At 38.4% G+C, this 144,179-nt stretch overlaps 1 long non-coding RNA gene across 2 annotated transcripts; it reads left to right on the top strand.

Moving 5' to 3' along the window:
* The first annotated feature begins 49,886 nt into the window (after window positions 1–49,886).
* LOC140818302 (uncharacterized) lies at window positions 49,887–131,741 on the top strand. 2 transcript variants are annotated; one of them, XR_012114945.1, is made up of 3 exons: window positions 49,887–50,094; window positions 84,093–84,193; window positions 131,331–131,741. It is a non-coding gene; the product is annotated as an uncharacterized lncRNA (long non-coding RNA). The 2 variants fall into 2 exon arrangements; XR_012114944.1 differs by having other exon boundaries at window positions 84,093–84,232.
* Window positions 131,742–144,179: the final 12,438 nt, after the last annotated feature.

Genomic DNA, 144,179 nt, shown 5'->3' with positions numbered 1-144,179 from the left:
TCTTAATTTATAATTAAGTCCCAAAGATGATTAAGAAAAAGATCAGCGTCCGGGTCCCCACAATTATATTACAAAAATTATTTATCGTGTTGAAAATTTTAATGTTATCTCATCAGGACGCGAATTATTTACTGTTGATTATTTCAAGTAAACAAATGTTTACTTGCAATAATCAACAGTAAATAATCGTCCGTAGTTCTCTCGTCTTTGCCGTACATCGTGAATTTGACTACAGAAGGTCACATTCATAACATTCGATTAAATAATCATTTAACCATGCAAATACTTAAGCATGCTTGTAGACTGTAAATTCAAATAAATTTTTATGTAGACTATAAATTCAAATAAATTTTTATGCATGCACGTGCTTAGAGTGATCAGGTTTTCAGGCGTTACAAATTATGAATGGGTTTGGAAGAAAAACATGAACAGGTTTAAATCAGGATTGAAAAACTGTAAAACATGACCAGGGACCAATCCACCCGATAAAGCATGACCGGGGATCTCATGTAAGTGGTAGTGGATCTTCCTTGCTAGCCCAGTACTGTGGTTTAGTCTGATCAGGCACATTTATGTATGGGTCACTTGCTTGGAAAGATATCTCTACGCAAAATGATGAAGTTTATGCATGTTCAAATAGGTATGATGCAAGTATGTTTATGAAAAGTTTATGATGATGGCACGTCTATGTTTATGTTATTACGTTCAAGTTTCAAGTATGTACGCTCTACTTTAAAGAAGCATGTGGTTTTATTATGTATTATTTGTTATCTTAAATTTATACATGTTGAGTCTTTAAATTCACTAGACTTGATCGATGCAGGTGATGATGACCTTGAGGAGGCGAGAGGTGTGGATCAATGAGCCGCCTTGGACTGCGCATGAGGCTAAACCCGAGGACCACCCATGTTTTAAGATTCTATGCATGGCATTTTTAATACTTTGATTTTCTTGATATGTTTTTACGTTGATTAAACAAGTAGTTTTAGCAAACATTATTCGTGTTCTTTTATTGCAGTTATTTTTGGATGAACAACTTATTTTAAATTGGAGTTTGAAGATTTATTTTTATTTAAGATGATTTTTATTATTTTTTTTATGTTTAAAAGTACGGTACGTTACAACGATTGTATGGTTGGACTATGAGGAGCTGTCTGAAACGGTAGATATAACCTGACGGTACTATGGTCAAAAAGGTAAATTGTTCAATATATTATATGAAAGTATGATGAGTCATTTATAATTTAAAAAAATCTATCATTCGAGCATGGTTTATATGCTGGAAACATTGCGTAGCTGTATGTCTTGGGACTATATGCCTTCAAGAACAAGTTCGATATGTATAACAATGTCACATACCAAAATCATAAGAATTAAAGATAGTTTTGAAAATTTTATAAAAATGGGGAGTTAAAACAAAGATTTAGAGGGGTAGGGAGTAAGAAGAAAGTTGAGTTTAGAAAAAAGAGTTATTACAAATTCTCCTTATTTCAATTTAGCAGACGCACAATTATATATATATATATATATATATATATATATATATATGTAACAGAGGAAAATTTAAATTTAATGAGATATAATATTAAAAATATCTTATTTTATTTTTGTTTGCACCAAAAATTAAATTGAGCACAATTAATTGTCTAAGCCCAAAAGTTTAAATTAATAGAGAAAAACAAGAGGCCCATTAGTGTATTTAAATAAGCAGATAACGTCAAGCCAAGGAGATCGTGAGAAGAATTCATGGCTAGTGGGAGAAGAGGTAGAAATCGTGGCGTGAAAAGTGGGGAACATGGATGATGGGGGAGTGGAGGAGAACCGGCCAGTTACTAGGAAGAAAAGGAAGCAATCGGCTATAGGAGACAGACACACACACAACTCAACTCAGCAAAAATCTGCAAAATACTCTCTGCTAAAAATTCAATCTTCAAGCATTAGTTTTTAAGCATTCCAGCATATTTCTAGCATTCTACGTCTTGTTGTTTCAGATTTCAGCAACTTTACAATTTATTATATTTTCATGTCTTTGATGAACTCCTACAGTTTTGTAAATTCAAAATTGTGTCAGGGGTTTATTTCCATCAAATTCCAATATTTTTTCTTCGTTTTGGCGTAATAGTTGTTTTAGGATATTAGAACCGACGGTCAAATTTAGAATCCACTTTCGTTTGTTTTTAGAAGTTACATTTTTATCGTTTTTACACAAATCGGTGCACTTTCGCACCTGGCACGCCCGCAACACCAAATATTGTGCAAACATATTTTTGGCACGCCCGGTGGGACCATCACTATGCCGCCAAGGAGAAAAGAAAACGTCAATCAAGGGGATGGGGAGTCTCAACCAAGCCAGGAAGAGATTCACGCTCCACTGACAGAGCAGCCGGCCGCTATGGCCGCTGAAGAGCCGACCAGGGAGTTGGATTTGCATCCAAGTAATGTTCCAGAGATGTATGCTCATATTTCAAACCGTTTGGTTGAAGAATTGACTGCGATGAAAATTGAAGAAATATCACAAGCACTGTCCAAGGCTGTGTCTGATTGCTTGAAGATAGTATTGGGTAAACCAAACCAGTGAACCAACAAAGAGCAGAACATAAGTGAAAAAGAAGGGAACCAAGGAAGCAATCAAGTCCAGGGAAATAATGTCCATGAATTTGACCAGGGAGTTGGAAACTCAAGGGCTGGCGATCCTCGCCGCCCGGAGTTTACTTTCCCAAATCATCCAGAAAGAAGGTATACACCACCTCACAAGAGAGAATAAACCTTAGGAGGAAGATCCCAGCCATATCCACGTGCTCATGGAGTGGGGAGTTCGAAACAACCAGTTACTCAAGTGTACAACGTGACCAATCCTCTGTACCAACCGGGAGTTTATGATGACATATCGCACATGGATCATCAAGGAGTGGATGGGGGCTTCCCAGGAGGTAATTTTGGTTTAAATGCAGGGTTCCAAGCTCGGGGGGGAAATTACTACCATCACCAACTCCCCGCTCGGAACATGCACGGGATTGATCCAGAAATGGTGAGAGAGGCTGTTCAAGAGCTATATGGGCCGGCCTTGAAGCAGATAGGCCGCCCAGAATTTCATAAACCCTATCCAGACTACATAGACGTGAATAACCCGTACCCAAGGGGTTATAGAGTTCATGATTTCAGTTTATTCTCCGGGGAGGATGGCTAGTCCAGCATGGAACATATAGCCAGATTCACCATCCAGTGCGGGGAATTAGCCAACTTGGAGAACTTCAACAATCTAAAGTTGCGGCTATTCCCTAATTCCCTCACTGGGACTGCATTCGCTTGGTATGCTTCACTCCCCAGAAATTCAGTGATGAATTGGCAAGAAATGGAAAGACAATTTCACATTCAATTCTATAGAACAGAGCCAGAAGTGTGCATTGCCGACTTATCCAGAGTCACTCAAAAAAAAGGAGAGTCTGTAGAATATTTTATCGACAGGTTCAAAAAGATGAAGAATAGATGCAAGGTGTTCTTACCTGAGACAGAGTTCGTGCAGATGGCACAAAAAGGGCTGGATTTTGAATTAAGGAAGAAGTTCCAAGGTATGGAGTTCAGGGATTTCTTTGAACTTGCTGCCAAAGTGGCTGAATACGAAGAACTCTTGCGGGAAGAGTCATACAAGAAGAAAATTGCTATGGGATCTTATTATCAAGAGGTGGAAGACGTGGCATTGGCAGAGATTCGATCAGCTGGGTCTTGCACAGTTCCTCTGCTAAAAAAGAAGTCAGCAGAACTTGAAACAAAGAACAACTCCCAACTCCCCAAAGACATGCATTATACATTTGATGTATCAAAGACCGAAGAAGTTTTTGATTTCTTGGTAAAAGAAAAGTTCATCACTTTTCCAGCTGATCACAGGATGCCACCCATAGAAGAGCTGAAAGTACGGGAGTATTGTAAGTACCACAACTCCTACAATCATGCTACTAACTCTTGTTGGGCGTTCAAGAACATTTTGCAGGACAGGATTAACAAGGGAGTCGTGAAGTTTCCTAACAAACAGGAGTCTATGGCGGTGGATGATGATCGTTTTCCCCCAGTAGCTTTGGTCAATGTGAATGTGACAGATTTGAGGGATCTCCTCAATGAGAGAAGAAGTCGATCCTTTGCAGTGAAAGAGCAAATAATCAAGAAATGTTGGATCCCAAAATGTCAATTGTATGAAGTTACTGAAAGGTATAATACCGATCGACTAAGAACATTTCAGAAGCATTTAACTAGGAATGTTGGCGAATCCGCGGCCTCTAGGCCGAGGAACCAACATTTCCTTGAAAGATCAGTGCATGAGAATCAAAAGTTCAGAGGGGAATCATTTCATGATCAGCACCAAAGGTACTGGGACAGGAGAAATACATATGAAGTAGAGTCACGAAGGGTGGAAACCAGGAAAGTATCAGCTGATCAGTGCATAGAGCGGCGCCCATATGAAATGTCAAAAGGAAAAAATATTGAGCTTCGAAGAGCAAAGCCGAGATACGTCCTTCCAGCCAGAGGGGAGTTCAATGAGTCTTGGAGAGTGGCCCAACACAAAAAGTTCCCTAGGCCACCAACTAGAACTCAAAAGAGATGGCTGTTGAGAGAAAGAGCGATTGCAAGAAGAGAGGAGTCCGCTAAGTTGAGAAATGAACCCACAAATGATATTCCAGTCGCAAGGAGTCCAGTGAGGAGTAAATCCAAGTTTGGAAGATCGGATACTGAGGATATGTTTGTGGAGGATGGTGATGATTTGTTAAGCGAAGAAGATGATCAAAGAGGAAAAACAATCAATTTTTGCGTTGGAGAGTTTCACATCACAGTGGATTGTGCCACAGGAGTGGTGATACTATTCGAGAGATTTAAAATGGCGGAAGAAGAGGATGGGGAGTTGATGCCCCAGAAATCAGTGCAAAAGAAAGAGTATGCAAATAAACTCTCTGAAGGGAGTTCAAGAGTGATTATCCAGGAGGGCCACTCAAATAAGCCTCAACAGGTGATACTGGAAAAGCCTACACTGGCCATGACCAAGCACATAAGGCCGTTGTACATCAAAGCCCACGTGAATGGGAAGCCAGTGTCTAGGGTGTTGATTGACAATGGTTCAGCTGTGGATGTTCTTCCAGTAAGAATGTTAAAAAGTATAGGCAAAACTGAAGAAGACTTGATTCCTTCGGAAGTTTCGGTTGCTGCATTTACAGGGGAAACCACCAAGACCATTGGGGTATTCCCCGCTGATGTTACTGTAGGGAGCATGCCATCTTTATGTGCATTTTTTGTGGTGAACTCTTCCGCCAACTTCCAAGCATTGTTAGGCAGAGATTGGATCCATGCAAACCAGTGCATCCCATCCTCAATGCACCAACTGTTGTTATTTTGGAAAGAGGATGATGTGGAGGTTGTAGAAGCGGATGGACAGCCGTTCCAAACAAGTGCAAGTGCTGTGGAGGCCAGATATTACAATGGGGATTTTGGGCCTATCAAAATTTGTAGCATTAGCAAGAAAGAAAACCCATTGTACATGAAAACACCAACTCCAAGCTCGGTGTTGGAAAGAATCCTCAAGCCTACTGTTATCGTGCCGCCTAGGCCAATAATTCAACCGCTGATTGAGGAGGTTGATGATTGATTTGAACCGAAAAGGAAAAGAGGTAGCTGCAACCTCTATATGGAAGGCGCATGTGCAGCAAGTACTGGACAAATTAGAGGAAGAAGAAGTATGGGACACCTATGGAACTGAGGTTGTCCAAGAAGTAGGGAAAAGCTATCGAGTGATGCAAACACGAAGGCTGATATTCAGTGGGGAGTTGGCCTTCTTCAGTGGGGAGTTGGCCTTCGGGGCCACTTTTGTATATATTAAGTTCCTTATTTCAAGATGTCACGTGATGTAGGCCTTAGGGCCACTGAAATAAATATTTGTTTATGATTCAACAATAAAATTGATAAGAGAGATTGGGACACTAAGCCACTTTCATTCATCATTTTGAAGGCAATTTGTTTCACTAGGGAGTCGGCCTTATGGCCACTTATTTCCAATGTTTTTATGGTATGAGAAATCATGGTAAAGTAGACCGTACCGCCATTATATGAATTTGTTGTTTGCATGTGCAGTGACAGACCATGAAGTAGGCCTTCAGGCCACTTAGAATATGACAGGAAAGAAATATACTGAGCGGGGAGTTGAGCTCACCGATCGGAAAAGCAAGTAATAAAGAAATAACAGAAGAGAACAAGGGCGTTATACAAACCCCAAAAGGACTCAGAAGTTGACTTTGGAAGAAAAATAGGCTATCCAACCATTTTTGTACGGTTTTTAGCTTCATGTTGTAAGATTTTATTTTTAGTAGGCCGTAGGGCCACTAATGTAAATATTTGTTGGTTATGACTTCAAAAACGAGAAAGATAAATTAAAGTTTGCCAATAGGCCACTTTTATCATATTAGATTCATTGTGTTTCGATAGGGAATCAAGGAAGAGGATACTCTCGAGTGGGGAATTTTAAGCCAACTTATGGTTTTGATTGAAACTGTTGGAATGAATTGGGTTGAGTGGATTAAGAATGAATAGAAACTCCTTCCTAACATCCAATACACAACATCACATTAAACCCATCCTCATTCCACATCCAACACCAAACAACTACAACACCAAACCAACAATCAACAGAGAAGAAGCGGAGTCACGGCATGAAAGAACAGTAAGTAAACGTGTATGCGGGAAAGGGGTTCGACTGAAGTGCAAATGCATATACGTGTATGCGGGAAAGGGGTCCAACTGAAGTACAATGCATGCAAATGGCTGCTTGGGTTGGGGGAATGTGACCCAAGTGATGTGCAACACACAAAAAAAATATTAGAGTTACCTCTTGGCTGCCAATTCATGGTCATATGCACATTCACTGAACAAGAGAGCTAGTGATCTAGCGGGGAGTTATGCCAACACATGGCGTGAATCAGTTGTTTCTCGGTGCGTACACAAAACTACCAAACTCCCCACAGAACTCGATACTAGCAAAGAAAAAAGGCAGTGGCATGTAAGAGTCTACTCCAATCAAGACAACAAGAAATTTCAAGGAACCGAATAGCATCACATAGTACTCGAGAAAAATGAAGAGATATTACCAATAGCTATTGAAGAAGCAGAAACAACCGAAGAGAAATCTTGTTTGGCCGTGATAGTCGCAAAACCATGGCTCGAGAAGAGAGTAATGTTCGCTCTTGCAGGGCGAACAAATTCTGATAGAAGCAGCGGTGAATCAGGGAGCCACGGCGGTTGGGGCGTCGATCTAGCCGAGGATGAAAACAACAAAATGTTAATGTATTTTTCTTTGGGGAAAATTCACAAACACCATGAAGGCACAATGGTGATCAAAATAACTTATGGTGCACGACCGGTGTAGTAGAAGAAACAAGGGATGGAGGTGAAGCTAAGATGATGACTTGCGCAGAAAATGCATTCGTGGAGTTCGAACCAGGGAGGGGCGATAAAGAAAAGCCTGTAGTCGTGATGTGGTCTGGGAGAAGAGAACTGGTGAAGAGTGGTTGTGGCCATATTTTCAAATCCAGAAATTGAGTGAAAAAGTGAGGGTGTGGGATTATGCAAGATGGAGTAGGAGAAACACCGACGAAGGAAAGACGAGCATGCTCTAAGGGGCAACGATCTTCCAGGCGACAGCGAGAGTAATCGGACAAAGGGGAGGCAGAGAGATTGAAGAAAGCGGGATGGGGAGTTTTGAATCTGGAGAGTGAATAAAGCGTGAATATATGAAACCGAGAGACAGTGGTTTGAAGTCCAATTGAGAATGGGCTTGGGTTATTCAGCCCACTATCATAAACCCAACTCACAGACAAATAAAATCGTGGGACGCTACAAGTACAATTGAGCTGGGCTGACATACAAGCATTTTGGCCCAATGGGCCAATGCTTGCGGGGGGCATTTGTTTGCACCAAAAATTAAATTGAGCACAATTAATTGTCTAAGCCCAAAAGTTTAAATTAATAGAGAAAAACAAGTGGCCCATTAGTGTATTTAAATAAGCAGATAACGTCAAGCCAAAGAGATCGTGAGAAGAATTCATGGCTAGTGGGAGAAGATGTAGAAATCGTGGCGTGAAAAATGGGGAACATGGATGATGGGGGAGTGGAGGAGAACCGGCCAGTTACTAGGAAGAAAAGGAAGCAATCGGCTACAGGAGACAGACACACACACAACTCAACTCAGCAAAAATCTGCAAAATACTCTCTGCTAAAAATTCAATCTTCAAGCATTAGTTTTTAAGCATTCCAGCATATTTCTAGCATTCTACGTCTTGTTGTTTCAGATTTCAGCAACTTTACAATTTATTATATTTTTCATGTCTTTGATGAACTCCTACAGTTTTTGTAAATTCAAAATTATGTCAGGGGTTTATTTCCATCAAATTCCAATAGTTTTTCTTCGTTTTGGCGTTATAGTTGTTTTAGGAGATTAGAACCGACGGTCAAATTTAGAATCCACTTTCGTTTGTTTTTAGAAGTTCGATTTTTATCGTTTTTACACAAATCGGTGCACTTCGCACTTGGCACGCCCGCAACACCAAATATTGTGCAAACAATTTTTTTATGACAAGTGATTGGATGCAATTTGGAGAGAGAAGCAATTGAACAGAGAATAGTGTCGGTCATGGCGAGTTACACAACTACCGTTTTTAACAAAATTTGCAGAGGAAAAACACAAAACACGCTTTTGCATTGAATGCTGAAACCCGCTTTCTTTCACATATTTGGCGGGTACGTAAATGGACGAAAAAGTTAATAGAGATGGAGAACCCCAAAAAGTGAGCAAAAATCGTTTGACGAGAAAGCAGGGAGAGCGACAGCGTATGTACGATCGTACGAAAGAACATTATTGTCATTATTATACGTTCAACTCAAGAATCACACTGTAAGAATAAACATATTATTAAGTGGGGAGTCAAAAAGGAACAAAGAACTCTCCACTGTTTGGAAATTTCTTTCGTACGAGACGCAAAGTCCTCCTGGAACGTGGTAGAGATAGCGGGCGGTTGCGAAATTGATCCATCATTTTAGGATAACAGGATAAAACTTTTGTAGAAGAGGGTTCCCAAGTTAATTGTATATTTTCACTGGTTTCTCATAACGTTCAGAAAGGAAGGTGGTGGTCAAGGAAAACAAAACTTTCAGTCCAGTACTAAGAGACGAAAACATATAAACCTATGAACTCCATAAGTATCTCCAAGTCAAGTTTCTTACCTCTCTCTTTGATAGTTTGATTATTAGAATTTTTGAAGTTTATCGAGAAAGGATATTATGCATCTGATTTTTGTTAGAATTTTTCTCAAAATCATGTTTTTGCACGTAGACATGAACATGATATAATATGCGGAAGCTCAATCGAGAATTACCTCCGGCCATTGAAAATTTGTTGAAGCTTTCTGATTTCCTTTCGGTTGAAGCCTTCTAAACACTCCAACACTCCTTTAGATGGTGTATTATCTGTATGAGATTGTGTGTTTAGGGACCTCAATGCCTTCGGTATTTATAGGCACACTCAAACCATCACCGAGTGTTTTGGGAGCTCGAGATACAAATCAAATTTGTATACGCATCTCAATTTTCAAAATTTGAGGCTGCCGTGTACAAATTTTCAACACGTTTATTTTACAGTTACGGGTCACAATTTTATTACGTTCTCCCACTTGACCCGTATATCTCATTTAGCATAGGAGAAAACAAAATACATGAATCATGGCGATAGGTCATCTAAAAGCGATTATTATCTTCCATGTATCACAATGTATTATATCTCTCAAATAACTTAATGAATAAACCCTATGTTTATTCGAGGTCCAACTTTATTGGTATTTTTCATGATAACTGAATATGTACATAACTGAATATGAAAAATATCATAACTTAATGAGTTTCATTAATTTTGTTTTTACAACAAAATTACATAAAAGAACCAAGTCCCATTCTTTCTGTATGATCCTTGAATTTCAATGGTGGCATGCCTTTAGTCAAAGGATCTGCAATCATCAATTCAGTGCTAATGTGCTCGATAACCATGGTTTTATCTTTAACATGTTCTCGTATGGCTAAATACTTAATGTCGACGTGCTTGCTTCGACTACCACTTCTGGTATTTTTAGCCATAAAAACAGCAGCTGAATTGTCACAATATATTCTTAATGGCCTAGATATAGAATCCATAATTCTAAGCCCTGAAATGAAACTCTTCAACCATACACCATGTGAGGTTGCCTCAAAACAAGATACGAACTCAGCTTCCATAGTGGAAGTAGCAGTCAATGTCTGCTTTGCACTTCTCCAAGATACAGCTCCACCAGCTAGCATGAAAATATATCCTGAAGTGGATTTTCTTGAGTCAATGCAGCCAGCGTAGTCTGAATCAGAGTAGCAAATTACTTCAAAATTCTCAGTTCGTCTGAACATAAGCATATAATCTTTGGTCCCTTGAAGGTACCTCATTACTTTCTTTGCAGCTTTCCAATGGTCTAAACCTGGATTACTCTGATATCTTCCCAACATCACAACAATAAATGCAATGTCAGGTCTAGTGCAAACCTGAGCATACATCAAGCTTCCGACAGCAGAAGCATAAGGAATGTTTTTCATTTGTTCCCGCTCTAGATCATTCTTTGGGCATTGGCTCAAATTGAATTTATCGCCTTTCCCAACGGGAGCTATACTTGGTGAACAATCTTTCATCCGATATCTCTCTAAAACTTTGTTGATATAGGTTTCTTGAGACAGACCTATAATACCTCGAATTCTGTCTCTATGTATCTTAATGCCAATGTGTTAGGATCGATTAGGGTGGTAATCTTTGAGCTACAATAGCCCGGTTCTTGAAATATGGAACACCGATGCATTAAATCGAGTTTGGTTAAAAACCAAGCGGAAGATACTCGAAATAATCTGTGGGGACCCGGACGCTAATCTTTTCTTAATCATCTTTGGGATTTAATTATCAGTTCTGATAAACAGGGTCTAAAAATTTTTCTTTTTTAAAATATAACTGCGGAAGGTAATGGAATCTAAATAATATACATGTCTGTATAAAAACTACATTTCAGAATAAAGGTACAATACTGTACAACTTAAATCTAAGGTTCCGTTACTAAATTCCAGTAATAAACCAAGTCTGCTACAAGTCCGGAATCACCACGCTAACTCGTCTTCTCTCATCGTCATCTCGACCCTGATCCAGCCCCACCTGTTGTCATGCACACATACAAAACAAGACAACAGCCGGATAACTCCGGTGAGAATAAATCCCAGTATAAAACATGGTAAACATACATATACACATAATAATTCATGAAACATACTGTCATGAATAAAAGTACTAACAATAGTAATAGACTTCATCATCTATGAAATCTAATCTAACTGAACATGCAACTCGAATCAGATAAGCATGTATATAACAATTTAAATCATGAAACATACTGTCATGACTGAAAGCAATAACAATAGGTTCCATAATCTATGAACCCAATTCATATACGCATGCAGTTCTAATCAAATTATGTCTAGACTTGACTCAACTATAACTCTAGGGATCCCGGGGTGAATAAGACGTCACCGGCTGTCACCTACCCAACCACTCGGGGCGACTGTACGTCTTATTCCTAGACTTCGGTCCGAGCTGTATCGACGGCTGGCAATAGGAGTAATGGCTACTCCTAAGTTGAGATACACCGAACGTCTAGAAGTCTGACAATGACTGTCAAGACTTTCCTATCTTAAATGCAATGAATAACAATCCGTAAACCAAGCATAATCATATTCATAACTGAATATCACAATTATCTTACATGCTTGAATACAATTCTATAATCAAAGCATAATCAGGTAACAATATAAACAATAATCTAGTATGTGATTTTATTGGGAAACTCAACGCGATCTCAATTGAGTTGTTTTTCCCGAATATCACATGAATTATACCTTTATCTTCCCCGTCTGAGGAAGACGGGGTCTCGAAGTCCAGTCTATCCATCTTCAATCTGAAATGACAAGAATAAATACATTGTATCAATGTGTAGCTCAAAACACAATCTGTTCTGATCAATACCCAATTCAGTACAAAATCTGATCACATCAACACTATCACAAGATAACAGAAACCAATACTGAATCTGATCAATCTGTACCAACTGATGTTTAGACGGCATAACACTACAGTCTTGTAACCCCGTCAGTCTTAACATCACAATTACACTACCAGAATTCCTAATAAATCTCAGTATCTGTACACTGTACAATGAATAACAGCATAATTCTGATAGCAATCTCAATCAAATCAACTCTAAAATTCATAACAATTCCATAAACAATCTGTTTCTAAATCTGACTTCGATTCTACAATATCTACGGTAGTAGAAACACCATATCCGAATCATATTCAATTCTAACAACATCATAAATTCAAATCTTGTCTAAACATAATAAAACTTACGTCCTTGTGTAGCTCGTAGCGAGAGGAGTTCAGAACTGAAGTCGGATTCCAATTCAGATAAACGATTTGCTCGTAAATCAATTTCTAAAGAAAAGAAAAAAGCTTTTCCCTAAACCCTCGATTTTCTCCTTCCAATTCTGAAGAATTGCATGCCAATATATATATATATATACATACCTTCCGTGCATGCAAAGCAAATGGCACAACCTTTGTGCAACACGTCTCGCGCATATGCGCGGTCACTACTCGCGCATATGCGCGAGACCTATTGTCTCGGCGAAAGTCCTACTCGCGCATATGCGCCATTATTTCCGCGCATATGCGCCACCCTTACTGGCCCTCCCATGCATATGCGCCATCTCTGTCGCGCATATGCGCCGATGGTACTGGCCTTTCCGCGCATGTGCGCGCATTATCTCGCGCATGTGCGCGTAAGCCTCGGCCAGCTCCGCGCATGTGCGCCAATCCATACAGCACATGTGCGCGGGGCTCTTTCTTGGCACACACACATTTACACCTTTCTCATGTGTTCTAGTCCGATCCGTTCCGTCTATACTTATCGCGATTAATTCAATAAGTCATTTCAGATTACTCTCAGAATACGGTAATCGTATACAAATCATTTCAGATTATGGTAATTAAATTCTCGGGCATTACATTTCTCCCCTCTTAGATCTGAGTTCGTCCTCGAACTCACCAATCATCAAACCAAATCTATCAGAAGAACTGTATAACAGAGTTTAACATCCAAACTCATTTCACTAGCCGAATCAATCCCATATTACTAGCTATACAATACCCGTATACGCCAATTGCAATCCATAACAAAGCAATACCACCTGTAATTGCTATTCCATCTGTTTATTCCAATTAAGGACATATTCCATCTTCGGTTCCAAATATCAATCGTCATCATCCGACATTGGTTTCCTACATCTATTCCTTCTGCACTATCTTGATAACTAGTGCTAACATCCAGCACTAGAGTTCTATCAATATCTTTCAATATCTGACTACTACACGCTGACTACCTGTCAATCTGTAACAAGTCTGAGAAAAAAAGCTTATGATATAATTTATCACAAGTGCAAACTTCATCACAAGCACCAAACCCATAGAAAACGCAAAATCATATAGATGTTATATTGACCTGATCAAAAAAATACAGGTCTGAAAATTCTGATCACCGTTCGGGACTACTGTATTTCCCACAAACAACTCTGATACAATTGGAACTTCATAGTATCCCACACTGAATAATAATTACAATAACATCAAATCAAACTCAGAATAGAAATATCCTATGCTGATCTAGTGAGTTTAAGAAAACTCAAAACATAATAGATTCTGGCCGGCTGACCAATCTTCATACTGTCCAGATCAACTGCTATATTTCATCTGCAAATAGAATATACTCCCAAACAATATAAGATGTCTCAAATACTGATTTAGAATCATAACAATACTCAGCAGATGTAAAGCAATACAAGAAAAAGATAATCAGAATAAGATAATCTGTCCAAATCAGATAAGAAAGTTCTGACATATCTGACATTCTGCTAATTCTGACATTCCTGATACCACATAGTCTGAATATAAACCTGTATCAATAACTGCATTCGGATCCATACCTGACCCATTGCTGTATACAATAATCACAGTTCTCGGAATATTTAACCCAGTCTTCAAATATTTAATATAAACAATCAGATGCTGTGGATATATCCCGGAATCATAGATATAACAAGCATAATTCTTCAAAATACCCCTGAACACATAATCTGTCAATCTAGAAACAGAACTAAAATGTCTTCAAGAGAAATACACAATCAACTGGATTCCTTAGCCCATACTTTAATCTGTCAATTCTTTCAATTCTTTCTGATAGAGAACCCATCTGACATCTTATCTCTAGAAAACACCAGTTAACTATTATCTTACTATCGAATTTTAGGCTCGATTTCAGTGGATCTACTGAATAAATAAGGATGCCATCTGTTCCTTTCTGTAATCATCGAGTCCTAAACCCTACAATTTTCTAAGGACTTCTGGATCTAAAATCCTCATTTATCAACTAGATCTGGTCTTAATCTTACTATTTCTGGAACACATGCTACGATATTTCAGTACTTGTTCAGCATATAAATATCAATCATGCTATCAAAATCAGATAAAACAAGTACATCATAATCTAATCCAATCCATCCTTATCTACCTGTAGTATATAATATGTCACAGAAATTTCTGATATCAACATATTCCTCAACAGTCAAGGAATCAATACTACCGTATACCCAGACCCAACAGATACAACATATCTCCATACTACTCATTCACAGATACTCATAAAGAATGCATTAGTATATATCGATACGTATGCAATATAATCATAAAGAATGGTACCTGTTGTAACTACGGGGTCTGTTTTTCATGCATTGCCACCCGATGGTCCTGCTCCCTGGAATCTTTGGGAACCCTTCTGAGTACACACTCTAGCAAAATGCCCATGCTGTCTACAATTATTGCATCTACCAAGCACTCATTGGCATTGCTCTGTGGAGTGTCTCCCTCCACAATTCCTGCAATACACTCCCGTATAATGCGAACTGGATCCACTAGAGCTAGAGGAACCACTTCCAAATCTCTTGAACGGTTGCTTCCGAGCTTTCAGTAACTCTTCCTTTCCACTTGTACTGCCACGATCAAATCGGCGAGGGGATTGCTGTGTCTGAGGTTGCTGCATACACAACCTTCTCAATTGTCTAGTCAGACTGGCCTCCGCTCTCTTCGCTTTACTTAAGACACCAGCAAAATGATAAGGTTTCTGTACATTCATCAATGCTACTATCTCTGAATTCAATCCTCTGACGAACTGATTCATTACAGCTTCTTCATTCCCAGCCAACTGAGGAGCAAAATGCAGTAGCGTAGAGAATTTGGCAACATAGTCTTCAACATTCATTTGACCTTGTCTCAAATTCTCAAATTCCGCTCTTTTGTCCTCTCTATAAGACACTGAGAAAAATCGTTGATAGAATTCAGTTGTAAATACTTCCCACGTGATCACCGTACCCCGTAGGTCTAATATACTTTTGATCGTAATCCACCAATTCCTGGCAGCCTCTCGTAACTGATAACTTACCAATTTAACCCTCTGCTGATCTGTACAATCAAGTAACCCTATCAGTATCTCCATATCATCAAACCAGTTCTGACATTCTTCAGATGTCTCAATACCACTCAGAATCGGCGGCTGTAATAACTGAAATTCTGCCAACTTGGTTTCCATCGGAGTCGCTGACGCATCTATCTGCGGTTCTGGTATATATGGCTGCTTATACGAAGTACTGCCTGTTTCCAAAATCCTTCTGGGAAGTACATCTGATTACCACAAACATTAGTAACCCAATAATACAAATCTGTGCCAATCTTTTCTGATCATGATCATCTTACTGCATGAATCCGATCTGATTCATATTTAAGAATACATAATACCAATTCAAATCATATAATCAGGTAAGCATGTATCCTAAAGCAGTAACATATAGTCTCATGCTAGCATCACAATGTCAATCAACATGAAAATCAATCTCATGCTAGCACAAACATGCAAGGAAAGAAAATTCCTCTACCCCGCTCATTCTCTTCTATCTTAATCTAAGTCAGTCTAAAAGATCTATCAACTCTGACTATCTCAATCTAAAAGATCTATCGCTAAAAGATCTATAGCTAAAAGATCAAACCTCTAAAGGAACTAACTTCTATGATATCCATCGCTAAGGAATCTATAGCTCTGAAAGAACTATCCTCGCTCTGATACCACCTGTTGTGGGGACCCGGACGCTAATCTTTTCTTTATCATCTTTGGGATTTAATTATCAGTTCTGATAAACAGGGTCTAAAAATTTTTCTTTTTTAAAATATAACTGCGGAAGGTAATGGAATCTAAATAATATACATGTCTGTATAAAAACTACATTTCAGAATAAAGGTACAATACTGTACAACTTAAATCTAAGGTTCCGTTACTAAATTCCAGTAATAAACCAAGTCTGCTACAAGTCCGGAATCACCACGCTAACTCGTCTTCTCTCATCGTCATCTCGACCCTGATCCAGCCCCACCTGTTGTCATGCACACATTCAAAACAAGACAACAGCCGGATAACTCCGGTGAGAATAAATCCCAGTATAAAACATGGTAAACATGCATATACACATAATAATTCATGAAACATACTGCCATGAATAAAAGTACTAACAATAGTAATAGACTTCATCATCTATGAAATCTAATCTAACTGAACATGCAACTCGAATCAGATAAGCATGTATATAACAATTTAAATCATGAAACATACTGTCATGACTGAAAGCAATAACAATAGGTTCCATAATCTATGAACCCAATTCATATACGCATGCAGTTCTAATCAAATCATGTCTAGACTTGACTCAACTATAACTCTAGGGATCCCGGGGTGAATAAGACGTCACCGGCTGTCACCTACCCAACCACTCGGGGAGACTGTACGTCTTATTCCTAGACTTCGGTCCGAGCTGTATCGACGGCTGGCAATAGGAGTAATGGCTACTCCTAAGTTGAGATACACCGAACGTCTAGAAGTCTGACAATGACTGTCAAGACTTTCCTATCTTAAATGCAATGAATAACAATCCGTAAACCAAGCATAATCATATTCATAACTGAATATCACAATTATCTTACATGCTTGAATACAATTCTATAATCAAAGCATAATCAGGTAACAATATAAACAATAATCTAGTATGTGATTTTTTTGGGAAACTCAACGCGATCTCAATTGAGTTGTTTTTCCCGAATATCACATGAATTATACCTTTATCTTCCCCGTCTGAGGAAGAAGGGGTCTCGAAGTCCAGTCTATCCATCTTCAATCTGAAATGACAAGAATAAATACACTGTATCAATGTGTAGCTCAAAACACAATATGTTCTGATCAATACCCAATTCAGTACAAAATCTGATCACATCAACACTATCACAAGATAACAGAAACCAATACTGAATCTGATCAATCTGTACCAACTGATGTTTAGACGGCATAACACTACAGTCTTGTAACCCGGTCAGTCTTAACATCACAATTACACTACCAGAATTCCTAATAAATCTCAGTATCTGTACACTGTACAATGAATAACAGCATAATTCTGATAGCAATCTCAATCAAATCAACTCTAAAGTTCATAACAATTCCATAAACAATCTGTTTCTAAATCTGACTTCGATTCTACAATATCTACGGTAGTAGAAACACCATATCCGAATCATATTCAATTCTAACAACATCATAAATTCAAATCTTGTCTAAACGTAATAAAACTTACGTCCTTGTGTAGCTCGTAGCGAGAGGAGTTAAGAACTGAAGTCGGATTCCAATTCAGATAAACGATTTGCTCGTAAATCAATTTCTAAAGAAAAGAAAAAAGCTTTTCCCTAAACCCTCGATTTTCTCCTTCCAATTCTGAAGAATTGCATGCCAATATATATATATATATATATATATATATATATATATATATACATACCTTCCGTGCATGCAAAGCAAATGGCACAACCTTTGTGCAACACGTCTCGCGCATATGCGCGGTCACTACTAGCGCATATGCGCGAGACCTACTGTCTCGGCGAAAGTCCTACTCGCGCATATGCGCCATTATTTCCGCGCATATGCGCCATCTCTGTCGCGCATATGCGCCGATGGTACTGGCCTTGCCGCGCATGTGCGCGCATTATCTCGCGCATGTGCGCGTAAGCCTCGGCCAGCTCCGCGCATGTGCGCCAATCCATACAGCGCATGTGCGCGGGGCTCTTTCTTGGCACACACACATTTACACCTTTCTCATGTGTTCTAGTCCGATCCGTTCCGTCTATACTTATCGCGACTAATTCAATAAGTCATTTCAGATTACTCTCAGATTACGGTAATCGTATCCAAATCATTTCAGATTACGCTAATTAAATTCTCGGGCATTACATAATCCTTCGTAAAAACCGATTAAATATTTTGTAAAGCATTTAAAATATATGCAAGTTGAATGAGTAAAAGTATTTCAGTTGAAGCATTTTATCAAACACTTGGTAAACAATATTTTGGTATTTGAAGAACACATAAAATGCTTCAACAATGCATCTTTAAAACTATGAAAATGGTAAGTAAATACAATAAACAAATAGACACGAATTTGTTTATGGATGTTCGGAGATTTCAAACACTCCTACGTCACCCCTTCTTCCTCTTGGGAATGATCCACTAGAAGACTTTGATTTATACAACACCTTGTACAAACCCATTCCGGAAGGGCAGCACCCAACTAGAACTCCTAGCACTCAAGATTGTAGGCAGCACCTCACAATCAGCATATTGTTTAATGTCTCATATGCAAAGACTACATACACAAGTTTATTGTCTTTGTGCAAGACTCACTCAACTAATCTTTGAACTTCAACTCTCTTGTATATGTGTGAGTGATCGTGTGTGAGGAATATATCAGTTACAGTGTACATCTCAAATGTATCCTCACACAAGGGCTTGTGCTCTCAACTAGCTGATTTTTTCATGCTAACTGCCCATGCTTTGAATCCCCTTCAAAAGCTCTTGTTTGATCTTCAAGATATTGTATTTATAGGCTCCAACACTGATATATACGTTAGACACAAGAATATGACCGTTTGAAAAGTTTCTGTACTGTTTCCGAGATTGCAACGGTCAAATTCAGCTTGCTGGGCATTTTCCCGACTGGTCAACTCTGGTCAACTGGTCAACTCTGGTTAACTCAACTGGTTATTCAGTCGGACTGGTTCAGTTCACTTGGTCAACTGCTGGTTCAGTTCAGTTGGTTGGTCAGCAGGTCAGCAGCTGGTTCAGTTGGACTGGTTCAGCTGGTGTGCTGAAATCAGCTAGTTCAGTTTGTGCAGAACCAGTAGCTTCATCGTCATTTATCAGCATCATAAGCTTCGATTCAGACTTTGACTTATAAGAATGATTTGTAGATCTTATCTTTCCAACGCATACTGAATCGCTTAGTTTCGATAACCGAGCTGAGAGATATGACCAAAATACGGCAGCTGCTCAAACACAACTGATTGCTGTTTTCATGTGATCAGTTCGGTAATTGAGCGATCAGTTAGACCATGATAACATCCGATTTTGCCCAACTGACGTGAAATATGATTTGTTCCAAATTGAGTTTTCTAATCAGTACAGTTGGAGGATTGTCATTTGGATAATTCAGTTGAGAGATATCATCAAAACACCGAAGCTCGCCAGAAATTCAGTTTGTGCATAATTCAGTTTCAGCTTGCTTCTTGTGTTTGCAACTTCACACTTGAGTAATGTTAGAAACACAATAAAAAGTTTTGTTAACATCAAAATCAAGATTGAGAACTTTAAAAGTTCCAACACAATGACATAAGATGCATCGCCCATATCCTTCATATCAAAGTTTTTAGAGAGAAATTGTTTCACCTCATATAACAGACCCTTATCATTGGTTACAAGTAATATATCATCCACATATAGAATAAGGAAACAAATCTTGCTCCCACTGACCTTCTGGTATATACATTGATCCATGAAGTTCTCAACGAATCCGAATGAAGAGATAACATCATGAAATTTTAAATACCATTGACGGGAAGCTTGTTTCAATCCATATATAGATTTCTTAAGCTTACAAACCAATTGCTCACCATTACTAGAGAAGAATCCTTCAGGTTGTTTCATATAAACCTCTTCCTCTAGTTCTCCATTGAGAAAAGCTGTTTTCACATCCATTTGTTGTAAATCTAAGTCAAAATGTGCAACTAATGCTAGAATGATACGAAGAGAATCTTTCTTAGATACAGGAGAAAAAGTCTCCTTGTAGTCGATTCCTTCCTGCTGAGTGAATCCTTTAGCAACAAGTCTTGCTTTATACCTTTCAATGTTGCCTAATGAGTCTTTCTTTGTTTTGAAGACCCATTTACATCCAATGGGTTTTACACCATCATGCAACTGAACAAGTTCCCAGACTCCATTAACTGCCATAGAATTCATCTCTTCTTTCATAGCATTAAACCATAGTTTTGACTCATTACAACTCATGGCTTGTGAAAACGTTTCAGGATCATTTTCGGCTCCAATGTTAAAGTCCGATTCTTGTAAATACACAACATAATCACTAGATATAGCTGATCTTCTAATTCTAGTAGATCTCCTTAGGTTGTTTGGTTCATCAACAATTTCTTGTTGTTCTTCATTAAAAACTTGATCTACTGGATTTTCATCAGCAATTTGTGGAACTTCAATAACTGGTTGTCTAACACCCATTTGGTCTTGAGGGGTGTGGATAACGACCAATCTATCATTTGAATAAGAGGGTGTGAATTAATGTGATCGTTCTCAAAAATTATGTCATGATCACTCCCACTAATCAAATCATTCTCAAGAAATTTTACATTTCTTGATTCCACAATTCTAGTGTTGTGAGATGGACAATAGAATCTGTACCCTTTGGATTTTTCGGCATACCCAATGAAATATCCACTTATAGTTATTGGGTCCAGTTTCTTTTCATGTGGGTTATAAACTCTTATTTCAGAAGGACAACCCCAAACGCGTATATGTTGAAAACTCGGTTTCCAACCTTTAAATAACTCAAATGGCGTCTTTGGGACAGCCTTAGTTGGAACTCGATTTAATATATACACAGCTTTCTTAAGAGCTTCAGTCCACAAGGATTTAGGAAGTTTGGAGCTACTTAACATGCTCTTCACCATGTACAATAATGTTCGGTTTCTCCTCTCAGCTACACCATTTTGGTCCAGAGAACCAGGCATAGTATATTGGGCAACAATCCCATGTTCTTGGAGAAACTTCACAAACGGACCAGGTGCTTGTCCATTCTCAGTGTATCTACCATAATATTCTCCACCTCTATCAGTTCTCACGATCTTAATATGTTTTCTACATTGCTTCTCCACTTCAGCCTTAAAAACTTTAAAGGCTTCTAGTGCTTCGTTTTTGTTATGAAGCATGTAGATATACATGTATCGTGAGTAATCATCAATGAAAGAGATGAAGTATTTCGGACTTTGCATGTCCATATCTGGACAACAAATATCTGAAATAGTGATTTCTAATATTTCTGTACTCCTCTTGGCACCATTTTTAGACTTATTGGTCTGCTTTCCCTTAATGCAGTCCACACAAGTTTCAAAATCAGTAAATCTAAAGTACTAAGTACTACATCATTTACTAATCTTTTAATTCTCTCTATGGAGATGTGTCCCAATCTCCTGTGCCACAATATAGAAGAATCTTCATTTATAACACATCTTTTAATACCTCCCTGAACATGCATAGTGGTGTTATTATTTTGTAAAGAAATAGAGAAAAGACCATCAATCATTGTACCATTTCCAATAAGATTTGATTTATAAAACAAATTTATTGATTTATTCAAAAACTGAAATGAATAACCAAGAGGTACAAGTTTTGAAACTGAAATTAAATTCCTAGAAAAACTAGGAACGTAAAAGGTCTTTTCTAATTTTAAAATATAACCACTATTCAACACTAGGCAGCAAGTCCCAATAGCCTCCACATGCAAAGACATCTTGTTTCCTGAATAGATGCTCCGCTCATTTCCTATTGGCTTCCTTAGGTTTTGCATACCCTGTAAGGTATTTGTAACATGGATTGTGGAACCAGAATCAATCCACCATGTGTTATAAATCATATTAATCATATTAGATTCATAACAGACAAATGAAGTAGGAATACCTTTCTTTTCAAGTCAGTCCTTAAATTTATTGCAATCTTTCTTAATGTGTCCCGTCTTTTTACAGAAGAAACACTTGGATTCTTTCTTGATGTCAGGTTGGGGTGGAATTATTCCTTTCCCTTTTCCCTTGACTTTGGCTTGTTTCTTAAATTTTCCTTGTGTAGTCATAAAGACATTATCACTTGTTTCCATCAACAACCTTCCTTCCTCTTGAACACACATGGTCATTAATTCATTTATATACCATTTATCCTTATGTGTGTTGTAAGAAAATTTGAAGGGTCCATATTGCTGTGGAAGAGTGCATAAAATGTAGTGCACAAGAAAAGTCTCAGATATTTCCACTTCAAGTGTCTTTAATCGAGCCACTATATCCCGCATTTTCATTATGTGCTATCGCACACCTCTCACTCTAGTAAGCCTTAATGAAGAGAATTCCATAATTAGGGTGCTTGCAAGTGCCTTATCTGAAGACTGAAACTGTTCATCAATAGCCTTCAGTAACTCTCTGACATTATTATGCTGATCGACAGAACCACGCATACCAGCAGAGATTTTGGTCTTTATGAACATTACGCAGAGTCGATTAGATCGCTCCCATTTTTCATAAAGATCAACATCATCCGGAATGCTGTTTTCAGTAATAGCAGATGGTTCGTCTTCCCGTATAGCATAATCAATATCCATCCACCCTAATTGAAGAAGAATTCTTTCTTTCCAAATTTTATAATTATCGCCCTTTAGATCGGGAATGTCACATTTCATATCAGAAAAAGTCGCAGGTTGCATAACTGCACAAAATATCATATGCTTAAAATTTTGAGACAATATCATGTTTTACCAATGTAATTCATGTTTTAAAAATCTAATGACATAAAATTTGCCTGTGGGCTAAAATTTTAATTCAATAATATTTTTTTGTAACTTTATGAGAAAACTATCAAAATGTATTTTCCTTAACTACTGTGGGTAAATCAAGAAAAATATAATTTGATATTTTAACCTAATTAGTTATATAAATATAATAAAAATCCATGTGGGGTAAATTTTATTATGTTTATATAATTAATTACAATTGATGTCCATTATGTGATCCAAATCCACTTAATGCATAATTTTTCATAATTAAGGATGTTGTGGCTATTCCTCAATTATTTAAAATTATACGGTTCACCGGACAAAATTTTGGCTTTACTTAATGGTTTATATAATAATTATTTCGCAATCAACATTTTCCAAGAGTGCTCCCAGGAAAGATAGGTAGTGCTAAGGTCCTTTAAATACCCAACTCCTAGACAGAGCAATGTTCATCAGGGAGACCAGTGGCTAGTCAAGGCAGTTTAAACCAGTCTATGAAGAACTCCCTCAGATCATGTTTTCTTACGTCACCTTATAATTATTATTCAACTTAATTATCCACATTTATGTGAATCTTTATAAGCCAAAATTTTCATATTAAATAACTTTATATTCACATTCTTACTTCATATGAACAATTATATTCCACATCAGTTTTTCTCTTCAATCAGAGTAGTGATAAAGTGAGTATCACATTTACATAAAACTGTTGGCTCCTCATCAGTTTTTCTCTTTTATCAGAGTAGTGATAAAGTGGGGATTATTTGCTCATTTGTGAATATCTGAAATATTTTAATTTAAATATTATATTCACATCTCACTTGATATGTTCATTTTAAATTATAAACAACTCAATATAATTTAATATAAACATAATGTGAATATTGATTTACCAAAATATTTTTCAATACAATTTGCATTTTAAATAAAATTAAATACAACCATAATATTAAATTTGCATGTTCAAATCAAACACTTATTCGTAATTTTGACACTATGTAACATGCAAAAATAATTTCTAAACATGTATTGAAAATTGCACTGAATTTGAAATTGTTTTTAATGTGTACTAATTAATAACTAAATGCTATATGTATACTAAATTATACATATAACTTAATTACACATTAATCATTATTTATTTATTAATTAATTATTATTAAAATAATAATAATAATAATTAAAAAAACTTTACCGAAAATTGACAATTTTGTCAAAGGGAGAATTGGAGAAAAATCTCCATCCAAAAACTGAAATTTGTGTTCAGTACCTATGTCAGAATTTTTTTAACTGCACTCCCTCACAAATCAAAAACTTTATTTCACGGTAGCTGTGAAAAAAAAATTCGTATTTAGCGACGGTTTTAAAAATACAACTGTCGCTACATTTAACAATGCGACGGTTTTTAATACCGTCGCTAATAGCGACAGTTTGTATTGCCGTCGCTCATAGCGACGGTTTTTATTGCCGTCGCTAATAGCGACGGTTTAAACAAAAACTGTCGCTATTTGATCCATTTTACCACACACACTTCTCTCCCACACGATTTTACCACTTCACAACACTTAAAATTTTTCTTCTTACACGATTTTAGTTTCGATTTAGGGTAAATTTTTTCGCTTTAATTTTCTGGTAAATTTTTTAAGTGTTTCGATTTAGGGTAAATTTTTTCGCTTTAATTTTCTAGTAAATTTTTTAAGTGTTAGTTAAGATAATTAATATTGTTAGCCTATTCGAATTGTATGTTTTTTTAGATTTATTAAATTATTAAAAATAATTTTTTTATTGAAAATATTAGTGACAAAAATCACGAATTAACTATCGCTAAAATTAGCGACGGAACTCATGAACCTACCGTCGCTAATTGTAGCGACGATTTATTAAACAGTCGCTAATTAAAATCCGTCGAGATATTAGACTACTATGAACGGTTCAGGACATATTTATGCTCAAATTCTCATGTTATATTCTCATTTGTAACCAAATTATACCATATTTTCGAGATATTATGCCTGAATTATTATATTTTGTGTCTTTTATATGGTCTTGTATTATGTAGACCAAAATCACGGTAATATATGTTAGAGGTTTCCCTTGAAATTTATGCTCAAACTCCCAATTTGTGTATCTAATATAATATGAAATATACTGAAATTATTTTGGTTGATAGTGAAATTACCCTATTTTGTGCTGAATATTATTATGATATTGACTTTTGTTATGTAGATTAAAATCATGGTAAGGAGTTGGTTTCCCAACTCTTACTCAATAAATTGATATATGCGTTTACTTTTTTATGCTAGTGGTCTCCCTCGGAATCAAATTTTCAATTTATGTATATGTAATAGAGTACGATATATACTAAAATTGTTGTGTTTCGGTGATGAAATTAACCTATTTTGTGTTGAGTATTATTATGATATCAACTTTTGTTAGGTATATTAAAATCATGGTAAGTAGTTGGTTTCCTAACTCTTACTCAATAAATTGAGATATGAGTTTGATTTTTTATGCTAGTAGTTCTCTTTGGAATATATGCTCAAATTCCCAATTTATGTGCTCAATAGTGTATGAAATATACTGAAATTATTGTGATTGTATGCTTGAATTAACCTATTTTGTGCTGGAAATTATTATGCTACTGACTTGTGTTAGGTGGATTAAAACCATGGTAAAGAGTTGATTTCCCAACTCTTATTTCATTAAATCGAGACATGAGTTTGTATTTTTTTGTTAGTAGTTCTTCTCAGAATATATGCTCAGATTCTCAATTTATGTACACAATAGAGTATGGAATATACTTAAATTGTTGTGGTTGTATACTGAAAATGTTGTGTTAGGTGGACTAAAATCATGGTAAAAAGTTGGTTTCTCAACTCTTACTCATTAAAATTGAGGCATGAATTTGCATTTTTATGCTAGTGGTTTCTCTAAAAATTTATGCTCAAATTCTTCATTCATGTACCCAATATAATACATAAAAAAATATTGAAATTGTTGTGGTTGTGTGGTGGTTTTACCCTATTTTGTGCTAAATATTATTATGATATCGACTTTTGTTCGTTGATTAAAATCATGGTAATGAGTTGACTTCCCAACTGTTACTCAATAAATTGATATATGAGTTTACTTTTTTATGCTAGTGGTCCCCCTCGGAATCAAATTCTCAATTTATGTATGTAATAGAGTACGATATATACTAAAATTGTTGTGTTTGTGTGATGAAATTAACCTATTTTGTGTTGAGTATTATTATGATATCAACTTTTGTTAGGTATATTAAAATCATGGTAAGTAGTTGGTTTCCTAAATCTTACTCAATAAATTGAGATATGGGTTTGATTTTTTATGCTAGTAGTTCTCCTTGGAATATATGCTCAAATTCTCAATTTATGTACCAATTAGAGTACGAAATATACTGAAATTGTTGTGGTTGTATACTTGAATCAACTTATTTTGTTCTGAATATTATTATGATATTGACTTTTGTTAAATAGCTTCAAATCATGGTAATGAGTTGTTTCTCAACTCTTACTCATTAAATTGAGACACGAGTAATGTTATTGGTTTCTCTCGAAATTATGCTCAAATTCTCAATTTGTGTACCTAATATAATATGAAATATACTGAAATTGTTTTGGTTGTATGGTGAAATTACCCTATTTTGTGCTGAATATTATTATGATATTGACTTTTGTTATGTAGATTAAAATCATGGTAAGGAGTTGGTTTCCCAACTCTTACTCAATAAATTGATATATGAGTTTACTTTTTATGCTAGTGGTCCCCCTCGGAATCAAATTCTCAATTTATGTATGTAATAGAATACGATAGATACTAAAATTGTTGTGTTTGTGTGATGAAATTAACCTATTTTGTGATGAGTATTATTATGATATCAACTTTTGTTAGGTATATTAAATCATGGTAAGTAGTTGGTTTCCTAACTCTTACTCAATAAATTGAGATATGAGTTTGATTTTTTATGCTAGTAGTTCTCTTTGGAATATATGCTCAAATTCTCAATTTATGTGCTCAATAGTGTATGAAATATACTGAAATTATTGTGACTGTATGCTTGAATTAACCTATTTTGTGCTGGAAATTATTATGCTACTGACTTGTGTTAGGTGGATTAAAACCATGGTAAAGAGTTGATTTCCCAACTCTTATTTCATTAAATCGAGACATGAGTTTGTATTTTTTTGTTAGTAGTTCTTCTTAGAATATATGCTCAGATTCTCAATTTATGTACACAATAGAGTATGGAATATACTTAAATTGTTGTGGTTGTATACTGAAAATGTTGTGTTAGGTGGACTAAAATCATGGTAAAAAGTTGGTTTCTCAACTCTTACTCATTAAAATTGAGGCATGAATTTGCATTTTTATGCTAGTGGTTTCTCTAAAAATTTATGCTCAAATTCTTCATTCATGTACCCAATATAATACATAAAAAAATATTGAAATTGTTGTGGTTGTGTGGTGGTTTTACCCTATTTTGTGCTAAATATTATTATGATATTGACTTTTGTTCGTTGATTAAAATCATGGTAATGATTTGACTTCTCAAATCTTAATCAATAGACCGAGACACGAGTTTGCTTTTTTATGCTACTGGTTCCCCTTGTAATATATGCTCAAATTTTCAATTTATGTACCCAAGAGAGTACAAAATGTACTGAAATTGTTGTGGTTGTATACTTGAATCAACTTATTTTGTTCTGAATATTATTATGATATTTATTTTTGTTAAATAGCTTAAATTCAAGGTAATGAGTTGTTTTTCAACTCTTACTCATTAAATTGAGACACGAGTTTGCATTTTTATGTTAGTGGTTTCCCTCAAAATTTATGCTCAAAAATTCCCAATTTGTGTACCTAATATAATATGAAATATACTGAAATTGTTTTGGTTGTATGGTGAAATTAGTCTATTTTGTGCTGAATATTATTATGATATTGACTTTTGTTATGTAGATTAAAATCATGGTAAGGAGTTAGTTTCCCAACTCTTACTCAATAAATTGATATATGAGTTTACTTTTTTATGGTAGTGGTCCCTCGCAATCAAATTCTCAATTTATGTATGTAATAGAGTACGATATATACTAAAATTGTTGTGTTTGTGTGATGAAATTAACCTATTTTGTGCTGAGTATTATTAGGTTATCAACTCTGGTTAGGTATATTAAAATCATGGTAAGTAGTTGATTTCCTAACTCTTACTCAATAAATTGATATATGAGTTTGATTTTTTATGCTAGTAGTTCTCCTTGGAATATATGCTCAAATTCCCAATTTATGTGCTCAATAGTGCTCAAATTCTCATTGAATTAACCTATTTTGTGCTGGAAATTATTATGCTACTGACTTGTGTTAGGTGGATTAAAACCATGGTAAAAAGTTGATTTCTCAACTCTTACTTCATTAAATCGAGACATGAGTTTGCATTTTTTGTTAGTAGCTCATCTTAGAATATATGCTCAAATTCTCAATTTATGTACACAATCGTGTAAGAGAAAAATTTTAAAAAATGGATAAAATAGCGACGGTTTTTGTTTAAACCGTTGCTATGACCGACGTGCATTTTTAAACTTAGCGACGGTTTTTAATATCCGTCGCTATATTTAGTTAGCGACGGGTTTTTTTAAACCGTCGCTAAATACGAATTTTTTTTTTATTTTGATATGTCAGGAAGTGGAGCTCAAAAACTTCTGCGACGGTTGTATATCCGTCGCTATATGTAAATAGCGACGGTTGTTTTAAAACCGTCGCTAAATACGAATTTTTTTTACACAGGTACCGTAAAATAAAGTTTTTTGTTTGTGAGGGAGTGCAGTTAAAAAAATTCTGACATAGGTACTGAACACAAATTTCAGTTTCTGGATGGGGATTTTTCTCCAATTCTCCCTTTGTGAAATTTTCGTGGGTCCCACATTTAATATAATTTTTTTTAAAAAAAAATTAATAATAATTGAGAAATACACTCAATCATCAAATTCAACCGACACTTTTCATGGTCAATTCAAACGTGGGTCTTATTCTAATTTATTATAGGAATGCTTTGTCTGAATATTAAATGAATACATGCACCTTTGCATTACAATTGCATTATTTGCTTCTTCTTCAACATCTGAGAAAATGTTTTTCTGCAACTTTCTCTCCGAAGCAAAATTTCTCATTTCTAATTCAAAAAATCAATTATAATCTCCGGCTTCAAGGTGCAATCAAGAACAAATTTCTCAGGTAAGTTTCTTAATATCATTTTATCCAATTTTCAATTTCATGTTTTACGTAAAATTTTCCCTAGAGCGAATTTTTCAGAAAACAAATTTTCAAGGTAGAGGTATCACGGCTCTGATACTAAATGTTAGAATTTTTCTCAAAATCATGTTTTTGCACGTATACACGAACATGATATAATATGCGGAAGCTTAATCGAGAATTACGTCCGGCCATTGAAAATTTGTTGAAGCTTTCTGATTTCCTTTCGGTTGAAGCCTTCTAAACACTCCAACACTCCTTTAGATGGTGTTTTTTCTGTATGAGATTGTGTGTTTAGGGACCTCAATGCCTTCGGTATTTATAGGCACACTCAAACCATCACCGAGTGTTTTGGGAGCTCGAGATACAAATCAAATTTGTATACGTATCTCAATTTTCAAAATTTGTGGCTGCCATGTACAAATTTTCAACACGTTTATTTTACAGTTACGGGTCACAATTTTCTTACAATTTTTACCTTCATGTAAGTTTGCAGAATTTACATGACCATGAAAATAAAACTATTTAGAGAATCCTCGCCTATTGTAGTACGAACCTCCATATAGAATTTGCCTAGGAAACAAACCAATTATTGTGTTCCACAAGTTTGTTTCTATGTGAGATCTACAGAGAATAAGATCTAATAAGAACATCTAATTTGATTTTGAGCTCAAAATTAGTAAATCTATCCCCCCACAATGAAATGTCAACTGAATTATCCTTTTTTGTACCAATTCCAAGATCAAAAATTATTATTTCTTAAGTACAATTTCATGCAATCTTCAGAAGATTATTGCATTCTCCACAAGTGCATGGAGAGAAAAGTATCTCAGACTTGGTGAAAATATGATTTGCTTTTAGGTGTTCGTATGATTTTAGATAAAAACAAACATACATAGGATGTTAAAGATTATACCTTTGTGAATTAAATCACTTGGCTCCAACTATTCCGGGGTTAGCGGAGATAGCTCTTCGTGAATCGATACGAACGTTCTTCGATCTACTTCGAATTAGGTCCACGACTAGATGGTTTATTCCTCTTCCAATTTGCACTAGAAAATTGGAAGATATTTTACGTTGAGATAAAAACGAGAGACGGCTCAAACTTTTCTTCAAAAGAAAGTGGCCGAAATTCTTTGATAGGAGATGGGAGAGTTTTCGAAAATCCTTAGGAGATGGAGGCTAGGGTTTTCAAAAAATTATGAATGAATTAAATTAAACTCTAAGCCTAATACACATATATATAAGCTTAGGGCCCATTAACTTAATTAAATACTTAATGGGCTTAATCAATTAATTATTCTAGTCCAACTAGTTTAATTAATTAATTAATCTTTTAAAGTCCAATTAAGATCCTTAATAATATGTATGTTGATCTTGTACTCCTACAAGCTCATTATACATATACCCATTACATTTAATTTAATTCCTTTATAAATTCAACATTTGAATTTAATATTTAAATTATAAATTCAACTCCTTGAATTTATCACCTCCAAAATTTAATATTTAATAAACTCAACTTTTGAGCTTAATAAATTAAATCCTCAAATTTTATAAATTCAACTCCTTGAATTTATTCTCTCCAAATTATATAAATTCAACTTCTTGAATTTACTATCTTATAAATTCAACTCCTTGAATTTATTTTCTCAAAATTTAATTATCATAAATTCAACTCCTTGAATTTACTATATCGTAATATAAATTCAACTCCTTGAATTTATTCTCTCAACGGAAATAAACGATCCAGTGCTTGTGTGACCCTCAATGGTTCAGGGATACAGCTAGCCGTGGGTTCACAACTCTTTGTGATTCAGGACATAATCCTTTATTCGGGCTTACCCTAGTTAGCCCCATTCTTTTCATCAACACCTTGATTAAGAATGTCAGAACTCATTTCTGATTGCACCCATCGGATCATGGTAAGAGCGTCTAGTAGCATCGCCCCATGATCCCCTAGGTATCACTGATAGTGCCTGCAAGAACCAGTCGATTATGATTAACGTACAGTACGGTCCCTTCATCTCATATATCCCGATCGAATCTGCAACCATTGGTTCATCGAGGGTTGCATATTAATTCGATAACTATGTGATAACTATAATAGTGGCATCGCGTGTACTATTTGGAGAACTCCTTCTCCAACGTACATCTCGTACTCTGGCCAGAGATTCCATGCATTATTATTTCATTAGATCACATAGGATATCCACACCCGTAGGTGAGCGGTGAATCCCCGACTACAATGCACTGGCTCCTATATGTGTCGCAACTGTACCCAACCTCGCCACCTGATGATTCTCCTGGAGCCGGTAAACGAGTCAAAGCACAGCCCTAGCATATAGAGCCTCAGTGTTGTCCCAGGTCGTAAGGACTAATGGTGTACACTGTTGGGACATCGTATTCTCGCACCCAAGACGCAGTGGAAGTTTAAAATTTTGTTCTTGGGTGTCGTGTGTTTAAAACATTCATAGGGCGTTTAGAATTATACCTTCACGTATTAAACGTGGGACACCAAACTATTCCGGTTTTTAAGCGGATATAGCCCTTCTTGTAAATCCCTATGAACGGCTCTTCTCCTTTGATCGCCTAATTAGGTCCACGATCAGAAACTCTGTTCCTCGCTTGGATTGCACTAGAAATCACAAACGATTTGTGCGTTGAGACTGTAGCCTCCGAATTTCCAAAATCCGGTGATGGTGTTGCGTCGTCGGCGCAGTGGTGGAAGAAAATCACTTGGTCAAAAACTTTCCCAACCCCTTTAAAGTTTGGCCGTGAGTTCTCCATCAAAATATGGGGAGATTTTGTTAATTGATGCGTAATCAATTATTATGGATTCACAATCCATAATTAAGCAAATCAAATATATGCTTTTAACCAAAATCTTCTTCCAAATATCAATGAAGTGGCCGTGTGGTTTTATTGGAGAATGGAAGAAATTTTTCATAGTGATAAATTATTAGATATATGGTTTATCAATTAATTAAATTGACGTTAATATTCGATATTAAATGCATGAAGGATGATCGAGAGCCTTGACCAATGTGTTAGGTGTATGTTAGGATATTTTACTGTTTTATTCGTTTTTTTAATATTTGATAGTATTAAAGTGGGCCTGGTTTATGGCTCGTTCCCACCCCATGAGATGTATCCCTTATGTGCCATGGCTATTTAAATGTAATATTAGAAATAGTGGGAGATCAAGACTGGAAGATGGTGGGACCGATGATCAAGACGAAGACATGTAAAATATTGGAAGCTCTTGTAATAGTTGCATTTGCATCCCTGCATTCACCTAGGTTTGGACCTGGATCCATGTATGGCTCACATGGATCTAATAGTGTTGGCGATCGATCAACCTTATTTATTGTTGAATGTCATATTATGATATATATGCGATATATAGTAGTATGCATGTATGTATATTATTAAATAATATAGTTGCATGAATCCGGCAAACATACAAACTCGTGGCACGCAATTTTTAAATTAAAATGATGAGACAATTTTAAAATTAAAATCCCTCATTTTGAATAAGATTCAAAATTTATATCAAACCGAAAAAGTAAAAAAATTAAAGGAGTTTTATTTTTCCTTGCCTTCCATCAACCGTGGTTGCATGTTGATCGCTACCCGCGGACAGTGTCTGGCTCATATTATTGGGGAGTCCTGTACGCCGGAAAGCTGTGACTTCCACCGGACATATGATGTGAATTGAGTGGAACTCCCATGTAAGGCCCGAGATTTAATTACTGTAATCAGATGACGATTAAATGGTCAGAATTGTGATTAGTAAATATCACAGGAGCCAAATAAAACGTGAAAGGAGAAGCCGGGCGTTGTTGCATTGTGAGCCAAGATTTCGGGCAGAATATGTGGCGCCCGAGCGGTAGAAAAGCACCGCCCGAGCGCCAAGGCATCACAAGAATTCGGACAGAAAGGCTGGCGCCCGAGCGGTAAAGATTTACCGCTCGAGCGCCAATGGAATAAAGAGCCACGCACCGAACAGAAAGTGTCGCGCCCGAGCGGTACTTTCTTACAGCTCGAGCGCGAGACGTGGAATAGGCGAGACGAGACACTTGCATTCTTGCATGCATCGTATATGTATATATATATATATATGTATACTTCGAAAAATTCTTCAGAAACGAGGATAAAGAATCGAGAAAGGTTTCTGAAAAAGAGTGAAATATCCTTACGCCTTTTGTGAGAAATCCGTCCGTTCGATTTTGAATCCGACTTCAGTACTGTGTTCCTATCAACGCAGACTACATCTGGACGTAAGTTTTGTTACGTTTAGACAAGATTTGAATTTAGAATATTGTCAGAATTGAATATGATTCATATATGGTGTTTCTGCTACCGTATACACTGTATAATTGAAGTCAGACTGATGAACAGACTGGTTATGTAATTGTTATGATTTTCAGAGTCGATTTGACTGAGATTCGATATCATATTTGTGTTATCGTTGAGATTATAAATTGTATTAATACCGATTATGACTCGTGGTATTATATCTGTGGTGTTCAGAATGACGGGGTATTCAGATTGTATTGTTATGCCGTCGAAACATCAGTTGATTAGATTGGTGAGATTCAGTAATGATTTCGATTGTAACGTAATATCGTTGATATTAATTAGATTGTACCTTGTTCAGATATAGATCAGATTATATACTGATTTGAGTATTGATCAGAACAGGTTTTGATTCGAGTTATATACTGATGTTGTATTTATATGATTGTCATTGCCAGACTGGGTATGGACAGATCAGAATACGATACTTCGTCTTCGTCAGACCGGGAAGACAAAGGTATAAATAAATGTTGATTCGGGATTGCACAACTCGAGTTAGGTTTGACTTGAGTTTCCCTAAATCACATACTTTATTTTATTGCATAGATATTTGCAGATTATCAGATTGATATGTTAATGGATTGACTTAGAATAGAGTCAGAGTCCGAGTCTAGGGCAGACAGCCTAGCTAGGGCAGAACCGCCGAGTCTTTCTCAGAACCGATAAGACTCTAGACTTACGGTGTATCGAAGAGCTTCAGATGTAGATCGACGTCTATCTCAGACACATTCGATACAGCATACCAAAGTCTAAATTAGATTGGGATCCCTAGATTTGAGATAAGATAGGATTAGATCACGAGTCATTGATTCATGTAGTCAGATTAGATACATGTTTTGATGTTTGTTTATGCTTTTATATATGTTTTATATGATTGCATTTAATACATTGTTTATACTGGGATATTTATATCTCACCGGAGTTATCCGGCTGTTGTCTTGTTTTGTATGTGTGCATGACAACAGGTGGGGCAGGATCAGGGTCCAGAAGATGAGGAGAGATCGAGATTAGAGTGGTGATCTCGGACTTGGATGTAGATAGGTTTTATTACTTGAATGTAGTAGTTGAACCTAATTTTAAATTAGAAGCATGTTCTACAAGATTTGTATTATTATACTAGTTTGTATAATAGATTGATTCCATTACCTTTCGCATTTTAAAAGAAAATTTTTAGACCCTGTTTATCTTAACTGATAATTAAACCCAAAGATGATTAAGAAGATGATTAGCGTCCGGGTCCCCACAACAGGTGGTATCAGAGCGATAGATCCTTTAGACTGAGATAGCAGAGAATGAGCGGGGTAGATTGATTTGTCTTTTCTTGCATGTGATTGCTAGCATGAGATTTATTTAATGTTGATTGACATTATGTGTGCTAGCATGATGTACTGCTTTCCTTATTAAATGTTGTTTGTATCTGAGTTGATTGAAGCATGTAAGTGCTAAGCCTAAATCAGAACCGATTCTCGATCAGAGGTATATGATCAGAGGAGGGCTGAGACAGATTGTATAGCTTGTGTAATAATCTGTGTGATATTCAGATATACCGCCTCGAAGAATTTCAGAAAAGGGCAGTACTTCGACTGAACAGATAGATATATCAGAGAATCAGATAGAAACACAGATGAAGAGGTTTCAGTCGTTTCAACCGCAGATTCTGAAGGGAACTGAGACACCAGCAGATTGTGAGAATTGGCTTGAGGAGACAGAAATGGTATTTGAATTTCTTGGTCTCACAGATGAGTGTAGAGTTAACCTGATTGAGAACCAATTGCAAGAGACTGCAAGAAGATGGTGGTTACTAACCAAAGGAGCTTTAGAACAGAGTTGTTCAGTAGTATCGTGGAAGATCTTTAAATTTGAATTTTATCAAAGATTCTTCCCTACATCATACAGACAGGACAGAAGTGCAGAGTTTACTAACTTGAGACAGGGTCAGATGAGTATTGATGAGTATTTGGCACAGTTCTTCACCTTATTACGTTTTACCCCTCTTGTGGCTAGGAATGATGATGCGACATCTAGCCAGTTTATTTAGGGATTGAATCCTGAGATACGTACATTGGTGAATGTGAAGCAATCGAGTAGTTTTGCTGATACATTGAACAGAGCCAAAAGAGCAGAAACGGTTCTGATAGGACAACAGGGAGCATCGTATGATCTTCCAGCATCGAATCCACAACAACTGCCTTCCAGAGTTGAGATTGGCAGCAACAGTGGTAAAAAGAAAGAACCATTGAAGATCGAAAAGAAACAGATTAAGAAGTTAAGAGGTGGACAGAGTAGTTCATCTAGCTCCAGTGTTTCCAGTCCGAGTTATACTGGAGTATACTGCAGAACTTGCGGAGGAAGACATTCCACAGAACACTGCCAAGGAGTACTTAGTAGATGCAATGTCTGTAAACAGTCGGGACACTTTGCGAGAGTTTGTCCTCAAAGAGATTCCCGAAGATTTTAGGGAACAGAATCATCTAATGACACTGATTGTGGAACAGACCCAGATATAGTAACAGGTACTATTATTTATGATTCTATTGCATATGTATTGATATATACTAATGCATTTGTTAAGAATATCTTTGACTGAGTTGCATGGAGATATGTTATATCTGTTGGGTTGGTTGTACTGTAGTATTGATTTCCTAGCTTGTTGAGGAAAATGTTGATATTAGAGATTTCTGTGACATATTATATACTACAGGAAGATAAGAATGAGATCGAGTTAGATTCTGATGTACTTGTGTTTTAGGATTTGATTGCATTATTGATATGAATATGCTGAACAAGTACAGACATATTGTAGAATTTTTCCAGAAATGGTAAGATTCAGACCAAAGATAACTAATCAGTGGAGATACCACGATAAGGATTCTAAATTTAGAATTCCTTTGATATCTGTATTGTATATGACTCGATTAGTACAGAAAGGAGCAGATTGCATCCTTATGTATTCAGTAGATCCACTGAAATCGAGTTTAGTATTGACAGATTGGTCAGTATTATACAAGTTGACTGATGTTTGCCTAGATAAGATTTCAGAATGGTGTTATATCAGAAAGATAAAGTTCAGAATTGAATGGAGATCAGGTATTGTTTGTATAGTAGATTTAGTACAGAATGGTATTGACTATGCAGAATTGTGGGGACCCGGGCTCTAATTCTTTTTCTTGGGATTAAATGGATCGTTAACATAAAACGTGGGTCAAATTTTTGCTTTTTAACATTCAATCAAATGTTACTAACTAGGCATAAAACATGTCTCTATTTTATTACATTAGCATAATATACAAACATAAAATACAAGTCTTGTTCTTACAACTAGTGTTTAATACCATCTATAAACAAACGGTAGTACAAGTCTAGCAAAAGAACCACTAGTCCTCTGCTGCGCCCGAGATCACCACGCTATGTCATCGCTCATCTCTGTCGTGACCCAGATCCTGCCCCACCTGTTGTTATGCACACATACAGACATAACAACAGCCGGAAAACCGGTGAGAACAAATCCCAGTATAAACATGTAACATGCATATAAACAATCTAAACATGAAACATGCTGATATGAATGTCATTCATATAAAATCATGCAATGTGAATCTAATCATGTCTAGACTCGACTCGACTAGAACTCTAGGGATCCCGTTGTGAATAAGACGTCACTGGCTGTCACCTACCCTACCAATCGAGGTGCTGTACGTCTTATTCCTAGACTTCGGCCTGATCTGTATCCACGTCTACAAAGGGGCGGTGATCTTCCCCTAAGCTGAGATATCGCCGAACATCTAGTAGTCTGCCTGATCTCCAGACTGCCCTATCTTAATGCATGAATACAAAATCTGCAAACAAGAATAATGCAATGCTACACGATCTGTAAACAAAGCATAGCAAGATCTGCATATAAGTTCTATAAACCAATCTATAACAATTATAATCATATCAAGGTATGAACAATAAAACAAGTATGTGATTTTGGTTGGGAAACTCAAATGTGATCTCATTTGAGTCGTGATTCCCCAAACAAAACATGTACTATACCTTTCGTCGTAGAATCGCTGTCACGGTCGCCAATACGAATCTGAAATGGAAATGTGGATACGCACTCTATCAATTTCTAATCTAAATCAACATATATCCAAGTCACTACGTGACCTCAATACATTTCGACGGCATAACAACGTAATTCTCGATACCGCTCAATCAAATTCTCAACAGATATCAACACTATCTTATTCTCAATCATAATCCAATACAATATTTATCCAAAACACAATAATTCTATCCCAACAATTCATAAACCATACTGAAATTCATAGGAAATGCATATGATATCATTTCTTTGAGCCGTTTACAATTATATCATGCTCAATATGTCAAGAACACAATATAACTATCATATTCTCATTTCCCAAACATCTGAATTTCAAAACTTGTTGAAATTACATAAAACTAACATCACTTTGTAGCCAATAACGAGAGGATCTCAAAACCGCAGTCGGATTTAAATTTGGATGGCTCAATCTTCTAAAATCACAATTACAAGTGAAAGGAAACTTGAAAGCCTTTCTTCCTCAGAAATCCTCGGTTTCTTGCTACTGAAATGAGAAGAAATCGAGGCAAATCTGTATATATACCTTGCATGTTTTCGTACACATGGCAATCCATTTGGACTACACGTCTCGCGCATATGCGCGGACACTACTCGCGCATGTGCGCGAGACCTACTGTCTCGGCAGATTTAACACTCGCGCATATGCGCCACTAAACTCGCGCATATGCGCCAATGTTTCTGGACGCTCCGCGCATATGCGCCACTACTCTTGCGCATATGCGCCAATGCTACTGGCCTGCTCGCGCATGTGCGCGCCTTTCTTCGCGCATGTGCGCCGAGGCTACTGGAATTTCCATGCATATGCGCGCATTTCTTCGCGCATGTGCGCCATAGCTTCGACCTTACTTATTCTTTTGACTATCTTTCACATCTTTATTATACATTTCCCTTTCTTTTCTAGTCCCATGAAATACATCTACAATCATCTTAATTATCAACAAATTCATCTGATTATGATAACTAAATCTTCGAGCCTTACAAGAATGATACAAAATGAATTGAAAGAATATTTGAAAGATCATATTAAATATTCTGATAATTTCGATTCTTGTATACAGAAATTGTTCAGATATGTACTTTGTTGAAATAGATTGTATTCAGAATAGATGATATCTGATGTTAGTATACTAATTGATTTTGAGACAGTTGATATGGTGATCAGTGACTGATCAGATACCGATATCAGAAAGATCAGAAGGTCAGGAATGTCAGAATTGTCAGAGATTGATATTATATGAATTGACAGATTATCTGATATGATTGTGTTTTGAACTGCTTGAGAATTATTGCTTCTAGATCAGTATTTTATACAGATCGTATTGCTTGGGGAGCATATTATATTTGCAGATGATATATAGCAGTTGATCGGAATGGCATGAAGATCTGATTGATCTGAAAGAATTGATAGTATTGTTAGAATTTACAATCCTATATAGATTTACTAGATTAGTATAGATTATTGTTATTCTGAATCAGTATTGATACAGATTTTATGAACCGTTGAGAGTACATACAGTTCATCTTGTATCATAAATGAATTCGAGAATTTCAGCAGTTCAAAAACGTGATCAGAGTGGTCAGAACAGTATTTCGATAATCAGAGCAGAGTATCGGTCAGAGAAAAGATATGTGATTTTGTGTTTTGTATGAATTGACTAGCTTGTGATATCAGAATGTTTCAGTATTGTATAACAGAATTGATATTGATAGGCAGAGCCGAATACCAGGTAAATATTTCTTCTTTAATTTTTATTATTAACTGATTTGTTTATATAGAATAATTTGAATCTGAAATTACAGATAGTGTCAGAAATGCGCTGTAGTGACTTCAGTTGTCATGTTTGTGACTGAGAATGTTTGATATTCGAACAGACAGTTTTGATATAGACAGATTAGATCAGTCGTGACAGAATTTGTACAGAAATGTTGGCAGAAATTGTACTGACATGTCTGAATCGCTAACAGAAAAGACAGAAAGATAGAAATCAGAAGATTTATTACAGACTTAGTATATTTCTGATTTGATATGGGGAGTATATTTCGATGAATTTCGTAATGAGATTATCCCAATATGTTCCAGATTGTGATATAATATGATTATGATTGACAGATTGTTCAATCTATATCTATTAGTTTGTACAAGATGATGTACAAACAGAACTAAATGACACAGATTGATGTCAGAACATAGTCAGAGTGACTAGAATGTAGAAGTAGACTATATCAAATTGTGATTTTGATTAAGTTTACAATTATGGCAGATCATACCATAAGTTATTTTGCAGATTATTCGCATATTGACAGACAGTCAGGGTATATGTTATCCAGATGTTGGAAGATCTTGGTAGAATTATAGAGTGCTGGATGTTAGCACTAAGGATATGACTTATTATCACTGCATGATAATACCTATCAGCCTACCAGATTGGTAATGAGATAGTTTCAGTCAGGACAATATACAGTGAATACTACAGATTTCTAGTTCTTTTGAAGAAAATTCGAAAGAAAATGAAGATAGTTCAGAATGAACATATGTTATAACCAACATCGGATGATGATGATTGGTATTTGAAGTCGAGGATTGAATATGTCCTAGATCGAGAGCAACAGATTTGATGATAGTTGGCTGTATTGAATTATTATAGACTATGGAGTGGTTTATACGGATGTTGTATAACCAACATGGCCAGCTTGACTTTGTCAGAGTTAATTTGAGAAGTATTATGATAATATACTTCATGAAGTCTTATTCCAGATTTGAAATCAGAAGTTGATACAAGAACGAGATTTCAGAATGGAGTCAGTGAGATGAGAGTTGATTTAAACTCTGTTATACATTTCTGCTAGTATGTCTGAATCGATTATTTACGAGTTCGAGGACGAACTCAGATCTAAGAGGGGGAGAAATGTAAGGCCCGAGATTTAATTACTGTAATCAGATGACGATTAAATGGTCAGAATTGTGATTAGTAAATATATAAGGAGCCAAATAAAACGTGAAAGGAGAAGCCGGGCGTTGTTGCATTGTGAGCCAAGATTTCGGGCAGAATATGTGGCGCCCGAGCGGTAGAAAAGCACCGCCCGAGCGCCAAGGCATCACAAGAATTCGGACAGAAAGGCTGGCGCCCGAGCGGTAAAGATTTACCGCTCGAGCGCCAATGGAATAAAGAGCCACGCACCGAACAGAAAGTGTCGCGCCCGAGCGGTACTTTCTTACCGCTCGAGCGCGAGACGTGGAATAGGCGAGACGAGACACTTGCATTCTTGCATGCATCGTATATGTCTATATATATATATATATATATATATGTATACTTCGAAAAATTCTTCAGAAACGAGGATAAAGAATCGAGAAAGGTTTCTGAAAAAGAGTGAAATATCCTTACGCCTTTTGTGAGAAATCCGTCCGTTCGATTTTGAATCCGACTTCAGTACTGTGTTCCTATCAACGCAGACTACAACTGGACGTAAGTTTTGTTACGTTTAGACAAGATTTGAATTTAGGATATTGTCAGAATTGAATATGATTCATATATGGTGTTTCTGCTACCGTAGACACTGTATAATTGAAGTCAGACTGAAGAACAGACTGGTTATGTAATTGTTATGATTTTCAGAGTCGATTTGACTGAGATTCGATATCATATTTGTGTTATCGTTGAGATTATAAATTGTATTAATACCGATTATGACTCGTGGTATTATATCTGTGGTGTTCAGAATGACGGGGTATTCAGATTGTATTGTTATGCCGTCGAAACATCAGTTGATTAGATTGGTGAGATTCAGTAATGATTTCGATTGTAACGTGATATCGTTGATATTAATTAGATTGTACCTTGTTCAGATATAGATCAGATTATATACTGATTTGAGTATTGATCAGAACAGGTTTTGATTCGAGTTATATACTGATGTTGTATTTATATGATTGTCATTGCCAGACTGGGTATGGACAGATCAGAATACGAGACTTCGTCTTCGTCAGACCGGGAAGACAAAGGTATAAATAAATGTTGATTCGGGATTGCACAACTCGAGTTAGGTTTGACTTGAGTTTCCCTAAATCACATACTTTATTTTATTGCATAGATATTTGCAGATTATCAGATTGATATGTTAATGGATTGACTTAGAATAGAGTCAGAGTCCGAGTCTAGGGCAGACAGCCTAGCTAGGGCAGAACCGCCGAGTCTTTCTCAGAACCGATAAGACTCTAGACTTACGGTGTATCGAAGAGCTTCAGATGTAGATCGACGTCTATCTCAGACACATTCGATACAGCATACCAAAGTCTAAATTAGATTGGGATCCCTAGATTTGAGATAAGATAGGATTAGATCACGAGTCATTGATTCATGTAGTCAGATTAGATACATGTTTTGATGTTTGTTTATGCTTTTATATATGTTTTATATGATTGCATTTAATACATTGTTTATACTGGGATATTTATATCTCACCGGAGTTATCCGGCTGTTGTCTTGTTTTGTATGTGTGCATGACAACAGGTGGGGCAGGATCAGGGTCCAGAAGATGAGGAGAGATCGAGATTAGAGTGGTGATCTCGGACTTGGATGTAGATAGGTTTTATTACTTGAATGTAGTAGTTGAACCTAATTTTAAATTCGAGGCATGTTATACAAGATTTGTATTATTATACTAGTTTGTATAATAGATTAATTCCATTACCTTCCGCATTTTAAAAGAAAATTTTTAGACCCTGTTTATCTTAACTGATAATTAAACCAAAGATGATTAAGAAGATGATTAGCGTCCGGGTCCCCACATCCCATGACTTCGGCTCATATTATTGGGGGAACTCATGGAGACCGTCTACTACAATTCAATATTGATGGGTTGGTTTGACACGCGAAAATAAACGACGTCATATTATTGGGTCCTTATTAAACGTGAGGCAAAACACGCGGAGGTTGCATAGGGATGCAATTGGACTCTACCTTTTAGAAATTATAATTGGCTGATATTATTCGGGATTATAATTGGCTAATTGGACTCTACGTGCCCACTAAAAAATACGATTTCCTTTTTTCATCAGAGGGTGGTGGAAATGTCAAAATAGTGGGAGGGAATTTCTAAAATAAAAATCCATATTTTATATCTTAAAATTATTTTAAAATAATCAACAACAATTATTCTGTTTCCATATCAGTATATTTTTCAATTTCGTCACATAATCCAATTTTGTTATTAACAAGCTAACCGAATCTAATTTTCAAGACTGGTTGGGAAAATTGTTCTGAATTCGGAGAAAATGACATACACACTAATGTCAGTCTTGATGAACTGACAATGCATGCAAGATGGTGGGACCATATTATGCAAGCTAAAGTGTAACATGCTCGCTTTTACGTCAAATGAACTGTAGGGACAGTTTGAGGAAAATATGAATGCTGCTGACATTCGAATGCTCATGCAAGAGTTGCATGGTGCATAAAACTCGTACAATGAGGCACACCACTTTGAAAAGCTCATGACTACACATATGCAAGATGGGGCTTTGGCCCATGAGCGTGGTGTACATGGGACTAGGCTTATTGAGGATGTGGTGGGCCTGGAATATGTGATTCCTAACGAGTTACTAGATAACATCAATTTGTTGTTTTTCTCTTCCTCATTTGACGAGGTTATGGTGAACTTCAATTTGAATAAGATAGATGATAGCCTTGAAGAGCTAGTCAATATACTTATGACTTATGAGATCACCATAAAACAAGTAATTGTTGTTTTTCTAATGGGCCTTTCGTCAGACGGAAAATGGCCCACAAGGTAAGGGAAAGAAATGTTCTGCCCCTCACAAGAAAAACAAACTCAATAAAAGGCAAACTCTGAAGGACACTTAAAAGGCCTACAATGCCCGATAAGTCAGAACATATTTATTTCACTGCAAGAAGTTTGGACATAATAAATTATATGTGCCAGAAATGTTCTGGAAATGATAAGTGAATGTCCAAATAAACATGATTTCAACAACAAACAAAAAAGGAAAGTTAGATGATCCAAATCTCGCACAAATATGGCACGCTAGACTATGTCACATTTCCCAAAGAAGGATGCACAAACTAGTGGGAGAAGGCATGTTTGACTTGTCAGACATAAATTCTCTACTTTCTTGTAAATCCTGTCTAAAAAGAAAAAATGACAAAGACTCCATTCGATGGAAACGTGGAACGTGCGCATGGTCTACTGGATTTGATCCACAAAGACGTTTGTGGCCCGCTAAGTGTTAGCACAAAATATGGGCAATCCTACTTCATTATCTTTACTGATGACCATTCGAGGTATTGGTATGTTTATATGATAAAACACAAATCTGAAACATTTGAAAAGTTCAAAGAATTCAGATCTGAAGTAGAAAACCAGCTAGAAAGAAGTATTAAGGCATTTCGATCTGATCGAAGTGGAGAATACTTGAGTGCTGAATTTTTGGGTTATCTAAAAGAGAATGTGATTCTCACAGTGGACTCCACCAGCAATACCACAATTGAACGGTGTTTCTGAATATTGTAAGCGAACCTTGTTGGACATGGTTCGATCAATGATGAGATTCACTGAATTGCCTACATCGTTTTGGGGCTTTGCGATTGAAACTGCTTCAATGTTGTTGAATAATGTTTATACTAAAGCAGTGGATAAAACCTCATATGAGATATGGATGGGAAAAACACCCAAGTATTCTTACATGAGAATATGGGGATGTCCGGCTTATGTAAAGCAGACAGTGGGAGAAAAATTGGATAGTAGATCCACTTTGTGCTACTTTGTAGGATATCCAAAGAATTCTGTTGGATATTATTTCTATCATCCAAATGAAGCAAAAGTGTTTGTTTCAAGAAATGCCACCTTTTTGGAAAAGGAATTTCTATTAGATAGAAAAGGCAAGATGATAGAACTTGAAGAAATTCAAGATACTATATCAACTATAGAAGTTGAACCCATTTCCCAAGAACCAGTAGTTGAAGTACAAGCTTCTAGAAGGTCTGATAGGGTTATTAGACCACCTGCAAGATATACGCTTCTTCATGAACAAGGCCATGTTGAGTCTTGTGTTGGATGTGATCCAATAAATTTCAAAGAAGCAATATCTGATACTGATTCAACAAAATGGCTCTAATCCATGCAGTCAGTAATGGACTCTATATATTCAAACCAAGTTTGGACATTAGTGGATCCACCTGAGGGAATCGTTCTCATAGGATGCAAATGGATCTACAAAAGAAAGCTTGGGCTGTATGGGAAGGTAGTGACCTTCAAAGCAAGGCTGGTTGCAAAAGATTATACTCAAAGGCAAGGAGTTGACTATGAGGAAATTTTTTCACCAGTTGCTATGTTTAATTCCATTAGATTACTACTAGCCATAGCAACATGGTATGACTATGAGATATGACAAATGGATATAAAGACTGCATTCCTCAATGGAGACATCAAAGAAGAAATTTATATGTCTCAACCCGAGGGATACACATCAGTAGGAAGTGAGCATAAGGTATGCAAACTTCAGAGATCAATAGATGGTCTCAAGCAGGCATCAAGGAGTTGGAACCTCAGATTTGATAGCACTATCAAAGCGTTTGGTTTTGCTAAGAATCCTGAGGAACCGTGTGTGTACAAGAAAGTTAGTGGGAGTGCAGTGACATTCCTAGTACTTTATGTTGACGATATCCTGCTCATTGAGAATGATGTAGGATTATTGCAATCAACTAAAGTATGGTTAGCTAGTAAATTCTCCATGAAAGACATGGGTGAATCATCCTACGTATTGGGAATACAAATCTATAGAGATAGATCAAAGAGGATGCTCGGACTCACCCAATCCACCTATATCTATACCATTATGAAACGATTCTCTATGGAAGAGTCCAAGAGAGGATACTTACCAATGTGTCATGGTATTACTCTATCAAAGCTTTGTGTCCCAAAATTGATGAAGAGATAGAGATGATGACACATATTCCATATGCGTCAACTATTGGTAGTATCATGTATGGTATGATATCGACACGTCATGATGTTGCTTACGCTTTGAGTGTTACAAGCAGATATCAGGCAAACCCTGGTCCAATGCATTGGAAGACCGTGAAAGATATTCTTAAGTACTTGAGAAGGACTAAGAACTTGTTTATGGTCTATGGGGTGGAGAATTGAAATGAGAATGCTACACGGATTCTAGCTTCCAATGTGACGTAGATGATTCGAAATCGATCTCTGACTTTGTATTCATGCTTAATGGTGCGGCTGTCTCTTGGAAAAGTTCCAAGTAAGACACCGTTGCGGATTCCACCACTGAAGCTGAATATATTGTTGCATCTGATGCAGTCAAAGAGGTAGTTTGGATGGGGAATTTTGTCCAAGTGTTGGGCGTTATTCCTAATGAAGTTGATCCAGTCCCATCGTACTGCGACAACACTGGTGCCATTGCACAAGCAAAGGAACCAAGGTCTCATCAGCGATCCAAACATGTACTGAGGAAGTTCCACATCATACGGGAGATTGTGGGAAGAGGATACATATCAGTCGAAAGAGTCCCCTCTGCAGATAATGTTGCTGATCCACTTACATAGCCCTTGCCAGGACCATTGTTTCAGAAGCATCGCGAAACAATGAGATTAAAGTTAAGGGTAGTTGGCTCTAGGGCAAGTGGGAGATTGTTAGAGTAGATGCCCTGCAAGCCAACGGTTGGCTAGGGAATTTATTGACTCAAGTGAAATAAACAATCTTTATTTTAATATAATTTAACTTTTAATGGTTTCGTTATACTTTATCTGTATACCCATGCAAGCAGCATAGATAAAGTCCTTGATTATGCTTTAATACAAATGAATCGTAATTCGATGTTGAAACTCATTTGTAAACACTGCATATTCTAAATTCGTTCCTAGTCAATTCAGCCGCCTAAAACATGGATAAAGGTCGCTTGAGCTTGAGACTAGCATCTGTGATGTTGTGTACTGCGTTTCTTGGTAAGGGCATAGAGATGTCCAAACATACAGATGGGTAGTCATATGATGATTATACCGAACAACCCTCCCTCGGACTTTCCAAGTGGTTATCATTCATCGAGAGGATAAGTTCGTGGTTATGATTGTACACCATTAGTCCTTACGACCCGGGACAACAATGAGGCTCTATATGCTAGGGCTGTGCTTTGACTCGTTTACCGGCTCCAGGAGAATCATCAGGTGGCGAGGTTGGGTACTGTTGCGACACATATAGGAGCCAGTGCATTGTAGTCGGGGATTCACCGCTCACCTAAGGGTGTGGATATCCTATGTGATCTAATGAAATAATAATGCATGGAATCTCTGGCCAGAGTACGAGATTTACGTTGGAGAAGGAGTTCTCCAAATAGTACACGCGATGCCACTATTATAGTTATCACATAGTTATCGAATTAATATGCAACCCTCGATGAACCAATGGTTGCAGATTCGATCGGGATATATGAGATGAAGGGACCGTACTGTACGTTAATCATAATCGACTGGTTCTTGCAGGCACTATCAGTGATACCTAGGGGATCATGGGGCGATGCTACTAGACGCTCTTACCATGATCCGATGGGTGCAATCAGAAATGAGTTCTGACATTCTTAATCAAGGTGTTGATGAAAAGAATGGGGCTAACTAGGGTAAGCCCGAATAAAGGATTATGTCCTGAATCACAAAGAGTTGTGAACCCACGGCTAGCTGTATCCCTGAACCATTGAGGGTCACACAAGCACTGGATCGTTTATTTCCGTTGAGAGAATAAATTCAAGGAGTTGAATTTATTTTATGATATAGTAAATTCAAGGAGTTGAATTTATGATAATTAAATTTTGAGAAAATAAATTCAAGGAGTTGAATTTATAAGATAGTAAATTCAAGAAGTTGAATTTATGAAATTTGGAGAGAATAAATTCAAGGAGTTGAATTTATAAAATTTGAGGATTTAATTTATTAAGCTCAAAAGTTGAGTTTATTAAATATTAAATTTTGGAGGTGATAAATTCAAGGAGTTGAATTTATAATTTAAATATTAAATTCAAATGTTGAATTTATAAAGGAATTAAATTAAATGTAATGGGTATATGTATAATGAGCTTGTAGGAGTACAAGATCAACATACATATTATTAAGGATCTTAATTGGACTTTAAAAGATTAATTAATTAATTAAACTAGTTGGACTAGAATAATTAATTGATTAAGCCCATTAAGTATTTAATTAAGTTAATGGGCCCTAAGCTTATATATATGTGTATTAGGCTTAGAGTTTAATTTAATTCATTCATAATTTTTTGAAAACCCTAGCCTCCATCTCCTAAGGATTTTCGAAAACTCTCCCATCTCCTATCAAAGAATTTCGGCCACTTTCTTTTGAAGAAAAGTTTGAGCCGTCTCTCGTTTTTATCTCAACGTAAAATATCTTCCAATTTTCTAGTGCAAATTGGAAGAGGAATAAACCATCTAGTCGTGGACCTAATTCGAAGTAGATCGAAGAACGTTCGTATCGATTCACGAAGAGCTATCTCCGCTAACCCCGAAATAGTTGGAGCCAAGTGATTTAATTCACAAATGTATAATCTTTAACATCCTATGTATGTTTGTTTTTATCTAAAATCATACGAGCGCCTTAAAGCAAATCATATTTTGATTGTCAAAACAAAATAAAAATTTGAAAACTTCCGCTGCGTTTGGGCGCGTAGAAAATCGAGATCCAACATCCTGAGCCTGAAATCACAAATAAGATCGTTAGGAGGGGCCAGGAGGGTGTCCTGGCGTAGCCTCTCCGACGCTCAAGTCAGAGACTGAGGATATATGAGGGGAGCAGCTAAGGGTGTTGCTGAAAACAATATATTGAATCCATAATCATACGCTCAAACCTGGTATTTATAGGAGAATACCTGGGCTTGTCATGGGCCATTCACCTGCGGGCCTTAGATATGGGCCGGGAGTTTGGGCCGGATCTTGATGGGTTCATCCCTGGGGTATCACCAGTCTCCTCCTCCCGAGTCCAACTGAATCGTAGGATCAAAGTTCGATTAATTGCGTTGTTCTCAGTTTACAACATGTGAGACGTGCATTTTCTTCCAGCCATCTATCAGTCCCCAGAAATTTGGAAACAGTTTTAGGGATTTTCTTGATGAACTCAATTCCTCCATCACTCATTTTCCTATCTACCACTTAGGTTCTTTCATTCTGAATAATCTTTAAGATCTTGATAAGTTGGGTGGTGGGTCCAATATTTAGAACTCATGAATATGACACATATATATAGTGAGCAATACAAGAAATATGGATTTAACAACACTCAAATTACCCACGGTTTTTGTTAAAACCATTTTTTTTAACAACAATTTTAATGAAAACCGTTGTCTTTGTGCGGTTTTTTATGATCAAAGAGATTTTTTTTTTAAATCGTTGTTTTTTATGTGTCTAAGACAACTGTTTTTACGAACCGTTGTCTTTGAGCAGGTTTTCTTTGAGTATAAGACGAGATTTTTTTAAAATAGTTATTTGTGAACGGGTTTTTTGTACCTACGACAACGATTTTTTAAATTGTTACCTTTGAATGAATTTTTATTGCGCTTAACCGTGTCATTGAGCGAGTTTTTTGGGACTACAACAACGGATTTGAAAAAAATATTGTTTTTTAGCGAAATTTTTAGGTTACGAAAAGTGTTGTCTTTATTTTTTTTAAAAAAAAAAAATTAATAGTAAAAAAATTATAGCTATTACATACACACAATAAGAAAGAAAGGAAATTTATTTCTCATCCCATACCAGTTCCCATAAGAAAGATGAGTGAGTATCATGTGAGACCGTCTCACGGATCATAATCTGTGAGACGGGCCAACCCTACCCATATTCAGAATAAAAAGTAATACTCTTAGCATAAAAAGTAATACTTTTTCATTGGTGACCCAAATAAGAGATCCGTCTCACAAATACGACCAGTGAGACTGTCTCACACAAGTTTTTGCCAAGAAAGAAAGCCCCAATCCCAAACCCCCATCCTGTCGGACATTCTCTCCCCTCTCCAAATTCGGAAGGCTTGCATCAACAGAAATGGGTCGGTCGAGCACCCTATACCTAGCCCAGGACCTGTAGCTTGAATCTAAGGTAGAATTGAAGAAAATAAGCTTGAATCGTGGGTTGTTTTGTGACCTGAACCACGCGTTGTTTCTGTCCAATTTTGGTGATGTGGGGACCCGAACCTAATTCAACACTTAATTATTATTAAGATCAAAGTTAACAACTAAGTAATAGTGGGACAAAAATTTTTTTTTAATATACAAGTGCGGAAACGTAAAATAATAAATCTGATACACGTGTCAGTGTAATAGTACAAATCTTGCACAACATTTATTTAACTTAATTAAAGTTTAGTCGCTATGTCAAGTACTGAAAAATCACTCTACTCTAAGTCTGGATCTCCACGCTAATCCTGAATCTCTCATCCTCTTCCTGATCCTGATCCTGATCCTGATCCGGCCCCACCTGTTGTCATGCACACATACAAAACAAGACAACAGCCGGATAGCTCCAGTGAGAAATACATTCCAGTATAAACAATGTATACATGCAATCATATATACAATATAAAAGCATATAACAGATATTCATAACATGTATCAAATCAGAAATATAAATCAATATCAAGCAATGAATCACACTCAGACTCAGACTCGACTCATTCCTAATCTAGGGATCCCGGTGTCTGGATATTGACAAATATATCGAATCTCAGTCGATAGGAATGAATCAGTTCCTAAACGGCATCGATATAATTCATATATCCTGTGTCTGGGCGAATCGGCCACAGAATTGACGAATCAGCCAATGACTAGGCGAATCAGTCAGTGACTAGGTGAATCAGCCGATAGCTAGACCAATCAGTCTATGACTGAATACATACATTGTCTATGAATCAATAGACCACACACAATAATATCATTAATTGCAAATATCATTGCAATAAGCTAAGGTATGTGATTTAGAGAAACTCGAGTCAAACCTCACTCGAATTGTGCAATCCCAACTCAACATTAATTTTTACCTTTCGTTCTGTTACTCTGACTCTGTCAAAGTCTCGAACTCAAAGCCTGTCAATATCAATCTGGCAATGACAATATCAAGGAGTATAATATCAATACCCGTTCAAATTACTACGGGATATAATCAGAATCCAATCAAATTCTGTTTCAACGGCATAATAGCATAATCTCAATATACCCAGCCATATCATATCTATCAGATATCAATTCCAATATCTCATAATCAATAACGACTCAATTCTGATATCCAATCAACTTCGAAATTCATAACAATTCCATATGGTATTTGTTTTTCAGTCCGGTTTCGATTATACGATGTTTAACATAATAAGAACATCATATATGAATCATATCATATTTTAACAATACCATAATTTCATAACATATCAGAATGTAGCAATTGTTATGTCCAGTTGATGCCTGCATCGATAGGAACACAGTACCGAAGTCGGATTCAAAATCAGACAGACGGATTTTATAAAAATCGCAAGTCTATGCTTTAGCAAACTTTCTCTTCCCTTTCCTCGATTTCTTCTCGTTTCTGAAGAGTTACAATGTACGTATATATATATATATATATATATATATATATATATACCTACACGTAACATGCATTAAGGCAAATGGCTCATCCTACATGCAACACGTCTCACACGTATGCGCGACCATCCTCGGCGCATATGCGTGAGACAGTATGTCTCGGCGCATGTCTTCCTAGCAGCTCGCGCATATGCGTGCCTCAGCTTCGCGCATATGCGCGAGGCTCTCTGGACTCGGCTTTCACAGCTCGCGCATATGCGCGCACTCACTTCGCGCATATGCGCGAGGTCCTCTGCCCACTTCGCGCATATGCATGCATCAGTACCGCGCATATGCGCGAGGGCTACTATTCCTCGCACATTTCATATATTTTCTCGTCTTTCCTGGTCTAATCCGTTCCGTCTATAATCACATCAATTTATCCACGAATCATTCCGGATTACAATAATCAAAATCTCGGGCATTACATTTCTCCCCCCCTATGATACGATTTCTGAAAGGGATCGTTTTTAGGTGATCGAAAACGCAACGGAAGCAACAAAAATTTTCGAAAATCATATTTTCTAGCAAGAAAAATTCGGCCACCTCATACCATATGTGTAGCAAATACAACAAACAACAAATAATGTCAAATATAGGGTGTTTGAGAGATATACCTATCAATCACAAAGATTGATGTATGGCTCAAACCAAGATGTAAACAACTTGGCTCTTGGAAAGGCAAGACAATCATCAAGCTTCCCTTTGAGCCCACCTTGCTCAAATATTAAGCCCACCACCAACAAACTAGAACCACTCTAATTTTGCACTAGAAAAATTAGAGCATTTTTCTTTGAGAAGTGTATTGTTTTCTCTACCAAAAGTGAAGAGAAAAATTGAGAGAAAAGTGAGGTAGTATGTGCCTCAATATTTCGGCCATATCATTCAAAAAGAGATGAGGGAAGACTTGTCTTGGTTGTGGGAACATGTGTGTATTCCAAAGGCATGCCATGCCTTGGATGTTGCAAAAGTTGTCTCCCAACTTTTCACCTCCCATGCATGCAAGTCTTATTTAATTTTTAACAATTAAAAATCAATGGACTTATTTTAATTATCTCAAACTTATTTAAGACTAATTAAGCATTACTTGAATTTACTCAAGTCACTAGTTGAATAATTATTTTAATATTGGGCTCTACAAGACTCAATATGATTTAATTAATTCAACACTTGAATTAATTTAATTATTTGGACTCTACTAGGCCCACTAGTGTTTAATTAATTTAACACTTGAATTAATTTAATTTAGTCCATAATAATGTTTATGAAAATCACAATTTTCAAATACATTATTTATTTGGCCACCTTTTAATCTAGGAACACTTCCACAAATTAAAAGTCACATTTCTCTCATATAAGTCATACTTCTATTTTATTTATGCTTATAAACTCATTTACAAGCCGTTCAACACATTGAACAATTTTACTTCTCAACGGGATCTAGAAAGCTAGTACTTGTGTGGCCCTTAATGGTTCATTGATACAACTAGCCGTGGGTTCACATCTCCATGTGATTCGGACTAAACATGTCCTTATATGAGCATACCCCAATTGCTCCATTCTTAATTATCAACTCCTTGATAACAAGAACGTCAGAACTCAAGTCTGATAGTACCCAACCAATCATGTTAAACGCCTAGCAGCATCGCTTACATGATTCCCTAGGTATCAAATGATAGTGCCTGCAAGAACCATTCAATTATGGTTAGTGTACAGTACGGTCCCTTCAACTCATATATCCCGACCGATTCGACAACCATTGGTTTATTGAGAGTTGTCAATGAATCGATACTATGTGTCATGTTGTAGTTGCATCGATGTTGTAATCTATGATACCCCTTTCATAATTACCACCATACTCTGATCAGAGATTTCAACCTACATATAAATGAGAACACATAGGATATCCATACCCGAAGGTAAGCGGTGAATCCCCGACTACAATGCATCGACTCCTATATGTTTCGACAGAACACCCAACCTTGCCACCTGGTGACCCCATGAGAGTCGGTAAACAAGTCAAAGTGTAATTCTAGCATATAGAGTCTCAATGTTGTCCCGGGTCATAAGGACTAATGGTGTACAACCATAAACTAGGACTTCCCCACTCGATAAGTGAGAACCACTTGGAAAGTCCTTTATGGAGGGTTATTCAGTGCATTATACTAGGAGCACCTATCTGCATGCTTGGACATCCAAATGTCCCTTACCAATGAAACATGGTACTCACATCGCAGATACTAGTCTCTAACTCGAGCGGCCTATATCCTTCTTAGCGGCGGCTGAATCGACTAGGAACTGTTTAGAATATACAGTATTCCAAATATGAGTTTCATGATACTCATCATATGAGCATCTCATATTCTTTCTACTATTTGTATATTCAAGGACTTTATCTGTGCAACTAGCATGGGTATACAGATAAAGAAGTGCCAAAATGATAATTTCAAATATTATTAAAATAAAGATTGTTTATACATAGAGTTTCATTGTGAACACTCGGCCAACACTTGGCTCGACGGGCACCCACTCTAACAATCTCCCACTTGCACTAGAGCCAACTACCCATATGCTTCAAACCCATCGATTCGCGATGCTTCTCGAACAATGGTCTAGGTAAAGGCTTAGTTAGCGGATCATCAACATTATCTGCGGAGTCGACTTTGTCAATCATGACATCTCCTCTTTTCACGATCTCTCTGAGGATATGGTACTTTCTCAATACGTGTTTGGACTTCTGATGAGACCTCGGCTCCTTTGCTTGAGCAATGGCTCCCATGTTGTCACAAAACACCGGGACAGGAGAAACTCCATTAGGAATGACGCCCAACTCTTGGACGAAATTCCTTATCCAAACAGCCTCCTTTGCTGCAGCTGATGCAGCAATGTATTTTGCCTCAGTGGTGGAATCCGCTGTACTGTCTTGCTTGGAACTCTTCCAAGAGACAGCAGCACCATTGAGCATGAATATGAATCCAGAGGTTGACTTTGAGTCATCAATATCGCTTTGGAAGCTGGAGTCGGTATAGCCTTCCAATTTTAGTTCTCCACCCCCATAGACCAAGAACAATTTATCGGTTCTCCTCAAATACTTGAGGATGTCTTTCACAGCTTTCCAATGTGGAAGACCAGGGTTCGATTGATATCTACTCACTACACTTAGTGCGAAAGCCACGTCAAGACGCGTAGATATCATCCCATACAATATGCTACCAATTGCAGATGCATATGGAATGTGTGTCATCGCCGCTATCTCTGCATCAGTCTTGGGAGACATAGACTTGGATAGGGACACGCCATGACACATAGGTAGATGTCCTCTCTTGGACTCATCCATCGAGAACCGCTTCAGGATGGTATCAATGTATGTGGACTGGGTGAGACCAAGTAATCTATTTGATCTATCTCTATAGATCTGTATTCCCACTACAAAAGATGCTTCACCCAAGTCCTGCATCGAGAACTTACTCGCTAACCATATCTTAGTTGATTGCAACATTCCTACATCATTCCCAATGAGTAGAATGTCATCAACATACAGCACCAGGAATGTCACAGCACTCCCACTGACCTTCTTATACACACAGGGTTCCTCAAGATTCTTAGTAAAATCAAACTCTTTGATTGTACTATCGAATCTAAGGTTCCAACTCCTAGATGCCTTCTTTAGACCATAAATAGATCTTTGAAGTTTGCATACCATATGCCCACTTCCGATAGATGTAAACCCTTCGGGTTGAGACATGTAAATCTCTTCCTTAATATCCCAATTAAGAAAGGCTGTCTTGACATCCATCTGCCATATCTCATATTCATACCATGTAGCTATGACTAACAATATCCTTATAGACTTGAACATTGCAACTGGAGAAAAGGTTTCCTCAAAGTCAACTCCTTGTCTTTGAGTATATCCTTTTGCCACCAATCGCGCCTTGAAAGTCAATACGTACCCATCCGCCCCAAGTTTCCTCTTGTAAATCCATTTACACCCTATGGGAACAATTCCCTCAGGTGGATCCACAAGATTCCACACTTGGTTCGAATGCATGGAATTCATCTCAGATTCCATAGCTTCAAGCCATTTGGATGAATCGGCATCAGATAACGCTTCCTTGAAGGTCCTTGGATCACATCCAAGGTTAGGCTCATCATGGCCCTCTTCAAGAAGCAGACCACACCTCATAAATGGTCTCGAGACTCTCTCGGATCTTCTAGGAGCTTGTATCTCCTCTCTTGGCTCTTCGGGTGTGGGTTCCATAACTGTGGGTGTCTCTCGAACCTCTTCGAGTTCTATCATCTCCCCTTTTCTATCCAATAGAAATTCTTTTTCCAAAAAGGTTGCATTCCTAGAAATAAACACCTTTGTTTCTTGGGGATGATAGAAGTAATATCCAACGCAATTCTTTGGATATCCCACAAAGTAACATAAAATGGATCGACTATCCAATTTATCTCCCACTACCTGCTTCACATAAGCAGGGCACCCCCATATTCTAAGATACGAATATTTGGGTGGCTTACCCATCCATATCTCATATGGAGTCTTGTCAACTGTCTTTGTATGGACATTGTTCAACAACATTGCCACTGTCTCAAGCGCATATCCCCAAAAGGATGGCGGCAACTCCGTGAACCCCATCATAGACCGAACCATGTCCATAAAAGTCCGGTTACGACGCTCCGAAACACCATTCAACTGCGGTGTAGCGGGCGGAGTCCACTGCGAGAGAATCCCATTCTCCTTAAGATACTCTTGGAACTCGGCACTCAAGTATTCACCACCTCGATCCGATCGAAGTGTCTTGATGCTTCGTCCCAATTGCTTCTCTACTTCACTTCTGAATTCTTTGAACCTTTCAAAGGCTTCAGACTTGTATTTCATCAAATACACATACCCATACCTCGAAAAGTCATCGATAAAGGTGATGAAGTAGGCATGTCCATGCTTAGTGGTGATGCTAAGAGGACCGCACACATCGGTATGGATCAAATCCAATAACCCTTTGGTCGCTCCACATGGCCCTTAAAGGGAATTTTGGTCATCTTTCCTTTTAGACAGGATTCACAAGTCGTGAGAGCATTAATATCAGACATATCAAACATGCTCACTCTCACTAGCTTGTTCATCCTTCTTAGGGAAATATGTCCTAATCGAGCATGCCATAATTGTGCCGAATTTAGAGTATCTTGTTTGAGTTTGTTTGTTGTTGTTATAGCTTGGACATTGTTAAGTGGAATATCTTTTAATTTTAAGGTGTAGAGATCGTTTTCTAGTTCTCCAGTACCAATTAAACATTCGTTCTTGTAAATGTTGCAAACACCTTTGCTAAATAAACAAGAAAATCCATCTTTATCAAGCATAGAAATGGAAGTAATGTTTTTCACCAAGTCTGGTACAAACAAAACATCTCTTAAAACAAACTTAAAATCATTGTTCAAATACAAGTAAACATCTCCAACAGCCTTGGCAGCAACCCTTGCTCCATTGCCCATCCTCAAGAAGGTCTCACCTTCCCTGAGCCTCCTACTTCTTCCCATCACGTGCAAATCATTACAGAGATGTGAGCCACAGCCGGTATCCAATACCCAAGAAGTAGAGTTAATTGAAATGTTTACTTCAATGTAGAACATACCGTTTCCAGAACTTTTTTGGGCAAGATATTCCCTGCAGTTACGCATCCAATGTCCAGGCTTCTTGCAGTGATGACAGATGTCAACAGTCTTGTCAGCCTTCACTTGTGTGGCTGCCACAACGGGACCCGGAGTCTGCCTCTTCAAGGGCACGTTCTTCATGGGACGTTGGAAAGAACGCTTCTTTCTCTTCCCACGTGGATCGGTCTTCGTACCAGATGAAGAACCCACATAAAGAACCGACTTCTCTTTCTTGATGGTGGACTCAAAAGTCACAAGCATGTTCACCAACTCCTCAAGGGTCGGCTCCATCTTGTTCATGTTGAATTTCACCACAAAATGATCAAATGAGCTAGGCAGCGATAACAACAACACGTCGGTGGTCAACTCCGAAGGCAACATCAAATCCATGCCAACCAGCTTGTCCACAAGCCCAATCAACTTTAGGCCATGCTCATGGACCGAGGACCCATCTCGCATGCGCAAAGTGATTAGCTCCTTGACGGTAGCATGCCTAAGAGGCCGAGTTTGCTCACCAAAGAGCTCCTTGAGGTGCAAATGAATGTCAGCAGCACTCTTTGCAACCTCAAAACGCCTCTGCAGCTCATCATTCATAGAAGCCTGCATATAACACTTGGCCTTCAAGTCATGGTCACACCAATCCTTGTAGGTCTGCAATTCCTCAGGAGTGCAGTCAGTCGGAGCCTTATCAGGGGGCGACTCATTCAGTGTATATGCAATCTTTTCCGAGTTCAAGACGATTTTCAGATTTCTTAGCCAAGTGAGGTAATTAGGTCCGGTTAATACGTGTTTTTCGAGTATGGCAGAAAGCGGATTGCGAACTGAAGACATTGTCAAATAGTACTGAAAAGTAAACAGATAAATGTTAATGACTATTTTAAAATATTTAGTAAGTTATAAAGTATGGACTTTAATTTTATAAATGTTTACTCCCACTGTTTTGACATCTTTCACTACCCTCTAGTGAAAACGGGAAACTCCTTTCCTCAGTAGGTACGTAAGGTCCAATTAGCGAATTATAATCCCGAATAATATCAGCCAATCACAATTCCTAAAAGGTAGTTTTCAATTGCATCACAATGCAACCCTCTACGTAAAATTTTGTCTCACGTTTGATTAGGACCCAATAATATGACGTCGTTCATCTTCACGTGTCAAGCCTTACCCATCGATGTTGAACCTTAATGGACGGTCGCCATGAGTTCCCCCAATAATATGAGCCGAAATCATGGGAGTTCCACGTAGTTCACATCACCATGTCAATGGATGTCACAGATTTCCGGCACCCAAGACTCCCCAATAATATGAGCCGAGCCTCGAGCACGGGTAGCGTTCATCATGCACCCATTGTCGATGGAAGACATGGAAATTATAAACAAATTTATAATTCCGCTTTTCGGGCTTGATATTAATTTTTAATCTTATTCAAAATGAGGGTTTTTAATTTTGAAAGGTCTCATCATTAATTTTATTTAAAAGCTCGCCATGTTTGATCGTATGTTTGCCGGATTCATGCAACTTTGTTATTATCATAATAATAACGCACATACTCATTATTTATAACATATCATGCATATATTATAAACATTAAACAAAACAAAGATGATCAATCGCCCCAATACTAATGGCCTGTGTGAGCTAAACACGGGCCTATGTCCAATCCTAGGGAAATGCATGGGATGCAAATGCAACTATTACATTAGCTTTCAATATTTACATGTCTTTGATCTTCATAATCATCATGGCCACCATCTTCCAATCTTGATCATCCACTATACTAATACTTACAAATAAATATCCATGGCAAATAGGGATACATCTCATGGGGGTGGGAACGGGCCATAAACCAAGCTCACTTTATAAATTGATAATTATTACAATCATTCAACACAAAATATCCTAGCATACACCTAGCAAATTGGGCTTGGGCTTTTGATCATCCTTCATGCATAAGATCACATATCATACACCATCAATTAATTATCACAATAATTAATTGATCCAATATTATATATCTTGATCCAATCACTAACCGCCACGATTATAAACTAAATTAATAAAGTATACAAACACCTTTGTCTACTTTCTAATTAATTTATTTATAACCGAATTTCTTGTAAATCACCATTTACTATAAATAATTAAAGTCCAACTTAAATTATTTATTTCATGAGAAAATATTTGCAATTTTTGTATATTTAAACTTAAGGGCCCAAAAAATCATTTTTCACCAAAAAAAATTTGGGCCCATTTAAATTTCACAAATATGTTAGCCATCTAATGGCCCAACAACATCAAGGCCCATGACACTTTGATAATCCAAAACACTTTTGGAAACCCTAGTCGTCATCGCCGTCGCCGGAGCTCCGTCGCCGGATTCCGGCCAACAAAAAATTATTTTTTTAATTTTAAATAGAGGGCTTCGGGCAGCCCCTCGGGCTGCCCTTGCTGCCCGAAATGGGCAGCCCCTCGGGCTGCCCGAGCTGCCCGAAATGGGCAGCAACATGCTGCCCGAAAATGCCCTATGTGTTGGCCTTGATTTTGTTGCAAAAACTCATCTCATGCGGTTAGAAATCGACCTCAATATAATATTATATATAAGCTACACAAAATAGTATCCTTAGCTCATGATACCACTTAAAAGGGATCGTTTTTAGGTGATCGAAAACGCAACGGAAGCAACAAAAATTTTCGAAAATCATATTTTCTAGCAAGAAAAATTTGGCCACCCATACCATATGTGTAGCAAATACAACAAACACCAAATAATATCATACATAGGGTGTTTGAGAGATATACCTATCAATCACAAGGATTGATGTATGGCTACAACCAAGATGTAAACAACTTGGCTCTTGAAAAGGCAAGACAATATTCAAGCTTCCCTTTGAGCCCACCTTGCTCAAATATTAAGCCCACCACCAACAAACTAGAACCACTCTAATTTTGCACTAGAAAAATTAGAGCATTTTTCTTTGAGAAGTGTATTGTTTTATATACCAAAAGTGAAGAGAAAAATTGAGAGAAAAGTGAGGTAGTATGTGCCTCAATATTTCGGCCATATCATTCAAAAAGGGATGAGGGAAGACTTGTCTTGGTTGTGGGAAAAGGTGTGTATTCCAAAGGCATGCCATGCCTTGGATGTTGCAAAAGTTGTCTCCCAACTTTTCACCTCCCATGCATGCAAGTCTTATTTAATTTTTAACAATTAAAAATCCATGGACTTATTTTAATTATCTCAAACATATTTGAGACTAATTAAACATTACTTGAATTTACTCAAGTCACTCGTTGAATAATTATTTTAATATTGGGCTCTACAAGATCCAATATGATTTAATTAATTCAACACTTGAATTAATTTAATTATTTATTTAATTATTTGGACTCTACTAGGCCTATTAGTGTATAATTAATTTAACACTTGAATTAATTTAATTTAGTCCATAATAATGTTTATGAAAATCACAATTTTCAAATACATTATTTATTTGGCCACCTTTTAATCTAGGAACACTTCCACAAATTAAAAGTCACATTTCTCTCATAGAAGTCATACTTCTATTTTATTTATGCTTATAAACTCATTTACAAGCCGTTCAACACATTGAAAAATTTTACTACTCAACGGGATCTAGAAAGCTAGTACTTGTGTGACCCTCAATGGTTCATTGATACAACTAGCCGTGGGTTCACATCTCCATGTGATTCGGACTAAACATGTCCTTACATGAGCATACCCCAATTGCTCCATTCTTAGTTATCAACTCCTTGATAACAAGAACGTCAGAACTCAAGTCTGATAGTACCCAACCAATCATGTTAAACGCCTAGCAGCATCGCTTACATGATTCCCTAGGTATCAAATGATAGTGCCTGCAAGAACCATTCAATTATGGTTAGTGTACAGTACGGTCCCTTCAACTCATATATCCCGACCGATTCGACAACCATTGGTTTATCGAGAGTTGTCAATGAATCGATACTATGTGTCATGTTGTAGTTGCATCGATGGTGTAATCTATGTAACCCCTTTCGTAATTACCACCATACTCTGATCAGAGATTTCAACCTACATATACATGAGAACACATAGGATATCCATACCCGAAGGTAAGCGGTGAATCCCCGACTACAATACATCTACTCCTATATGTTTTGACAGAACACCCAACCTTGCCACCTGGTGACCCCATGAGAGTCGGTAAACAAGTCAAAGTGTAATTCTAGCACATAGAGTCTCGGGCTGCCCGAGCTGCCCGAAATGGGCAGCAACATGCTGCCCGAAAATGCCCTATGTGTTTGCCTTGATTTTTTTGCAAAAACTCATCTCACGCGGTTAGAAATCGACCTCAATATAATATTATGTATAAGCTACACAAAATAGTATCCTTAGCTCATGATACCACTTAAAAGGGATCGTTTTTAGGTGATCGAAAACGCAACGGAAGCAACAAAAATTTTCGAAAATCATATTTTCTAGCAAGAAAAATTTGGCCACCCATACCATATGTGTAGCAAATACAACAAACACCAAATAATATCATACATAGGGTGTTTGAGAGATATACCTATCAATCACAAGGATTGATGTATGGCTACAACCAAGATGTAAACAACTTGGCTCTTGAAAAGGCAAGACAATATTCAAGCTTCCCTTTGAGCCCACCTTGCTCAAATATTAAGCCCACCACCAACAAACTAGAACCACTCTAATTTTGCACTAGAAAAATTAGAGCATTTTTCTTTGAGAAGTGTATTGTTTTATATACCAAAAGTGAAGAGAAAAATTGAGAGAAAAGTGAGGTAGTATGTGCCTCAATATTCGGCCATATCATTCAAAAAGGGATGAGGGAAGACTTGTCTTGGTTGTGGGAAAAGGTGTGTATTCCAAAGGCATGCCATGCCTTGGATGTTGCAAAAGTTGTCTCCCAACTTTTCACCTCCCATGCATGCAAGTCTTATTTAATTTTTAACAATTAAAAATCCATGGACTTATTTTAATTATCTCAAACATATTTGAGACTAATTAAACATTACTTGAATTTACTCAAGTCACTCGTTGAATAATTATTTTAATATTGGGCTCTACAAGACCCAATATGATTTAATTAATTCAACACTTGAATTAATTTAATTATTTATTTAATTATTTGGACTCTACTAGGCCCATTAGTGTATAATTAATTTAACACTTGAATTAATTTAATTTAGTCCATAATAATGTTTATGAAAATCACAATTTTCAAATACATTATTTATTTGGCCACCTTTTAATCTAGGAACACTTCCACAAATTAAAAGTCACATTTCTCTCATAGAAGTCATACTTCTATTTTATTTATGCTTATAAACTCATTTACAAGCCGTTCAACACATTGAAAAATTTTACTTCTCAACGGGATCTAGAAAGCTAGTACTTGTGTGACCCTCAATGGTTCATTGATACAACTAGCTGTGGGTTCACATCTCCATGTGATTCGGACTAAACATGTCCTTACATGAGCATACCCCAATTGCTCCATTCTTAGTTATCAACTCCTTGATAACAAGAACGTCAGAACTCAAGTCTGATAGTACCCAACCAATCATGTTAAACGCCTAGCAGCATCGCTTACATGATTCCCTAGGTATCAAATGATAGTGCCTGCAAGAACCATTCAATTATGGTTAGTGTACAGTACGGTCCCTTCAACTCATATATCCCGACCGATTCGACAACCATTGGTTTATCGAGAGTTGTCAATGAATCGATACTATGTGTCATGTTGTAGTTGCATCGATGGTGTAATCTATGAAACCCCTTTCGTAATTACCACCATACTCTGATCAGAGATTTCAACCTACATATACATGAGAACACATAGGATATCCATACCCGAAGGTAAGCGGTGAATCCCTGACTACAATACATCTACTCCTATATGTTTTGACAGAACACCCAACCTTGCCACCTGGTGACCCCATGAGAGTCGGTAAACAAGTCAAAGTGTAATTCTAGCACATAGAGTCTCGGGCTGCCCGAGCTGCCCGGAATGGGCAGCAACAGACTGCCCGAAAATGCCTTATGTGTTGGCCTTGATTTTTTTGCAAAAACTCATCTCACGCGGTTAGAAATCGACCTCAATATAATAATATGTATAAGCTACACAAAATAGTATCCTTAGCTCATGATACCACTTAAAAGGGATCGTTTTTAGGTGATCGAAAACGCAACGGAAGCAACAAAAATTTTCGAAAATCATATTTTCTAGCAAGAAAAATTTGGCCACCCATACCATATGTGTAGCAAATACAACAAACACCAAATAATATCATACATAGGGTGTTTGAGAGATATACCTATCAATCACAAGGATTGATGTATGGCTACAACCAAGATGTAAACAACTTGGCTCTTGAAAAGGCAAGACAATCTTAAAGCTTCCCTTTGAGCCCACCTTGCTCAAATATTAAGCCCACCACCAACAAACTAGAACCACTCTAATTTTGCACTAGAAAAATTAGAGCATTTTTCTTTGAGAAGTGTATTGTTTTATATACCAAAAGTGAAGAGAAAAATTGAGAGAAAAGTGAGGAAGTATGTGCCTCAATATTCGGCCATATCATTCAAAAAGGGATGAGGGAAGACTTGTCTTGGTTGTGGGAAAAGGTGTGTATTCCAAAGGCATGCCATGCCTTGGATGTTGCAAAAGTTGTCTCCCAACTTTTCACCTCCCATGCATGCAAGTCTTATTTAATTTTTAACAATTAAAAATCCATGGACTTATTTTAATTATCTCAAACATATTTGAGACTAATTAAACATTACTTGAATTTACTCAAGTCACTCGTTGAATAATTATTTTAATATTGGGCTCTACAAGACCCAATATGATTTAATTAATTCAACACTTGAATTAATTTAATTATTTATTTAATTATTTGGACTCTACTAGGCCCATTAGTGTATAATTAATTTAACACTTGAATTAATTTAATTTAGTCCATAATAATGTTTATGAAAATCACAATTTTCAAATACATTATTTATTTGGCCACCTTTTAATCTAGGAACACTTCCACAAATTAAAAGTCACATTTCTCTCATAGAAGTCATACTTCTATTTTATTTATGCTTATAAACTCATTTACAAGCCGTTCAACACATTGAAAAATTTTACTTCTCAACGGGATCTAGAAAGCTAGTACTTGTGTGACCCTCAATGGTTCATTGATACAACTAGCCTTGGGTTCACATCTCCATGTGATTCGGACTAAACATGTCCTTATATGAGCATACCCCAATTGCTCCATTCTTAGTTATCAACTCCTTGATAACAAGAACGTCAGAACTCAAGTCTGATAGTACCCCACCAATCATGTTAAACGCCTAGCAGCATCGCTTACATGATTCCCTAGGTATCAAATGATAGTGCCTGCAAGAACCATTCAATTATGGTTAGTGTACAGTACGGTCCCTTCAACTCATATATCCCGACCGATTCGACAACCATTGGTTTATCGAGAGTTGTCAATCAATCGATACTATGTGTCATGTTGTAGTTGCATCGATGGTGTAATCTATGAAACCCCTTTCATAATTACCACCATACTCTGATCAGAGATTTCAACCTACATATACATGAGAACACATAGGATATCCATACCCGAAGGTAAGCGGTGAATCCCCTACTACAATGCATCGACTCCTATATGTTTCGACAGAACACCCAACCTTGCCACCTGGTGACCCCATGAGAGTCGGTAAACAAGTCAAAGTGTAATTCTAGCACATAGAGTCTTGGCCTGCCCGAGCTGCCCGAAATGGGCAGCAACATGCTGCCCGAAAATGCCCCATGTGTTGGCCTTGATTTTGTTGCAAAAACTCATCTCATGCGGTTAGAAATCGACCTCAATATAATATTATGTATAAGCTACACAAAATAGTATCCTTAGCTCATGATACCACTTAAAAGGGATCGTTTTTAGGTGATCGAAAACGCAACGGAAGCAACAAAAATTTTCGAAAATCATATTTTCTAGCAAGAAAAATTTGGCCACCCATACCATATGTGTAGCAAATACAACAAACACCAAATAATATCATACATAGGGTGTTTGAGAGATATACCTATCAATCACAAGGATTGATGTATGGCTACAACCAAGATGTAAACAACTTGGCTCTTGAAAAGGCAAGACAATATTCAAGCTTCCCTTTGAGCCCACCTTGCTCAAATATTAAGCCCACCACCAACAAACTAGAACCACTCTAATTTTGCACTAGAAAAATTAGAGCATTTTTCTTTGAGAAGTGTATTGTTTTATATACCAAAAGTGAAGAGAAAAATTGAGAGAAAAGTGAGGTAGTATGTGCCTCAATATTTCGGCCATATCATTCAAAAAGGGATGAGGGAAGACTTGTCTTGGTTGTGGGAAAAGGTGTGTATTCCAAAGGCATGCCATGCCTTGGATGTTGCAAAAGTTGTCTCCCAACTTTTCACCTCCCATGCATGCAAGTCTTATTTAATTTTTAACAATTAAAAATCCATGGACTTATTTTAATTATCTCAAACATATTTGAGACTAATTAAACATTACTTGAATTTACTCAAGTCACTCGTTGAATAATTATTTTAATATTGGGCTCTACAAGACCCAATATGATTTAATTAATTCAACACTTGAATTAATTTAATTATTTATTTAATTATTTGGACTCTACTAGGCCCATTAGTGTATAATTAATTTAACACTTGAATTAATTTAATTTAGTCCATAATAATGTTTATGAAAATCACAATTTTCAAATACATTATTTATTTGGCCACCTTTTAATCTAGGAACACTTCCACAAATTAAAAGTCACATTTCTCTCATAGAAGTCATACTTCTATTTTATTTATGCTTATAAACTCATTTACAAGCCGTTCAACACATTGAAAAATTTTACTTCTCAACGGGATCTAGAAAGCTAGTACTTGTGTGACCCTCAATGGTTCATTGATACAACTAGCCGTGGGTTCACATCTCCATGTGATTCGGACTAAACATGTCCTTATATGAGCATACCCCAATTGCTCCATTCTTAGTTATCAACTCCTTGATAACAAGAACGTCAGAACTCAAGTCTGATAGTACCCAACCAATCATGTTAAACGCCTAGCAGCATCGCTTACATGATTCCCTAGGTATCAAATGATAGTGCCTGCAAGAACCATTCAATTATGGTTAGTGTACAGTACGGTCCCTTCAACTCATATATCCCGACCGATTCTGTAGAGCCCAATTTCGTACACGTAAAACCCATGCATTTATTTAAATTAGTAAAGCATTTAATTTATTTTAAAGGAGTTTAGTCATGCATAATTCATTTAAATGCATTATTTTAAAGTATCTACGTTTATGTGATGCACGTTAAAAAGTCTTTCGAGTTTCATGTTTCAGGCGATCATTCGAGACGGGATTGAGGAAAAGACCCGGGGACGATTTTTGGCAATTTAAAGATGGTATCTTATTGTAGTTGAGTTTGAGGGCATTTTCAATTAATTTATTGAATTTTTAGCATTTCAAGTCTAAATCATGTATTTATCAATTTTAAGAGTTTAAAACTTTTAAAATCTAGCATGGTGTGTGTTATATTTTAATTAAAGAATTTTATTTAAAAGTTAATTGTGAGTTAGTGTTTTAATTAGTAGACAATTATTTTAGTAAACTATAATTCAGTCTCCTAATTACACTAAAACACACGCCTCACACACACATTACACGCTTTTACACACACCTGTAACGCCTAAACACACACACACACTCTATCATTCAGTTTTTATTATTTTGAGAGAAGAAAACCTAGGGATTCTCCTTCCCTACAGCAGCCGCCTCATCCCCTTCACGATCCCAGCAAGTTTCGTGAGTTTTTATCGCAAGTTTTAGCGCCACGATCGTCCCAGATCAACCCCGCTTTCATCCCCGCTTCGATATCGCCGGTTCGGTAACGTTTAATATCGAAAAGGCACGTATATTCTGTTCTTGCTGTGTCGATCAAGTCATATATTGTATTGCGTTGTTTTTATGCGTAAAAGTTATGTATGATGTTAGTAGTTTGAGCGGATCATAGATCGGGTCAATTTCGAAGGAAAAGTTTTAGATCCAAAACTCGTTTTTGCTGTCTTTTCAAATACTGCGATTTTTCTGTTCATATTTTGAGAAAAATTTCAACTAGAAAAATGTAGAACTTTTCGATGCCTTCGATTTGACATAAAACTCGAGATTTTTGGACGAAAAATGAGTAAGTTATGATGTTTTTCGTGAGACTGCTCGAACTGTAATTTTCAGAAAATGTGTTATTGATGTGTTTCTTGAAGTTTTACGTTGCAGGCTTCGTTGGGGCTCGACGGGTGATCGCCGCTGCACATAGGTACTTCGGTTATGATGTTGGAATGGTCATCGATGTTTTGTTTCGTGTCGATAGGCACTAAGATGGTTCTAGAGTCGTAGGAACAATCATTGATGTCCAATTCGTTGTTGTGTCGTTGGTTGTGAATTGTTACCCTCGGGGTGATGTTTATGCACTTGGGTTTGGTATAATACCTTAGTGTTCTAAGAAGTGTCTCGTGGTGACGTTCATAGTCCGAGGAATCGAGTCTAGAAGACTAAGCAAAAACATGTTCAGAATCTCGTAAGTTTCGACCGACAGTAGCCACACGGACCTTGCCACGGACCCTGACACGGGGTCCGTGCATTTGTTTTCTCGTGAGTGTCAAATTTGCGCAGATACACGGACCTTCACCCGGACCCTGGCACGGGGTCCGTGCCTTCACTTTCTCACAAGTGTCAAAGTTGCGAGTGGACACGGACCCTTACACGGAGGCAGGCACGGGGTCCGTGCCCCTTTTTTTCTTTCCGAGTACATCCTTCACCGTAGGTAGACGGACCTGTACACGGACCCGGGTTAGGGGTCCGTGTACACACTGTTTGGGAAAAATATTATTTTTGGTTTCAAGGTTTGATGCCATGGTTTAGAGCAAAGATTAGTAAGGTCATGTCATGGGAAGTTATAGAAGGTCCTAGGATATGATCGAGCTTGAGAGTAAGTATAATTTTTCTACGTCTAAGCTATGCAAGTTAAGTTTGAAATTCATGTTAGTATATCGCAGCGACGGCCCCAGTCGAAGTCCAACGAATCCCTCAACACCAAGTAAGTATGAATGACGTGCAAAGGAAATGTTTTAAGTTTCGAGGTATGCTAATTGTCTTGTGACCAAAGAAAGTTAGGATTGGAAAGCGTTAAATCATGAACGGGGACCAATCCGCCCGTTAAATTATGAACGGGTTAGATCGTGGTTGTAAAGCGTTAAATTATGAACGTGGATCAACTGGCCTGTTAAATTATGAACAGGGATCTTATGTATGCGGCAGTGGATACGTCCCTGTCAGCCCAGTACTGTGGTGTGTCTGATCAGGCGTTTATCATGTTAAGGGTCACTTGCTTTGAAACATCCTCTACGTAAAATTATGCAGCCAAGTATGTGAAGTATGATAGCATGTTTAAGAAAAGTTTATGATCATGGCACGTCGTAGTATGTATGTTCAAGTTCAAGTTTATTTCAAGTTGAAGTTTATGCAAGTTCAATTTAAAGTTATGTATGTCCTATATTAAAGATGCATGCGATTTTATTATGTAGTACTCGTTATTTCCAGTTTATACGTGTTGAGTCTTTAGACTCACTAGACTTGATCGATGCAGGTGAGTACGATGAACAGGAGACAGGAGGTGGCGACCAAGGGGCAGGCTTGGGCTGAGCGGCAGGCTAAACCCGAGGACCGCAAGTTTATGTTTTTAAGCACAGTTTTAAATACTCTGAATTTTTATGATTTGAATGTGAGATGTTTTGAGACAGCGTTCTTTTAGCAACTTTTTAATTGGTGATGGATTATTTTAAAAATATTTTTATGAATGTTGGGTGACGACCGTATGGATGTTTTTATTTAATAAAATTTTTAATTTTTCCGCAAATTTTTCAAGTAGTAAAAGTACGGTACATTACAGTTGGTATCAGAGCGAGGTTCTTGTAAAGGGTTACGCCTACTGCCAGTCGCCAGAAGCTCACAGAGGGCCTCGAGTCGAGGAGAGGGCCAATCCTCCACCACCTCCACCACCCGACATGCAGGCCCAGATGATGGCTGGAATGACTCAGTTCTTTGCCCAGGTTATGGGTAACCAGACAGTGGCTGATGCAGGGGCGAGACCCAGAGCTGAGGCTGTCTACGAGAGGTTCAGCAGGATGCACCCAGATAAATTCTCAGGGACGACGGACCCATTGATAGCAGAGGGATGTGTTAAATCCATCGAGGTAATTTTCGATTTTATGGAGTTGCAGGATGCTGATCGAGTGAGGTGCGCTATCTTTCTACTTCATGGGAGTGCAAGAGTTTGGTGGGAGAGCGCATCAGTGATAGTTAACCTACAGACTCTCACGTGGAATGGGTTCAAAGAGGTGTTTTACTCCAAGTACTTCACTGAGGAAGTGCGTACGAAACTGATTGGGGAGTTCATGACGCTACGACAGGGAGATAGCAGCGTAGCTGATTATGTGCAGAAGTTTGAGAAGGGTTGCCAATTTATGCCCTTAATCGCCAATGATGTTCAGGCCAAGGTGAGACACTTTCTCCTTGGAATGCGGCCGATCTTGCGCCGTGATGTGAAGGTGGTAGGGCCTATGACCTATGAGGTCTCCGTAGCGAGGGCATTGGAGGCGGAGCAGGATATGAAAGAGATTGAGAAGGATCGACTGGGCAAGAGGCCCTTTCAGGCACCGCAGCAACACCAGCAGTATCAGCAGCGACCACCATTTAAGAAGCCCTACCAGGGGCAGCCTGGAAAGAAACCATACCAAGGACCACCTAAGGGCAAGGGTCCTATCCAACAGCAAGGGGCGCCGCAGAAGCCCGGTAATTTCCCTGTTTGTCAGAAGTGTAACCGCCAGCATCCAGGACCATGCTTGTATGGGTCAGGCAAGTGCTTTAAGTGTGGTGCTACCGACCACATGCTAAAGGAGTGCCCGCAATGGAAGCAGCCAACTCAAGGCCGGGTATTCGCCATGCACGCTCAGGAAGCGGATCCGGACACTACTTTACTGACCGGTAAACTTTCCTACCTAAGCTCAGTATTACTTTGCCTTGCAGGTGAATTTTATTTGGGGATTTCTAGGATGCTAGTATTGTTTAAGTATATTTGGGTTACTATCTTGTTAGCATTATTTTTGAATGGCATAGGACATCGAATTTTATTATGCGTAAGGTTAATGTTAGTATTTTGGATATAAGTTGTGTTGTGCTAACGCATCTCAGGGAACATTTTCATAAAGAGATTAGCTAACACTGCACTGATAGATTCAGGAGCCACTCACTCCTTTATATCAGAAACCTTCGCTAATCACCTGGACATCAAGTCCATCGGCCTAGACTTGAACTTCTCAGTGACAGTCCCATCAGGGGAAGAATTGTTAGCTACCAGTGTGATCAGGGATATCGATCTAGAACTGCAGGGCCACCTAGTGTATGCAGATTTGATCGTATTGCCGATGCCAGAGTTCGATATCATTTTGGGCATGGACTGGCTGACTAAGAACCGAGTTCTAATCGATTTTCAGAAGAGGTCGGTATTGGTCAGACCGCTCGGTATGGAGCAGTTTTTATTCGAGCCAGCTAGATGGAGGAGTTTCCCTCGTATGATTTCGTGCATGCAGGCGAGGAAATTAATTTCAAAGGGATGTCAGGCTTTCTTGGCCAGTGTTATAGCAGCGCCTGACGTGCCCACTCCTTCTATTTCAGAAGTGCCAGTAGCCAGAGAATTTCCAGACGTCTTCCCAGACGACGTCACAGGCCTTCCACCAGATAGAGAGGTGGAGTTTGCCATCGATCTCATGCCTGGTACAGTGCCGATCTCTAAGGCACCGTACAGATTAGCTCCAGCAGAGATGTTAGAACTTACACAGCAGATTCAGGAGCTCTTAGACAAGGAGTTTATCCGCCCGAGTTTCTCACCATGGGGCGCACCAGTACTCTTTGTGAAAAAGAAAGACGGGAGCATGAGACTGTGCATCGATTACCGTGAGCTGAACAAGGTAACGATCAAGAATAAGTATCCGTTGCCACGAATCGAAGATTTGTTCGACCAGTTGCAGGGAGCTACCGTGTTCTCCAAAATCGATCTTCGATCAGGGTATCACCAACTGAGAGTAAAGGATGCAGATGTGCATAAGACAGCTTTCAGGACCAGATACGGGCATTACGAGTTCTTAGTGATGCCGTTTGGATTGACCAATGCTCCAGCTATTTTCATGGATCTCATGAACCGAGTATTTCAACCGTTCCTCGATCAGTTCGTCATAGTGTTCATTGACGATATTCTCATATACTCGAAGAGCCATGAGGAGCACGACCAGCACTTGAGGACAGTTTTGCAGACTTTGCAGAGCCGTAAGTTGTATGCAAAATTCAGTAAGTGCGAATTTTGGTTGCAGAAAGTCGCGTTTTTGGGGCATATAGTGTCTAGTAGAAGGATTGAAGTGGATCCAGCCAAAGTGGCAGCTGTCAAGGAATGGGTAGAGCCAAAGAATGCATCCGAGATCCGCAGCTTTTTGGGCTTAGCAGGCTACTACCGTAAGTTTATTCAGGGGTTTTCGTCTATAGCAGTGCCACTCACTTCACTAACCAAGAAGAATGCTAAATTTACGTGGAGTGATGAATGTCAGAAGAGCTTCGACACCTTGAAGCAAGCTCTCATTTCCGCACCGGTGTTAGCCATGCCATCAGGGCAAGGAGATTATGTGTTATACACCGATGCATCTAAGCTCGGTTTAGGAGCATTGTTGATGCAACAGGGTCGAGTTATAGCTTATGCTTCCAGACAGTTAAAGGTGCATGAGAAGAACTACCCGACTCACGATTTGGAATTAGCAGCCGTTGTCTTTGCATTGAAGATTTGGAGACATTACTTATACGGCGAGAAGTGTCATATTTTCACCGATCACAAAAGTCTCAAATATTTCTTCACGCAGAAGGAGCTGAATATAAGACAGAGACGGTGGTTAGAACTTGTGAAGGACTATGATTGCGAGATTAGCTACCACCCGGGAAAAGCTAACGTCGTGGCAGACGCTTTGAGCAGAAAGGTGGCAGTCATAGCACAATTGTCAGTTCAGAGACCGCTTCAGTCTGAGATTCAGAGGTTTGGTCTAGAGATTTATCGTAAGGGCAGAGCTCCTAGACTGTCTAATCTGACAGTCAAATGTGATTTACTAGACCGCATTCGAGCAGGACAGTCTTCAGATGAGCAACTACAGAAATGGAGACTGAAGGATGAAGCTAAGGGCAGTGTTTTGTACACAGTGTCAGATGGTATCGTGAGATACAGAGACAGAATGTGGGTGCCTAATGTTGATTCGATCAGACAGGATATTCTGACAGAGGCACACGCATCTCCGTATTCTATTCACCCAGGAGGTACCAAGATGTACAAAGACCTGCAGATTTTGTATTGGTGGCCAGGGATGAAGAGAGACATCCGCAGATTTGTATCTGAGTGCCTCACTTGTCAGCAGGTGAAGGCAGAGCATCAGAGGCCAGCAGGTATGCTTAAGCCACTCCCTATCCCAGAGTGGAAATGGGAGAACATCACTATGGATTTCGTCGTTGGGTTACTAAGTCAGTCAAAGGGTCAAATTCTATTTGGGTTATAGTGGATCGACTCACTAAGTCAGCGCATTTTCTGCCAGTGAAGACGACTTTCTCCATGACGCAGTATGCGGAGCTTTATATCCGGGAGATAGTCCGTTTGCATGGTTTCCCAGTCTCTATTGTGTCCGACAGGGATCCGAGGTTTACATCGTCCTTCTGGAAGAGCTTGCATGCAGCTATGGGGACGAAGTTACTGTTCAGTACAGCTTTTCACCCGCAGACAGATGGCCAGTCTGAGCGAGTGATTCAGATTTTGGAAGACTTGCTAAGAGCTTGCATGATTGATTTTCAGGGAACTTGGGAGTCTAAGCTACCTCTAGTAGAGTTCACATACAACAACAGTTTCCAAGCATCAATTGGTATGGCTCCCTATTAAGCGTTGTATGGTCGGAAGTGCAGATCGCCAGTTCATTGGGATGAAGTTGGTGAGAGAACAGATCTAGGCCCAGAGATAGTTCAGCAGACTGCAGAAGTGGTGGTCAAGATTCGTGACAGAATGAAGACCGCCCAAAGCCGTCAGAAGAGCTATGCCGATAAGAGAAGAAGAGATCTCGAGTTTGCCGTTGGGGATCACGTTTTCGTCAAGATAGCACCCATGAAGGGTGTTATGAGATTTGGGAAAAGAGGCAAGTTGAGTCCAAGGTTTATTGGACCGTTCGAGATTTTGGACAGAGTTGGGACACTAGCCTATCGTGTTGCCCTTCCGCCGAATCTGGTCGGGGTGCACAATGTGTTCCATGTCTCGATGCTGAGGAAATACCTAGCTAATCCTTCGCATGTTCTGAGTTATGAGCCTTTGCAGCTTGCTCCAGATTTGTCTTATGAGGAAAGACCGACTCAAATCCTCGACAGACAGGAGCGCAGACTCCGGAACAAAGTGACTAAGCTAGTCAAAGTTCGGTGGTTTAACCAATCAGTGGAAGAGGCCACTTGGGAGTCAGAGGCAGATATGAGACTTCGCTACCCGGAATTGTTCGGTAAGACTTAATTTCGAGGACGAAATTTTTATAAGTGGGGGAGGAACTGTAGAGCCCAATTTCGTACACGTAAAACCCATGCATTTATTTAAATTAGTAAAGCATTTAATTTATTTTAAAGGAGTTTAGTCATGCATAATTCATTTAAATGCATTATTTTAAAGTATCTACGTTTATGTGATGCACGTTAAAATGTCTTTCGAGTTTCATGTTTCAGGCGATCATTCGAGGCGGGATTGAGGAAAAGACCCGGGGACGATTTTTGGCAATTTAAAGATGGTATCTTATTTTAGTTGAGTTTGAGGGCATTTTCGATTAATTTATTGAATTTTTAGCATTTCAAGTCTAAATCATGTATTTATCAATTTTAAGAGTTTAAAACTTTTAAAATCTAGCATGGTGTGTGTTATATTTTAATTAAAGAATTTTATTTAAAAGTTAATTGTGAGTTAGTGTTTTAATTAGTAGACAATTATTTTAGTAAACTAAAATTCAGTCTCCTAATTACACTAAAACACACGCCTCACACACACATTACACGCTTTTACACACACCTGTAATGCCTAAACACACACACACTCTATCATTCAGTTTTTATTATTTTGAGAGAAGAAAACCTAGGGATTCTCCTTCCCTACAGCAGCCGCCCCATCCCCTTCACGATCCCAGCAAGTTTCGTGAGTTTTTATCGCAAGTTTTAGCGCCACGATCGTCCCGGATCAACCTCGCTTTCATCCCCGCTTCGATATCGCCGGTTCGGTAACGTTTAATATCAAAAAGGCACGTATATTCTGTTCTTGCTGTGTCGATCAAGTCATATATTGTATTGCGTTGTTTTTATGCGTAAAAGTTATATATGATGTTAGTAGTTTGAGCGGATCATAGATCGGGTCAATTTCGAAGGAAAAGTTTTAGATCCAAAACTCGTTTTTGCTGTCTTTTCAAATACTGCGATTTTTCTGTTCATATTTTGAGAAAACTTTCAACTAGAAAAATGTAGAAATTTTCGATGCCTTCGATTTGACATAAAACTCGAGATTTTTAGACGCAAAATGAGTGAGTTATGATGTTTTTCGTGAGACTGCTCAAACTGTAATTTTCAGAAAATGTGTTATTGATGTGTTTCTTGAAGTTTTACGTTGCAGGCTTCGTTGGGGCTCGACGGGTGATCGCCGCTGCACATAGGTACTTCGGTTATGATGTTGGAATGGTCATCGATGTTTTGTTTCGTGTCGATAGGCACTAAGATGGTTCTAGAGTCGTAGGAACAATCATTGATGTCCAATTCGTTGTTGTGTCGTTGGTTGTGAATTGTTACCCTCAGGGTGATGTTTATCCACTTGGGTTTGGTATAATACCTTAGTGTTTTAAGAAGTGTCTCGTGGTGACGTTCATAGTCCGAGGAATCGAGTCTAGAAGACTAAGCAAAAACATGTTCCGAATCTCGTAAGTTTCGACCGACAGTAGCCACACGGACCTTGCCACGGACCCTGACACGGGGTCCGTGCATTTGTTTTCTCGTGAGTGTCAAATTTGCGCAGATACACGGACCTTCACCCGGACCCTGGCACGGGGTCCGTGCCTTCACTTTCTCACAAGTGTCAAAGTTGCGAGTGGACACGGACCCTTACACGGAGGCAGGCACGGGGTCCGTGCCCCTTTTTTTCTTTCCGAGTACATCCTTCACCGTAGGTAGACGGACCTGTACACGGACCCGAGTTAGGGGTCCGTGTACACACTGTTTGGGAAAAATATTATTTTTGGTTTCAAGGTTTGATGCCATGGTTTAGAGCAAAGATTAGTAAGGTCATGTCATGGGAAGTTATAGAAGGTCCTAGGATATGATCGAGCTTGAGAGTAAGTATAATTTTTCTATGTCTAAGCTATGCAAGTTAAGTATGAAATTCATGTTAGTATGTCGCAGCGACGGCCCCAGTCGAAGTCCAACGAATCCCTCAACGCCAAGTAAGTATGAATGACGTGCAAAGGAAATGTTTTAAGTTTCGAGGTATGCTAATTGTCTTGTGACCAAAGAAAGTTAGGATTGGAAAGCGTTAAATCATGAACGGGGACCAATCCGCCCGTTAAATTATGAACGGGTTAGATCGTGGTTGTGAAGCGTTAAATTATGAACGTGGATCAACTGGCCTGTTAAATTATGAACAGGGATCTTATGTATGCGGCAGTGGATACGTCCCTGTCAGCCCAGTACTGTGGTGTGTCTGATCAGGCGTTTATCATGTTAAGGGTCACTTGCTTTGAAACATCCTCTACGTAAAATTATGCAGCCAAGTATGTGAAGTATGATAGCATGTTTAAGAAAAGTTTATGATCATGGCACGTCGTAGTATGTATGTTCAAGTTCAAGTTTATTTCAAGTTGAAGTTTATGCAAGTTCAATTTAAAGTTATGTATGTCCTATATTAAAGATGCATGCGATTTTATTATGTAGTACTCGTTATTTCCAGTTTATACGTGTTGAGTCTTTAGACTCACTAGACTTGATCGATACAGGTGAGTACGATGAACAGGAGACAGGAGGTGGCGACCAAGAAGCAGGCTTGGGCTGAGCGGCAGGCTAAACCCGAGGACCGCAAGTTTATGTTTTTAAGCACAGTTTTAAATACTCTGAATTTTTATGATTTGAATGTGAGATGTTTTGAGGCAGCGTTCTTTTAGCAACTTTTTAATTGGTGATGGATTATTTTAAAAATATTTTTATGCATGTTGGGTGACGACCGTATGGATGTTTTTATTTAATAAAATTTTTAATTTTTCCGCAAATTTTTCAAGTAGTAAAAGTACGGTACGTTACAGATTCGACACCCATTGGTTTATCGAGAGTTGTCAATGAATCGATACTATGTGTCATGTTGTAGTTGCATCGATGGTGTAATCTATGAAACCCCTTTCATAATTACCACCATAATCTGATCAGAGATTTCAACCTACATATACATGAGAACACATAGGATATCCATACCCGAAGGTAAGCGGTGAATCCCCGACTACAATACATCTACTCCTATATGTTTTGACAGAACACCCAACCTTGCCACCTGGTGACCCCATGAGAGTCGGTAAACAAGTCAAAGTGTAATTCTAGCACAGAGAGTCTCGATGTTGTCTCGGGTCATAAGGACTAATGGTGTACAACCATAAACTAGGACTTCTCCACTCGATAAGTGAGAACCACTTGGAAAGTCCTTTATGGAGGGTTGTTCAGTGCATTATACTAGGAGCACCTATCTGCTTGCTCGGACATTACAATGTCCCTTACCAATGAAACATGGTACTCACATCGCAGATACTAGTCTCTAACTCGAGCGGCCTATATCCTTCTTAGCGGCGGCTGAATCGACTAGGAACTGTTTAGAATATACAGTATTCAAAATATTAGTTTCATGATACTCATCATATGAGTACCTCATATTCTTTCTACTATTTGTATATTCAAAGACTTTATCTATGCAACTAGTATGGGTATACAGATAAAGAAGTGCCAAAATGATAATTTCAACTATTATTAAAATAAAGATAGTTTATACATAGAGTTTCATTGTGAACACTCGGCCAACACTTGGCTCGACGGGCACCCACTCTAACAATTTCGTCCTCGAAATCACAGGCAGTCAAATCATATCAATATGAAGGTGTACAAAAGAAACTAAATAGAAAACTCACATTAGTGAAATAACTATGGGAATCGTTGTCTCATGTCTGATTCAGTTTCCCAGGTAGCTTCTTCAATGCCATGGCGACTCCACTGAACTTTAATCAGCGAGATAGTCTTTGTTCTGAGTTGTTTTTCCTTCCGATCTAGAATCTGAATCGGCTTTTCAAAATAGCTCAATGTCTCATCCAATTCGGCCTCGTCTGGTTGGATAATATGTTAAGCATCTGGCATGTATTTCCGTAATAATGATACATGAAAGACATCATGTATCCCAGATAATGAAGACGGTAGAGCGAGTCGATATGCACGATCTCCTATTTTCTCGAGAATCTAATATGGCCCAATGTAACGTGGAGACAGTTTCCCTTTCTTGCCAAATCTGACAACTCCTCTGAAAGGTGAAATATTCAAAAATACTCGGTCTCCTATCTCAAATACCAACGGTCGTCGTCGAACATTGGCATATTTGGCCTGTTTGTCCTGAGCTTCCTTCATTCTCTTCTGAATCAGCTTCACTTTCTCAGTCATATCTCTGATCATGTCAGGTCCAATCTCAGGAACTTCAGAGATATCATCCCAATACAGAGGGGATCGACACTTCTTTTCGTACAACGCCTCGAATGGTGCCATCTCAATACTAGTCTGATAGCTATTGTTGTACGAGAAATCACAAAGTGGTAATGCATCCTGCCAATTAGTGCTAAAATCAAGCACTGCAGCTCTAAGCATATCTTCCATTGTCTGAATCGTTCTTTCTGACTGTCCGTCAGTCTGTGGATGATTTGAGGTACTCAGATGTAACTTCGTACCTAGAGCTTGCTGTAAACTATGCCAGAAGTGTGAAGTAAACCGAGGATCACGGTCTGAAATAATCGACTTCGGCACTTCGTGCAATCTGACCACCTCTCTGACATAAATCTCTGCCATCTGGTCATGTCGGTACGTCATCTTATATGGAATAAAACATGCGGATTTGGTCAATCTGTCAATTATGACCCAAATCGCATCACAACCTCGGGAGGATCTCGGTAGCTTTGTCACAAAGTCCATGGAAATGTGATCCCATTTCCATTCAGGAATCGATAAGCTTTGTAAAATCCTCCTGGATTCTTTCTCTCAGCTTTCACCTGTTGGCAATTCAGACATTTCGCTACAAATTCCGCAATATCAGCTTTCATCTGTTTCCACCAAAACCGTCTTTTCAAATCATTATACATTTTCCTGCCACCAAGATGAATACTAAATCGACTGCTGTGTGCTTCTGATAATATCTGTTGTTTCAAATCGGAAACATTCGGCACAACAAGACGATTATTCACATACAGTACAATGTCACATACCTGATACTCTGATCGATGCCCTGCTCTGACCATCGATATCGAATTCTGTACATTCTGATCAACTTTCTGAGCTTCTTTAATTTCACAATCAGCTCTGGTTCAGCTTGAACAACATATAATCTTAACGGTCTATGATTTATCTCAAATACCAATCCAGACAAACAACAATCTTCTATCAAATTTGACACACCAATAATCGTTAAAGACAAAGAACATACCTTGCAACTCAATGCATCTGTTGCTGCATTGGACTTTCCAGGATAGTATTTGATCTCACAATCAATATCTTTAAGTAAATCAAGCCATCTCCACTATCTCATATTCAATTCTGATTGTGAAAATAGATATTTAAGACTTTTAAGATCAGAATAAATATCAAACTTTTCACCGTATAGTTAGTGTCGCCATATCTGTAATGCAAAGACGATGGCAGCCAATTCAAGATCATGAATTTGGTAGCGAGTCTTGTGTGGCTTCAACTATCGTGAAGCATAAGCGATAACATGGCCTCGCTGCATCAATACGCACCCCGATCCCCTGTGAGAAGCGTCACAATAAACAAAAAAATCACCAGTAACTGAGGGAATAGTCAGTATCGGAGCACTGGTCAGTCTCTTCTTCAATTCCAGAAAACTGGACTCACAGTCTTCTGACCAAACAAAGGGTGAATTCTTCTGAGTAACTGCGTAATCGGTTTCGCAATACTCGAGAAATCTTTAATAAATCGTCGGTAATATCCTGCTAAACCCATAAAACTGCGAATCTCGGGTACTGATGTCGGTCTTGGCCAACTGATCACGTCTTCAACCTTACTAGGATCAACTGAAATACCGTCTCAGGATATAATATGGCCTAGAAATACCACCTGTCTCAACCAAAATTCACATTTCGACAGTTTCGCATACAATTTTTCATCTCTCAAGATTCTCAACAAAGTTCTCAAGTGTTCGGCACGCTCAGTCACATTTTTCGAATAAATCAAAATATCATCAATGAATATAATCACAAAATCATCGAGATATTTCTGGAAGATACGGTTCATCAGGCCCATAAATACAGCTGGAGCATTCGTTAAACCAAACGGCATGACAATAAACTCATAATGTCCATACCTGGTTCTGAATGTTGTCTTAGAGATATCAGAGTCCTTGACTCTCAGCTGATGATATCCAGAACTCAAATCGATCTTGGAATATACAGAAGAACCCTGCAACTGATCAAATAAATCATCAATACGAGGCAAAGGGTATTTGTTCTTTACTGTTGCCTTGTTCAGTTGCCGGTAATAGATACAGAGTCTCATCGAACCGTCTTTCTTTCTCACAAACAGTACTGGAGCACCCCAAGGAGATACGCTCGGTCTGATACACCCCTTGTCCAGTAAATCATCCAACTGTTCTTTCAACTCAATCGGTGCCATTCTGTACGGAGCCCTCGAAATCGGAACTGTACCTGGCATCAACTCAATGCTGAAGTCTATCTCTCAAATCGGAGGTAAACCAGGAATCTCATCTTGGAAGACATCAGCGAACTCACATACTACTGTCAAATCGGCCAATGATGGACTCGATTTCAGTACATCAACTGAATAAACAAGGAATCTCTCCGCTCTTTTCTGTAACAATCGAGTCATTTTCATAGCAGATATCAAAGAAATTCTAGCTCGAGAACCCTTACCATAAAATTTCCACTCATCAGCCATTTCAGGTCTGAATCTCACTATCTTGTAGAAACAATCGACAGTAGCTCTACACTTGGTCAACATATCGATACCGATACTACAGTAAAATTAGATAGCCCAAGTATGATACAATCTAACTCAATCTCATGCCCGTCATACTGTAGCATACAATTCTTCACAGAATTCACCGATATCAAACCTGTCCCCAAAGGAGAAAAGACATACACTACAAATGATAATGACTCAACAGGCAATGCATGACTCAATGCAAATCTCTCAGAAATAAACGTATGAGAAGCACCAGTATCAATTAATACATAATCAGGGTAACCACATAATGAACAGTTACCTGCAACGACGTCATCTGGTGCTTCCTGAGCTTGCTCCTCCGTCAAAGCAAATACTCGGGCCTGCTGTCTCGGAGGTTGGCTAACTATCTGGCTTCCTCCTGGCCTCTGCTGTGACTGAGATGGTGCTGGCTGAAATGAATGAACAGCAGCTGATCGTCTATCAGTCTGTGCTGCTGATCCCGATGATTCGGCTTCCCGGGATCTTTGGGAACCTCTCTGTGGACATACTCTGTCAAAATGTCCCTGTTGTCTGCAGATGTGGCAATTACCAAGCACTCCTTGGCATTGCTCTGTGGGATGTCTCCCTCCGCAAGTTCTGCAGTAAGCTCCGGTATAAATCTGTTTGGAACCACAAGAGCTAGAAGAACTGCTGCTAGACTTCTTAAACTGTTTTCCTCTAGCTTTCAAGAAATCCTTCTTTCCACCACTGCGCTGCCACCCTAAAATTTGGGAGGTGGTTGTTGTTGTCTCGGTGGTGGAGGAACAAACAAAAATCCTTTCTATCTCATCAGACTGGCTTCTGCTCCTTTGGCTCTGTTCAGGGCGTCAGTAAGTTATTCGGTCGCCCTGTGTTCACCAATTTAAATATATCGGGGTTCAAACCGTTGATGAACTGATCAGCAGTAGCTTCCTCGCTCTCAGCAACATGTTGGGCAAATCTCAACAAGGTAGAGAACTTGGTCACATACTCTTCAATATTCAATTGACCCTGTCTCAGATTGGAAAATTCGGCCCCTTTGTCTTTCCTGTACGACACTGGGAAAAATCTCTGATAAAATTCAGTTCTAAATACATTCCAAGTTATAGTCGTACCTCGATGCTCTAATGCTCTTTTTGTCGTAATCCACCAGTTCTTTGCAACGTCCTGCAACTGGTGTCCTATCAGCCGAACTCGTCGTTCATCTGTATACTCCAACGAATCAAACAAAATTTCTATGTCATCCAACCAACTCTCAGAGTCAACCGAAGTATCTGTTCCTTTCAGGGTTGGCGGTTTGAATGACTGAAATCTTTTCAATAATTTTTCTATAGGAGTGGCTGCAACATCCATGGGAGGATTCGAAGTACTACCCTGTTCTGGTATTCTTCTCGGAGGCATATTTGATAATCAAATGGATTAGTAACCCAAATACAACAACCGATTTCAGTCCTCCTCTGATCATCTTACTGTTGATCTAGACTCGGTGCTGATCCATTCTCAATAAAACATATTAGTATACCAAATCAGATAAGCAAGTAACATGTATTAAAGCAGTAAGACATGCCAGCAATAAAAAGCAGGAAAGAAAACCTCACTACCCCGCTCACTAGCTTCTATCTCAATCTAAAGGATCTATCGCTCTGATACCACCTGCTGTTGGGACCCGAACCTAATTCAACACTTAATTGTTATTAAGATCAAAGTTAACAACTAAGTAATAGTGGGACATAAAATTTTTTTTAATATACAAGTGCGCAAACGTAAAATAATAAATCTGATACACGTGTTAGTGTAATAGTACAAATCTAGCACAAAATTTATTTAACTTAATTAAAGTTCAGTCGCTATGTCAAGTACTGAAAATCACTCTACTCTAAGTCCGGATCTCCACGCTAATCTTGAATCTCTCGTCATCTTCTTGATCCTGATCCTGCCCCACCTGTTGTCATGCACACATAGAAAACAAGACAACAGCCGGATAGCTCCGGTGAGAAATACATCCCAGTATAAACAATGTATACATGCAATCATACGTACATTATAAAAGCATATAACAGATATTCATAATATGTATCAAATCAGAAACATAAATTAATATCAAGCAATGAATCACACTCAGACTTAGACTCGACTCATTCCTAATCTAGGGACCCCGGTGTCTGGATATTGACAAATATATCGAATCTCAGTCGATAGGAATGAATCATTCCTAAACGGCATCGAAATAATTCATATATACATTGTCTGGGCGAATCGGCCACAGAATTGACGAATCAGCCAATGACTAGGCGAATCAGCCAGTGACTAGGCGAATCAGCCGATAGCTAGACGAATTAGTCTATGACTCAATACATACATTGTATATGAATCAATAGACCACACACATCAATATCATTAATTGAAAATATCACTGCAATAAACTAAGGTTTGTAATTTAGGGAAACTCGAGTCAAACCTCACTCGAGTTGTGAAATCCCAACTCAACATTAATTTATGCTTTTCGGTATGTTACTCTGACTTTGTCGAAGTCTCGAACTCAAAGCCTGTCAATATCAATCTGGCAATGACAATATCAAGGAGTATAATATCAATACCCGTTCAAATTACTACGGGATATAATCAGAATCCAATCAAATTCCGTTTCAACAGCATAATGGCATAATCTCAATATACCCAGCCATATCATATCAATCAGATATCAATTCCAACATCTCATAATCAATAACAACTCAATTATGATATCCAATCAACTCCGAAATTCATAACAATTCCATATTTGTTCTTCAGTCCGATTTCGATTATACGATGTTTAACATAATAAGAACATCATATATGAATCATATCAGATTCTGAAAATACCATAATTTCAAATCATATCAGAACGTAGCAAAACTTACGTCCAGTTGAAGCCTGCGTCAATAGGAACACAGTACCGAAGTCAGATTCAAAATCAGACAGACGGATTTTATAAAAATCGCAAGTCTATGCTTTAGCAAACTTTCTCTTCCCTTTCCTCGATTTCTTCTCGTTTCTTTTGTTTCTGAAGAGTTATAATGTACGTATATATATATATATATATATATATATATATATACATACACGTAACATGCATTAAGGCAAATGGCTCATCCTACATGCAACACGTCTCGCGCATATGCGCGACCATCCTCGGCGCATATGCGCGAGACAGTATGCCTCGACGCGTGTCTTCCTAGCAGCTCGCGCATATGCGCGAGGCTCTCTGGACTCGGCTTGCACAGCTCGAGCATATGCACGAGGTCCTCTGCCCACTTCGCGCATATACATGCATCAGTACCGCGCATATGCACGAGGGCTAATGTTCCTCGCACATTTCATATATTTTCTCGTCTTTCCCGGTCTAATTCGTTCCGTCTATAATCACATCAATTTATCCACGAATCATTCGGGATTACAATAATCAAAATCTCGGGCATTACAGGTGAGTTGTTGGTTTGATTTGCTTGGTTATTTTTTTGTTTGTTTTCAGGTCGTTAATAGTTACTCAGAAGAGATTCCGGCGTGTCACAACCTCCGATCTTGGTAAAAATTGGGCTCAAATAGCATCCTTGTTTCATTTAAGTAGGTTGTCCAATTTTGAATTTTTTACCGCTCCGATTTAAATTTGTTTCGTCGATTTATTGTTTTATATTGAAGTATATATCGAATTTATGTTGTAGGTTTTGAGAATTTTAACTCGGAGGTAAATTCAGTAATTACGGTTTATGCTCGAAGTTAGCCTTCTGTTTTGGGATTGCTGCGATTTATGTGTTCGTATTTTTGTGATTATGTGTGACACCTCGACCCAAATTAATAAAATACAGCGGAATTTAAAATTTTCTTTCAAGGGAGGAAGGATTCAAATACATTTCCATAAAAAAATTTCAATCAAAAGTAATTACATGATCATTCAAATGATATAACAAAAATACAAAATATCATTCCTATGATCATGTCCAAAAATACCAACAAAATATCATCTTCCTCCTTCTCTATATGCATATGACTCCGGCCCACAGTCAAGGTCCTGGCCCGTCACTCTGATCTGCATCACATCAATAAACTGAAATGAGTATAAACTCAGCAAGTGGAACTCTTACATAGCAATAGACATAGCATACTCTGAAAATCATAGCTTTAAAAACGTAAATACCATCAACTCTGAAATGTGGATAATAAAGCATAGCATAACAATAAGATGGTATATCTCTTTTCTCTGTATTGGATTGATATCTATATAGTATCTCTGTCTCTGTACCTATATCCCATCGATATAAATCGACAACTCTGAGGGATATAAGCCTATGGTCGTTGATCAACTAATTGCATGCAATCTCTGACTATGTATCTATCAATCCATAAAAACATTTGAACTCTCTCTTTGGCATTTAAACAAACACTTTGCAAACTCTATTCTCTTGTATTCCCTTTTCACAATTGAGACATAAAATGCCTCCAATATATATAACAAGTGAATCAATACATAACCATGAATCAAATGAAGGGAATAGCACTTTAAAACCATTGAAACACCATACATATATTATCATGTGAGCACAAAGGATGAAATTCCACTTACAACCACTTGAAACCTCCAATCTAAACTCTTGGTTGAAATCCTACAACAATAAACCATAAATAACACCATCAATAACCTAATAATCAAAAACCTATGCCAATTAATCCATAAAACCAACACATCTAACAAACCCATATCATCTCTCACTCCAAAACCAAGAAATAACCATACCAAAAGCTTACCTTAGCTTCCTAGCACCAAGAAGAACTTCAATCTCAACTCATATCACCAACTAAGAGCTTGGATCAAAGAAAGAAATTGAAAGAAAATGGAACCCTAGGTCACCCTTGAGAGCAAAATCGAGAAGAGGGGGAAAAGAAATGAGTAAAGTGAACCAAATCATCCAATTATATCACTTAAAATCTCGAAACACGACTTCACTGTGCGCGACCGCGGGTGCGCTCTAACCTCTACCGCGGGTGCGCTAAGCTCACGGCATCACAACCAAAAATCTGGAATTGACGACCGCGGGTGCGGTCCTTAACTTACCGCGGGTGCGGTGCCATCACCGCGGGTGCGGTGAAGCTACGTGAAAAACATCAAATTCTGAAGCACAAGACCGCGGGTGCGGTCCTAACACTGAGCGCGGGTGCGGTCTGGTCACGGCCAAGACAAAATCTTATGCATCTAAAATCGAACCGAAACGCTGATACAAAACAACTACCAACAATGAACGTCAACAATGCCTCAAAACAATAATAACCAACCATACTATAACCCATAAACACAACTCTAATATCTAACTCAAATATCCCAATAAACATACGAAACTTAAACCGTACCGTACACCGGGCTAGGCTATTACAATCTCCCCTCCTTAAGGGAATTTCGTCCTCGAAATTGACGTCACTGCACGAACAACTCAGGATACTTCTCTCTCAGCTCATCCTCCGGTTCCCACGTGGCCTCTTTGATCAAATGTTCTTCCAAAGGACTTTAACGATGCCGATCTCTTTGTTCCTCAATACTCTGACTTTGCGATCCAGAATCTGGACTGGAATCTCTTGATAGGTCAAATTCGGCGTCAAATCCAATGGCTCGTGGCGAAGAACATGAGAAGGATTCGCAATACACTTCCTGAGCATAGACACATGAAAAACATTGTGAACTCTGTCAAGATTTGGCGGTAGGGCTAACTTGTAAGCTCGATCACCGACTCTGTCCAAGATCTCAAATGGGCCAATAAATCTCGGACTCAACTTTCCCTTCTTGCCAAACCGCATCACACCCTTAAGAGGTGCTATCTTAAAAAACACATGGTCGCCAACCTCAAACTGCAACGGTCTGCGACACACATCTGCATAGCTCTTCTGTCTCGACTGCGCTGTCTTCATCCTCTCTCGAACAACAGCGACAACATCAGCTGTTTGTTGGACCAACTCTGGACCCAACCTCTTCCTCTCGCCAATCTCATCCCAATACAAGGGATATCTACACTTCCTGCCATACAGTGCTTCATACGGTGCCATGCCAATCGTCGCTTGGTAGCTATTGTTGTAAGTGAACTCAACAAGAGGCAATTTGGAATCCCAGCTACCAGGATAGTCGATAGTACAAGCTCTGAGCATATCCTCTAGAATCTGAATAACTCTCTCTGATTGACCGTCGCTCTGGGGGTGATAAGCTGTACTAAATGCTAACCGTGAACCCATAGCTCTGTGCAAAATCTTCCAAAACTCTGAAGTAAATCTACGGTCACGATCAGACACGATCGACACAGGAACACCATGAAGTCTAACAATGTCTGCTATGTACTCCTCGGCATACTGGTTCATGGAGTACGTCGTCTTGACTGGAAGAAAGTGCGCTTACTTGGTCAACCGATCAACAATAACCCAAATGGAATTAAAACCTTTCTGCGTCCAAGGAAGACCAATCACGAAGTCCATCGTAATATGCTCTCATTTCCACTGAGGAATCGGCAATGACAACAATGTCCCAGCAGGTCTTTGGTGCTCGATCTTCACCTGCTGACAAGTTAGGCACTGAGAAATAAACATGGCGATATCTTTCTTCATACCTGGCCACCAGTAGAGTCTACGAAGATCCTGATACATCTTGGTGCTGCCTGGATGTATCGAATATGGCGCGGTATGAGCCTCAGTAAAAATGTCTCGCCGAATATCATCACCAACAGGAACACAAATACGGCCTCTGAAAGTCACCAAACCATCTCCATTCAATCCAAACTCTGAATTACCTCTCTCCTCTGCTCTAGCTCTCATCTCTGTCAACTGCAAATCATTGACCTGCTCTCTACGGATCATGTCCGTCAATGTAGCTCGAATAACCAATGCTGAAAAGCGAGCAATGGTCCCCGGAACTACCAAAGCTATCTCCTCTCTCTGCAAGTCTAACAACAACGGCTGCTGAATCATCGAACTCAAGGAAGAACTCGACTTATGGCTCAAAGCATCCGCTACAACATTAGCTTTCCCTGGGTGGTAACTGATTGTCACATCATAATCCTTGACAAGCTCTAACCACCTCCTCTGTCGCATATTGAGCTCTTTCTGAGAGAACAAATACTTCAAACTCTTGTGGTCTGTGAAAATTTCACACTTTTAGCCATACAAATAATGTCTCCAAATCTTCAGGGCGAAAACCACAGCTGCCAGCTCCAAATCGTGTGTAGGATAATTCTTCTCATAATCCTTCAACTGGCGAGAAGCATAGGCGATTACCTTTCCCCGTTGCATCAGCACTGCACCAAGACCTTTCTTCGACGCATCGGTAAAAACAACAAAATCCTCGGAACCACGGGGCAATGCAAGAACAGGAGCTGTCGTCAACTTATCCTTCAACTCTTGAATTCCACTCTGGCAATCATTGGGCCACTCGAACTTCACAGTCTTCCTCGTCAGATTGGTTAATGGCAGGGCAATCTTGGAAAAATCTGAAATAATGCGACGATAATAACCCGCCAAACCAAGAAAACTGCGTACCTCTGATACAGTGGTAGGGATAGGCCACTTCTGAATCGCCTCAATCTTCACGGGATCAACAGCGATGCCATCCTTCGAAACAACATGGCCTAGAAAAGAAATCTGCTCCAACCAGAACTCACACTTCTTCAACTTAGCATACAACCTCTTCTCTCTCAACAACTGAAGAACAACTCTGAGGTGCTCTGCATGAAGCTCTCTGGTCTTGGAATAGATCAAAATGTCGTCGATGAAAACAATGACGAAGCTATCCAAATACGGCTTGAACACACGGTTCATCAGATCCATGAAGACCGAAGGAGCATTGTTCAGACCAAAAGACATCACAAGAAATTCATAATGACCGTACCTGGTCCGGAACGCTGTCTTAGGGATATCAGACTCCCTAACCTTCAACTGATAATAGCCAGATCGCAGATCAATCTTCGAGAACACGGTAGCTCCTTGCAACTGATTGAACAAATCATCTATCCGTGGTAACGGATACTTATTCTTGATAGTCACTTTGTTGATCTCTCTGTAATCAATGCAAAGACGCAACGACCCGTCTTTCTTCTTGACGAAAAGAACCGGAGCTCCCCAAGGCAAAGAACTCGGTCGAATGAAACGTTTATCCAAAAGATCCTGAAACTGCATCTTCAATTCCTTCATCTCTGTAGGGGCCATTCTGTACGGAGCCTTAGAAATAGGAACCGTACCTTGAACTAGGTCAATCACAAACTCCACATCTCTGTCCGGCGGCAAACCCGGAACATCATCCTCAAACACATCAGAGAACTCTCTCACCACATCAATATCATCAATATTCGACTTCACAATCTTATCCACATCCACAATAGAAGCAAAAAACCCATCACATCCTATACTCAACAATTTCTCAGCCTCAAGACAAGAAATAAAAGGAAGGACCAGCGAAGTACCTGCACTAGCGAGCATACCTTCCCTATTGCCATCATCTGCAAATGACACCGTCTTAGCAACGCAATCAATCACTGCACGATAGGTCGAAAGCCAATCCATGCCAAGAATAATATCAAATGCAACCATTGGGATAACAATCAGATCAGCATAAACCACTCGTTCATCGATTTGAACAGAGCACGCATACACAATAGATGTCGAGCACAACACATATTCCGAAGGCAAAACAACATTGAACTGGAGGGGAAGAACAGAAGGAACTATACCCAAAGATCTGAAAAATAGTTCAGACATAAAAGAATGAGTAGCACCTGTATCAATCAATGTCGTAGCTACTCTGCCTGAAATTAAAATAGTGCTAGAGATCACAGAAGAATCATGGTTTATACCTTCCTTCGTCATGGTAAATATGCGACCCTGAACCTTCTCTTTACTCGCTCCTCTTGGACAGTCTTTGGCAATATGGCCTGCAGTGCCACAACGATAACAAGTATGAGTGCCAAATCTGCACTCTCCCCAATGATGACGACTGCACTTGGGACACAAAGGCTTCTCGGGATCAAATGGGACTGCCGGTGGTTTAGGACTCGGCTCTATCTTGCCTTTCCCCTTGAAACGATCTTTGCCTCGCCGACTCAAACCCTGACCCCTCTGAGCAATGGCCTGCTGTCTAGCCTGTCTTTCCCTGGCAATGTCTTTCTCGTCTTGCTCAGCCAACAATGCCTTAGACACAATTTCCTTGAATGTCACAGCCTTCGACATGCTGATATCCCTCCGGATCTCTGCTCTAAGGCCTCGAATGAAATGAGCACCTTTGTCTTTGTCGTTGGAAGCAATATACGGGGCAAACAGACAGCCCTCCTCGAACTTCAAGATGTATTCATCAACATTCATGCCTCCCTGACGAAGCTCCAAGAACTCAGTCACCTTTCTAGCTCGAAGGGCGTCTGGGAAGTACTTGTCATAGAAAAGATCAGTGAACTCTTGCCACTTCAAAGCCGGTAGATCAACACTAACCTTGGTCGCATTCCACCAAATACGTGCAGCCTTGACTAACATGAACACTGCACAACTGATTCTGTCCTTGTCCTCGTATTCAAGATGATCAAAGATAGCCTCGAGTGCCTTGATCCACTCTACGGCCACTAACAGATCAGTGCTTCCTGCAAATTCCGGTGGATCCATCCTCTTGAAAGCAGTAAAGATGCCATCGGTACCAACTGCTTGAGCTACTTGGCCTCTCACTTGACCTCTGCCTTGGCCTGCACCTTTACGAAGCAACTGCTGGATCTACTCACTATGGACCTTGGCTTGCTCTTTCAACAACTTGCCGAACTCATTGACAACTCTAGAGGAAGAACTATCCTCACCCTCTACAGCTTTCCTCTTATGAGGCATACTCTACAATGTGCTCACAAAATACAAATCAGTAAATAGCAATGAATAGACGTAGAAGAAGACATACCTGGACAATTGAAAGTAGACTAAGTCATATGCATTGGCCGAAGAACGGTGCTCTGATACCACTAAATGTGACACCTCGACCCAAATTAATAAAATACAGCGGAATTTAAAATTTTCTTTCAAGGGAGGAAGGATTCAAATACATTTTCATAAAACATTTTCAATCAAAAGTAATTACATGATCATTCAAATGATATAACAAAAATACAAATATCATTCCTATGATCATGTCCAAAAATACCAACAAAATATCATATTCCTCCTTCTCTATATGCATATGACTCCGGCCCACAGTCAACGTCCTGGCCCGTCACTCTGATCTGCATCACATGAATAAACTGAAATGAGTATAAAACTCAGCGAGTGGAACTCTTACATAGCAATAGACATAGCATATTCTGAAAATCATATCTTTAAACACGTAAATACCATCAACTCTGAAATGTGGATAATAAAGCATAGCATAACAATAAGATGGTATTTCTCTTTTCTCTGTATTGGATTGATATCTATATAGTATCTCTGTCTCTGTACCTATATCCCATCGATATAAATCGACAACTCTGAGGGATATAAGCCTATGGTCGTTGATCAACTAATTGCATGCAATCTATGACTATGTATCTATCAATCCATAAAAACATTTGAACTCTCTCTTTGGCATTTAAACAAACACTTTGCAAACTCTATTCTCTTGTATTCCCTTTTCACAATTGAGACATAAAATGCCTCCAATATATATAACAAGTGAATCAATACATAACCATGAATCAAATGAAGGGAATAGCACTTTAAAACCATTGAAACACCATACATATATTATCATGTGAGCACAAAGGATGAAATTCCACTTACAACCACTTGAAACCTCCAATCTAAACTCTTGGTTGAAATCCTACAACAATGAACCATAAATAACACCATCAATAACCTAATAATCAAAAACCAATGCCAATTAATCCATAAAACCAACACATCCAACAAACCCATATCATCTCTAACTCCAAAACCAAGAAATAACCATACCAAAAGCTTACCTTAGCTTCCTAGCACCAAGAAGAACTTCAATCTCAACTCATATCACCAACTAAGAGCTTGGATCAAAGAAAGAAATTGAAAGAAAATGGAACCCTAGGTCACCCTTGAGAGCAAAATCGAGAAGAGGGGGAAAAGAAATGAGTAAAGTGAACCAAATCATCCAATTATATCACTTAAAATCTCGAAACACGACTTCACTGTGCGCGACCGCGGGTGCGCTCTAACCTCTACCGCGGGTGCGCTAAGCTCACGGCATCACAACCAAAAATCTGGAATTGACGACCGCGGGTGCGGTCCTTAACTTACCGCGGGTGCGGTGCCATCACCGCGGGTGCGGTAATAATACACCGCGGGTGCGGTGAAGCTATGGGAAAAACATCAAATTCTGAAGCACAAGACCGCGGGTACGGTCCTAACACTGAGCGCGGGTGCGGTCTGGTCACGGCCAAGACAAAATCTTATGCAACTAAAATCGAACCGGAACGCTGATACAAAACAACTACCAACAATGAACGTGAACAATGCCACAAAACAATAATAACCAACCATACTATAACCCATAAACACAACTCTAATATCTAAATCAAATATCCCAATAAACATACGAAACTTAAACCGTACCGTACACCGGGCTAGGCTATTACATTATGGACTAAAGGAAAGTTTCAGAGTGTTATGAATATTTTGTTGGAGTAGATGCCCTGGAAGCCAACTGTTGGCTAGGGAATTTATTGACTCAAGTGAAATAAATAATCTTTATTTTAATATAATTTAACTTTTAAGGGTTTCATTATACTTTATCTGTATACTCATGCAAACAACATAGATACAGTCCTTGATTATGCTTTAATACAAATGAATCGTAATTCGATGCTGAAACTCATTTATAAACACTACATATTCTAAATACGTTCCTAGTTGATTCAGCCGCCTAAAACAGGGATAAAGGTCCCTTGAGCTCGAGACTAGCATCTGTGATATTGTGTACTGTGTTTCTTGGTAAGGGCATGGAGATGTCCAAACATGCAGATGGGTAGTCATATGATGATTATACCGAACAACCCTCCGTCGGACTTTCCAAGTGGTTATCATTCATCGAGAGGATAAGTCTGTGGTTATGATTGTAAACCATTATTCCTTACGACCTAGGACAATACTGAGGCTCTATATGCTAGGGATGTGTTTTGACTCGTTTACCGGCTCCAGGAGAGTCATCAGGTGGCGAGGTTCGGTACAGTTGCGACACATATAGGAGCTAGTGCATTGTAGTCGGGGATTCACCGCTCACCTGCGGGTGTGGATTTCCTGTGTGATCTGATGAAATAATAGTGCATGGAATCTCTGGCCAGAGTACGAGATGTACATTAGAGAAGGAGTTCTCAAATAGTACACGACACTATTATAGTTATCACATAGTTATCGAATTATTATGCAACCCTCGATTAACCAATGGTTGCAGATTCGATCGGGATATATGAGATGAAGGGACCGTACTGTATGTTAATCATAATCGACTGGTTCTTGCAGGCACTATCAGTGATACCTAGGGGATCATGGAACGATGCTACTACACGCTCTTACCATGATCCGATGGGTGCAATCAGAAATGAGTTCTGAAATTCTTGATCAAGGTTTTGATGAAAAGAATGGGGCTAACTAGGGTAAGACCGAATAAAGGGATATGTCCTGAATCAGAAAGAGTTGTGAACCCACGGCTAGCTGTATCCCTGAACCATTGAGGGTCACACAAGCACTGGATCGTTTGTTCCCGTTGAGAGAATAAATTCAAGGAGTTGGATTTATATTATGATATAGTAAATTCAAAAGAGTTTAATTTATGATAACTAAAATTTGAGAAAATAAATTCAAAGAGTTGAATTTATGATATATTAAATTCAAGAAGTAGAGTTTATGAAATTCGGAGAGATAAATTCAAGGAGTTGAATTTATAAATATTAAATTAAATATAGTGTGAAGTATGTTTAATGGGCTTGTAGGAGTACAAGTACAACATACTAAATAATTAAAGTTCTTAATGGATTTTGATTAATTAATTAAACTAGTTGGACTTGTACAATTAATTAATCAAGCCCATTAATGTTAATTATGGTAATTAGGTCATGAAATTTTTTTTGACCTAAAAATGAGAGCCTCCACTAATTTGGATTGTGAAATTTTGCACAACACAACCATAATCCTCCAAAGATTTAGTTTACTTAATTAATTAAATTAATTAAGTAAATGATAATTAAAAAAAGGATTTAGATTTCTCTAATTCTCAAATTTTAAAAAGATTGAGGCGTCACTTTTGGGAGAATTAGAGGAAAGGAGTTTTCGGCTCTTCAATAAGAATACTCTCAAAGTTTTTTTTGAAAAAAAATTTTTGTGTTCTATCTCAAAGTAAAACTTCTTTCAAATATTCTAGTGCTATTTGAAAGAGAAACAAATCTTCTAGTCGTGGACCTAATTAGAAGGATTGAAAGAAAGAGTTTTTTGAAGATCGTTCGTGGGGATTCATCAAGAGCTAGATCCGCCTATACTGGATTAGTTGGAGTCATTTGATTTAATTCACTAAAGGTATAATTCTAACACCCTATGTGAGAGGCCCGGGGCCGAGGGCGGGGGGTGATCGCCGGTGACATCAGTTGCATGGACAATGAGCGGCTCCTAACATGCTTTTAGGTGGAGGGAACATGAAAGGATCGGTGAATCGGGTGAAGAGTGTTTAGAAAGGGGGGGGGGGTTGAATAAACACTGATCAATTATAATTATTCTTCGACAAACTGATTTCAGTTGTATTACAAACTGAATCTAAAATATCCCTTCGGTCAATAACAATCAGTTAAACTGAATAAACAGTTGCGGAAAACTAACTGACTGAAAGATAGAGTATCTAACTGAAAATGATAACTGAAAGTAATAACACCACAATTTGTTTATGGATGTTCGGAGACTTGAATAACTCCTACGTCACCCCTTCTATCACGCAGATAGGATATTCACTAAAAGACTTTGATCAAATACAAAAAGGTGTACTGACCCACTTCAGTTTGAACTTATCACTTTGCCAATACTGAAACTCTTAGTATACAACACTTTTAAAGATCGTAACTGATCTTAGCACAACTTATAAAATTTATCAATCGATTACAAAGTGCTATATAAGCTCAAGAGCGTAGTCTAGAATACTACTGATATAACTGATAAGCGTGAGCTTGATTTCTGAATGTGAGTGGATATTTTTGCAGCGTAACAGCAAGTGAGATAAGATAACTGAGCGTCGGATATTCTTCAGCTGCTGTCTTTGACTATTTATAGGCGTACCTTTCAACGGTAACATTAAAGATATTTGAATATTCTAATCATTGATTGCCACGTCGATATATTCTGACAATCGTACACTGTTCATTCTGAAATACGGCGAGCCACTACCAGTTGCAGATAACTGTACTATTTGTCGGTTGTCGCTTTCAACTGATGACGTGTGCAGCTGAGAGATCAGCTGGTAAGGATCAGTTGACCATGGAATAGACTTCAGTTGTAGCGATCAGTTGACTGATGACGTGTTCAGTTACGTCGATCAGTTGGTCAAATTCAGTTGGTAAATCTTTTGTCAAACGCAGGAATTTCGTTTCCAACAATTTCCCCCTTTACGGTGTTTGACAAAACTATAGTGAAAGATACTTGATTGAATTCAAGGTAGATAAAATAATATGTCGGTTAACTGAATCAACTGAATTCACATTTCTTCAAATAAATACAATTGATACTGCTCTTATTTTTTCTTTTGTTGTTCTAAGATCTCCTTGATCTCTTCCCCCTTTTTGTCAAACAGCTCCATCTTGAGAGATAGCTTCCGAACGTCAGTAGAAAGGAGCTTGACAGAAGATGAAATGTTATCGATAGCAGTAGACATAATGACTTGTAGCAGTTCGATTTTTCTTGATACAAGTGATTCCACACTGTCGACCCGTTGGTTAATAGAATTTTGAGTGGCAGTCATACTTGAAATAATTCCTCTATTTTTCTGAATATCTTTAAATGCAAATGAAAGAGCGGTAACAGCAGATTTTATATCCTTCAGATTTTTTAAAGACTCCTGATTATCGTCCAACTTCAGAGTATGCAATAATTGTGTATTTTGAATCTTGGAGATGGCAGTAATCATTTGACTCATAATGTCCTGCATATGTTGAACTTCTTCAAAAATAAGATCAAAATCTGATGAAGATGGAGGATGAGACTGTCGAGAAGTGCTTGGTTCACTTGTAGTATGTTCAGAAATTATCAAGGCTTGATTAGTTGAGATTGTTTCAGCAGCATCTCGAACTGAAGTATCAGCAGCAGTGATTTCTCCTTGATCCCGAGGTGGTGAAGGAGGATTTGGTTCAGCAGAAGGTGACAAAACTGAAACTGGTGCCTGTAAAGGGTGATCGATTGAATCAACTGGCACATCAGTTGGGATAACCTGATCAGTAGATGGATCTGGTTGAACAGGTTCTTCTGCAGAAAAAAAGACTTCTGAATTGATTTGATCAGCAGAGTGATCAACTTTGTTAGAAACGGGTGCACTAATCTGGGATTCTTCCACAACGGCCTGAATAACTTCATCAATGTGTGCGAAGGAAAGCTCAGCTTCGGTATACAGTTGTTGTTCACCAGGAGGTGAAAGAGGCTTATCATGAACTGGCTCTTCAGTTGGAACAGGAACTAAAGCTGATGATGGTTCTGTTTTGTCAGAGGATGCTTCTTCAAATATTTCCTCGTCGTCATCATCTGAATCTCCTTGATGGAGAACGAATTCTTGATTCAATTCCCAAAACTTGACTTGAGAGAGTAGCCCTATAAGATCAGTGTCTAGCTGAGTAATTACAGCTTGATCAGCGTAGGAAGTAGGACTTGTAGGTAAGTAGTTGGTCTTCAGCTTGGCAACAATTTGAGCCAACTTCTTCGCTCTTGTGTGATCAAATAGATAACTTTTCCTCTCCATAGCTTGAGCAATTGAGGCATCTTTGACTGTCCTGAGCACAAAGGCCTCCAGTTTGATGAATTTGCTCAGTTCGGACTTCTTCTTCAATTGCTTGGCAAAAACTTCAGTGCGATAGGCTGTCCAAGCATCATAAGACTTAATTTTTGAAGCATCAAAACTGTTAACCTTTGCCCATACAAGGTCAATATGAGTCTGAATTGGGTTGGAAGGTCTGGGCTCTTCAATCAACTTCCCTTTCCCTTTATCAGTACTCATGATGTGAGTAATTTCCAATCTTGTTTGAATAGATTCCACCTGCTCTACAAATTTTATGCCTTTAGGTCTAGCAGGTGCCACACCAGTAGGACGAGAGATCTGAATCAGAGGAGCTTTGATCCTAACTGATTCCTTTTTGGTACCAACTGAAGCTTCTTGTGGAATAATCTGCAGAGGAACTGCTTCTATAGGCTGCTGATTAGTTGTAGAAATCATTTCATCAATAGGAATGGATACCTCCGAAGTTGTTTTAACCCTTTGGGTTCTTGGTTTCTTCGCAATCTGAGGGGATGGAGTCTTCTCAGACTCAGATGCACTCAACACTAATTTTCTTTTGGCGACCTTTAGTTGAGCCAACGTTTTGGCCTTCTTAACTGATTTAGGAGCTGCTAACTGAGTCCCAATCTCCTGTTTGATTTGTACTAACTAAGCAGGAGTTATGTCCATTTTGGTTTTGAGTGGCATCGTATTCTTTGCATTGAACACCTTAAATTTCGATGACCTTTCAGAATCATCTGCCACTAATCCCTTTACTTTCAACAGATAACTGATTTGTACAGCAAAACCCTTGGACTGTTTTGAAGACAGAAACATATTCTTCAGAATGTTAAAAATAAGATGCTTCCAGTTGAGCTTGCGATAAGCCATAATAACAGAAATGGCTTGAAACATCTCAAAGGTGAGGGCAGCAAATGATCCAGCTTTTGCCAAAAGCCCTTTAGCAACTACATCAGCAAGCAACTGAATTTCATGCTTCAGTTCCTTCTTAGGATCGGAAACCTTAATCTTCCATCCATCAGCAGAGAGAAGGGTTTGCATCTCTTCAAGATCAGATGCTTTAACATCCGAAAGTTGTGCCAAACCATCAGAAGGTAAAGAAAATAATTCCCCAAGAGAGTCTTCAGAGATGGTCAACAACTGACCATTGACAGTAGAATTAAGGTTACCCTCAGAATCAACCATGCCGGTGGAATAGAAATCCTGAAATTCTTTGGGATAGATGTCCTGTGAAGATTGTCCCAAAAATGTTCTGAGTCCAGCAGTTTCAAGTTTCTGAAAAACTTTCTTGACTTCAGCATCGCCGAAGGATAAGATGGATCCAAAGTTGATAGCCATAGCGTTCAACATAAAAACGGGAATTTGGGTTACCATTGATAAGTGAGTTCCTGAAACGAAATTGAAGAGTAGAATAATTCTTGCTCTAAAAAATTTGTGGATAATTGTAAGGTGAAACTGAAATGAAGCGGGTAATGGTACATATGTACGTGACTATTCAAATTCTGGACACGTGTCAGTCCGTAGAAATTTTGAGAAAGCAGAGTGTACGTGTGCTATAAGCGTGTGTACAATTTTGAGCGGTTAAAAATGTGTCCACATTATAAACTGAAATTCATCACGAGTTAGCAGACAGTCACGTCTTTTGATTTGGAATATAATAGGTTTAATTAGTTAAATTATATGAGAAGATTAGTGGAATATTCAACTGATCGATCAGTTAGTAAAACTTAGTCCTTTCAGTTGAGAATTCACTAACAACTGTCTTCTCAGTTAACCTCTTAAACCACCATTCCCCCTAAATAGATGCATTAAAGAAAAGGACAATAAAATAAGCCAGATTAATTAATAAAATCCTGAGGCTTGGTAGAGTAATCGTCACTTAAGGACGTGTCCTTTCATTTTCCTCGACTTGGCCTATAAATAAGAGTTGAGGAGTTAGTCACAAGTATCAGTAGACAATATTCAAAAAGTAATAGAAGGAACAAGTAGTTCAATCGTCTCTCCCTTTTCTCTTGAATCCTGAAAAGCTGCTATAGAGGACGAGGTTTTCTATGTCAGTCTTCCCTACTGGGAAGAGTAACAGGGGCTGGAGCTCTTGTACAACTCTGGGAGGGTGACCACCTTCAGGCGGATGGCCCAGCTGAGAGAGGTGCGAAAGCACTTAAACATTTCTGCAGAGGTGGATGCCTTCAAGGAGGGCCATCTCTATCAGCTGATGCTTCACAAGGAGCTGAAAACTCTTAATAGCATCGCCTCTATGCACAGCTTTTGCAAAACCTCTTCCTCAGCTCTAGCTGTTTGGATGAAGATGTGGATAGCTAGTGTAGAGGAGACTTATGAAAATGTAGCCCTCTCCAACATTTATGGATAAATAAAATATTTATTTTGATTAAGCATCGTTTTTCTTTGTTTATGCACTCAATGATTTTAAATAATCAGTAAGACAACAGTACAGCTGACATATAAATTACAAGCAATAACAATTAATTAAGACAAATCAATTAATCCAAGTATATTGCGAAAATGAGAAAACTTAGTCTCAGCCAGTGGTTTGGTGAAGATGTCAGCTGCTTGCTGTTCAGTTGATACGTATTCCAATCTGATGTTCTTCTTTAAAGCATGATCTCTGATGAAGTGATGTCTGAAATCTATGTGCTTAGTCCTGGAGTGAAGAACTGGATTACACGTAATAGCAGTTGTACTTGTGTTGTCATAGAATATTGGCGATTCCTTTGCATCAACACCATAATCTTTCTGTTGTTGCTGAATCCAGAGCAGTTGGGCACAGCAGCTTCCAGCAGCAAGATATTCTGCTTCAGTTGTGGAAGTTGCTATGGATGTTTGCTTCTTACTGAACCAAGAAATCAGTCTGTCTCCTAGAAACTGACATGATCCACTTGTACTTTTTCGATCAAGCTTGCATCCTGCATAGTCTGCATCTGAATAGCCAACTAAATTGAAAAATGAGTCTTTAGAGTACCATAATCCAACATTTTGCGTGCCTTTAAGATATTTCAAGATATGTTTGGCAGCAGAGAAATGTGATTGTTTAGGATTAACTTGAAATCTTGCACACATACATACAACAAACACAATATCAGGACGACTAGCAGTTAGGTACAATAATAAACCTACTAAACTCTGTAAAGCGTCGTCTCAACTGATATTCCCCCTTGATCAGTGTCTAATTGTAGTAGCCCGAATTCCAAATTGGGTAATTAACGGAGTAATGGTGATTAAGAAGGTTTAAGGTGTAATTTTGGCTATGGTCATGATCGGACGGACCGAAGAGGGTTCGGAAGCACCGAAGAGTTCGGACCATCCGAAGTGTAGTTCGGTGAATCCGATCATAGGTGTCAAGTGTTGATCGACACGTCATTTTCCATGCATGTTCGGACGGTCCGAAGTGTATGATCGGAGGATCCGATCATGAGCTGTCAAGAGCCAATGGACACGTAGCGTTCGGACGTTCCGAAGTGTTGTTCGGAGGATCCGAACATGGCCTATAAATAGTGCTCGGATTTCCTCATTTTGACTTGCCAATTTCTTGAGTTTTCTCTCATTTTGGAGAGTTTGGAAGGTTTCTAGGGTTAGTTGTTGGTCGAGCGATAGCCAAGAGCTGCCAGGAGTAGTAGCGTAGCGGCGCCTGAGTTTCAAGGCAATCGACATCAAAGGGCTGTCGACGGACGAAGGTAAACCCTAAACCTTTGGTAGTACTAGGGAGTACTGGTTTTGCTAGTCGAGCATGGTAGTATTGATTGAGTATGCTTTTGATGCGTAGGCTTGTGCTAAACCTGATTAGCGGTGTTGCGTAAGGCTAGGCTTGCTGTGATAGAGGTACGAAAGTACTATCCGAGATATCCTGGTTGAGTATACATTCATATATGTGTTGCATGAGTATTTGCTGCATTGTTATATGTCATATGATGCATGCTATTATGTCACGAGTTATGATGCATATTGCATATCATGTTGAGCCGTATCTCCTTCGAGATAGCCTTTACTGTTGAGCTGTATCTCTTTCGAGATAAGCTATATCTTGGGGCCGCTCAGCCCTGTCTTGTGGACGCATGGACACCGAGAGTACACAGTGGCCGACGGGTCGGGAGGGCTTCGGTGGTCCGGGACATTTTAGGTCCACGTCTGTCTTGTAGTGGATGCAGTGACCCAGAGGTTGGACCGCGCGGCACTATCCACTTGGCGCCTCTAGACTGAGCATTTTGAGATCCTTTGTGATTCCTGTTTCTTGACTACCCTGGTATCATATCATAGCATGTGCATTTCATATAGGTTTGTATACTCATATTTTTGTACTGGGCGTTCTTATCGCTCACGTCCTCGGTTTTATTTATTCTTGGACACCCCATTCCCACGGGGCAGGCCTCAGGTTGGATGGCTCAGGAGGAGCAGGAGGAGGACGTTGAGTAGCTGGTTGGTTTAGTTTTCAGTGTTTTCCATTTGATTCGATATGGTTGTACTGGATATTTCATTTTGAGTTAGTCTAGACTTCGATTTCGATTGGGTTGTATAACTATTGTTGTTGGCCATATTTCCGCTGTTATCTCTGATTATAATTAATTAAGTTAGTTGCATGCTTAGTTCTTGACTAGTAGGTGATTCTGGAACGGGTCACTACATTTATGGTATCAGAGCATGCGTATGATTTTGGGATATAGATTCTGTTTTGGGATTTCCGTTGACCATTTTACCATTTTCCCTATTCTATCTTGTAGCGATGGCTGACCATTTTGATGACGGGAGTAGTCAGGGGAGTGTAGGTCGATGGGGTGACCAGGACGATCATAGACGTCACCGTGAGCATCGTCATCGTCGGGATGGTCCTAGGCGTTTCGATATGCATCGTTTCATGCAGATGGGGCCTAAGCCTTTAGTTGGCGGTGAGACTCCCGATGATGCGGAGGATTGGTTAGAGCGCATGGAGAGTTGTTTCCGCGCATTCCAGTGCACCGATGAGCAGAAGATGGAGACCCTTAGTTTTCTTCTCGAGGGCCGTGCTCGCAGGTGGTGGCGATCGACTTCTGCGCCGATAGTTCAGTCGCAGGGTAGAGCGACTTGGGTCGATTTCCGTGCAGCGTTCATGCAGCTGTACTTTCCTCCAGCCCTTCGCCAGGCCAAGACGATTGAGCTCCTGAACCTTAAGCAGGGGAGTATGTCTGTTGATGAGTATCAGCAGAAATTCTTTGAGTTGTTACCCTTCGCTCCTCATATCAGTGGCAGTTCTGAGACCAAGTATGATCATTTCCTCCAGGGCCTTAATCAGGAGATCTTTGATCGAGTCACTGTCTGTGATAATCCTACTTCTTATGATGGGTTAGTGAACCGGTGTCGCCAGGCAGAGATCAGTCTCCAGCGTGGTAGGGCTATTCTTTCTTCTTCTAGACCTCCGAGTACTTTGAGGCCTCGATCTCAGTCATTCAAGAAATCTGGTTCATCTTCTTCTGGATCTGGATCTCGATCTAGTGGTGTTTTCCGCTTTGGTAAGAAGAAGGAGTCTTGTGCGCATTGTGGGAAGAACCATCCATCGGAGCAATGCCGAGTAGCCGCAGGAGCTTGTTATCAGTGCGGAGAGATGGGGCATATTAAGAAGAATTGTCCTCAGTTGCGAGGTGGAGCAGGATCCGGTTCTGGATCTCAGACGACTGTTCAGCAGAGGAGGCAGGGTCAGGCAGTGGGTAGTTCGAATCTTCGACCTCGTGCCCAAGGTCAGGTTTTTGCGCTGAACCAGGATCAGGCTGCAGATGAGACGGAGAGAGTCATAGCAGGTACTTTTCATTTATGCGGTATTCCTGCTTTTGTTCTTATTGATACAGGAGCCTCTCATTCCTTCATTTCTGCACGATTTGTTAAGCGTCATAGGTTACCCTATGTTTCTCTAGACGTCATTCTTTCTGTTTCTACTCCGATGGGTCATTCGGTGTTAGCGAAGCGTCTAGTGATGGGTTGTCCCTTAGATTTTGAGGGTAACGAGTTGACTGCGAATCTTATGATCCTAGAGATGGAAGATTTTGATTGTATCTTGGGTATAGACTTATTGACTACCTACCGAGCTACTGTGGATTGTTACCAGAAGCTTGTTCAGTTTCGTACGACTGAAAGCTCTAGTTGGTTTTTCTATGGTGAGGGAGCGCGACCTCCGATGCCAGTGGTATCTGCTCTGAAAGCCTGTCGTGCTTTAGAGTCGGGCGGGGAAGGCTACCTCATCTATGCGATTGATTCATCCACAGGTAGTGTTGGTCTAGAGGATATTCCAGTGGTTTGTGAATTTCCTGATGTTTTCCCAGATGAGATTCCTGGTTTTCCTCCGGTTAGAGAGGTGGAATTTGTCATAGATTTAATGCCAGGGACTGCACCGATTTCTCGTGCCCCCTATCGTCTTGCTCCGTCAGAGATGAGAGAGCTGAAGCAGCAATTGCAGGATCTTCTTGATAAGGGTTATATTCGCCCGAGTGTTTCGCCTTGGGGAGCTCCAGTCTTGTTTGTCAAGAAGAAGGATGGATCGATGCGGTTGTGCATTGATTATCGCCAGCTGAATCGGGTGACGATCAAAAACAAGTACCCTTTACCCCGTATTGATGACTTGTTCGATCAGCTTCAGGGTACTTCTGTTTACTCCAAGATCGACTTGCGATCGGGTTATCATCAGATGAGAGTCAGAGATGATGATATTTCCAAGACTGCATTTCGTACTCGTTATGGGCATTACGAGTTTCTAGTTATGCCATTCGGATTGACGAATGCGCCAGCGGTGTTCATGGATCTGATGAACCGAGTCTTCCGAGATTTTCTGGATCAGTTTGTGGTGGTTTTCATTGACGATATCTTGATCTATTCCCACAGTGTGGAAGAGCATGCCCAACACTTGAGGATTGTGTTGCAGATTCTTCGCGAGAAGCAATTGTATGCTAAGCTGAGTAAGTGCGAGTTCTGGATTGATCATGTGGTATTCCTTGGTCATGTGATTTCCAAGGAAGGAGTTTCTGTGGATCCCAGCAAGATTGAAGCAGTGCTGAATTGGTCACGTCCGACGACGGTGGCTGAGATCCGTAGTTTTCTAGGTCTGGCAGGGTATTATCGTCGCTTCATCGTGAATTTCTCTCAGATAGCCAGACCATTGACGCAACTTACTCGGAAGGATGTTCCATTTGAGTGGTCATCCGAGTGCGAAGATAGTTTCAGAGAGCTTCGTCGACTTCTGACTTCCGCACCTGTTTTGGCGTTACCGTCAGGATCTGATGGTTTCAGTGTTTACACCGATGCCTCCACTCAAGGCTTAGGGTGTGTGTTGACGCAAAACGGTCATGTGATTGCTTATGCTTCCAGACAGCTGAAATCTCACGAGGAGAAGTATCCCACTCATGATCTGGAATTGGCAGCTATTGTGTTTGCGCTGAAGATTTGGCGTCATTATTTGTACGGTGTTCAGTTTGAAATCTTTACTGATCATAAGAGTCTGAAATATCTGTTCACTCAGGCTGAGTTGAACATGAGGCAACGTCGTTGGATGGATTTGCTGAAGGATTATGATTGCGAGATCAAGTACCATCCAGGTTCTGCGAATCTCACAGCTGATGCGCTTAGTCGCAAGGTGAGAGCCTCTGCACTTCAGACTTGTGCTATGACTAGTGCCATCCAGGATAGTTGCTCGTTGGGGTTTAACTTCAAGCATCGGAAAGGTATGGAGAGCATTCGTGTTGCTACCATTTTATCTGAGCCCAATTTGTTCACTCGGATTCGAGAAGCTCAGATGTCTGATCTCAAGACTCAGAGATTAGCTCGGTTAGTTGGTGGTGATAGTAATTTCCATTATCAGTCCAATGGTCTTCTGTGCTTATCTAATCGGGTTGTAGTACCAGAGGATGACACTTTGAGGGACGAGATATTGTCTCAGGCGCATCGAAGCAAGTTAAGTGTTCATCCAGGAAGCAACAAGATGTATAGAGACTTGAGGCTGCGGTTTTGGTGGAAAGGGATGAAGCGCAGCGTGTATCAGTTTGTCTCCAAGTGTCTAGTTTGCCAGCAGGTTAAGGCAGAGCACCGTCGACCGGGAGGATTGTTGTTGAACTTACCTATTCCAGAATGGAAGTGGGAGCATATTACGATGGATTTCATTACTCACTTGCCATTATCTTCGAGGAACAGCGATGCTATCTGGGTAGTGGTGGATCGACTCACCAAGTCTGCTCATTTTCTGCCGTATAATCGTGATTTCACTTTCGATCGTATGGCTCGATTGTACATTCAGGAGATTGTACGTTTGCATGGAGTGCCTGTCAGTATTGTTAGTGACAGAGATCCTCGTTTTACCTCACGGTTTTGGGGTAGTTTCCAGTCAGCTTTGGGTACTACACTGAGTCTGAGTACTGCTTATCATCCGGAGACTGACGGTCAATCAGAGAGGACTATCCGTACGCTTGAGGATATGTTGCGAGCCTGTGTTATGGATTTCGGACCCGCTTGGCAGGATCATTTGCCTTTGATTGAGTTCGCGTACAACAACAGCTATCATCGTAGTATTGGTATGGCACCATTTGAGGCGTTGTACGGGCGACGTTGTCGTACTCCATTATTCTGGGATGAAGTCGGGGAACGACAGGTAGAGGGACCGGAGTTAGTCCAGCAGGCTATAGATAAGGTTGCAGTAATCAAGAAGCGGATTAAGACTGCTCAGGATCGACAGGCTAGTTATGCGAACACAAAGCGTCGACCTCTTCATTTTCAACCAGGTGAGAAGGTGTTTCTCCGAGTTTCGCCTTTTCGCAGGATTTTGAGATTTGGTCTCAAGGGTAAGCTGTCTCCGAGATTTATTGGTCCATTCGAGATACTGGAATGTGTGGGAGATTTAGCTTACAGACTTGCGTTGCCGCCGTACCTATCAAGTATTCATGATGTGTTCCACGTATCCTTGTTGAGACGTTATGTAGCAGATGAGTTGCACATCTTACATCCATCTGAAGTTCAACTTGATACGGATTTGTCTTACGTGGAGCGACCAGTTCAGATTCTAGATCGCAAAGATAAGGTGTTGCGGAATAAGATCATTCCTCTTGTCTTAGTGCAGTGGCAGCGTCGAGGCACTGAAGAAGCCACTTGGGAGTTAGAGAGTCGTATGCGTTCGGAGCATCCAGAGCTCTTTTGAGTTGTGCTTTGTATAAGTTTGTGTTTTCAGTTGTAATCATAGTATCAGTTGTATTCAACAACAATTGAGATGTATTAATGATGTTGTTATTTCGTTTTGTTCATTCTCTAAGCCTGATTTCGAGGACGAAATCTTTTAAGGGGGGGAGAATGTAGTAGCCCGAATTCCAAATTGGGTAATTAACGGAGTAATGGTGATTAAGAAGGTTTAAGGTGTAATTTTGGCTATGGTCATGATCGGACGGACCGAAGAGGGTTCGGAAGCACCGAAGAGTTCGGACGATCCGAAGTGTAGTTCGGTGAATCCGATCATAGGTGTCAAGTGTTGATCGACACGTCATTTTCCATGCATGTTCGGACGGTCCGAAGTGTATGATCGGAGGATCCGATCATGAGCTGTCAAGAGCCAATGGACACGTAGCGTTCGGACGTTCCGAAGTGTTGTTCGGAGGATCCGAACATGGCCTATAAATAGTGCTCGGATTTCCTCATTTTGACTTGCCAATTTCTTGAGTTTTCTCTCATTTTGGAGAGTTTGGAAGGTTTCTAGGGTTAGTTGTTGGTCGAGCGATAGCCAAGAGCTGCCAGGAGTAGTAGCGTAGCGGCGCCTGAGTTTCAAGGCAATCGACATCAAAGGGCTGTCGACGGACGAAGGTAAACCCTAAACCTTTGGTAGTACTAGGGAGTACTGGTTTTGCTAGTCGAGCATGGTAGTATTGATTGAGTATGCTTTTGATGCGTAGGCTTGTGCTAAACCTGATTAGCGGTGTTGCGTAAGGCTAGGCTTGCTGTGATAGAGGTACGAAAGTACTATCCGAGATATCCTGGTTGAGTATACATTCATATATGTGTTGCATGAGTATTTGCTGCATTGTTATATGTCATATGATGCATGCTATTATGTCACGAGTTATGATGCATATTGCATATCATGTTGAGCCGTATCTCCTTCGAGATAGCCTTTACTGTTGAGCTGTATCTCTTTCGAGATAAGCTATATCTTGGGGCCGCTCAGCCCTGTCTTGTGGACGCATGGACACCGAGAGTACACAGTGGCCGACGGGTCGGGAGGGCTTCGGTGGTCCGGGACATTTTAGGTCCACGTCTGTCTTGTAGTGGATGCAGTGACCCAGAGGTTGGACCGCGCGGCACTATCCACTTGGCGCCTCTAGACTGAGCATTTTGAGATCCTTTGTGATTCCTGTTTCTTGACTACCCTGGTATCATATCATAGCATGTGCATTTCATATAGGTTTGTATACTCATATTTTTGTACTGGGCGTTCTTATCGCTCACGTCCTCGGTTTTATTTATTCTTGGACACCCCATTCCCACGGGGCAGGCCTCAGGTTGGATGGCTCAGGAGGAGCAGGAGGAGGACGTTGAGTAGCTTGGTTGGTTTAGTTTTCAGTGTTTTCCATTTGATTCGATATGGTTGTACTGGATATTTCATTTTGAGTTAGTCTAGACTTCGATTTCGATTGGGTTGTATAACTATTGTTGTTGGCCATATTTCCGCTGTTATCTCTGATTATAATTAATTAAGTTAGTTGCATGCTTAGTTCTTGACTAGTAGGTGATTCTGGAACGGGTCACTACACTAATTTAGCTGATGAGCTCATAGGGGTGCTTGCAGCTGAACATGATTCCATGCCAAACTTTTTCAGCAATTCCTTAGTGTATTTGGTTTGACTGATAAAAGTTCCTAAATCCAGCTGTTTCACTTGTAGACCAAGGAAGAATGTCAGTTCACCCATCATACTCATCTCAAATTTCTCCTGCATTAACTTGGAAAACTTCTCGCATAATTTGGGGTTAGTTGACCCAAAAATAATATCATCAACATAAATTTGAACAAGTAGAATATGAACATTCTTGGAGAATTTGAACAATGTCTTATCAACTGTTCCAACAGAAAAGTCATGATCAGTTAGAAATTTTGAAAGGGTTTCGTACCAAGCTCTTGGAGCTTGTTTAAGACCGTATAAAGCTTTGTTCAAATGATAGATATGATCAGGAAGGTAATGATTGACAAAACCTGGAGGTTGTTCAACGTAGACTTCTTCCTGCAACTGGCCGTTGAGAAATGCACTCTTTACGTCCATTTCATAGACTTTGAAGTTTTTGAATGAAGCATAGGCAAGGAATATTCTGATTGCCTCCAGTCTTGCAACTAGTGCATATGTCTCATCGTAATCAATTCCTTCTTCCTGCCTATATCCTTGTGCTACTAGCCTTGCTTTGTTGCGCACAACTGATCCATCTTCGTTTAGCTTGTTCCTGTACACCCACTTTGTACCTATCACAGTTTTTGAGAGTGGTCTTGGAACTAAGTTCCAGACATTGTTATGGATAAACTGATTTAGCTCTTCTTGCATTGCATTTATCCAGTTCGGATCAGCAAGAGCTTCATCAGTTTTCTTTGGCTCCAGTTAAGATACAAAAGCTGAATGGATAAATAAGTTAGGCATTTGATTTCTTGTTCTTACTGGATCAGATGGATTACCTATCACCAATTCTGGAGGATGTGATTTCTTCCATCTAAGTTCAGCATTTGTTTCTTCTGTATTAGAAATTCCCTCAGTAGGTAACTGAATGTCTTCAGTTTCAGTTGGAGCTAATTCAGTTGGCAACTGATTCTCATTTGTATGCTCCACTAACTGATTATCAAGATTTGCTTCCAATTCAGCTGATTGATCCAATATGTCAGGTTCAGGTGATTGGAGGTTGTTTTGATTAAGATGGATATCTTCTTCATCATCATCGTCCAAGCTTATATCTGTAAATCTATCAGCTAGCTCAACTGTATCAGTTGGCTTAGAAGTTAGTGTAGACTCATCAAACACAACATGAATAGATTCCTCAACATTCAAAGTATTTTTGTTGAAGACTCTATAGGCTTTACTCACTGAAAAATAACCAAGAAATATTCCTTCTGCAGATTTAGCGTCAAAAGCTTTTAAATGGGTTTTACCATTGACAAGTATAAAACATCTGCAGCCGAATATTTTGAAGTAGGAAACCACACTTTTTCTTCCATGCCAGATCTCATAAGGTGTTTTCATATGATTCTTATTAATCATTGATCTGTTTTGAGTGTAACACGCAGTGTTCACTGCCTCTGCCCAAAACCTTTGAGAGATAGAGGAATCAGCAAGTATTGTTCTAGCAGCCTCTTTGAGGGTCCGAATTCTCCTTTCAGCTACACCATTTTGCTGAGGAGTTCTGGCTGCTGAGAGCTCATGCTTGATTCCGGTATTCTCTAAATAATTTGAAAGAATTTGATTGATAAATTCAGTTCACCGATCGGACCTGATTCTATCAATTCCAACTGATTTTTCATTTAATAATCTTTGGAAAAGCTTAATCAGTTGAGCAGTAGTTTGGTCCTTGGACTTGAGAAATATAACCCAAGTAAATCTTGAAAAATCGTCTACAATTACCAAGGTGTATTTCATTCCCCCTAAGCTCATGACTGGTATAGGACCAAATAGATCCATATGTAACAGTTCTAAGCATCGGGAAGAAGATTTACGACCCTTGTTCTTACAAGAGGATTTGATTTGTTTTCCAAACTGACATGCTGAGCAAATTTTGTCTTTGATAAAATCCATTTTGGGCAATCCAGTGACAAGATCGTGGTTACTCAAATATGCAATAGATTTGAAATTTAGGTGGTTCAATCTCTTATGCCACAACCAGTTTTTAGAAGATTTTGAGGCAATAAAACATACTGGTGCATAAGGTTGATCATTCCAGCTGACTTTATAAGTGTTTCCACACCTTTTGCCAGCTAGGATGATCTCTTCAGTTGAGTTTTTGACTGAACAAGAATGTTTGTCAAACTGAACTGAGAATCCATTATCGCATAACTGACTGATACTGATCAGATTATACCTGAGATTCTCAACTAATAAAACATCATTAATGGTGAAGTTACCATGGATAAGCTTACCCTTACCCACAGTTTTACCTTTAGAATTATCTCCAAAATTGATGTTTGGTCCAGTGTACTTGATCAGTTGAGTTAATAAATTTGAATCTCCTGTCATGTGGCGTGAACATCCACTGTCCAAATACCATATAGATCCAATGCTTGTACCTATTACCTGCAATCAAACATAAGATAAGATTGTGGTACCCTTTTCTGTTTCGGTCCAAAGTTGATTAGTCCTTTAGGAATCCAAACTTGGATCAGTCTAACTGACCGTCCAGTTGCTGTATTCAAAATTGTCTTTCCCGGTCTGTGTGTGTGTGGTGTATGGTGTGCTGAAGATACAACATGTGATTTGCTCTTTTTCGACTGATTGTTCAGCCAATATCTTTTCTAAACTGGCTTGGTGTTATAGTAGTTTGAATAGCCATTTGAATAGTTTTTGCTAAAAAATTTTGGTGGCTGACTTCGTGAGTCAGTCACAACTCTTGGGCTATAACCAATACCACATATTTTGCCCTTTCTCATATTTTGAGTTGGCTGTTCAATCAGTTTACTCGGCTCAGCTTGTTCTTGTACCATAACTGTTTGACAAAGTGAATATATATCCCTTTATCCATATTCAGTTTTGGTTGAATATCTTTGGAAGGTATTTCATCCTGGTTACTGAACCCTAAGCCAGTTTTATCAGTAAATGATTTCTGAGAGTTCTGTATATCAGTCAATGCAACGGATGATTTATTCCAAGCCTGAATGAGCTCAGTTTGCTTTGAGTTTTCAAGCATTAACTTTTGAATCATTAATTGATCCTTGCTCCTTTCAGTATTGAATTCGGCAATCTCCCTTTTTAGACTCAACATCTCAACTGATATATCAGTTGTTGTCTTATTGTCAATAGGATCAGTTTGCTCTACTCTGGCCTTTTCAAATGATAAGGCAAGCTTTTGATATTCACTAACCATGTCATAAAGAGTTGAAATAAGTTCCTCTCTTGTAAAATCAGTTGAGTTAAAGTCAAATACCTGTTGGCTGTTTGATTGAACTTCTGTGTCATCAGCCATTAGGCACTTTACTTCTTCCTCATCTTCACTAGATCTGGAAGAGGTTTCTGGTTCTGACTCTTCGCTGTCAGTCTCTGCCCATTTGGCTTTGTTGTCCTCAGCTAGGAGTACTTCATGCTTCTTTCTGTAAGGCTTCTTATCGTCCTTAGATCTACTCTTATGCTCATACACTTTCTTCTTTCTATCAGTTGAAACTTGACTATCCTTTTTAGGCTTGGGACAGTCAGCAATAAAATGACCAGGTTCGCCACAGTTGTAGCATGCATTGGACTCTTCTCTGGAATTGTTTCTTTGGTACTGCTTCTGAAAATTCCCTTGATTCTTCCTCATAAATCTTCCGAATTTCCTGATGAACAATGACATTGCGTCGTTGCTTAGTTGATCTGCAACTTTCTCAACTGAACCAGATGGTTCTGATCTTACAGAAGCTAAGGCAGTGGTTGCTGCTGGGGTAGATGGTTCTCCTTCTCGAGTTTGCAGTTCAAATTCATATGCTTTTAAATCAGCAAACAGGTCATGGAGTTCAACTTTGTTCAGATCTTTAGACTCCCTCATAGCCATGGTTTTCACATCCCATTCTTTGGGCAGACCTCTAATAACCTTCAATGCTACTTCTTTATTGGTATACACTTTTCCAAGTGCATTCGGTTCGTTGATGATGCAGCTGGTTCTTTCATCATATTCATGCATTGTTTCTCCAATTTTCATTCTGATGTTATCAAACTTTTGTACAGCAACAGATAGTTTGTTTTCTTTGGTTTCTCCCAAATCTCTTTGGCTGTTTTGCACATCTTGATTTTACTGAACGTCACTTTGTCCAGTGTTTTGTACAATATGTCTTTTGCTACATTATCCAAATTAGCTTTTCTCTTGTCTTCAGCAGTCCACTCATCTCTGGGATTTTCAATACTGTGAGGTGCCCCATCTGTGATTGCAACTGTTGTGTTAGCTTTCAAGATCTTCATGGGTCCGTCAGTTATAACGTACCACATGTCATCATCCTGTGCAGCTAGATGAGCCTGCATCCTGATTTTCCAATCGTCGAAGTCTTCTCTGGTGAACATAGGAATCTTGTTGAATGAAGACATAGTGAGCTATTTGAGTATAGATATTCTTTGAAAGGATATGACTTGCTCTGATACCACTTGAAAGGATCAGTGAATCGGGTGAAGAGTGTTTAGAAGGGGGGGTTGAATAAACATTGCTCAATTATAATTATTCTTCGACAAACTGATTTCAGTTGTATTACAAACTGAATCTAAGATATCCCTTCGGTCAATAAAAATCAGTTAAACTGAATAAACAGTTGCGGAAAACTAACTGACTGAAAGATAGAGTATCTAACTGAAAATGATAACTGAAAGTAATAACACCACAATCTGTTTCTGGATGTTCGGAGACTTGAATAACTCCTACGTCACCCCTTCTATCACGCAGATAGGATATTCACTAAAAGACTTTGATCAAATACAAAAAAGTGTACAGACCCACTTCAGTTTGGACTTATCACTTTGCCAATACTGAAACTCTTAGTATACAACGCTTTTACAGATCGTAACTGATCTTAGCACAACTTATAAAATTTATCAATCGATTACAAAGTGCTATATAAGCTCAAGAGCGTAGTCTAGAATACTACTGATATAACTGATAAGCGTGAGGTTGATTTCTGAATGTGAGTGGATATTTTTGCAGCGTTGCATCAAGTGAGATAAGATAACTGAGCGTCGGATATTCTTCAGCTGCTGTCTTCGACTATTTATAGGCTTCCCTTTCAACGGTAACATTAAAGATATTTGAATATTCTAACCGTTGATTGCCACGTCGATATATTCTGACAATCGTACACTGTTCATTCTGAAATGCGGCGAGCCACTACAAGTTGCAGATAGCTGTACTATTTGTCGGTTGTCGCTTTCAAGTGATGATGTGTGCAGCTGAGAGATCAGCTGGTAAGGATCAGTGGACCATGGAATAGACTTCAGTTGTAGCGATCAGTTGACTGATGACGTGTTCAGTTACGTCGATCAGTTGGTCAAATTCAATTGCTGGATTCAGTTGGTAAATCTTTTGCCAAACACCGGAATTACGTTTCCAACAGAACATGAATGAACCGACCTACACGGGAATGAGAGAGATTCCGAAACTGTTCAATGTTATGGACTGTACAGTTGAAGAGGGCTTAAAAGATTTGATTGGTACTACTCATATCACGAAGGTGCATATTCTTTTCGGTAGCTCATCACATAAGAACTCCAAAGTTAAGGGTGCTTGACTTGGGGCAATTTTGGAATGAGTGACCTCCTGGGAAATTTCCTAGAGTGCGTGTGAGTGAGGACATAAACACGCTGGAAAGACTTGTCTTGGTACAGTGAGGACAGTCGTCAAATCTGGGGCGTTACACTATGAATGTTTATGATAAATCATACGAGCGTCCAAACATATTTTGAATGTTAAAATAAATAAAAAAATTTAAACTTTCGCGGCGTTTGGGTATGTAGAAAACCAGATCCAATAGTGGTATCAGAGCCAATGTTTTTCTAAATCGTATGGTTTTGATATTGAATAATTTATTTCTAAGCACACAAGAAAATTTTTCAAAAAATTGTAGCACCATAAAAAAAAAAATTTTCCAGAAATTTTTTAAAAAAATATTATCAAATCCGGGCATCGTATGTGTGCGCCTGCATGCACACTGCCGCGCGCGCGCTGTGCGGACGCTCCGCACAGCGCGCGGCGGCTACGCGCGCGCACACTGTGCGGAGAGTCCGCACAACGCGTGGCGGCTGCACGCGCGCCGCGTGCGGAACGTCCGCACGCTGCGCGCTATTTGCGCGCGCCGCGCACCTGTGCGCGCCCTGCGTGCAAAGGACCCCTGCTGCTGCCCGAAACGTTCGGGCAGCAGGGCGGACAGCGCGGGCGGCTGCCCGGGAGTGTTTCGGGAACCGTTCTGGATAATGGGCTTGAATTATTTGGGCCTAGGATGCGATTTTCTGATTTTTTTCAAATTTTTGGGCAAAATTGATATTTTTGAAAATTAGTTCAATTTTTCTTTTGGAGAATTAATTTTAGAAAATTACTAATTTTCTTGTAAAATAAATAATTAGAATATCATTTTAATTATTTATGGTAAAAATGAGTTTTACAAGATATCAATTATTATTGATTTAATTGGAAATTAAATAAAGGAGTTTATTTAATTTATTAAATTCTTTAATAATTGTGGTGGTTAGTGATAAAATTATTAGATATATGATTTATCAATGAATTAAATTGTTTAATTAAATGGATGTTAATATTTGATATTAAATGAATGAAGGATGATCGAGAGCCTTGACCAATGTGTTAGGTGTATGTTATGATATTTTATTGTTTTATTCGTTTTTAAATATTTGATATTATTAAAGTGGGCTTGGTTTATGGCTCGTTCCCACCTCATGAGATGTATCCCTTATGTGTCATGGCTATTTAAATGTAATTATTAGAAATAGTGGGAGATCAAGGCTGGAAGATGGTGAGCCCGGAACGAGATGAAGACATGTAAAATATTGGAAGCTCTTGTAATAGTTGTATTTCCATCCCTGCATTTACCTAGGTTTTGGACCTGGATCCATGTTGGCTCACATGGATCTAATAGTGTTGGCGATCGATCATCCTTATTTATTGTTGAATTTCATATTATGATATATGCGATATATAGTAGTATGCATGTATGTATATTATTAGATAATATAGTTGCATGGATCCGGCAAAAATACAAACTCGTGGCACGCGATTTTTAAATTAAAATAATGAGATAATTTTAAAATTAATGTAACGAACAGTATTCTTTACTACTTAAAATTTGCGGAAAAATTTAAGATTTTCTTTTAAACTAAATGAAATGCGGAAATGAAATCAAATACGGTCGTCACTACATCCTTCATCAATAAAAATATTTGAAATCGACATCACCAATAAAATTTGCTGAAAAGAAACACTGTTCCAAAAGTCTTGAAACGAAACATAACATCAGAGTATTTTAAACTTGCATAAAAAGAATCGTAAAATAACGTGGGCGGTCCTCGGGTTTAGCCTGCCGCTCAGTCCAAGCCTGCCCCTTGGTCACCACCTCCTGCCTCCTCGTCAACATACTCACCTGCATCGATCAAGTCTAGTGAGTCTAAAGACTCAACACGTATAAACTGGGATAACTAGTACTATGTAATAAAATCGCATGCAACTTTAAAATAGGACATACATAACTTGAAACTTGAACTTGCATAACAAACTTGAACATACGTACATGCATAACTAGACGTGTCATCAACATAAACTTTCATAAACATACTGCATACGTAAACATACATAACTTGATCATTTTGCGTAGAGGCATGTTTCAAAGCAAGTGACCCATAACATAAAAGAGCCTGATCAGACTATACCACAGTACTGGGCTGACAGGGACGTATCCACGGCCGCATACATAAGATCCCCGTTCATAATTTAACGGGCTGATTGGTCCCCGTTCAGAATTTAACGCTTTCCAACCACGATCTAACCCGTTTATAATTTAACGGGCGGATTGGTCCCCGTTCATAATTTAACGCTTTCCAATCCTAAACATAATTTGGTCACAAGACATTTAGCATACCTCAAAAACTTAAAATAATTTTCTTGCACGTCATACATACTTACTTGGCGTTGAGGGATTCGTTGGAACTTTGATCGGGGCCGTTGCTGCACATACTAACATGAATTTGCATAACTTAAACGTAGAAATCATACTTACTCTCAAGTTCAATCAATACTTAGGACGTTCTAACATTTCCCATAACACGACCTTGAAAATCCTTGCACTAAACCATGACGTCAAATCCCAAAAATAACTTACAAATCTTTCCCAAACAGTGAGTACACGGACCCCTACCCCGGGTCTGTGTACGGGTCCGTCTAGGTGCGGTGAAATGATACTCCGAAGGAAGAAGGGACACGGACCCCGTGCCTACCTCCGTGTAGGGGTCCGTGTAGACTCGGGTGAAAGACTCCAGGAAAAAGGGTGGACACGGACCCCGTGCCAAGATCCATGCCAGGGTCCGTGCAGACTCTGGAAAAATGCACTCCGGAAGAACAAAGGCCCGGACCCCATGCCAGGGTCCGTGTAAGGGTCCGTGTAGGCTCTGTGATCGCGAACTTACGAAAATTCTTGTACATGCTTTGCTTAACTTTCTAGACCCGGTTGCACGAACTATGAACCGACACCCCGAGGCACAACTTAACATGCTAACACATAGAAACAACTCCATACAAGCACCCCAAAGCAATGACGTCTACCATACGGCACACACACAATTCACAAACGTGGCAATTGACACCAAATCGGTTCATACGACTTCTAGTGTATTCGAGTGCCTATCAATACCGAACGACATGATAAATAATGGTCCAACATCATACCATACATACCTAGACGCAGCAACGATCACCCGTCGATTCCCAACGAAGCCTGCAACAATAAAAGCTCAAGAACACATATTTTCGTAAAAATCGCAGTTTGAGCAGTCCCACGAAAAACGTCATAACTCACTCAATTTTTGTCCAAAAATTTCGAATCATATATCAAATCGAAGGTATCGAAACGTTCTACGACTTTGTAGTTAAAAGTTTTCTCAAAATATGCACCGAATATTCGCAGTTTACACGGGAACAGCAAAAACGAGTTTCTAGATCTAAAATTCATTCAAAACCGATCCGAATCAATTTCTGCTCAAACGACGAACGCCGCACACATATTTTTACGCATAAAACAACGCAACACATAATATGACCTGATCGATACAGAAAGAACAGATTATACGTGCCTTTTGATGGTAAATTTACCGAAACGGCGATATCGAAGCGGAGACGGCGCGAGGCTTGGTCCGGGACGACGGTGGCTCGATTTTCTCTGAAGGAAACCAACGAAAATCTGCTGGAAATTGCTAGAGGAGGGGTGGCTGCTATGGGGAGAAGAACCCTAGAATTTGCTCTCTCTCAAAATAATACAAATCTGAATTTTAAAACTTGTGTGTGTTGTGTGTGTTTTAGTGTGTGTAAAAACGTGTAAGTGTGTGTGAGTGTGTGTAAAGTGTGTGTGTGTTTTAATTAGGAGAAACTCTAGCTAAATAAACTATTTAAAATACTAATAAAAAGTTAACACACACTAATTTAATCAAACTCTACAATTAAAATAATTACACACCACTTTTAAAGTTTCAAACTCTTAAATCTCTAAATACATAGTAATAATTTAAAAATATTAAAACTTGATAACTAAATAAATTTCCCCATCCCCAACTTAAAATAAAATACCACATTTTAATTTGCCAACACTGTCACCGGTCTTTTCCTCGATCCCGCCTCGAATAATCGCCTGAAACATGAAACTTGAAAAACGTTTTAATGTGCATCGCATAAACATAAATAATTTAAAATAATGCATTTAAATAAATCATGCATCGCTAAAACTCATTTAAAATTAATTGAAATGATTTAATAATTTAAATAAATGCATGTGTTATACGTGTACTGAATTTTGGGCACTACAATTAAAATCTCTCATTTTGAATATGATTCAAAATTTATATCAGACTGAATAAGTAAAAATTAAAAGAGTTTAATTTTTCCTTGTCTTCCATCAACCGTGGTTGCATGTTGATCGCTACTCGCGAACAGCGTCTGGCTCATATTATTGGGGAGGCCTGTATGCCGGAAAGCTGTGACTTCCACCGGACATATGATGTGAATCGAGTGGAACTCCCATGACTTTGGCTCATATTATTGAGGGAACTCATGGCGACCGTCCACTACAACTCAATATTAATGGGTTGGTTTGAAACGTGAAAATAAACGGCATCATATTATTGGGTCCTTATTAAACGTGAGGCAAAATACACGGAGGTTGCATAGGGATGTAATTGGATTCTACCTTTTAGAAATTATAATTGGCTGATATTATTCGGGATTATAATTGGCTAATTGGACTCTACGTGCCAACTAAAGAAATAAGATTTCCCCTTTTCATCAGATGGTGGTGGAAATGTCAAAATAGTGGGAGGGAGGTTTATAAAATAAAATCCATATTTTATATTTTAAAATTATTTTAAAATAATCAGCAACAATTATTCTGTTTCCATATCAGTATATTTTTCGATTTCGTCACATAATCCAATTTTGTTATTAACAAGCTAACCAAATCTAATTTTCAAGATTGGTTGGGAAAATTGTTCTAAATTCGGAGAAAATAGCATACACACTAATGTCAGTCCTGCTGAACTGACAAAGCATGCAAGATGGTAGGACCATAGTATACAAGCTAAAGTGTAACATGCTCGCTTCTTTGTCAAATGAACTGTAGAGACAATTTGAGGAAGTGTTGAATGCTGATGACATTCGAATGACGTGCAAGAGTTGCATGGTGCATGAAACTCCTACAAGGATGCACACCATTTTAAAAGCTCGTGACTACATGCATGCAAGATGGGGCTCTGGCCCATGAGCATGGTGACATATGATTGGGCTTATTGAAAATGTGGTGGGCCTGGAATATGTGATTCCTAATGAGTTAATTGATTACATCAATTTGTTGTCTTTCTCTTCCTCATTTGACGGGGTTATGGTGAACTTCAATTTGAATAAGATAGATGATAGCCTTGATGAGCTATTCAATACGCTTATAACTTATGAGATCACCATAAAACAGGAAATTATTGTTTTTTCTCTTATGGGCATCTCGTCAGACGAAAAGGTCCACTAGGTAAGGGAAAGAAATGTTATGTCCCTCACAAGAAAAACAATCCCAATAAGAGGCAAACTCTGAAAGACACTTAAAAGGCCTACAAAGCTCGATAAGTCAGAAGATATTTATTTCACTGCAAGAAGTCCGGACGTAAGAAATTATATGTGCCAAAAATATTCTGGAAATGATAAGTGAATGTCCAAGTAAACATGATTTCAACAACAAAAGATAATTAGATGATCCAAATCCCCACAGAAATATGGCACGCTAGACTATGTCACATTTCTCAAAAAAGGATGCACAAACTAGTGGGAGAAGGCATGTTTGACTTGTCAGACATAAATTCTCTACCTACTTGTAAATCCTGTCTAAAAGGAAAAATGACAAACACTCCATTCGATGGAAACGTGGAACGTGTGCATGGTCTACTGGATTTGATCCACGTAGACGTTTGTGGCCCGCTAAGTGTTAGCACAAAATATGGGCAATCCTACTTCGTTACCTTTACCGATGACCATTCGAGGTATGGTTGTGTTTATTTGATAAAACACAAATCTGAAGCATTTGAAAGGTTCAAAGAATTCAGATTTGAAGTAGGAAAACAGCTAGAAAGGACTATTAAGACATTTCGATCTGATCGAGTTGGAGAATACTTGAGTGCTGTATTTTTGAGTTATCTAAAAGAGAATGAGATTATCTCATAGTGGACTCCACCAGCAACACCACAATTGAATGGTGTTTCTGAACATTGTAAGTGAACCTTGTTGGACATGGTTCGATTGATGATGAGATTCACTAAATTGCCTATATCATTTTGGGGCTTTGCGCTTGAAACTGCGGCAATGTTGTTGAATAATGTCTATACTAGGGCAGTGGATAAAACACCATATGAAATATGGATGGGGAAAAACTCCCAAATATTTTTACATGAGAATATGGAGATGTCTTGCTTAGGTGAAGCAGACAGTGGGAGACAAATTGGATAGTAGATCCACTTTGTGCTATTTTGTAGGATATCCAAAGAATTATGTTGGATATTATTTCTATCATCCCAATGAAGCAAAAGTGTTTGTTTCAAGAAATGTCACATTTTTTGAAAAAGGGAATTTCTATTAGATAAAAAAGGCAAGATGATAAAACTTGAAGAAATTCAAGATACATCCTCAACTATAGTAGTTGAACATAATTTCCAAAAACCAGTAGTTGAAGTACAAGCTCCTAGAAGGTCTGATAGGGTTTCAAGATATACGCTTCTTCATGAACAAGGCCATGATGAGAATTGTGTTGGATGTGATCCAATGAATTTCAAAGAAGCAATATCTGATACTGATTCAACCAAATAGCTTGGAGATATGCAGTCAAAAATGGACTCTATGTATTCAAACCAAGTTTGGGCATTGGTGGATCAACCTGAGGGATTCATACCCATATGGTGAAAATAGATCTACAAAAGAAAGCTTGGGGCGAATGGGAAGGTAGTGACCTTCAAAGCAAGGCTGGTTGCAAAATATTATACTAAAATGCAAGGAGTTGACTATGAGGAAATTTTTTCACAAGTTGCTATGTTTAAGTCCAATAGAATACTACTAGCCATAGCATCATGGTAGGACTATGAGATATGGCAAATGGATGTAAAGACTGCATTCCTCAATGGTACCATCAAAGAAGAAATTTATATGTCTCAACCTGAGGGATACACATCAGTAGGAAGTGAGCAGAAGGTATTCAAACTTCAGAGATCAATATATGGTCTCAAGCAGGAGTCAAGGAGTTGGAACTTCAGAATTGATAGCACTATCAAAGAGTTTGGTTTTGCTAAGAATCCTAAGGAAGCATGCGTGTGTACAAGAAAGTTAGTGGGAGTGCGGTGACATTCCTAGTAATTTATGTTGATGATATCCTGCTCATTGGGAATGATGTAGGATTATTGCAATCAACTAAAGTATGGTTAGCAAGTAAATTCTCCATAAAGGACATGTGTTAAGCATCCTATGTATTGGGAATACAAATCTATAGAGATAGATCAAAGAGGATACTCGGACTCACCCAAGTCAGTTATATCGATACCATTACAAGACGATTCTCTATGGAAGAGTCCAAGAGAGGATATGATGCAAATACGGATGGTCAAGCTCCAAGGAAAGCATGGGATCCTTTAGAGTTGCCGGAGGGACCAATCACGAGGGGACGATCGAAGAGATTCAAGGAAGCATTGCAGGGGCTTATGAGCAAGGAGGAAGGACTTACAAGCGAGGTGCAAAGTGCTGGAGGGTTTTCGATGCATGGGAGTGAGTTTGGAAGTCACAAGAACATTATTCAAGTGATAAATGAAGAAGAGACCAGAAGCATCGGCGCCCGAGCGGCCAAATATTACCGCCCGAGCGCCACATGTACTGCCCGTGGAGAAAACTTACAGAAGGCCTCGCGCCCGAGCGGTAATAATCTACCGCCCGAGCGCGAATAGTCCAGAGCCCTCGGCGTTCGAGCGGTAATTTCCTACCGCCCGAGCGCGCGTCTTTTTCGAGAATATTTTAATTTCCAACTTTAGAGTTTTATTTTGTGAGGTAACTAGATTCTAGCAATCTTTTTGATATGTAAACCATATTGGACGAAATTTTAGACACAATTCAGATTTCATTATTTTGATTTTTATCAAAGTTTAGAGTTTTACTCTCAAAAGCTCAAAGCTTCGCTTTGTTATTCGGAAATCAAACTTATCAAAGTTTTTAACTTTGTGGCGTTTGTCGATCGTGCTTGTGCGGATTGTCGTCGACTAGTTCTTCGAAGGTTCGTTATAATTTCGATTGTTTATCTCGTTATTATTTGTTGCTAGACTTTTCATAGTTTAGAGGTGAATATCACAACACACACACTTGATTCAAAAGATCGGGACAACAACGATTCTTTATTTGATATTGAATTGAGGGTGCGATTCGATTTTAATCGTGTTTGCTATTCATTCGTACAAAGATTCACATCATTTGGTATCAGAGCATATGTTTATTGAGATCAAGTAAGTTATCTTGTTAAATTTCAGATCTGTGTTATTTTTTCAATCGTTTTCAGATCTGTTTCGTTCTATCGTTATTCAATTTTCGTGAAACAGTGTTTCTCAAAAATTAGGTCAACTTTCTTCATTTTTTTGGGGATTTTCGAGTTGTACTCAGGCTAAAAAAAAAAAAAAAAAGAGTACAAAATTTCGAAAATTTGCCTACGCAATTGTTTTGGTATATTGTTCTATTCCCTTTAGAGAGTCATATTCAATTGTCTTTCACAGTCAAAAAAAAAATATTCCCTATATTCGAATTTCTTGTCTACACAGTCCAAGTGAGTCGGTCGCATTTGTTCACAAGTTTGAAGCTTGATTGTTTGATATACCCATAATACAAAGCTTGAGCACTTCCAAGAGAGCTTTCAAAATTTGAGTGGTACACTTGAGTGCGAGTGACTTTTCTTTGGAGTGAACGGTGAGTATTTGTAGTGAGCAAACAAAATTGTGAGAAAAGACGAGTGAATTTCTTTGGAGTGACCGTGAGCATTTGGGTGAGAATTATTTTATTTCTACTAACCTTTTCTTGCAGGTACAAATTTGACATTAAATGGAGAGGGAGGTAGGAGGTAGTTCGAATTCGGGGTTGTCTAAGGCCCAACTAGATGCATTGTTTGGGGATTTTAGTAGGGTGATGACGACCCAAATGGAGTCATTGCATGAGAGGTTGGATAAACTTGAGGTTAGTGTTAGTGGGGGTAAACCTAAGCCTAGGGATTTGGGTAGAGATGATGAGGAGTATGATCTGGGAGGAGGCGATGAGAGTCAAAATGAGAATTGGGGTAGGAATGGAGGAGGTAGAGGATTTGGTAGAGGAAAAAGGGAAGTCATGCGGGGTAGATATGATGAGACTAGGGAAGATGGTCACATGGGTAGCATTAAGATGAAAATTCCATCGTTCCATGGGAAGTCTGACCCGGAGGCATACCTAGAGTGGGAAAAGAGGGTAGAGTTCGTATTTGAATGTCACCACTACTCCGAACAAAAGAAGGTGAGGTTGGCGGTGGTTGAATTCTTAGACTATGCTCTCATTTGGTGGGATCAATTAGTGACCACTAAAAGAAAGTATAATGAGAGACCCATTGAGTCGTGGGATGAGATGAAGAGGGTCATGAGGAAGAGGTTTGTGCCTACTATAGGGAGATGTTTAAGAGGTTATAAACTTTGAGGCAAGGAGCTAAGAGTGTGGAGGACTACTATAAGGAGATGGAGGTAGTCATGATTAGGGCAAATACCGAGGAGGATAGTGAGGCGACCATGGCACGTTTTCTTTGTGGTTTGAACAGGGAGATTCAAGATCAAGTGGAGCTTAGGCACTACTTGGATCTAGACGAGATGGTGCAAATGGCCATAAAGGTGGAGCAACAACTCAAAAGACGGGGAGTTGGCCGCGCCAATCAAGGTGGGAGTTCGTCAACTTCTTGGCGACCAAATGTGGCAAAACGTGATGAAAGCAAGTTGTGGACAAAGCCCAAGGTTGAGACTAAGCAAGAGGCGCCTAAACAAGGAGTGCAAGGTAAATCTGAAACTCCTCTTAATCGAGCTAGAGATACTAGATGTTTTAGGTGTCAAGGGTTGGGTCATATGGCTAGTGAGTGTCCTAATAAAAGGGTGATGATTTTAAATGACTATGGTGAGTATGAATCGCATAGTGAGGGTGATGTTGATGATGAGATGCCTGCGTTAGAGGATCCTGATGAGGAATATGAGGCGGTTGTAGGTGAAGCATTAGTGACTAGGCGTATCATGAGTGCCCAAGTCAAGGAGGAGGAGACTAACCAAAGGGAAAACTTGTTCCATACTAGGTGTTTTGTGAATGGCAAGGTTTGCAATCTTATCATAGATGGGGGAAGTTGTACTAATGTGGCTAGTAGTGAGATGGTAGAAAAATTGGGTTTACCTCCATTAAAGCATAGTCAACCATATAGGCTTCAATGGTTGAATGATTGTGCGGAGGTGAAGGTGAACAAACAAGTTTTGGTGTCCTTTTCTATTGGGAAGTATGTTGATGAGGTCTTGTGTGACGTTGTACCCATGCATGCATGTCATATTTTGTTGGGTAGACCTTGGCAATATGATATGCGTGTGTCACATGATGGGTTTAAGAATAAGTACTCATTTGTCTTGAAGAAGGAAACCATTGTATTACTTCCTTTGTCTCCAAAGCAAGTGTTGGAGGACCATTTGAAAAAAAAGAAGAGAGATGAGGCCGAAAGAAAGAGTGAAATAAAAAGTGAGGTGGCCTTGGAGAATAAAAAAGAAATGGCTGAAAAAAAGAGTGATCAAAAGAGTGAGATAGCCATACAAAAAAAGAATGAGAGGAAAGAAAATGAGAGGAAAGAGGCCAAAAAGAAAACATATATGGCCCAAAAAGGTGAGTTGAAACACTTGATGCACACACATGAACCACTTGTGTTGATTCTTTATAAAGAGGTCCTCTTTAACACAAGTGATATAGCCGGATCCCTTCCGAGCATTGTTGTTTCACTCTTGCAGGAATTTGATGATATATTTCCGGAGGAGCTACCTCAAGAACTACCACCATTGAGGGGGATTGAGCACCAAATTGATTTGGTACCCGGAAGTGCATTGCCAAATCGTCCAGCTTATGGGAGCAATCCGGAGGAGACCAAGGAGCTTCAACGGCAGGTAAGTGAGTTGTTAGATAGGGGTTTTGTGCGTGAGTCCATGTCACCTTGTGCCGTACCTGTTTTATTAGTTCCTAAGAAAGATGGCTCATGGCGTATGTGTGTAGATTGTAGGGCAATTAATAACATTACCATGAAGTATAGGCATCCCATACCTAGACTAGATGATATGTTAGATGAATTGCATGGTGCTTGCATATTTAGCAAAATTTATTTGAAGAGTGGTTATCACCAAATTAGGATGAGGGAAGGTGATGAGTGGAAAACTGCTTTTAAAACCAAATACGGGTTATATGAGTGGATGGTCATGCCTTTCGGCTTAACTAACGCTCCTAGCACCTTTATGAGGTTAATGAACCATGTTTTGCGTGCGTACATAGGAAAATTTGTTGTTGTTTATTTTGATGATATCCTAGTATATAGCAAAGACTTGGATGAGCATGTTGGTCATTTGAAACTTTTGCTAATCACACTAAGGGCTGAAAATCTATATGCTAACTTAAAGAAATGTGATTTTTGTACAAACAAACTTGTCTTTCTTGGTTTTGTGGTAAGTTCACAGGGGATACAAGTTGATGAAGATAAGGTAAGTGCTATTCGAGATTGGCCAACGCCTACTACTGTTGGTCAAGTTCGAAGCTTCCATGGCCTTGCAAGATTCTATAGGAGGTTTGTAAAAGATTTTAGCACATTGGCAGCACCAATGACAGCGGTGATTAAGAAGAACGTTCCATTCTGTTGGGGCGAGGAGCAAGAGAAGTCTTTTAATCTTATTAAGCAAAAATTAATTAATGCTCCTTTACTTGTTTTACCTGATTTTTATAACACTTTTGAAATTGAATGTGATGCTTCAGGGGTAGGTATCGGTGGAGATTTGATGCAAGGCGGACGGCCGGTGGCATACTTTAGTGAGAAGCTCAATGGAGCAGCGCTGAATTATCCCACGTATGATAAGGAGTTCTACGCACTTGTGAGGACCTTAGAGACGTGGCAGCACTACTTGAGGCCTAAGGAGTTTGTGATTCACACGGATCATGAGTCTCTTAAGCACCTTAAGGGGCAGCAGAAGTTGAACAAGCGGCATGCCAAGTGGGTAGCATTCATTGAAACATTCCCCTACATCATAAAGTACAAACAAGGTAAGGAAAATGTAGTGGCCGACGCACTATCACGGAGGTACGTACTAATCTCTACCTTGGAGTCAAAAATTTTGGGGTTTAAGCATGTGAAGGAATTGTATGTGCTACATGAGGATTTTAAGAGCTTGTTTGAAACTTGTATGCATGGTCCACATGAAAAATTTTATTTGCTTCATGGTTTCTTGTTTAGAGAAGATAGGTTGTGCATTCCTAAATCATCCATTCGTGAACTACTTGTTAGGGAGGCACATGGGGGTGTTTTGATGGGACACTTTGGTGTGGCTAAAACTTTAAGTGCACTGCATGAACATTTCTATTGGCCACACATGAAACGTGATGTTGAGCGTGTTTGTGAGAAGTGCATAACTTGTAGACAAGCTAAGTCTAGGACACTACCACATGGATTATATACACCACTTCCCGTCCCTAGTGAACCTTGGGTTGATATCTCTATGGACTTTGTTTTGGGGTTACCTAGGACAAAGAAGGGGAGGGACTCTATATTTGTTGTTGTGGATAGGTTTTCTAAAATGGCACACTTTATTGCTTGTCACAAGACTGATGATGCATCTAACATTGCGGATTTGTTCTTTAGACAAGTCGTTAGGTTGCATGGCATGCCTAGGACTATTGTGTCTGACCGTGATGTTAAGTTCTTAAGTTACTTTTGGAAAACACTATGGGCTAAACTTGGAAATAAATTACTATTTTCTACGACCTGTCATCCTCAAACGGATGGTCAAACTGAGGTAGTCAATAGGACGTTAGGAACTTTATTACGTGCTATTCTTAAAAAGAACTTAAAGAATTGGGAAAATTGCTTGCCATTTGTTGAGTTTGCATATAATCGTTGCGTGCATTCTACTACTAGCTATTCGCCATTTGAAATTGTATACGGTTTTAATCCTTTGACTCCGTTGGATTTAATGTCTTTACCTGTGAGTGAAAGGTTAAACTTGGACGGCAAAAAGAAGGCTGAATTTGTTAGGGGGTTGCATGAAAAGGCCAAAGCCAACATTGAGAAGAAGAATGGACAATATGCTAAGCAAGCCAACAAAGGGAAGAAGAAGGTGATATTTGAGAAGGGGGATTGGGTGTGGCTACACTTGAGAAAGGAAAGGTTCCCCGAGAAGAGACGTTCAAAGCTATTACCTAGGGGTGATGGACCATTCCAAGTCCTTGAAAGGATCAATGACAACGCCTACAAACTCGATCTACCGGGTGAGTATAACGTGAGTTCTACTTTTAATGTTAGTGACTTATCGTTGTTTGATGTAGGTGACGAACTGGATTTGAGGACAAATCCTTTTCAAGAAGGGGAGGATGATGCAAACACGGATGGTCAAGCTCCAAGGAAAGCATGGGACCCTTTAGAGTTGCCGGAGGGACCAATCACGAGGGGACGATCGAAGAGATTCAAGGAAGCATTGCAGGGGCTTATGAGCAAGGAGGAAGGACTTACAAGCGAGGTGCAAAGTGCTGGAGGGTTTTCGATGCATGGGAGTGAGTTTGGAAGTCACAAGAACATTATTCAAGTGATAAATGAAGAAGAGACCAGAAGCATCGGCGCCCGAGCGGCCAAATATTACCGCCCGAGCGCCACATGTACTGCCCGTGGAGAAAACTTACAGAAGGCCTCGCGCCCGAGCGGTAATAATCTACCGCCCGAGCGCGAATAGTCCAGAGCCCTCGGCGCTCGAGCGGTAATTTCCTACCGCCCGAGCGCGCGTTTTTTTCGAGAATATTTTAATTTCCAGCTTTAGAGTTTTATTTTGTGAGGTAACTAGATTCTAGCAATTTTTTTGATATGTAAACCATATTGGACGAAATTTTAGACAAAATTCAGATTTCATTATTTTGATTTTTATCAAAGTTTAGAGTTTTACTCTCAAACGTTCAAAGCTTCGCTTTGTTATTCGGAAATCAAACTTATCAAAGTTTTTAACTTTGTGGCGTTTGTCGATCGTGCTTGTGCGGATTGTCGTCGACTAGTTCTTCGAAGGTTCGTTATAATTTCGATTGTTTATCTCGTGATTATTTGTTGCTAGACTTTTCATAGTTTAGAGGTGAATATCACAACACACACACTTGATTCAAAAGATCGGGACAACAACGATTCTTTGTTTGATATTGAATTGAGGGCGCGATTCGATTTTAATCATGTTTTCTATTCATTCGTACAAAGATTCACATCAGGATACCTACCAATGTGTCCTGGTATTACTCTATCTAATGCTATGTGTCTCAAAACTGATGAAGAGATAGAGATGATGACACATATTTCATATGCGTCAGCCATTGGTAGTATCATGTATGGTGTGATATAGATACGTCCTGATGTTGCTTACGCTCTGAGTGTTACAAGCAGATATTAGGCAAAACCATGTCCAATGTATTGGAAGGCCTTGAAAGATATTCCTATGTACTTGAGAAGGACTAAGAACTTGTTCATGGTCCATGGGGTGGAGAATTGAAATTGGAAGGCTACACTGATTCTAGCTTCCAATGTGATGTAGAAAATTCGAAATCGACCTCTTGCTTTGTATTAATGCTTAATGGTGCGGTTGTCTCTTGGAAAAGTTCCAACTAAGACACTGTTGCGGATTTCACTACTGAAGCTGAATACATTGTTGCATCTGATGCAGCAAAAGAGGTAGTTTCGATGAGGAATTTTTTCCAAGAGTTGGGTGTTATTCCTAATGGAGTTGATCCAGTCCCGTTGTACTGGGACAACACTGGTGCCATTGCATAAGCAAAGGAACCAAGGTCTCATCAGTGATCCAAACATGTACTGAGGAAGTTTTACATCATAAGGGAGATTGTGGGAAGAGGAGACATATCAGTCGAAAGAGTCATCTCTGCAGATAATGTTGCTGACCCACTTACATAGCCCTTGCTAGCACCATTGTTTGAGAAGCATCGCGAAGCAATGGGATTATGGGTAGTTGGCTCTAGGGCAAGTGGGAGATTGTTAGAGTAGATGCTCTGCAAGCCAACGATTGGCTAGGAAATTTATTGACTCAAGTGAAATAAACAATTTTTATTTTAATATAATTTAACTTTTAATGGTTTCGCTATACTTTATCTGTATACCCATGCAAATAGCATAGATAACGTCCTTGATTATGCTTACAAATGAATCGTAATTCGATGTTGAAACTCATTTGTACATATTCTAATCCGTTCCTAGTCGATTCAGCCGCCTAAAACAGGGATAAAGGTCGCTTGAGCTCGAGACTGGCATATGTGATATTGTGTACTGCGTTTCTTGGTAAGGGCATGGAGATGTCCAAACATGCAAATGGGTAGTCATATGATAATTATACCGAACAACCCTCCCTCGGACTTTCCAAGTGGTTATCATTCATCGAGAGCATAAGTCCGCGGTTATGATTGTACACCAATAGTCCTTACTACCCGGGACAACACTGAGGCTCTATATGCTAGGGATGTGCTTTGACTTGTTTACCGACTCCATGAGAGTCATCAGGTGGCGAGGTTGGGTACAGTTGCAACACATATAGGAGCCAGTGCATTGTAGTCGGGGATTCACCACTCATCTGCGGGTATGGATATCCTGTGTGATCTGATGAAATAATAGTGCATGGAATCTCTGGCCAGAGTACGAGATGTACGTTAGAGAAGGAGTTCTCAAATAGTACACGCGATGCCACTATTATAGTTATCACATAGTTATCGAATTATTATGCAACCCTCGATTAACCAATGGTTGCAGATTCGATCGGGATATATGAGATGAAGGGACCGTACTGTACGTTAATCATAATCGACTGGTTCTTGCAGGCACTATCATTGATACCTAGGGGATCATGGGAGGATGCTACTAGACGCTCTTACCATTATCCGATGGCTGCAATCAGAAATGAGTTCTGACATTCTTGATCAAGGTGTTGATGAAAAGAATGGGGCTAACTAGAGTAAGCCCGAATAAAGGATTATGTCCTGAATCAGAAAGAGTTGTGAACCCACGGCTAGCTGTATCCCTGAACCATTGAGGGTCACACAAGCACTGGATCGTTTGTTCTCGTTGAGAGAATAAATTCAAGGAGTTGGATTTATATTATGATATAGTAAATTCAAAGGAGTTAAATTTATGATAACTAAAATTTGAGAAAATAAATTCAAATAGTTGAATTTATGATATATTAAATTCAAGAAGTTGAAAATTTATGAAATTTGTAGAGAATAAATTCCAGGATTTGAATTTATAAAATATAGAATTTAATTTATTAAACTCAAAAGTTGAGTTTATTAAATTTTTGAGATGATAAATTCAAGGAGTTGAATTTATAATTTAAATATTAAATTCAAATGTTGAATTTATAATAGATTTAATTTATTAAACTCAAAAGTTGAGTTTATTAAATATTAAATTAAATATAGTGTGAAGTATGTTTAATGGGCTTATAGGAGTACAAGTCCAACATACTAAATAATTAAAGTTCTTAATGGATTTTGATTAATTAATTAAACTAGTTGGACTAGCACAATTAATTAATCAAGCGCATTAATATTAATTATGGTAATTAGTTTATGAAATTTTTTTTGACCTGAAAATGAGAGCCTCCACTAATTTGGATTGTGAGATTTTGCAAAACACAACCATAATACTCCGAAGATTTATTTTACTTAAATAATAAAATTAATTAAGTAAATGATAATTAAAAAAGGATTTAGATTTCTTTAATTCTCAAATTTTAAAAAGATTGAGGTGTCACTTTTGGGAGAATTAGAGGAAAGGAGTTTTCGGCTATTCCAATAAGAATACTCTAAAAGTATTTTTTGAAAAAAAAATTTGGTGTTCTATATCAATGTAAAACTTCTTTCAAATATTCTAGTGATATTTGAAAGAGAAACAAATCTTTTTGTCGTAGACCTAATTAGAAGGATTGAAAGAAAGTGTTTTTGAAGATCGTTCGTAGGGATTCATCAAGAGCTAGATCCGCCTATACTGAATTAGTTGGAGCCAAGTGATTTAATTTACTAAAGGTATAATTCTAACACCCTATGAATGTTTATGATTAATCATACGAGCGTTTAAACATATTTTGATTGTCAAAAAAAATAAAAAATTTTAAACTTCCGCTGCATTTGGACGTGTAGAAAACCAGATCCAACATATTTTACTGGAACTGATAATGTTCTGAATCTGTACCCGAGCTCAACTGGATGTAGTGTGTTCTACTGAATTCTGGGAGTAAACATGTAATTCAAATGATGTGTATTGATTGCTTTATGTGAAATAAGTTATTATTTGCTCGTTGTGATTATTTCAGTTCGTAGAATGTTATGTGTATGAAGTTCTCTATGATCTTATGTATTTCATAAAATATGCTATTTTTTTGGTAATGGTGAAGATAAAAAAGAAGCATTTTTTTCTTTAAATTTTTTTGTAGGAAAAGGATTTATTTTTATGAATGGCAAGTAGTTAATAAGATATAAGTGTTATTATGTGAATCAAAAGAAGTTCTCAAGGGGAATCACCATACAATTTATAAATGAGGAGGGAATTAAAGCTTTCCCTTGTGAATTTGAGCAATGGAAGAAAGACACGATTGTTCAATGTTGGTTTTGGCTGTTGTGGGTTTTAAATGATGGTATTAGTAGTGTCCATCATCTTGTGTATATAGCTGATGATGTCACTTATTGGGTGTTTGTGCATCAATCATACCATTTCCTGCTCACAACCAGGTCCATTTTCTTAACTTTGTCAATATTTTTCTTAACATGAATTATGTAAGTAGGATTTCTTCTTAATGATGTGGTGCAGTCCCCCCGTAATACTTACCAATCAGAAGAAAATTCACTTGCTTGGTGACCCGGTTGAGAATTTATTTTCCTAATTCCATGCGCTATCGACCTTAGTTTCATGTACTCTATTGGTTTGTGGATTATCGATGCTTGCACAAGATGATTTCAGCTGATATTTCATTGACTGTTTTTCAGGGAATAAATGGCTAATTTTCATCTTATATATGTTAGAATGAGACATTTTCTGTTGGAAACATCATGAAAGAGGGGAACAAGAAGATGACATTGATGATTTATCTTTGCAAGGTATTGATGAACATGAAGAATATGTGGTTGCATTGGTGGTGCAAATTAGCATGGTCATCTGCTGCAGGAAATTTCATGAAAGAGGGGAAGTGGTCTTCTGTACAAAACTGATAGGATCGGTTGAGATGTTAAAAAATGTGTTTAGAAGGGGGTTGAATAAACATACACGATTTTTTAAACTCTTTTCGAATGAAGTGTCAGTTCTGTGACAAACTGATACTAAGAATCTTGTCAGTCGATAACAATCAGTTTAACTGAATACAGTTGCAGAAATAAACTGACTGGAAGGTAGAATAAATGACTGAACTAATAAAACTAAGATTTATGGATGTTCGAAGATTGTCACGGTAACGTTAAATAATATTTGAATCTTTATATCCGTTTATTGTCACGTCAATATTCTTCTGATAGTCGTACATTGTAAACTTTGAAATGCGGCGTTCCACTACGAGTAGCAGTCTACTTTGTACTGTTGTCGGTCTAATGTCCTTTTCAACTGATGACGTGTACAGCTGAATGATCAGGTGATATGAAGACGCTATAAGCTCTCAACTGAATATATCAACTGATCAGTCAGTTAACTTTGCAAATTCAGTTCGACTGGTTTCAGTTGCCTTTAATAACCTGCGCACTAATCTTCAGTAAGGCAACTGTCAGTTCGTGATCAGTTAGTTCAATTCATTTAATCTCTTAGTTTGTCAAACCACTGAAATTAAGTTTCTAACAAAAACTACTATGTGAAATCAATAGTTGCAGTGATTAGTGAATTGTATAGCAAATATCACAAGTGTTTGTTATGTTTATGATTTTTGTAGTATTTTGTTCGTAATGTATATTTAGAATTTGTAAGAGTTTTTATATAATTTTTTTGTAAACTAAATGTTGATTGATATTTAAATAGTTATTGTTTCGATTTGTTGATTCTAATAATTGTTATTTCCAGACTTTTTTTTGTCATGTTTCTACATTTTAGAATTCAAAATAGATTTTGTAATTAATATTTTAATTAATATGTATAAACCTATTGAGATCTTTATTTCGAAGTTTGACAAATTAAACGTGAGAACAGTGAACAAATGATTGAGAAAACTGAAGGTGAAAGATTCGTAAACTGATAGATGTCCGAATTGAAGATTAATGCGTATATAGTCAAAGGCAACTGAACTTAGCTAAGCTAACTGAACTATGTATTCAACTAGATGATCAGTTGGAACTGATCAACTACAAAACAATCAGTTGAGAACAATCAGTTAATCCTATCGTCTTTGTCAACTGATAAATTAGTTTGACACGTCATCAGTTAAGGAACGTAGCTATCAACTGAAAACTGTACAAGAGCAGACTATAAAATGTAGTGAGAATATCGCATTTCAGAAAAGTTACAATGTACGATTGACAGAAGAGCGTTGACGTGGCTATACAACAGATATAAAGATTCTAAATGTATTTGTTGTTACCGTTGGAAACAAAGCCTATAAATAGTCGAGAAAGATCACGTGAAGAGAATAATCAAGCTACGAAATGTTAAAAATCATCAAGAAGAACTCTGTTCATACTCTTTCAATTTTAAAAGCTCTCAAAAGCTCACGCTTAGCATACATGTTCATAACTTTCAAGATATATCTTGAGCTTAAAAGCACAAACACTCACTGTTGTATTATTCGATCTTGTAGAGATCAGTTGTGCTAAGAAGTTACATATTAGTTGAGTACTGATAAATTGCATTGAGCCTAAGAGTTTCAGTTTTGACATTGTTAAGTCCATATTGAAGGGGTTTGTACAGTTCATTGTATATACCAAATTCTTTTAGTGAATATCCTATTTTCGAGCTAGAAGAGGTGACGTAGGAGTGTTTGAAATCTTCGAACATCCACAAATCTTGTGTCCCTTAATTTAAGTTTTATTCTATTTGTCATTCAGTTTATTTCCGCACTTTCATTAGTTAACTGAGTGATATTGAAAACAAGCACTAGTAAAAAAATCGGATTTTACTTCGCCAGGCGTTATTTCGGCAATAATAAATTACGAAGTAATACATTACCAATAACTTCAGTAATAACACAAGCGAAGTAAAATAATATATTTTACTTCGGATGTTTAAAAGCACGGGCTTCATTATATTTTTTTTTTATATTTTACTTCGGCATATCAATTTTGATGAAGTAAAAAATAATGAAAACATTTGATACCGAAGTAAAAAGATGAACCGATAAGTTTAATTAATTTTAGCGACGGTTGAATAAAAACTCGTCGCTAAATTATAAATCGGCGACGGTTTAGTTTACACCGTCGCTAAAGTTAGCGACGGCTAAAGAAATATCGTCGCATGTTTTAAACTAGCGACTGTTTTCGTAAAACCGTTGCTATATTTAGCCACGGTTTAAATTACACCGTCGCTAAAATTAGCGACAGGAAAGAGTAAACCGTCGCCGATGTTAAATTTTGCGACGGTTAATATCAAACCGTCGCACTTTTCAAAAAATTCACTCCCGCTCATACTTCCCTCCATTTTCTGCCACCATTCTCTATAAATAACGCAAATTCTCTCCCATTTCTTCAACTTCACTTCACAACAATTAAATTTTTTCTCACTTACACGATTTTTTAACTTCACAACACGTAAAATTTTTATTTCTTACACAATTTTACCACTTCACAATACTTAAAATTTTTATCTCTTACACGATTGTACCAATTCATAACACAGATTTATTAAATTATTAATTTTATTTTATTTTACCTAACATATTAGCGACGGAATTCATGTTAAAAACCGTCGCTATCTGATTTATGAATACCGTCGCTATATAGCGACGGTTTTTAACATGAATTCCGTCGCTAAATTGAGCGACGGCTATTTATAAACCGTCGCTATTTTTAACAAACCGTCCCTCTGGTATTTTCAGTAATTTCAATCATACAAATTCGGTTATTATATGAAGTAAAAGGTACATCTATTACTTCACGTCCATATACTTCGACAATTAACTACCTTATTACTTCATATAATACGCGAAGTAAAAAGCGATTTTTCACATAGTGAAGATTTATGAATTCAGTTTATCACTAAACTGACTCTTTATTCGAAAAAGTTGTGAAAACTGTTAAGAGTTTATTGAACCCTCCCCTCTAAACACTTTCTCACTAAACACAAGTGGTATCAGAGCGGGTTGAATCTTATCTCAGAATATTTCCGTTCTTACATCTGTTTACCATGTATTCATTCAATAAAATTCAAATGTTCTCCAGAGAAGTTTTTGATGATTTGAAGATAAGGATGAGCTGGCTCATTTAGCTGCACAAGACGATGACATGTGGTACGTCATAATTTACGGACCAATGAAGATATTAAAGGCAAATACATCAGTTGTTATAACTGGAGGAGCTCCCCACCGCATAGAAAAACCACGAGATGAATGGAAAGCAGAAGACAAAAGAAAAGCGAATTTAGACAATATAGAGCTCAAATTCAGTACACGTAAAACTCATGTAATTATTAAATTGTTAAATTATTTATTTAATTTTTAAAATGATTTTATCGATGCATGATTTATGTTTTGTATTATTTTAAATTATTACATGTTTATTTGATGCACGATAAAAAATTTTCTTGAGTTTTATGTTTCTGGCGAACATTCGATGCAGGATCAGAGAAATGACATCGGCGACGATTTGGGCAATTTGTAAAATGTGGTTTTTATTTCAAGTCAAGAAGTGGCATTTTAAATGATTTATTTAGGTTTTATCATTTTAAAGCCTAATTTTATTTATTATGTGATTTTAAAATTTTATGCTTTTCAAAATACTAATTTGAATAGTTGGGGATTTTAAATATTGAAAACTTGACACATGTGTATTTATTAAAAATTATGGGTTCTAGTATAGTTAGTGGTGGATTAATAGTATGGATTAGTATTAATTATCTATTTTTAAGCCCCTAATTAAGCCTCTAATTAAGCCCCTCCCACAAACACACGTTACTACACACACACACACACACACACACTCTTTGGCTTGCACACACACACACACACCTTGTGTTTCATCTCTTTTCAAAGGAAAAAGCTAGGGTTCTTAAGCTCCTCCAGCAACCAACCCCTTCCCCAACGATTTTTCAGCAACCTCACACTTTTTTTAACAGCAAGAAATCGTGCCACAAGTCGTCACGGATCGGTTCTCGCATCACTTCGCTTCGATATCCATCGTATCGTGAGTTTAAATCATCAAGGCATGTATATTCTTTTATTTCTGCATCGATCTCGTCATAGTATATGTTTTGATGTTGATTGTGTATAAAATCCATGCGTGATATGCAAAAGTTTGAGCAAAAATGGGTGGATCGCTTTTGCAACGATTTTTGGATCTCAAAACACGAAATTACTGTCATTTTAAATATTGCGACGTTTCGGTCGATTTTCTGGAAAAACTTTCAACATATAAACCGTAATACTTTTCGATACCTTCTATTAGAGAGTAAATTCGTAACTTTTGGATAAGAAATGAGTGAGTTATGATTGTTTTCGTGGGACTGCTCAAATTGCACTTTTCTGAAAATGTGTTCTTAATGTGTTCTCGAAATTTTGGTTGCAGGCTTCGTTGGGATCTCCTGAATCCTTGCTGTTGTTGTTAGGGAAGCATGTACAGAATGTTCCAACGAAGCCCTCGACGTTTTTAAGTATGTTCGACGTGCAAAAGATAATATTTTTAGTTTTTTAGGTATGCTAAATGTCTTGTGACCAAATTATGAACGGGTTTGGAAGTCGGTGAACGTGGCCGAGGACCTCTCCACCCCGGTCCCCGATAAAGCATGACCGGGTTTGTATCAGGATTGGAAAGCAATAAAGCATGACCAGGGACCAATCCACCCAGGTAAAGCATGACCGGGTTTAGATCAGGATTGGAAAGCGGTAAAGCATGACCAGAGACCAATCCACCCGTTAAAGCATGAACGAGGATCTCATGTGTGTGGTAGTGGACTTTCCCTGCCAGCCCAGTACTGTGATTTAGTCTGATCAGGCAAATTTATGTATGGGTCACTTGCTTTGAAATATATCTCTACGCAAAATGATGTTATGTATGCTCAAGTATGTATGATCCAAATATGTATAAGAAAAGTTTTATGATGATGTCACGTCAACGTTTATGCTACTACATTCATGTTTCAAGTATGTTTATGTTATTACGTTCAATTTCAAGTATGTACGCTCTATTTTAGTTGAGGATGACTTTGAGGAGACGAGGGGTGGGGACCAATGAGCCGTCTTGGACTTCGCAGGAGGCTAAAACCGATGACCGCCAATGTTTTAAGATTTTATGCAAGACGATTTTAATACTCTGATTTCACGTTATGGTTTACGATGTTTAAACAAGTGTTTTTCTTAGGCAAACTTTATTGGTGATCTTTTCTGTGGGGACCCGGACGCTAATCATCTTCTTAATCGTCGTTGGGATTTAATTATCAGTTCTGATAAACAGGGTCTAAAAATTTTTCTTTTTAAAATGTAAATGCGGAAGGTAATGGAATCTAAATAATATACATCCCAGTATAAAATCTATTTCAGTATAAAAGTACAATACTGTACAATCTAAGTCTAAGGTTCAGTTACTAAGTTCAAGTAATAAACCAATCTACAGTAAGTCCGGAATCACCATGATAACTCTTCTTCTCTCCTCATCCTCTTGACCCCGATCCAGTCCCACCTGTTGTCATGCACACTTACAAAACAAGACAACAGCCGGATAACTCCGGTGAGAATAAATCCCAGTATAAAACATGGTAAGCATGTATATAAACAATCTAAATCATAATACATGCTATCATGAACATATTCAAAGTAATAGATTTCATAATCTATGAAATCAAATCACAATAAGCATGCAACTCCTTTCAGATAGACATGCAATTTAAATCAAATCATATAAACATACTATCATACTGAAAGCAATAAATATGGGTTTCATATTCTATGAAACCACATCTCTAAACATATGCAGTTCTAGTCAAATCATGTCTAGAATCGACTCAACTATAACTCTAGGGATCCCGGTGTGAATAAGACGTCAATGGCTGTCACCTACTCTCCCAATCGGGGTGACTGTACGTCTTATTCCTAGACTTCGGTCTGAGCTGTATCAACGGCTGGCAATAGGAGTCAGGGCTGCTCCTAAGCTGAGATACACCGAACATCTAGATATGTGACAATAGCTGTCACGACTCTCCTATCTCACATGCAATGTATATCAATCTATAAACAGAGCAGTAGCATATCGGCATATAAACAAAGCATATTCAGATCAGAATATAACAATAATCTAGTATGTGATTTTATTGGGAAACTCAAATGGAATCTGATTTGAGTTGTATCTTCCCATATATCACATGAATTATACCTTTGTCGTCCCGGTCTGACGAAGATGATGATCTGTATTCAACTCTGTCCATCTCAATCTGAAAAGACAATATCGAATACATAGTATCAATGAATAACTCAATATACAATCTGATCAATGTCTGAACAAGGTACAATCTGATTCATATCAATGATATCACGATATAATCGAAATCATAACTGAATCTGATCAATCTGAATCAACTGATGTTTCAACGGTATAATAATACAATCTTGTAACCCTGTCAATCTCAACATCACAGATATTATATCTAAAGGCATAATCAATACCATATCATCTTTCTTCTAATTCTAGTATGTCGATATCTATTGAATTCAACTCAGGATCTGTTGAAATTCATAATACAAACATACTGTATAATTTTCTTCGATCTGACTTCATAAACATACTGAATAATCTATCCAGAACACATAAGCATGATCATCTCTCTATTCTTGAATCAAGAATAATACAATTCCAGTGTTTAATCTCAGATAATATCTTCTGAAATTCATAACAATTGTGTAACCAGTCTGTTCTTTAATCTGACTTCGCTTATACAATATCTACGGTAGTATAAACACCATATCTGAATCATATTCAGTTCTGACAACATCATAAGTTCAAAACATCGCAAAACGTAACGAAACTTACGTCCTTGTGCAGCTCGTGTCGAGAGGAACAAGCTACTGCGTTCAGATTCGAATTCTGATACACGGATTCTTCGAAATCACAAATATAAAAGGCGTAAGGATTTTTCTCTCAAAAGTTTCGCCCCCCTTTCTGAATTTCTGAGAGAAACACGTGCAATTCTTATATATATATACTGCATGCAACCATATAAAACGTGGCATACTTCTTCATAGTGCACGTCGCACCGCGGGTGCGGTCCCTGCTGCACCGCGGGTGCGCTCCGTGCTCTGATCCCTATCCATTTTGCAAAAGCTGAGACCGCGGGTGCGGTGTTATCATTACCGCGGGTGCGGTGTCATCAGCGCGGGTGCGCTCCGTCTAATACCGCGGGTGCGGTGTGGCTACGGAAATTGCACTTCATTTTCTTCACATTCACCGCGGGTGCGGTCGTGCTGGCACCGCGGGTGCGGTCTTGCAACCTTCTAAATTTCTAATTTTTGATCTTTGCAACACCTTATAATCTTGTCTTTTCTTCCCTCAATGCATGTCATGCATTCTCAAATATTCCGAGTCTCACGTTAACGAAGATTAATAATCTTGGTTTATCAATTCGATAATTCTCAGGCATTACATTTCTCCCCCTCTTAGATCTGAGTTCGTCCTCGAACTCATAAGTAATCAATTCAGATATATCAGGAGAAGTGTATACTAGAGTTTAACTTGAAACTCAATCCCTGATTCCAATCTGGAATAAGAATTCACTAAGTATATCATCATAATACTTTTCCAATTCCTTCTGACAGAATCAATCTTATCTTACTGGCTATACAACATCCGTATATGCCAATCCACAGCTTATAACATATCAGTACTATAAGTTGTTATCAATTCTGTTTATCCTAATCAAGGACATATGAAATCTTCAGTTTCAAATACCAATCGTTATCATCCGACGTTGGTTTCTTCAATCTGTTCATTCTGAACTATCTTCCTCTTCTTTCGAATTTTCTTCAAAAGAAATTTGTAGTATTCACCGTATACTGTCTTGTCTATAACTATCTCATTACCCATCTGATAAGCTGATAGTTACTGTCACGCAGTGATAATAAGTCATATCAATTAGTGCTAACATCCAGCATCACAGTTCTCTGGATATCTTCCAATATCTGGATAATACACTCTGACTGTCTGTCAATCTGTGAATAATCTGCAAAATAACTTATGGTATGGTCTGCCCTAATTGCAAACTTAATCAAAATCACAATCTGATATAGCCTACTTCTACATTCTAGTCACTCTGACTAGGTTCTGACATCAATCTGTGTCATTTGGTTCTGTTTTTACATCATCTTGTACAAACTAATAGATATAGATTGAACAATCTGTCAATCATAATCATATTATATCACAATCTGGAAAATATTGGGATAATCTTATTACGAAATTCATCGAAATATACTCCCCATGTCGAATCAGAAATATACTAAGTCTGTAATAAATCTTCTGATTTCTTTCTTTCTGTCTTCTCTGTTAGCGATTCAGACGTATCAGTACAATTTCTGCCAACATTTCTGTACAAATTCTGTCACGACTGATCTAATCTGTCTATATCATACCTGTCTGTTCGAATCTCATACATTCTCAGTCAGCAAAATGAACACTGAATCCACTACAATGCATTTCTGACACTATATGTGATTTTAGATTCAAACCATTCGGTATAAACAAATCAGTTAATAATAAAATTTAAAAAAAATATCTACCTGGTATTCGGCTCTGATTATAAATATCAATTCTGTTATACAACTCTGAAACATTCTGATATCATAACACAACCAGTCTAATACAAAACACAAAATCACATATCTATTTCTCTGACCGATACTCTGCTCTGATTATCGAAATACTATTCTGACCACTCTGATCACGTTTCTGAACTCCTGAAATTCTCGAATTCATTTCTGATACAAGTTGACCTGTATATACTCTCCACGGTTCATAAAATCTGTATCAATACTGATTCAGAATAACAATAATCTATACTAATCTAGTAAATATATAGGATTGTAAGTTCTAACAATACTATCAATTCTGACAAATCAATCAGATCTTCATGCCATTCTGATCAACTGCTATATATCATCTGCAAATATAATATGCTCCCCAACAATACAATCTGTATAAAATACTGATCTAGAAGCAATAATTCTAAAGCAGTTCAAAACACAATCATATCAGATAATCTGTCAACTCATATAATATCAATCTCTGACCATTCTGACATTTCTGACTTTCTGATTTTTCTGATATCGGTATCTGATCAGTCACTGATCACAATATCAACTGTCTCAAAATCAATCAGTATAATAACATCAGTTATCATCTATTCTGAATACAATCTGCTTCAAACAAAATACATACCTGAACAATTTCTGTATACCATCATCACAATTCCCAGAATATTTATGATCTTTCAAATATGCTTTCAATTCATGTTGTATCATTCTGTATAGTCAATACCATTCTGTACTAAATCTACTATACAAACAACACCTGATCTCAATTCAATTCTGAAATTTATCTTTCTGATATAACACATTCTGAAATCTTATCTAGGCAAACATCAGCCAATTTGTATAATACTGACCAATCTGTCAATACTAAACTCGATTTCAGTGGATCTACTGAATACGTAAGGATGCAATCTGCTCCTTTCTGTATTAATCGAGTCATATACAATACAGATATCAAAAGAATTAAAATCTATAATCCTTACTGTGGTATCTCCACTGATCAGTCATCTCTGATCTGAATCTTACCATTCTTGGAACAAATTCTACAATATGTCTGTACTGGTTTAACATACAATTATCAATAATGCGTTCAAATCAGAAAACACCAGTACACTATACTCTATCTCGATTTCATTCTCATCTTACTGTAGCATACAATATATACAGAAATCTCTGATATCAACATTTCCTCAACAAGCAAGGACATCAATACTACAGTACATACAAACTCTACAGATACAACATATCTCCATGCAACTCAGTCAAAGATATTCTTAACAAATGCATTAGTATATATCAATACATATGCAATAGAATCATAAAGAATAGTACCTGTTGTGAATTCTAGCTCTGTGGTTTCAATTGAACTCTGTTCCCTACAATCTTCGGGAACGCTTCTGGGGACAGATTTTAGCAAAGTGTCCCGACTGTTCACAAATATTGCATCTACCAGTCACTCCCTGGCATTGCTCGGTGGAATGTCTCCCTCCGCAAGTCCTGCAATATACTCCAGTATAACTCGAGTTAGAACCACTGGAGCTGGAGGAACCACTTCCCAACTTCTTGAATGCCTTCTTTCGAGCTTTCAGCAAATCTTGCTTCCCACTCGTACTGCCGTGTTCATATCGAAGAGGGGATTGCTGTGTCTGAAGTGGCTTCACACACAACCTTGTCAATTGTCTAATCAGACTCATCTCCGCTCTCTTTGCTCTACTCAAGATATCAGCAAAATGATAAGGTCGTTGCAAATTCATAAATGCAACTACCTCTGAATTCAACCCTCTGATGAACTGATTCACTACAGCTTCATCATTCCCAGCTAAATGAGGAGCAAAATGCAGTAGAGTAGAGAATTTAGTAATATATTGGTCAATATTCAGCTGCCCTTGGCTCAAATTCTCAAACTCTGATTTCTTGTCCTCTCGGTACGAAGCTGAGAAAAATCTTCGATAGAATTCAGTTCTGAATATTTCCCACGATATCACTGTACCTCTCTGTTCCCACATTCTTCTACTGGTAATCCACCAATTCCTGGCGGCTTCTCGTAACTGTTAAGGCACAATCTTGACTCTCTGTTCATCTGTACAATCAAGTAAGTCGAACAAGACTTCTATATCATCAAACCAGTTCTGACAATCTTCGGATGTCTCGGAACCATTCAGAATCGGCGGCTGTAACAACTGAAATTCTTTCATCTTTTCTTCTAACTGAGTTTCTGATGCATCTATCTGTTCAAACGAAGTACTACCCCTTCCTGGAAATCTCCGAGGCGGTATATCTGATAATCAAAAAGATTAGTACATAATCTATACAATCTGTCTCAGCCCTCCTCTGATCATATACCTCTGATCCAGACTCGGTTCTGATTCAGGCTTGGTAATTACATGCTGTAATCAACTCAGATAACAAACAACATGTAATAGGGAAAGCAATAAATCATGCTAGCACACACAATGTAAGTCAACATTGAAATAATTCTCATGCTAGCAATCACATGCAAGGAAAGAAAAATCAATCTACCCCGCTCATTCTCTTCAATCTCAATATATCTTAGTCTAAAGGATCTATCAGTTCTGACTATCTCAATCTAAAGGATCTATCGCTCTGATACCACCTGTTGTGGGGACTCGGACGCTAATCATCTTCTTAATCGTCGTTGGGATTTAATTATCAGTTCTGATAAACAGGGTCTAAAAATTTTTCTTTTTAAAATGTAAATGCGGAAGGTAATGGAATCTAAATAATATACATCTCAGTATAAAATCTATTTCAGTATAAAAGTACAATACTGTACAATCTAAGTCTAAGGTTCAGTTACTAAGTTCAAGTAATAAACCAATCTACAGTAAGTCCGGAATCACCACGCTAACTCTTCTTCTCTCCTCATCCTCTTGACCCCTATCCAGTCCCACCTGTTGTCATGCACACATACAAAACAAGACAACAGCCGGATAACTCCGGTGAGAATAAATCCCAGTATAAAACATGGTAAGCATGTATATAAACAATCTAAATCATAAAACATGCTATCATGAACATATTCAAAGTAATAGATTTCATAATCTATGAAATCAAATCACAATAAGCATGCAACTCCTTTCAGATAGACATGCAATTTAAATCAAATCATATAAACATACTATCATACTGAAAGCAATAAATATGGGTTTCATATTCTATGAAACCACATCTCTAAACATATGCAGTTCTAGTCAAATCATGTCTAGAATCGACTCAACTATAACTCTAGGGATCCCGGTGTGAATAAGACGTCAATGGCTGTCACCTACTCTCCCAATCGGGGTGACTGTACGTCTTATTCCTAGACTTCGGTCTGAGCTGTATCAACGGCTGGCAATAGGAGTCAGGGCTGCTCCTAAGCTGAGATACACCGAACATCTAGATATGTGACAATAGCTGTCACGACTCTCCGATCTCACATGCAATGTATATCAATCTATAAACAGAGCAGTAGCATATCGGCATATAAACAAAGCATATTCAGATCAGAATATAAAAATAATCTAGTATGTGATTTTATTGGGAAACTCAAATGGAATCTGATTTGAGTTGTATCTTCCCATATATCACATGAATTATACCTTTGTCGTCCCGGTCTGACGAAGATGATGATCTGTATTCAACTCTGTCCATCTCAATCTGAAAAGACAATATCGAATACATAGTATCAATGAATAACTCAATATACAATCTGATCAATGTCTGAACAAGGTACAATATGATTCATATCAATGATATCACGATATAATCGAAATCATAACTGAATCTGATCAATCTGAATCAACTAATGTTTCAACGGTATAATAATACAATCTTGTAACCCTGTCAATCTCAACATCACAGATATCATATCTAAAGGCATAATCAATACCATATCATCTTTCTTCTAATTCTAGTATGT

This window comes from Primulina eburnea, chromosome 17 (assembly GCF_022965805.1).
Source record: "Primulina eburnea isolate SZY01 chromosome 17, ASM2296580v1, whole genome shotgun sequence".
Classification (NCBI taxonomy): Eukaryota; Viridiplantae; Streptophyta; class Magnoliopsida; order Lamiales; family Gesneriaceae; genus Primulina; species Primulina eburnea.
Note: the sequence above shows the minus strand (reverse complement) of the source record. Positions and strands in the feature narration are given on the sequence as shown.